This window comes from Felis catus, chromosome A1 (genome assembly GCF_018350175.1).
Source record: "Felis catus isolate Fca126 chromosome A1, F.catus_Fca126_mat1.0, whole genome shotgun sequence".
Classification (NCBI taxonomy): Eukaryota; Metazoa; Chordata; class Mammalia; order Carnivora; family Felidae; genus Felis; species Felis catus.
Window position 1 is genome coordinate 199,365,306 of NC_058368.1, and position 144,179 is coordinate 199,509,484.

Consider the following 144,179-nt stretch of genomic DNA (forward strand, 5'->3'; position numbering starts at 1 on the left):
TACTGCAGAGGCAGAATACATGCTTATGTTTTCCTCCTTTACATTTTTTCCAAAGTAAGGTGTTGGTCAAATGGCTATTTCAAGTGATGTTGATGATTTCAGGGGTTTTTTTTTTGAATTTTTTTTCTTTCTAAAAGATTAGTTCTCAAAGAATATATTTATGAGCTCATGAATAGTCATAGATTTGGTGATTTTCCATCAACTACAATCATTGTTTTTTTACAGCTTAAGTCATCATAATTTTGGTCAGTGGAAGTCCCTTCAAGGTAGGTAGCCTCTGTTTCCTTTTCATGCAATCCTATTAATCTTGAAAAATTTATTTGCTTTATGGCACACATTGTCCTAGACCTTATATCTTTGCTGCTGTGTAGGCATGGAATCAGTCTTTCTTTAAGGAGCCCTGTTTTGTTTTTTAAATACATTTATTGATTATTTTTTAAATTTACATCCAAGTTAGTTAGCATATGGTGCAATAATGATTTCAAGAGTAGAATCCAGTGATTCACACCCTATGTATAACACTCAGGGCTCATCCCAAAAGTCTTCTTTAATGCCCCTTGCCCATTTAGCCCATGACCCCACCCATACTCCCTCCAGCAATGCTCAGTTTGTTGTCTGTATTTAAAAGTTTCTTATGTTTTGTCCCCCTCCTTGTTTTTATACTATTTTTACTTCCCTTCCCTTATGTTCATCTGTTTGTTTTGTTTTAAATCGATAACGTTACTAGGGGTGAAAATCTGGGTGCTAGATGTGCTCATTGCTATGACAGTGACATTGGAAAAAATCTAGGAGATTTCAATAGATAGAGCTAGAGAAAAAAATTTGTAAGTTAAAAGAATACCTTTATTTTGATATTTCCTATGCAGTTTAAAAAAAATAATGGTTTCATTGTGGTATAATTCACTTATCATGAAATTCACTCTCAAAGGGTACAATTTTGTGGTTTGTAGAATATTCACAAATGTTACTATCATCTAATTCCCAAATGTTTTTATTACTCTAAGAAGAAACTCTGTACCCATTAGCAGTCACTCTTTTTCGTCTTTTCCCCTGGCCCTTGGCAATAAGTACTCTGCTTACTGTCTCTGTGGATTTGCCTATTCTAGACATTTCATGTAAATGGAGTCATACTATAGCCTTTTGTATCTAGATTCTTTTACTTAGCATAATGTTTTCAAGGTTCATCCATATTGTAGCCTGTACTGGTATTCCATTACTTTTTTTATGGTTGAATAATATGTCATTGTGTGGATATGCCATATTTTGCTTTTCTATGCATCAGTTGATAGACATTTGGGTTGTTTCTGCTTTTTAGCTGTTACTTCTATGAACATACTCATACAAGTTTTTGTGTGACACATGTTTTCATTTATCTTGAGTTTATATATCTTGGAGTGGAATTACTGGATCATATGATAACATTATGCTTAACTTTTAAGATGCTACCAAATCATTTTCCAAACAGTATTTTTTTAATGTTTCTTTATTTGTTCTGAGAGAGAGATTGGCAGAGAGAGAGGGAGAGAGAGAACCCCAAACAGGCTCAGTGCTGTCAGCGCAGAGCCTGACCCAGGGACTCAAACTCACCAACAGTGAAAATCATGACCTGAGCCGAAATCAAGAGCCCGAAGTTCAACCAACTGAGCCCCCGAGTATTTTGGAAACTGTTCATACCACTTTATATTCCACCAGCAATGTATGAATGTCCCAATTTCTCTACATGTTCCCCAACATTTGTTATTAACTGTCTTTTGGAAGATAGCCATCTTAATAAGTGTGAAGTAATATCTATGTCCCCGCTCCCCTCAATAATAAATTCCTTTTGAAGCTAAAGTCATGTAAAGAGATTTTGTAGTGAGGAAACAAATGACAGCAATCTACAAATTTCAAAGTAAAACAATTTAAATGCACAAGAGTGAACTTTGGTACTGGTGGATGCAGCTGGGAAAAGTAGCTTGTAGAACTTGCAGCACAGCATAAATAATCCATTTCAGGAAGAAATATATTTTTCAGGTAGAGTGAAAAGCTGTGAGATTACAAGAAGGTAACCTCCTATCAATACAGAAATATCCTGTCCATCAACTGATGAATGGATAAAGAAATTGTGGTTTATATACACAATGGAATATTACGTGGCAATGAGAAAAAATGAAATATGGCCTTTTGTAGCAACGTGGATGGAACTGGAGAGTGTGATGCTAAGTGAAATAAGCCATACAGAGAAAGACAGATACCATATGGTTTCACTCTTATGTGGACCCTGAGAAATTAACAGGAACCCATGGGGGAGGGGAAGGAAAAAAAAAAAACAGGTTAGAGTGGGAGAGAGCCAAAGCATAAGAGACTCTTAAAAACTGAGAACAAACTGAGGGTTGATGGGGGGTGGGAGGGAGGAGAGGGTGGGTGATGGGTATTGAGGAGGGCACCTTTTGGGATGAGCACTGGGTGTTGTATGGAAACTAATTTGTCAATAAATTTCATAAAAAAAAATAAAAAATAAAAAAATAAAAAAAAAATACAGAAATATCCAAGTCTTGCAACTAAAGCATTGGAAGAATGAGTGGATAGGTTGGGAAGGGGTGATTTCTGAAGTTGAAGGTCATTTGGTTTTGTGTTCTGCTTTCTCATCTTTGTGGCTTTGATTTACATTTTCTCATTCAGTTTTCAAATTACATTACATTAGGGGTGCTTGGGTGGTTTAGTCTGACTTTGACTTGGGTCATGATCTCACGGTTTGTGGGTTTGAGCCCTGTATCCAGCTCTGTGCTGTTAGTGGGAAGCCCACTTGGGATCCCCTGTCCCCTTCTTTCTTTGCCCCTCCTCAAGTCATGCTCTCTCTCAAAAAAATTAACATTAAAAATTACATTACATTAATTTATTATTTTGTAAATTTTAACTTAAATTTTTATTTTATAATGTTCATGGTACCATGAAAATCTTGATTCTTTATATTGTTAATAAATCACTTATCTTCCATTTCCTATGTTATAAAAAGTTTCCAAAGTCTTACTTTTTTATGTTACAAAAGATTCTAAAACCTTTTTTAAAAAAAGTTTTCAGGGCACTTGGGTGGTTCAGTTGGTTAAGTGTCTGACTTCAGCTCAGATCATGATCTCACAGCTGGTTGGTTTGAGCCCCACATCGGGCTCTGTGCTGATAGCTCAGAGCCTGGAGCCTGCTTTGGGTTCTGTGTCTCCCTCTCTCTCTCTGTCCCTCCCCCTGTTCACGCTCTGTCTCTCTCTCCTTCAAAAATAAATAAACATTAAAAATAAATCAATCAATGTTTCTTTTAGAATTTGTTCTTAGATTTTGGCCTTTTTTCGTTGTGGAGAGAAAGTTCTTTTTCACCAGGCTAGATTTGGAAAAGAGAAAGGAGAATTTACTGAAGCAGAAACACAGGAGAAGGGTAATGGTATATCTTGGTAGTTTTAAGCAAAACACATTTTTCCCCCTCAGTACAAAATAATATGTTTTACGGCAGAACATGTGGAAATATAGTAAAGGAGAAAATTAAAATCATATGTTTCCTTACCACCCAGAGATACTGATTATTAATGCTTTGGTGTATGTTCATCCAGAGTTTTTCCAAGTATAAAAGCAATAATTCAGAGCATCACCAATACCAGTCCAATCAGGCAGGCAGAAGTTTGCCAACAAAGATCTAGGCATTCTGGAAATACTTCTGATTTCCCAAGATTCCTATCAATATGCAAGGTCTAGCTCTGAGAAGGAAGGCTGGCAGGAAGTAGTGTTCAGGGAAGGTTCTCAGCCTGCAGATTGAGTTTTGAGCAGGGTTCCAGGTCTGTCTATCAACAAAGAAAATATGGAGGACAGGATGGAAGGCTCATGGGTCTGAGGAAACTGATCTATTGCCAAGCTCTACAAGAATGCTAGGGTTATGGCTTCTATGTGCATCTTTTTCCTGATAGGGCTATCTCAGGAAAGCAGACAGACTTGGCCTCTACCCATGGAGCTCATCAGAGGTTCCAACCTTGGATTCTGAGGAAGAGAGACAGGCAACTAAAACAAGGGCTAACATTGTGCAGGTTGAAAATGAGTATTTCTAATTATATTACACATTTTCTGGAAAAAAATCTTTAAAAGTATGTACTAACATGGTGATTTTTTTCATCTCAAGCTATTAGTGGGCTTAGTTGAGTATGTTAATGACTATTTTTAATGGTAGAAGCAGAAAATTGCATTGTGTTATGGGAAGCAATTGGAGATATTTGAGGAATGTGTGTTCTTGTTGCCCTTATAATAGCTAAAGAGCTTTTAGGTTTCAGCCAAAGTGTCCCCCCTCCCCCCCCCCTCCGCCCCAGAAAATTCTAATAAGATGCAAGCTATACATCAGTGGAGAGCCTGGTCCAGTGGTGGGTGTTCAATAAATATTAAACACCAACAACAATCGTTGAAGTTTCCTATGTTATGTCTGCTCCAGAAAGGACTTCTTTAGCAGAACTATGGATTATGGATAGCCTGGAACTGCAAGAAAGAGAGACATAGAAACTTTGCCCACAGCCTAATCCCACACACCAATGTGTCAGAACAAAAGATTAGTATATGGCAGTAACTCCCGCAGTCCTCCTGACACACTGAGCTGCCTTTTCTTGCTATTGGCCTTTTATGAATAAGCAGTTGAATCAGCCTGTGATAAGGCAACTGAGAAGTGCTGGCATTTTGAAAGGGATAACCTGTGAATATGGTCTTGGGTTTTACTTACATATTTACATCTCCCCAGGTCTAGCTGCAACTTGAGAAGAAGTTGGAAATAAGGAGATAAGTATTCTTTGGCCCAAATGAAGGGCAGAAGTCAGTCTCCTTTCTGATCTGCAGTCTGGATCTCATATCTGCCAGTTGAATCTCTATTGCGTGCAGGACAAGTGCAGATTGTGCAACAGAGGGCCCCTGTGTGCATCTGACAGGAGAAGTTTGTTCCGAGTGTCATAGTGTTGCTTTCATCTTGATAGACTAGCACAGTCTGGGTGAAATGGTTGGGGGAGGGTGCTGGGGCAAAGAAAAATGCTCAGGTAGCTGAACAATGAAAGCTTACATGCTACGTGGACAGAAATGAAAGGAAGCACACAGATGGCTCAGTGAAACCACTGGTTAGCTGAAGCAATTGAGAAAGTGGAGTGGGGATTTTCAGGAAAAAGAACATTTGTGAAGGCTGCAAACAATCAAGGGGATCAGGAACATGTACTGGGAAAGTGATGGGAAATACAGTAATGTGTCCATTAACCACAGCACCATCGCCATCAATCATCTTTAGTCCATGATGAAAATTCAACTCTAGAGAGACCTGTCTTGGCTTGTGTCTATACTTCATGTTGAAGTATTTATTTTTGTTCTTAGTATTAGAAGATGCTGCCACTGACAGCATTACTATTCATGTGTGTGAATGGGGCTCAAAGCCGCTCCATTAATGACACATAGTCACATCTTGTCTAAGTACACATGTAGACAGTCTGTCTATCACCAGCGGTGGCTTTGCCTCTTCACCTGTGGGGTTGCATGAAATCTTGGTTGACAAAAGCTTCTGTACGTTTGAAGTGTGCGGCATCATTTATCTGTTGCCTGCTATGGCTCCCGGGAGTCGGAGGATATTCGGCATCGCTAACTGTTGAACTTCTACACATTCTTCCCACTTCTCTTTTGTTGACCCTGCTTCTAATCAAGCTTCTTTGGCTTGTGGTGGGTGCAGCTGCTGTGGTTAATGCATATATCCAGGGACAGAGATTCAATGAGCACAGCTTAGACCCTGATGGAGTGACTACATTCTGGATCTTTGTTTTTGGCACTCGTGTGTTTCCACTGATGTTAATTACGTCCCGTGAGTGATGCTGTGGAGATTGCTGTGGGCAACAAGTGAGAGTCCAAGTTACTGCCCTTCCTTTGGAGGGATGCTTACTGTGCACAGGTTTACTTTAGTTGACAGCTTGGTGCCATGCCTTGGTCCTTTTGAGGTGATGTCTACAGAAAGGAATTTTTTGAAGGTGTCTTTTTTTGTTTGTTTTTTTAAAGGCTACCCATGCATCTCTGAAAAAGTTGCCTAGGAGATGAAATTTGCATTTAATTCTTCCAGTGGATTTCTGGAAGTTTCCTTCATGAGGATGGTAACATCACCTCAGGCTTCAGATTACATTTTTACATTGGTATGATTTTGCATCATCTAGGACAAAATTGCATGGAATTGAATGTATTTTCTTGCACATTGGGTTTAGAAGTATAGTCACTGAATATATAGAAGTTCCCGAATGCACCAATGTTGTATGATACTGCCTTCTGTGCTGGCTTGATATTTAAGAGGATGCTGGGCATAGTCTGATTCTGGCTTTTAGAAACATGGTTTTGTCTAGCACACTGCACAAATAGATGTACCCAAATTCAACTGGTGGTGGAGAGCAGATTTCATAGCTGGTGTAAAGTCTGCCACCAAATCTAACATGCTGGCTTCATTATTATTTTAGGAGTTTAGGGAAATTTTGTCAGGATACCTACTTGTTAAGAATCTGGTGTAAGAATCCGAGTTAGGCTAACAGAATACCTTGAACCGATAGTATCAAAGATATTGAAATAAAGTGGGTCAGGATTAAGTTTAAGAATTAAGTTCTGCGATTTTTTAGGATCATCTCTGATACCACAGAACTTGGTCCTCTTGCTTCACTGAGGAAAAGAACATGTCTATAAGACAGATGTGACATTTGGATATTTGTTTTCTTTACCATATTCCATATTCTGCTTTAAATGAACTGTAATTTTTAATTGAAACTGTAAGTTTCCATATAGGTTTATATGGCTTGGTCAAAATAAAAATAAAAGAGATGAAGTATAGATAAAGGAAGATTTCTATTATTTATTAAGTAGAGTGGTTGGTATGGGTGTAAAAATTAGAAAAAGTATATATTGAATAAATATGAAACATTCAGTGTATATAGAAATGAAATGTCTTATACATTTTGCAATAAATTGCAATATTAGGAAATTAAAGAAGGATATGCCTCCCTACTTTTAGGTATTATTTGAATTTTTGTAATCAATATATTAATTTTGTAAAGAAAAAATACATATGTTTATCAATTATCTTTGGTTTTCTTTGAGGAAACCCCAAGCCCTATATAAAGTGAAGCAGCATTTTTTATGGATGCTCAGGTGCCTAAGGATAAAAGACACTTTTAGGCAGACTCTTGGTCAGATGAGAGAACCCTGAGTGTTGGGGTTCATCAATCCTCAGAAATACAATTGAAGAGAATAAACACTAAGAGTTAACATGTTTAAATAAAAAATGAAGGTTGCCTATGCTCACAAATATGTGGCTATTCATTTTATTATACACATCTATTGTGACTCATGCCTTTGACCCACAAGGAAACAAAAGAAGACATAGATGTGATCTCATCCCTTAAGGATTATCTAATTAAGGTAGAGAGCACAGACCTGAACAGCAATGGACTTCTCCCCAAAGCAACCTAAAGCCGAGTGCATAACAATGTGGTGAACATGATACACATAATTCAAAGGAATTCAAGATAGGAAAACACTTGGTGCGGATCTGTTGGCTTTATTAATCATGGTCATCACGTTTCCAAGAAAGGATCATTTGAAATCAACAAATCTAATTAAAAAAATAAACATAAAAATGAATAAATCATAGTGTTCCCCAGAAGATTATAATTTTTATTGTCTCTAGAGATAAAATGCTATGGGAGGATGGAGGGATCAGTAATTAATTTTTTCTGAAGACTTTCAAGTGTCATAACATATGGAAAAGACCTCAAAAGATGGGAATTACTTTATTACGAGAAGAATGGCTACGTGAATATTCCGGGCAAAAGCACAATAATAAGCAGTATAAATGTACGAAGAGCACTGGATTGCGGCGTAGGTCGTTGATTGGAGTTTGGGAAGATTAAATCGTGCAGGTACAAGAATGACATATTAAGACATTTAGACTCAGATCCTTAAAGTCATTAAAGGCCATGAAACACGACTACATCTGTAATGGTTACTATGAAGTACATACAAAAATTGTAAATCGCAAATTAAAACAACAGTTCCGGCAGGCGCAGGCGCAGTCCTGCCTCAAGGTACAGGATGCGCGCGCAGCGTTTTTGGCCACCGCGGAAGTTCCCGAAGGGCTACTGAGAAAGACGCTTCTCGGTCAGGATGGAATTTCCAGCCCCGTAAATCTGAGGGCCAGACCATGACCTGGTCAAACACGATCACCTTCTGTCTAGACTGGCAAAAGTATTGAAGCAGCATTCAAATTCCGCCCCCATTGCGGAACTTTGCCTTTGGAGATGGTGGAGCGTCCCAGACCTTTGTCACACTGCTTGAGTCATCTTTCGAGGCTCAAGGAGAGAGCTTAACGCTATTTCTGAAATTTCTAACAAGACGATGAAATGGACCAGCTCTGTCACCGTTCTTTTTGTCTGTCATCCCTCTTTTGAGACAGTGACAGTTCTGAATCTGAAGATACCTTCTTCAGTCCCTGTGGGACACACCGAGAGATTCCTCTGGGAGCAGACTCCCCAACTTGAAAAGCAGCCTGCAGATGAGCAGGCGAAGCCCCTCAGACGCAGAACAGGAGCCTGATGACCACCTGGCTTGAGGCTTTGCCTATCGGGATGGTGCTGATGGAGAAGAGTGGACAGCACTGGAAGCTGGGATTCCTCCAGACCGGGTGACTAGGGCATTGTCTATAAAGGTACACGCCGTTCACAGGTGAGCCAGGCCATCTCCGAGTTAGGGCAAAGGGAGGGGAACCCCCTTTTTAGAATAGGTAAGGAAGCCATAGCCCAGCTGCAGACCAGCCCCTGGACAGTTTTCTCTTAGACTGCAGGCAAATCTCTCCACCTACAGGGGTAATTAAGACACAATTAATATAACATAGAATTCACCATTTTACAGTGTACAATTCAGTGGGCTTTAGTATATTCATAATGTTGTGTAACCATCACGGATATCTAATTCCAGAGCATTTCCAACCCTGTACCTTTTAGTAGTCAGTTCCTAGTCTCTCTTCTCTCCAACCCTAGGCAACCACTGATCTAGTTTTTGTTTCTATGGATTTGCCGATTCTGGACGTTTTATGTAAATGGAATCATACGATGATAAAAAAAAAAAAGGCAAAACAAAACAAACAGAAAAAAAAGCCCAGTTAAAGAAAGCCTATGGAATAAACTCATAGCTTCTCAAACAGTTGCTGTTGACATTTCAGGCATGCCTATTTAATCACACCGCAGATCATTCTGACCAAAAGACATTACACAGTTTTTGGCACGCCAAACCCTTTCCTATATAATGCTGAAACCATAAATCTGAAAAATAATAGTTTAAATAGTAGTTTTATTTACAGTCACAGCTTTTTGCTAAATGTTGTACAAAAAAGAAAACCCCCAAAAGAAACATAAAAACGAAACAAAAGGCATAAGGAACAAGAAGTTCGCGATTTTACATAAAAGCTTTTGCTGGCTTCTATTATTATTATTATTATTATTACTGCTACTACTACCAGTTGCTCCTTAGCTTTTATTGAGTTCCTGCTAATGGGTTATATATCTATCTTTTGAAAATGTTTTACTCTAGAGAGAACACTAAAATGTAAAGATCTACCTTTTAAACAAACGTTTAAATGTATAATATAGTTGACTATAGGCACAATGTTGTACAGCAGATCTCTAGAACTTTTTTATTTTGCTTGATGAAACTTTATGCCAGTTGATTAGTAACTCCCTATTTCCTCCTCCCTACCATCTTCTGGCAAACACCATTCTGCTCTTTGATTCTATGAATTTGACTCTTTTAGATCCTATGTAAATGGATTCATGTAGTATGTGTCTTTCTGTGGCCTTATTATATTTAGTATAATGTCCTCAAAGTTCATGTTGCTGCATATTGCAGAATTTCCTTTTTTTAAAAGGCTGAATAGTATTCCGTTGTGTGTGTGTGTGTGTGTGTGTGTGTGTGTGTGTGTGTATATATATATATATATATATATATATATATATATATACATACTATAGTTTCTTTGTCCATTCATCTGACATTTAGGTTGTTTCTACATCTTGGCTATTGTAAACAGTGCTGCGATGAACATAAGCGTGCTAATATTTCCTTGAGATCCTGATTTCAATTTTTTTGGATAAATACCCAGAGGTGGGATTACTGCATCATATGGTAGTTCTGTTTTAATTTTTTTGAGGAACTTCTATACTGTTTTCCATAGTGGCTGCACCATTTTTGCATTTCTCCCAGCAGTGTACAAGGATTCCACTTTCTCCACATCCTTGCCAGTACTTGTTATCTTTCATTTTTCTGATAATAGCCATCCTGACAGGTGTGATGTTGTATCTCATTATGGCTTTGATTTGCATTTTCCTGACCATTAGTGACAGTGAGCATTTGTCATATACCTATTGGCTATTTGTAGGCCTTCTTTGAAGAAATAATGATGCAAGCTCTTATCCCATTTTTAAGTTGGGTTATTAGTTCTTTTTTTACTGTTGAGTTGTGAAAATTCCTTATATATTTTTGTTATTAGCCCCTTATCAGCTTGATAGTTTGCACATATTTTCTCTCATCCTATATGTTGTCTGTTTATTCTATTGATTGTTTTCTTTGTTGTGCAAAGGCTTTTTAGTTTGATGTAGTCCCATTTATTTATTTATTTATTTATGCCTGTGCTTTTGGTGTCAAATCATTGCCAAGACCAATGTCATAAAGCTTTTCCTTTATGTTTTGTTCTAGGGTTCTACAGTTTCAGGTCTTACATTTAAGTCTTTATTTTGAGTTGATATTTTGTGTATGGTATAAGATAAGGATCCAGTTTCATTCTTTTGCATGTGGATATCTAGTTTTCCCAACAACACTTGTTGAAAGACTGTTCTTTCCCCTTTATGTATTCTTGGCACTCATGTTGCATATCAGTTGACAATATATGCATAGATTTATTTCTGAATTCTTTTGTCTATTCTATCGGTCTGTATGTCTGTCTTTATGATGATACCATTACTGTACTTTATAATGTATTTTGAAATCAGGAAGTGTGATACCTCCAGCTTTGTTGTTTTTTTCTCAAGATTCATTTGGCTATTTGTGGTCTTGTGTGGTTCCATATGAATTGTAGAATTGTTTTTTCTATTTCCGTAACAACTGACATTGGAAGGGCGTCTGGGTGGCTCAGTCGGTTAAGTGTCCAACTTAGGCTCAGGTCATGATCTCATGGTTTGTGAGTTCGAGCCCTGCAGTGGGCTCTGTGCTGACAGCTCAGAGCCTAGAGCCTGTTTCATATTCTGTCTCTGTCTCCCTGCCTCTCCCCTACTCGCTCTCTGTCTCTCTCTCAAATATAAAAAATAAAACATAAAAAGAAACTGACATTGGGATTTTGATAAGAATTACATAGAATCTGTAGATCGCTTTGAATAGTTTGGACATTTTGACAATATTAGAGTAAGTAAAGTAAGACCATATACTATTCCAAATGCTTTACCTATAGTACTATTTAGAATTTTTTCTAATTCTAATTTTTACTTTTTAAATAAACTGTTTATTGTAGAGTAGTTAAGATTTACATAAAAGTCACAAAGGCAGTACAAAAAGTTCCACTTACCTGACATTTAATTTCCCCTATTATTAACATCTTAACATTAGTATGGTGTATTTGTCACAGTTAATGAATCAATATTGATATGTTATTATTAACAAAAGTCCATACTTTATTTGAATTGCCTTAGTTTTTTTAAAAAAAATTTAAGTTTATTTATTTATTTTTGAGAGAGAGAATAAGTGGGGGAGGGACAGAAAGGGAAGAAGAGAGAATCCCAAGCAGGCTCCACACTGTCAGTGAGCGGCCCAACACAGGGCTTAAACTCACAAACCATGAGATCATGACCTGAGCTGAAGAATCAGATGCTTAACCAACTGAGCCACCCAGGGGCCCCTGAATTTCCTTAGTTTTTATCTAATTTCTTTTTTCTATTCTAGTACCCACCCAGGATACCACAATATGTTTAGTCATCACATTTCCTTAGGCTGCTCTTGGCTCTGACGATTTATGGTAGTGTTCTTAACCATCACAATAATTCCATGTGGTAGGACTGTTATTCATTTATTTTTTTTACAGATAAGAAAGCTGAGGCTAGGGTCATGCGGTAAAGGAAGCCAACTCTGGAAATGTGGGCCAGAGCCCTGACTCTGAACCACTGCACTGCTCTGCACTACTTCTAACATTGGCTACTCAGTACAAGGTAAATAAATGTACAGCTGCACACCTAGATCATGATATAAGGCAGCATGTGATAAGTACTTCGCAACCCCCAAAGGTAAAGGTTATTTCTGGTTTGTAGGAGTTTAGCAGAATTTGAGAAAGATTTTAACAATGAGATGATATTTGAGCTAGGCGCTGAGAATTGGGAGGAATAATTATATAATATTTTATAGTTCTTTTTAAATATGTTAGAATCCCTATTCTAATTTGTTTTTTTAAAAATGTTTATTTATTTATTTATTTTTGAGAGAGAGAGCTTGTGAGCAGGGGAGGGGTAAGAGAGAGAGAGGGACAGGAGACAGAGAATCCCAAGCAGTCTCTGGCTGTCAGTGCAGAGCCTGATGCGAGCTGGAAATCACGAGCCATGAGATCATGACCTGAACCGAAATCAAGAGTCAGATGTTTAACCTACTAAGCCATCCAGGTGCCCCCTAGTTCATTTTTGCAGCGTCTCCAGGGATAGATGAATGGATTTCTCCTGGAGCGAATGGCTTGAAGATGAGAAGTTTTAGGTCATGGTTTGATAAACTTTCAATATCTAAACAAAGTCATGTTATAGAATTTCACCTCTAAAAGGATAAAATTTAAAAAAATATGTTTTTTAACCTATGAATACTTAGTCTTAGAATTAGTTTGATCACATTCCCAAAATCCCAACCAATTGAAGATGAAGATGAGGTCAATTTTGTTTGATTAATGCATTGTTGATTCTTTTACACCATTCTGGCACTAGAAAGTATTGAATAAATATTTGTTGAATGAGTGAATGAACCTGATTCAATTCAGAGATGTTGGAAGATTTCTTGGTAATAACAGTTGGCGGGTGGAGGCTACTCACAGTTTCCCTTCTCAGATGAAAACACTGTTAGAGAATCCCAGCATCTTTTATGACTTGTACATATTCAGATTCTGTGGAGTCTCTAAAAAGGAGTAACAGAGAAGTTCTAAAGAGTCTTTACCCTTTTGCTCTTCCCACAGCTTTCCCAACTAGAAGCCTAACTCTCTGAATTTGTAAAAATTCATTCCCAGGATGTTCTAACAATATGTTCTATTAATACCTTTTCTAAAAGGTAAGAGGTAGGTCTTAGAATATAAAGGTTATTTATTTGAAATGAACTCTACTGAGCAATTATTTTTAAATGATAACTAGTAGCCTTACTTTGTATAAATTAACTGTGTTCATATGGGGTGGTAACAAGTGATTCATGATTGGTTTTATAAAGTACACTTTTAAAGAAAGTGCATTCTGGTTCAGAGGAGAATGTGATAGGAATGTCATATACTTGATCTTTAGAGGTTTTGGGAAAATAAACAAAATTTCCAAATTTGGAAATGGTAATTTGATCAATGACAGGTAGGATTGAAAATATGCCCTATGGAATTATGACCCCTCCCCTCTGCCATCCCTTCCCCAACTAAAGGGATATGTTTAAAAAAGAACAATTAGCCAACTGAAAGTAGTCTTGGCTGATTAAATCTAATGGGGCACGAACCTGGAAAACTGCCCTCTAGTGGAGTTTATTGAAATTTAGGCCTAGAGGGTTCTAATAGAGATTTGTCTTACAGTCAAGGGTTCGATAAAATTCCGTATCTTTTCTCAGATTTCTCTAAAGCAGTGATGGAAATGGCAGAAAGAATAGGGGTGCCTAGGTGGCTCACTTTGTTGAGTGTCCAACTTCAGCTCAGATCATGACCTAGAGCTGTGAGTTTGAACTGTGAGATCAAGCGCCCATCAGGCTTGTAGCTGTCAGTGCAGAGCCTGCTTCAGATCATCTGTCCCCCTCTCTACTCTGCCCCTCCTCTGCTCTCTCTCTGTCTCAAAAATAAATAAACTTAAAGAAAAAGTAGAAAGAGTAAAGGTCAAATGTGACCCATAGAATATGCATTTAACATTTTATTATTCTTTCTTTTTGGTTATCAGCTCATGTTGGTTAAGACCTATGTTATACAAGTGGTTATAAATGTGTAAAAAAGATGTTATAACTCAAAATAAAATTAATAAAATAGAAAAAGGTGTAGATAATTAATCTTATGAAGAATAGAGGTATGGTCATTTACTATGTGGTGACTGGTTTTGATGTTTGATTTTGTCTGTAGTTGTCTAGACTACTTTGGACAGAATCTCAGGGTGGGGAGATGAATAAACCATAGTGATTCTTTTACCCAGTGAAGTTCTAGAATCTCTGAAATGATACAATGAGAGCCCTCTGAGAACAAAACCCTTTAGAATACAGGATAGGCACCTGAGGAGGACAAAAGAATATTCCGTGATGAAGGAGAGCAGAGATTGGGTAAATGGGGGCTATCAAGCTGAACTTCAGGCTTTTCATGATTCTCCCCAAGGTCAGTCCCTAGAAGAGTTAGTGTTATTATGGTTAATGACTCTATGACTAGTTTCCCTCATCAAGAAAATGAGAGACATGAAAACCTTTTGGAAATGGCAGTACTAGCCCATTAGAATGCATTGAAAAACAAAGAATTCTCAGGGATAAACTCTCTTAACTGAGCCCCTAGGGGTTTCATTTGTGCTCGCTCTAGTGACATGTGGTGTAGATCCAGATATGTCCTGTGCCTTGTGATTGCAGTCTTTCTTTTGAAAACAGTTGCTGACAATCTGTCACTCCTTTGTTAGGGCTCAGTCCGTTTGAAAATGCTGGGTATCAGCTGCTGTTGCTGTAGGTCCATTTCTGTTTTCCAGCAGGTGGGTGTGTCTGTTTCTTTCCTTTCATCTCCATCCAGGCTTTCTTCTTTCAGACACTTTCCGGTTTGTCAAGCCAAGTATGCCTGTCATGTTGGAACCCAGCCCTGGGACACTCACCAACTTCTCTTTGTGTTAGTATCTCTCTTGACTATGTTTCCACTCTTCCTTATCTTCCTAAAGCCTACCAGTCCATTCATGTGGTCACCTCCATGTCCTATTCTCCTTAATGTGGGTGCTCAAAAACTGCCAGTTACCCTTGTAACCTCACCTCCTCTGTGTTTTCACTTCATTTAGACTTGCCTTGTGCTTTTCCACTGGGTCACTTTGGCCATTCCCTTTCTTTTCTTCTTCCTATTGTTTTCTGCATCAAGTCATACCAAGCCCTTCAACAGCTTCTCTGAACCGAAACTTTAGAGTTCAGTAGAAGACAGTAGGTTTCAGGCAGGCTGGGATTGGAATCTTACTTATTAGTAGCCCTGAAAATACTCATTCTGTCATAGAGTTGTAAAAAAATGGATTAGATAATATGGAAATATGCCAAGCACAACCCCCATAACCATAGATGTTCAACACAGAGTAGCTATTATTATTCATATTATTTTTGCATGAAAATGTTCCATGATACTATAGCCCACAATGCTTTTCTGCCTTTGTATTTGTGTGGATTGGATTTAGGGTTCCAAGAGAGGTGGGAGATTAAGATACAGTCCTTACTCATGTGACCCTAGAATAAGGGGACCATGAGCAAGAAGAGGAGCTGTGATCTATAAATATGCTATCCACTGCCTACTCAGGAGGGGGTTTCTCTCAGGATCAGGCCCCTAGTGATCTTTACCTGAGTGTTGAAGTGGTTCCCTCTTTGAGCCCAAACCATCCCCAGAGACATTTTCTTGCTGGAAGGCACATGGTTCCTTCAGTTCCACTTTGTTGGTTTAAAGCTTTGAAGTCTCAATTGGACCAGCTCAGAATGTCCTACCTGGTGGGACCATGGAGCCTCTACCATATTATGGGTTTTTGCTATGTCTTGGACCTGATGCCAACATAATTCTCCAGCTTTCTGATATGCTATTCCATTGCTGCTAATTTCTGCTGTTCTGCACAAGAATTCTCTAGATTGAGGAGTCTGTTGATAATTATGCTCCTGGTTTGTTAATTTCTTTTTTTTTCTTTTTCTTTTTTTTTTTTTTTTTTAACATTTATTTATTTTTGAGACAGAGAGCATGAACAGGGGAGGGTCAGAGAAAGAGGGAGACACAGAATCTGAAACAGGCCTCAGGCTCTGAGCTGTCAGCACAGGCCGATGCGGGGCTCGAACCCACGAACCATGAGATCATGACCTGAGCCGAAGTCGGACGCTTAACCGACTGAGCCACCCAGGCGCCCCTGTTAATTTCTGAGATCCCCCAGGAATGAACTTCTGGTATAGTCTACTCTTCCCTTTTCAACTTCCAAACTATAACATGAGCATAAATACTTACACCTAGGAATCTCTGATTGGTGTCACCCTACAAGCCACAGCCTCTCACAGATGTTCTAATCCAGGGGTTCTCAAAGTGTTACCATACAGGGGAGCTTTTTCCATGAAATTCTTCTATATCCTACCTTTCACACTCTCTCTGTTAAAGGTTACTATTGGGAACCCCAATAGACTTTAAGAATGTTGAGAAGGAACACAGATTGATTAGAACTCTTTGATAGAGTGAGAAAAAAGTTTCTTAGTTTTCCAGTTTTGTTGAGATATAATTGACATATAATGTTGTATAAACTTAAGGTGTACAAAATGATGATTTGATACTTGTAAATATTATGAAATGATTGTTAGAGTAAGGTTAGTTAACACCTGCATCACCTCACATAAATACCTTTGTGTGTGTGTATGTTGTGAGAACATTTAAAATTTAGTCTCTTAGCAACTTTTAGATATATAATACAGTATTATTATTATAGTTAGATATTAACTGTAGTCACCATGCTGTACATTAGATCCACAGAACTTATTAATCTTATACCTGGAAGTTTTTACCCTTTGATGAACATCTCCCTATCTCCCCAACTCCCATCTCCTGATAACCACCATTCTACTCTCTGTTTCTATGACTTTGGCTTTTTAAATATTTCACATATAAGTGATATATGCCATTTGACATTCTCTGTCTGACTTATTTCACTTAGCATAATGCCCTCAAGTTTTATCCATGTTGTTAGAAATGGCAAAATATCCTTTTTTTCTCCTCATGGCTCAATAATATTCTATTGTATGTATATATTCCACATTTTCTATATCCATTCATCTGTAGATAGACACTTAAACTGTTTCTATGTCTTGATTTGTTCTAAATAATGCTGCAGTGAACATGAGAGTGCAGATACCTATTCAAGATCCTGATTTCTTTTTCTTTGGTTATGTACTCAGAGGTGTTATTACTGGATCATATGGTCATTCTATTTTCAATTTTTTGAGGAACCTTCATACTGTTTTTCATAGTGGCTGCACCAATTTACATTCCCACAAACAGTGCACAAAATCCCTTTGTCTTCACATCTCTTCGGTATTGTTATCTATCGTTTTAGTAATAGCCATTCTAACCGTTGTGAAGTGATATATCCTTATGGTTTTGATTTGCATTTCTCTTGTGATTAATGGTGTTGAGCATCTTTTCATGTATTTTTTGGCCATTTGTATGTTTTCATTGGAAAAATGTCTATTCAGATCCTCTGCTCATTTTTTAATTGGACTGTTTGTTTTTTTGCTGTTGAGTTGTATGAGTTCCTTATGTATTTTGGATATTAACTCCTTGTTAGATAGATGGTTTACAACTATTTTCTCTCATTTCATAGATTACCTTTTCATTTTGTTGATTGTTTCTTTTCCTATTCAGAAGCTTTTTAGTTTGATGTAGTCCCATTTGTTGAAGTAAATCCATGCATACCCTGGGCATATTGCAGGTTTGGTTACAGACTATCCCAATAAAGTGAATATTGCAGTAAAGTGAGTCAAATGAATTTTTTTGGTTTCTCAGTGCCTATAAAAGTTATGTTTACACTATACTATAGTCTATTAAATGTGATAGCATTATGTTTAAAGAATGTATACATCTTAGTTAAAAATACTTTATTGCTAAAGAATGCTAACCATCATCTGAGCCTTCAGGGAGTCTTAATCTTTTTGTTGGTAGAGGGTGTTGTCTCAGTGTGGATGGCTGCTAACTGATCAGGGTGCTGGCTGCTGAAGGTTGGGGGTGGCCATGGCAATGGCTTAAAATAAGACAACAATGGAGTTTAACTCATTGATTGACTCTTCCTTTCATGAATGATTTCTTTGTAGCATGTGATGCTGTTTGATAGCATTTCACTCATAGAACTTCTTTCAAAATTGGAGTCAGTCCTCTCGAACTCTGCCATTGATTTATCAACTAAGTTTATGTTCTAAATCCTTTGTTGTCATTTCAACAATCTTTATAGCATCTTCCAGGAGTAGATTCCATCTCAAGAAACTACTTTCTTTGCTCATCCATGAGAAGCAATTCCTCATCTCTAAAAGTTTTATTATGAGATGGCAGTCACATCCTCAGGCTCCATTTCTAATTCTAATTCTCTTGCTATTTCCACCACACCTGCACTTACTTTCTTCTCTGAAGTCTTGAATTTCTCAAAATCATCCATGAGGGTTGGGATCAACTTCTTTTAAACTCCTGTTATTTTGATCTCTTTCTATGAATCACGACTGTTCTTAGTGGCATCTAGAATAGTGGTCAATCCTTTCTAGAAGGTTTTCACTTTACTCTGCCCAGATTCATTAGAGGAATCACTATCTATGGCAACTTTAGCCTTACAAAGCATATTTATTTTTTTAATTTTTTAAATGTTTATTTATTTTTAATGTTTATTTTTGAGAGAGAGAGAGAGAGAGAGAGAGAGAGAGAGAGAGAACAAGTTGGGGAGGGGCAGAGAGAGAGGGAGACACAGAATCCGAAGCAGGCTCCAGGCTCTGAGCCATCAGCACAGAGCGTGATGTGGGGCTCGAACCCACAAACCCTGAGATCATGACCTGAGCTGAAGTCAGTCGCTCAACCGACTGAGCCACCCAGGCACCCCTCTTTTTTTTCATTTATTTTATTTATTTATTTATTTATTTATTTATTTATTTGAGAGAGAGAGAGAGAGAGAGGGAGAGAGAGAGAACAAGCAGGGGAGGGGCAGAGACAGAGGGAGTCACAGAATCCGAAGCAACCTCCAGGTTCTGAACTGTCAGCACAGAGACCACTGTGGGGCTTGAACTCTTGAACCATGAGATCATGACCTGAGTTGGAGTCGGACACTTAACCAACTGAGCCACCCAGGCACCCCCAAAGTGTATTTCTTAACTAAGAAGACTTGAGAGACAAAATTACTCCTTCATCCATGGGCTGTAAAATGGATGTTGTGTTAGCAGGTATGAAAGCAACATTAATCTTACTGTACATCTCCATCAGAGCTCTTGGATGACTAGGTGCATTGTCAGTGAATAGTAATATTTTGAAAGGAATCATTTTATTTGAGCAGTAAGTCTCAACAGGGGACTTAAAACATTCAGTAAACTTTGCTGTAAACAGATGTGCTGTCATCCAGGCTTTGTTGTTCTGTTTATAGAGCACAGGCAGTAAATTTACCATAATTCTTAAGGGCTCTAGGAGTTTTGGAACGGTAAACGAACACTGGCTTCAATGTAAACGCACCAGTTGCATTAGCCCCTAACAAGAAAGTCAGCCTGTCATTTGAAGCTGTGAAGCCAGGCATTGATTTCTCCCCTCTCATTAGATGAGTCCTAGATGGCATCTTCTTCCATTAAAGTCTGTTTTGTCTGTGTTGGAAATCTGTTGTTCATTGTATTCACCTTCATTAATGATCTTAGCTAGATTCTCTGGATAACTTGCTACAGCTCATACATCAGCACTTGCTGCTTTACCTTGCACTTCTATGTGATGGAAGGTGGCTTTTCCCTTTAACCCTGATGAAACAACCTCTGCTAGCTTCAGACTTTTCTTCTGCAGGTTTTTCCCTCTGTCAACCTTCATAGAATTGAAGAGAGTTAGGGCTTTATTCTGTATTAGGCTTTGGTTTAAGGAAATGTGTGGCTGGTTTGATCTTCTATCCAGACCGCTAAACTTTCTCCATATCAGCAATAAGGCTGTTTTACTTTCTTATTTGTGTGTTCACTGGAGTAGCACTTTTATCTTTTATTACTATTTTAAAAGTTTATTTATTCATTTTGAGAGAGAGAATGTGTGAGCAGGGGAGGGGCACAGAGAAGGGAGAGAAAGAATTCCCTGCAGGCTCTGTGCTGTCAGTGCCTGGAGCCTGATGTGGGGTTCCATCTCATGAACCGACCTGTGAGATCATGACCTGAGCCAAGATCAAGAGTCAGATGCTTAGCTGATTGAGCCACCCAGGGGCCCCACGGAGTAGCACTTTTAATTCTGTTTAAGAACTTTTACTTTGCAGATCAACTGTTATAAGAGCCTATGTTTTGGCCTATATGAGCTTTCAACATGCTTTCTTCACTAAGCTTAATCATTTCTAGCTTTTGATTTAAACTAAGAGCCACCTAGGTGGTTCAGTTGGTTGAACATCCAAATCTTGATTTTGGCTCAGGTCATGATCTCACAGTTCGTGGGCTCGAGCCTTGTGTTGGGCTCTGCGCTGACAGCGTAGAGCCTGCTTGGGAATCTGTCTCCTCCTCTCTCAGCCCCTTCCCCTGTCTTTCTCTCTCTCTCAAAAAAAAAAAAAAAAAAAAAAAAAAAAGAAAAGAAAAGAAAAAGTAAGAGGCATGTGGCATGTGGCATGTGACTGTTTTACTTGAACATGTAGAGGCCATTGTAGGGTTATTAACTGACCTAATTTCAATATTGTTATGTCTTAGGAAATAGGAGTGCCTGAAGAGAGAGAGAGAGAGAGAGAGAGAGAGAGAGAGAGAGAGAGGAATGGGGAGCAGCTGGTTGGTGGCGCAATCAGAACACACACGTTTACTGATTAAGTCTGCTGTCTTTTCTGGGCGTGGTTTGTGGCATCCCAAATAATTACAATATTTACATCAAAGCTCACTGCAAGAATCACCAAAACATGACATGGAGACAAGAAATGAGAAAATGCTGTTGGAAAAATGGTGCCAATAGACTTGCTTGACACAGAGTTGCCATAGACCTTCAATTTGTAAAAAAAACACAGTATCTGTGAAGTGCAGTAAAGTGGAACACAATAAAATGAGGCGCCTGTGCAGTTGACCAATATATGACTAGGGAGCCAGGAATACTCAGGGGGTAGGGATAGTTTCTTCAATAAATGGTGTTGGGAAAACTAGATAATTACATGCAGAAGAATGATATTGGATTCCTATCTTCTACCACTCACAAAAATTAACTTGAAATGGATTAAAGACTTAAAGCATAAGATCTGAAACCATAAAAGTCCTAAAAAAATAGGGGGAAAAGCTCCTTGACATTGGTCTTGGCAATGATAATTTGGATGTGACACCAAAAGCACAGGCAAAAAGAGCAAAAATAAGAAAAATATTTCTTTTTTTAATGTTTATTTCTTTTGAGAGAGACAGTGAGTGAGCAGGAGAGGTGCAGAGAGAGGGGGAGAGAGAGAATTCTAAGCAGGCTCTACACTGTCAGTGCAGAGCCCAATGTGGGGCTTGAACCCATGAACTGTGAGATCATGACCTGAACTGAAATCAAGAGAAGGATGCTCAAACGACTGAGCCACCCAGGTGCCCTGAGAAAAAAAATTTCTTAAACACTAAGTTATCTGTCAGAGTAGACAATATAGGCCTTTTCTTTCTGCTTCTTACTCCTCTCCCAACATTACAGTTATATAGATAAAATATATCTGGAAAACAATCAACCAACCAACTAACCAAAAAAAACAAAACAAAACAAAAAAAAACCTCTCCCCCAAATCTCTGAATCTTTCCAAAAGCCAGTTTTTCCCCCACCCCTTTCCTGTCCTGCCAGATTCTGTTCACCAATTTTGGACTATGTTTACCTTCAACTTCCTTTTTATGTCACCTTTCCCATCACTGACAGCTCTGTCCCTGTTTCTGGCCACTTCCCAAACTTCAATCTCCTCAGGATCCTCAAGCAGTTATTGTTTGTGCTTCATTTGATGCTGCTGCTTAGTAGATGTGTGTGTGTGTGTGTGTGTGTGTGTGTGTGTGTGTGTTTAATTAGTAAGACTGTTTGCTTCTTGACGGTACTATAGGTTATGCCCTCTAGAGAAGCTAGAATAATGACTTCCAAAAAGCATCTGCTCAATAAAAACATATTCTCTGGTTATTGATTTTTGCCTTAGTTATGCTTCACAATTTTCCTGCTTCCCAGTCCTGCTTCTGGCCAATGTGGGATTATGTATGGCACCTGGAGACAAAGATGGCTTGGAGAACTAAAACCTAGAGATAATCCTATAAGCTCATTTAGAACAAAGGTTTAATTATCCCCCTATCAACTGAGCCTTTTATGTGAGCTGAGTTGCAATAAGCAACAAATTGGTGAGTTTCATTTGCTCTGCTTACTTTGGCTACTGTGAATAGCGTAAGGAACACAAGTCAGAGTGAAGGAGAAGCAAAGAACCTGCACAGGACAGGTAGCTTTTGTTTAGCCATGTTGGCCAAAGAGCAACACATGTGAGGTGTATCATTGAATATGTATTTGACCTTTCTGTGTGGGGAAACAAGCATCGAGCAATTTGTTTCATGATAGGCTAGAACTAGCCTGGGAACGTTACTTTCTTTCTTTCTTCTTCTTCTTTTAAATGTTTATTACTTGAGAGAGAGAGAGAGAGAGAGAGAGAGAGAGAGAGAGAGAGAGAACGTAGGGGAGGGGCAGAGAGAAAGGGAGACAGAGGAGTTGAAGCAGGCTCCGCAGTGACAGCAGTGAGCCTGATGTGGGGCTTCAACTCAGGAACCATGAGATCATGACCTGAGCCGAAGTCAGATGCTTAACCAACCAACCGAGCCACCCAGGTGCCCTGGGGAAATGTTACTTTCTAACACCTAATTTTCCTCGTGTATAATCCAAAGGCTAAGTGGTGCTATCCCTGGCAATGGAGATGGCCAAGTGCCAGTGTGGGGAATAGAAATAAGAAAGAGTGTGACTGTTTACTGCTGCCAAATGGGTGTGCTCTTTCTTCTTTCTCCTGTGTCCTTACTACTTTCTAACCCCTGATGGTCAATAGCCAGAGGAAGCTGGTGACCAGTGGTAAAACCTGTTGGCATGCTGAATGGGTATCAGCTCTACTAGGAACTTCTTCAATACATCTACCTCTTTTCATCTCTACCACTACCTCCTTAGCAGTGGATTTATATTCAAAATATTTAATAGGTGGCACAAGGCACTGACCTATCAGAATGGAAGCTGGTTTTAAACAATCAAAATAGTTATACTGTCAGTTCTTTAATTTGGAATCTAAGGTCCAATTTCCTCTGGCCTGGACCCTGTAAGGGCCTGCTAACACTGCAGTGCACCCTAACTCATTGCACAATAACCAGAGTAGTCTTTTCAAGTGCAAATCTTATCTGGTCATCTCTCTTCTCTCACTTCCTAAAACTCTTCCCTGGCCCTCCATAGCTCTTAGGATAAAGATAACCTCCTTAATATGGTCTTTAAAGCCTCACATGATTTGTCACCTGTCTGCCTGTAATATAATTGATAGCTTATTTTCCACACAAAAGTGTAAACTCTATGAGAGTAGGGACCATATTTGCTTTTTCCTCACAAGTGTTGCCCCAGCTACTACATAGTACAGTACCTTGCACAAAGCAGGAGCTCATTAAATATTCCTTGAATGAATGAATAAATCATGAAACAATCCAACTTTTCCAACATGTATCTTCATATCTAGTCCAGGATTTTTTGTACGTATGTGTGAATGTGTGTGTGTGAATGTGTGTGTGTGTGTGTGTGTGTGTGTGTGGTGTGTGTGTATGTGTGTGTGTGTGTGTGTGTGTGTTTAAATGTCTATTTATTTTTGAGGGGGGGGGGAGAGTGCAAGGGGGGAGGGAGACAGGATTCAAAGCAGGCTTTGTGGCTCAACCTCACAAACGGGAAATCATGACCTGAACTGAGTCAGATGCTTAACTCACAGAGCCACCCAGGTGCCCCTGAATATGTTTTTAATAAATAGTATTATAGAGGATTCTTGTTCATATTTCTTATATTGTTGAACTGCAATAGTATTTTCCTAGTGATGGATGTTGGACATGTGAGAGCTATTCTAGTCTGCCCTCTTCTGCCACACCCCCAACTAAATAGTCCTGTGGCACTATAGTTCTATTTCCCAAAGATTCTCCCAATATTCCCCTTCTCTCCAGCCCTTCGCTATTCTCTGGTCCAGGTCTCATCATTTCTTATGGTTACTTTCAACCTGATCTCCCTACTTTCTTTCTTATTCCCCTTTAGTGACTAGATGTCTAAAATCCAAATCTAGTCATGAATTCTTTTGCCTTAAAATTCTTCAAGGTACCCTACAGAGGATCAAGTTATAGCACAACATATAAAACCCTTTGTAATTTGGGACTTCTCTATGCTTTGAGATATTGTTCATTTAATAAATAGTTTTTGAACACCTACTATATGACAGGATCTTTTGGAAACATAGTGAATGAGGTTGTACTTTCTTTGCCCTTATTGATAATACTCTCAACTGGCAGGTTCACCCTTTGAAACAATCATATATAGCTAATATTTGTAGTTTCTCAATTTGTGGTTTCTGCTACATCCTCATATTTCTTTTTTTTATATCATTTATTGTCAAATTGGTTTCCATACAACACCCAGTACTCATCCCAACAGGTGCCTTCCTCAATGCCCATCGCCCACTTTCCCCTCTCCCCCACCCCCCATCAACCCTCAGTTTGTTCTCAGTGTTTAAGAGTCTCTTATGGTTTGCCTCCTTCCCCCTCTGTAACTCCCCCCCCCCACTTCCTCTCTCCCCTGATCTTCTGTTAAGTTTCTCAGGATCCACATAAGAGTGAAAACATATGGCATCTGTCTTTCTCTGCCTGACTTATTTCACTTAGCATAATACTCACTAGTTCCATCCATGTTGCTACAAATGGCCAGATTTCATTCTTTCTCACTGCCAAGTGGTATTCCATTGTATATATAAACCACATCTTCTTTATCCATTTGTCAGTTGATGGACAGTTAGGCTCTTTCCATAATTTGGCTATTGTTGAAAGTGCTGCTATAAACATTGGGGTACAAGTGCCCCTATGCATCAGTACTCCTGTATCCCTTGGGTAAATTCCTAGCAGTGCTATTGCTGGGTCATAGGGTAGGTCTATTTTTAATTTTTTGAGGAACCTCCACACTGTTTTCCAGAGCGGCTGCACCAGTTTGCATTCTCACCAACAGTGCAAGAGGGTTCCTGTTTCTCCACATCCTCGCCAGCATCTATAGTCTCCTGATTTGTTCATTTTAGCCACTCTAACCGGGATGAGGTGGTATCTCAGTGTGGTTTGGATTTGTATTTCCCTGATGAGGAGTGACATTGAGCAAATTTTCATGTGCCTTTTGGCCATCTGGAACATCCTCATATTTCTTTATCATGGCTTGGGTGCCCCTTCTGTTTCTCACCTTTACTCACATCTACCTGAAAAATTCTTATTTATTTTTCAGGGCTTAATTTAAGAACCATTTTTCTTGTGACACTTTGTCTAATTTCTTTTTGTCCCCCAGGTTTTACTGTTCTTTCCATACTCTATCAAAGTATTGGTTACATTGTATTTCTTTAGCTTTCTCCACACTAGTCTATAAATGCCACATCACATGATATTTTGTTTTAGTCATCATCATCTCTCCAGAGAATAGAAGGGTACCTGTTAAGTGGAAGTTAATAGTTTGTTGACTGAGAAAATGTTTCCTTGGAATGTGGGACCCAAGAAGATATGGTATATATTATGGGTCCTTCTGTGCCAAACAGATTCAAGTTACTAAGAAATCATAATTTATTGGTATATTTTAAAACTTAGTATATTTTAAAATATAAGGCTCCATTTTATTCAGTATTCTTTGTTTAAATGGAATCCAGTTGTAAACTGACCTCTTATAAAGCTTATTATAAACTATGATAATTAACTTGCATAACTTGAATGATACACACAAAACTCTGACAAATCTCATTAGTAAAAATTTTTGTTTGACCCTTTCCTACTTTGGTTTATGATTGATTTACTGGTAAATGTTGATATTACCCCTTATTCAATTTGTCAGATTTTATGGGGGATTTTATCCTACTTATGGGGATAGAAATTTTAGTAGGTCATTTTTAAGCTAGGTCTGTCAGTCATCTCTTTTTCCCTGGACACATATTTTTATATCCGTCGCTTGGTTATCCTTCAGCATAAAGCCAACGTTAAGTACTTTCTGTGACAACAGACCCTGGTTAGAGCTCTCTGGGGTCCAGGGATTCTAGTGGAAGGTTTTCTGAGATGGGACTACTAGGGATTAATCTTGTCAATGAACAATTATTTATTAAGCACGTGCTCTGTGCCCATCTCTCTAGTAAGGTACAATTATTTCTGTTCTATTCTCCACCGTATTTCCAATATCTAGTAAATGCTTGATGAATATTTTTTTAATGAATAACATTTGGAAAATATGGATTCTGTTTATGGAGGGGTTGGGAAGAAGAGAGGGAGAGGATTATCCATTATGCTCCTGTGAGATGCCAGACCCTGTGTTCACACTTGCCACACATTATGAGTTTTACAAGAACTCTTCGACATGGATGTGCTTATTTTATTTTTCATTTATCCCTTGTTTTCCCAGTTACAGAGCTAAGGGGTAAAATATGAATCATATAAACAGTATCATTGTATTCTTAGTTCTGTACTTAAACTGCCTCTCTTGACAGACTTTAGTTCTTCCAACCCCCCCCACCCCAGTTTTATGGAAAATGGGGGTATCCCCTAGTACTCATGAAAATCATCTTGCATTTGCCACTGCCCTTCCATTTGCCACATTGTGTCTACCATTTTCTCCTCCCTCCCCGCAACCAGTCTACTGCTGTGGATGTTTACACCTCCCCATGTCTCTAGGGGTTGGGCTTGCAATACTGTATGGCACTGAGGCTATTCCATTGTCACATCATGACCTGGTTTGTCCACAGATGCAACAGTGCCATTGATCTTTGAGAAAAACAACTGGGTGTCTAGATTATCTCTCTCCAGCAGAGGATAAAGCATCTGGAGGGAAGGGCTGATTTAGAGCACGGCACTCATCTGATGTGCTCTTACATGTGGTTTGGAAATCAGAGGCATGGAAATTACTGCTGTGCTGCTAGTAGAGGGAGTGTAGCTGGAGCTTCGGGAGAGAGTTCACTGTCTGGCTCAGTGTTTTCTGTTAAGATAAGTCTTCCAACTCTTCAGGAGTAGGAGAGAGGTAAGAGAGATTTGGGATCTGATGGAAAATGCCCCTGGGGGAACATGCAGTATGTTCTTATTTGTAAATAACCACCAAGGTAGAAAGTATGGAAGGAACAAAAAAATTTACCTGCTAGATACTGTTAGCCTTTTCCTCTTTCTCTGCCTTTGAAGGGAAAAGAGTTTTTTGTTTGTTTCTTTGTTTTTGCTTCAGTTGTCCCAGGAACTGGGGTTTTGTTCTGATTAATGTCTGGGGTATACTATTTGAAGGAGCCCCAAAGTCTAAATTGATATCCAAGACACAGGGCAGAGAGCTATTCAGGAAGAAGAAGGGACCCTGAGAGAAATAAAGCAGGAGTACAGGCTAGAGTTGTAAGGGTAGAGAAGATAAGTGAGAGGAAGAGAGAAGAGTGATTACTGAGCAGCTGTGATGAAGACAAGAGACAATGATGTGAAAAAAGGATCTTAAGGATATTTGCTGTCTCTTTGAAAAATCTCAGTAAAAATTTAAGATATTTTAAAGTATATCTTTGAGTTTTGGACTTCTGTTTCTGTTGGATACAGTACTAAGACTGGTCATGAGAATGGTTCAGCTTTCTTTCACCATCTTACTGGGGAGCCACAATGAAGCCATTAAACCACTGGCAAACAGAACGATGGACTGTGAGGTGCAGACAATATGTATTTCCAGAGACCAGACAAAGCAGGAATTAGTATGGACTGTGGTTGTTGGTGAAGGTTTCAAAGAGTTTAATGGAACATAGCTGGGAGTCAGATCTCAAGAAATGGACAGGATTTGCACAGATAGAGAGAAGGAAGGCCATTTTTAGCTAGTGGCAGTACACCTAAGTAAAGGCAGAAAGTATGAATGAGCATTGTATCTAAGAGGGGCTGGTCAAAAGTTCAGCCTAAGAGGAAGAGAAACGAGCAATGAGTAGTAATTGGGAATTTGAATGTATCAGTAAAGTGGGGTCAGGTTATGGAGGGTTTTAGAGATTATACCAAGGAGGCTGTATGAAATTTATAAAGGATAACATGTATTCTGTAGAGTGATGAAAACAAGTTTTAAAAAGACTCATCTGGAGAAAGTGATTGAAATGGAGGGAGCCTAGAGACTTTTTGTTTTAAATCTATGTGTGTGTTAGGCACTTAGGGTTTAGATTTAGTGGATCGGAAATGTAAAAAGGACAAATCATAGGACTTGCAACTAATTAGATGTTCAGGACAGATGAGAGATCAGATTCAAATATAATTCTAATTTTTTTGGTCTAGAGGTTTTGAATAATTATGGCTTCATTCTTTCATTTATCCACTTATTTTTTTCACTTATTGAACAAATATTTATTGAGTACCTACCACGTTTTTCATACTGGGATACAGTGAACAAAAACATTGAAAACATTTTGACTTTATGGAGCTTACATTCAAGAGAGGGAGACACATAATAAAAATGTAAAAAGTAAAACATATTGCATATGAGCTGGTGGTAAGTTCTTTAAAGAAAAATGAAGCAGAGAAGGAGAATGGGTTGCAATTAGGTAAAGAGGTTACAATAATAAGTAATTGAAGTGGGGGGTGTTGGAAAAAGAACTAGTTGTCAGGGAAATATGGGATTTGGACACTACAGTGGCATTATTTTCTGAGAAATGTAGGCAAATAATTCTTATGAGAAATTAGGATTGGGAATGTATATTGGGGAGTCACCAGCATAACTCTAGTAATTGAAGCTTTTATTTAACCCTTAAAGACGTAGGAATTGATGAAAGCCTGAGGTCTTAACCTTGGGAGCTGGGTTAAGGAGGAGTTGTCAACACAGAGCATGATGTGGGGCTCAAACTCACGGATTGCGAGATCATGACCTGAGCCAAAGTTGGAAGCTTAACTGACTGAGCCACCCAGGCACCCCTTCTCTGGCAATATCTTAAGATAGTTTCTACAAGTATCTGGAAGCTTGCTGATTGAAAGAGCAAAGAACCAACTTTGTTGCCCAGAAATGAATAACCAAAGTAAAATTTATTTTTCTCACCACACCAAATGAGCCATTAAAATTACAGTGCCCCCAAATAATGAGTACCTTATGAGTACCAAAGACTTTGTAGAAGTGTTTATTTCACAACGAATGCATCTACTCACCCTGTGTAAAGCTGTTGTGTGCCTGTATTGCCACAGCCCCTGATCTTGAGGTTTTATACTCTAGCACAAACAAGACCAGTGTGGCAGGGCATGAAGGCCCTTTAGACAGGGAAAAACCAGTAAGCAAATATAATACATGAAACGAAAAGTAAACAAATAGATGACTAATACTGTGATCTGGAGGGAATGGCTTATTAATTAGGCAATGGCTCCTCATCATTTTACAAGGCAAAGTTACTAATCCCTTCTCATAAAGTCAGGGTTGCTGATGTACCTGATATTTGTTTTTTCCACATTAGAATCCTTTTCTTCTTCATTTAAAAGGGTTCCTAAGCTAGACAAATGAAGCAAAGAATGCTCTGAGACTCTGTGGGATTGAACCATGAGTCTTGGTCTATGAATTGTAGAGGCATCCTCTGCTGACACTCTTGTGTGAACTTGCAGGCTGGTATGATAAACAATGGTGAAGCAACAAGAACATAACTCAGGAGACTTGAAGTGATTATGACCCACATCTCACATTACAGAAACTTAAATATCAACTATCTCTTGTAACTCAGTATGTATTCGTCTGCAATGGAAATTTAATAAGAAAGACATGAATACCATTCAATATTGGCCAAAAGCCCCTAAGACACTAGCTTAAAAAGTTAATTTCTTACCTCTTTGTTCTATTTATTAACCTGTAGGGAAATGATGGCAATGACTGCAACAAAAATGTCTCCTCTTATAATAATGCCCCGTGAAATCCTTAGAGGCTAAACATATTTGTTTCTATTCTTAAGTTACACAGACCATCTTTCAGTAATGGAAAGAAATAAACGATCATCTTTAGTTTTGATGTTCGTGAATTATGAGTCATCCCCATTTTGGGAACCTATACTTGTTAAATAGTGTTATCCTTGACTTACAAGCTCAGGTTTTGCTATTGGAAGCAAGTGCTTCCATTCCCACATTCCTCTCTGCTCTTTTCTTTATACAGTTCAGGACTAAAAGGAGTAAACATTTTAAACTTGAACATTTTTAATTTTTGCTTTTCTGTGGATAGTAAGCATAATATTACCATTCTTGATGTAATAATGACAGATGTTTGAAGACAATGTGACCTCGTTGATTTTAGTTGCCTGGTTTTTTTTTTTTTTGGTCAGACTAGATATTTCTGTTTAACTAAAGTTAATTTGCTTTTGTATTTTTTTGTTGTTTCCTTGGTTGTGAAAAAGGAATACTTACTTTTATAAAGCATTTAAAAATATTAAAAAATTAACATATTTCAACTCAATACCAGTCTTAGTATAAAATTTAAAATAGCTTAAATACTGTTTTAGATACAGAGTTCTGTAAAGTCAAGGAAACAGTAGTTAAATTGATTTTCATAATCTTTCTTCCATCAGATCATCTGGAATATATTAAACACATCTTCCCTTTACCTTACCGTAAAATCTAAGGGGAAATAAATATTTTTACAGAAGCGAATCATTCATATTTGAAGTTAGTGAAATTGAGGGCACATTCAGATTTCTTTCTTTGTTAAAGTAACTCCAAAGATACTTTAAAGCATGGTTTAGTCTGGCCAAATAAAAAGAGAAATTGGGACCAAGATTCAAGAAAAGTATGTGTAGTGTACAATATCTGTGTTGGGATATGCTTTGAAAGACTGAAAAAACTTTACATACATTTTAACATATCACATATCTTTACATATTATTAACATCTTAAAAAGCTGGACATAAAATGAAATGTGTAAAAGCCAACATTATGTCATGAAGAGCAGAAAAGAGAAGAAGCAGACATTACAAACTTTCTTGTATGCTTTATACCAAAATTCTTAAAAAAAAAAAAAAACTAGATGTGGCTTGCAGCCATAGGTGTAAAATAGATTATAAATTAATTTGGAAGCAGGTGTTTCCATGGTTGTGGGAAAAACAATGCCAACTGAACATTTCCATAGCATTAAAAGAGCAGACTGTGGCTATGCTTACAACAGGCAAGAAAGAGAAATAAGATCATAATGCTGGAACATATTCCTCACTTTCTGAAACAAAACCTGGAGCCATAAATGCTGCAGCTGGAAGAGTTTTGTAGGAGTTTTGATCTTGGTGGGCGAATTCGGCATTAACATCTTTAACTCAGATGCATAGCTTGCAGTAAAATCCATATCCATAAGGTATTTTCTATTCCCAACTGTGAAGTTTCTGTTCTTTCTTTTTCTTTTAAAAGGAAATAAACAAAGACCAAAAATTATTGTATTTGTTAAACTTCAACTTATTTCTTGGAGCAAGTAAAGTTGCAAAACAAATTCTCAAGCTAGCCATATACATAGTTATGGTATTATTATACTTTATACTCACTGGCACAGAATCCTCTTCCATTAGTGGGCTGTGTTGAAGAATAGCGATGTCTGTGCTTCCATGGGCAATATTTTCCTCTGATAAGAGTTGTGTTTCTATTTGGATATAGACTCAATATACTAGTTTTCCTACACCCAATTCTAGCAATTCCCCTCCCCCAATTCTAGCAATTCCCCTTCCCATCTTATTTTCATTTTAGAGCAAGGAAAAAATCCAACATAGGACTCATCTGTCATTTTATTCCCTGGCCTTTGCTGAATGACAACTGTGACGTCTTTTCTACTCTACTCTCCATAGAACTTGGACATGTTATTATATACAAATTAAAATGAAAAAACTACCTGGTCCTCCAAGTGGCTACTTGCTTGACTGTTAATGAGATTGTAATATAGTACACTTGGCTTCATAATTTAAAATTTAATATAATTTAATATAAATTATATAATATAAACTTATATTACATTTAATATATAATATATGTAATATAAGATATAATTTAATATATACTTTATATAATTTACATATAATTATAAATATAACTTAATATATATTTAATAAATACTAAGGATGTAAACAAATAAATACAAACGGTTGGTCTTGTTATGGTTTAGTGGTAACTTCAATCTTTGCTTGTATTTTTATTAACTTAAAACTGCTAGGCAAAAAAATAAATGAATCATATATCAAACAATTATTTCCCACCATCCTCCTCAAATTGAGTAATCATCTACTGAATTGCCTGGTCATTTAGGTTGCGTTGAATCATATGGCGTTGTTATTTCCACAGGACAAAAACAATTGAATGTTAGCAATGTCATATGGTTCAGCTTAATACATTCAGTTTCAGTCACCAATCACTATTCAGTATTTCCTTTTGCTGGTTCTAAAAATATTTATATCAGAAATCTTTCCCCTTTGCACTTCCATTGGAGGGATTCAGCTTTGTCCCACTAATTTACCATGTGCCCTTGTTTTCTCTTCAAGGGGCACATTTTCTCTGCCTTCATATTCTTTTCCTTCTATTGTTTCTGGGGAGAGAGTAGGAGAGAGACCAAGAGAGAGAGGGAGAATAGAGAAGGAGAACAGTGGCACATGATCCTGCCCCACGAAACTGTTCCCAAATTCTCACAAAGGTGTTAGGAGTAGGTTTTGGTAGAAACCAGTAAATAGACTGGGCTTCCTGCCTAGTCTAGTGTGGGAGTATAGAAGCAGAAGCCCAAGGAAACCAATCTGAAGCACTCACAGAATCACAAGGAGGACTCTGCTTTTCACAGTCCTATAGAATTTGGCTTTCTCCAAGTTTAAATACATCTCTAAGTTCCCTATTTGACATCTGTTTCATTTTGGAGTCCTGTCCAGTATCATTGAATTAGGGGCAAACCTGAACCAAGAGTACAGCCTTAAATTGACGTCTAAACTGTAGGGTGCATTGTATAGGGAGATTAGGGGTTTGTTGGGTTGGCTAAAATTTTGATGATTTTGGAGATTCCATTTAAATTTAGAGAGCAAAGTTGTGGAAACCATTCTGAGATAAGCAATATAACCTTCAGGGAAAGTACACTGTTTAATATTGGCTATTTCGGAAAGAAGCCAGGTATATGCTGAATTACAAACAAGATGGGTGGTAACTTCTGTCAGTATAAGAGACATAAGAACATACATAGGACTTCCTGGTATGCAGTGTGGTTTTGTTAATGGAGAAAAGAGACATTTTGTGGCAAACTTCTACCAGCAGGAAAAACCATTGCTGTTCCAGGAATCAAGTTCAGGAAATATGAAAGAAACCAGAGAGGTCGACTACTCCAGCACCATGAACAAAGGTGCTCATATGAACACTTAACATTTTTTGTACGTTGATGAGGCCCTAGAAGGAAAAGCTGCAGAGAGTGGGGTGCCCATTTAACAATATCCCTTACAGGGTGGTCTCCGACTCTGAGGGTGAAGAAAATGTGGCATACGGTTTAGATTGGGAATTTTACCACCTTCCTGGGGCTCCCTTAAGCGTGGCGCTGTTGACTGTATTAGCAATAGTGCTGCATTCATAGACTTCTTTCACCTTTGCTACCAGAAGGGGCCTTGTGTGATTGGGCTGAGTGGGAGAGACCCCTCAAGTTAATGAAGAGGTGAAGCCAGAAAAGGATTCCAACAGGATCTTAAGAGACTGGAAACTGGACTTTCTCCTCTAAGGCCAGAGGAGAAGAATAGAGGATGCTGAGGCTTGGAGCGAAGAAGGTCTGTGCTACTGAGGGAAACTGTGAGTCAGGTAATCAACATGCTTTGTCTTCTCCTCACCTTTTCCTCTGGGGGAGAACTTGGTAAAGTCATAAAGGCTGCTAATATTCCCCTTCTCACCTTCACTTAGGGGAAACTTTAATAAGATGGAGAAAAGTACATTCACTAGAATTCATTTAGATGGGTAAACGTCCCATTTAGGGAAAGTTGCTTGGGGTGTATAGAAGGAGATTCCAGGGATATGGATGGAACTCTTTTGAGCTAGACAAGCAAAGAACTTGCTCACTTCTTAGAGGGGAGGAAAGGAGAGACTGGTACTGATGGACTCCCTGCCAATGACGGAGGGTCACATGTTGTATAATGCAATTTCTTCATGACTTTAAATTTGTAATCAAGGTAATAAATTCGAGAAACGCTTGAGCATGAACAGATTTTTGGTGGAAGCCAATGAAGAGGTTCCGTGTGGAATCAGTGGGAATATATATGGATGAAGCCAGAGAGAAGGAGAGAAACTTGGACATTACCCAGAATTCTGCACTTTCATAGTCTGTATAATTGACAGCCAGGTTTAACCAGATCTGTGATAGATGTGTGTGTGTGTGTGTGTGTGTGTGTGTGTGTGTGTGTGTGTGGTCACCTAGCTGAGTAAAAGGAGTCATGTCTTCCTGGGAATCTTCCTGCTCCAGGACTGTATGTTTCCATGGCAGCACTTTATGCACAATATTATAATTACAATCCTTTCAACTTTTTTTCCCCAGACACAGATATCTCTAATCCACCAAGCTATCACTGTTCCCCCCATTCAAAGGCTCCCTTCTCTTTCTGTTTCCATAGGAAGTTCATGTAGATGAGGCAAAATTCTTTCAAGTAATTTTAACCTTGTCCCCATCAGATGGTTCTAATAAGACCAGAAAAAAAAGGGAGCAGGGAATCCCCTTGTAAGTTCCATGTGACGGCCATACTAATTTCTGCCTTACATTTTTATCTTTGCCTGCCTAAATACCTTTCTTACATTCAAATCTTATCTATCCTTCAAGGCCTACCTAAAGGCACACCTCTGCCTGAACTTTTTTTCTTCCAGTTCTTGCTGATCTGCTTCTCAGCATTTTTCCTGTCTCTAACTCCACTGCACTCTTCTTTGAGGATGAAGCATGCTTCATACTTCTGGAACCTCCACTGTACCTAGCACAATGCTGAGTGCAAAGTAAGCATTTCATTTAAACATGTATTGCTAACTATGTGCAAGTACCATCTACTGATTAAAAATGTAAGCCCCTAGAGGGCGGGGCCTAGCGCTTGCAGGTGTTTTTTGTGTTTATTTTTTTGTTTGTTGTTGTTTTTCACAGAGCTTTATATATTTTGGTCTATTTGACTATATTGAACAATGAGGACCGTGAAAGTACTGGAAACCTCATTAAAACTCTCCAAGGGACGCATGCTTGCTCTGATAATTTATGATGGATATGAAATAGCAATGAACTGTTTTGTAGCTGTACTCTCAGTGGCCAAGCATGCCAGGAGAACAATTATTACAATTATTACCTACTGAGATTTTAACTGATTTTCATTTGTGCAAATATTTTTGTAAGGCTTCTTAAAGGACCCAATATTTTGACTTTGCATTCATCTGCACTGAATAATGAATTATTATTACTAGAAAAGAGACAAGAGCAAAGCATAAGTGGAAAATTAGCAACCATTGGTCCATAGTAAGACTGGAAAATGGAATTAAGCCAGAGTCTCTTTCCTCACTTAAAGAGCTCATACCTTCCTTAAAGCCTTGTGTTATTAATAATAATAATAAAAAACGTTGTCAGCTACTTGGATCCAGAGAGCATTCCAAGACTAACAGAAATGGTTTCAGGGAGCCAAGTGTTCAGGGTTTGCATAATTGCTAAACACTATACTTCTCAACTTTCATAAGATAAACCCATCTTCAAAATTTATTTATGAGATGAATAATTGAGCCTGAAGATTTGATTCTGACATTTCCTGTCCTTATTATAGACCTCTGAAGAGTTGTCTTAATCATGTTTTCAGTGGTGTCCAAGAATGACATTCTTCTGATGATTTTTAAGCAGAAACCACATACATTTTTTCAGCATTAAGTGATAGACTCAATTTTGGTGACCATTTCCTTTGGGGCATGCAGTTGTGCCTCTTTCACTTGTGGAGTAGGTCCTACTGGAATGGAGGGGTCACACCCTTCCCCCAGTTTTCCTCCATGCCATCAATTCTGTAGAAGATTTGACTTCATGAAAAGCCTTTCTGTGTCATAGACAAAGGATATTCTTTTTCATCCCTGGAAAAGTTCTCTTTCCCAGGGAGTCACATAAAGAAAGGTTGGGTGAGGCAGGAATGAACTGACTCATTGATATATCTCCCATGAACTCTTTGGATTGCTTTAGAGGGATGAAGTTGAGCAGTGGAACCACTGTCTAAATTCCAAGGCAGGGAACTGGCTTAAGAACAACAAACACAATTTGGGCCTGCATAAAATAGAGGGCTTTCTAGGGGATCAGAAAAAACCTGTTTTGCACAGGTGCTACTCTAATTGTGATCCAGAGTTATGGAGAATTTCACAGTGAGCTGCAGTTCCTGCATTGTGACCACAGCTGTTATAATTCAAGCCCCTCCCCACCCCGTGTGGTGGTCTTGCATTGTTACATAGGTCCATAATAGGATGCACATAGAGACATAAAACAAGATATCAAGGCTGTGTCTGGTTCCGGTGAGCGGGGGTGGCTTTGCTCCCACAGTTAGCTTTTGTTTAATAGGGCTTTGGAGAGGCAAATGTACAAATTGAAAATTTCTTCCAGTATATAGAACCACTTGTTTTAGTGGTTACCAAGTAAAGATTGCACATGCTTTTATTTTAAGTTAAAGTGGAAGGCAAAATTAAAAAGAACTCTAGTGTTCCAGAGACTAACACCCAGGTCAACAGGTTGTAAGTGTCTGTTACCAGTGTTTTTTGGTATTATTGCCCTTAAAAGGTGGTTAGGTCCTGGTTGTTAGTAAGTCTTTTGTATGCAAAGTGTTATCCACTGTATTTGATTCTGGGGGTAAGAATAGAAAGTGTCCATTTGTTTTCATTAATGGATTCACTTGATTGAGCACTGGTCATTTAGTGGTCTGCGTTTAAACTGGTGAGTATGGGTTTCCTTGGGGGTTGTTATCCTGTACAGCGTTGGCACAATATTTTGAAACATGGGGCTCAACGGACTAGGCCAGTTTTTAAGATTGTATGTTTGGTTTGCTGCACTCCTGGGATGAGGAAATAAAGTACTTCATTTCTGTGAAATTAATTAAAAAAATAACAACAAATCACTTTTCCTTGTTATTTGGAACTCCTTTTTGAACTATCAGTGTGATTGCTTTTTAATTTTGAAAGTTTTGTCACCTTATTCTAGGTGACATATCTCCAGTCTTAAACGATCTTGGGTGTTCTTACCTCCCCAACTTTCTACAGGACTTTTCTTGTGTCACTCGACGCAATATAAATTGCTTTGCTATCACTTTCTCATATAGCCATATTTCAGTGCTTTTTCCTCCCTGCTCCCATAACACCATATATATTTTGTTGGTAAAGGGATTCTAAATTATTCAAAGGTTAAGGACTGTGGCATACTTATCTTTGTATCTCTGTTAATCTGAATGCATTTATTAACTCAAGATTATTCCCCATCTCTTCTTTCACAAACCTTTGTTTCTTTTCTTAATACGCTCTTTTGTCATCCCATTGAGAGATATACTTTGTTAATAACTTTAGTGCAGTGGTCCTCAAGTTTAGGATCACATGGAGAGCTTTATAAAAGCACTGATACCTGGGTCCCTTAGGAATTTTGATTTGATTGGTCTGTAGTGTGGCCCTGGGTTTTGCGGTTTTATAAAAGCTCCCTAGGTGATTCTAATATCCAGTCAAGGTTACAGGGCACTGCTCTAGTGCCCTATCAATTTCAGACATGAGTTTATTTGGCTTTGTACTCTCCGCAAATATGTAACTCTTTAATTTTGATGATGATGATGTTGTTGTTGATGGTGATGACCATAACAACCACTGAAAGTTATTGAGTACTTCTTATATGCTAGGCACTAAACACTTTACAATTTATTTTACTTTCCAAAAAATAATAAGAGGTAAGAAATGGTATTACTCCCATTTTACAGAAGAAGAAATCTAGGCATAGGGAGGTTAAGTAAATCATATGAAGTTACATAGCTAGTAAATGACAGAGCTGAGATTCACACCCAGGCAGGCTAACTTCAGAGCCCACATTCCAAACCACAACATTTTGCTGTTGTCTGTCACACCTTCTTCTTGGGACAGTGACCTCTGATTAATGGGGATTTCCGATTATCAGAAAAAAAATTGCTAGGCAGTCACATAGCATTTCCCCTGGTGCCTTCATCTGTACAGCTCTGTACTGAGTGGTATGATGAGGAAGAAATGTCTTCTAAAGAGAGAACAGATCAAAATATACAATAAAACATGCCATAGAGCCATGGAAAAATTGAATCCGGTGTTCTTGACCATGGCACTTTTGACCAGTAGCAACCCCTTTTCCAGATGTGACAATAAAAAATATTTCCAGACATTGCCAAATGTCCCCTCATTGAGAATCACTACTCTAATCAAACAGCCTTCAAGCTAGTAATAGTAATTAAACTTAAAGTAATGAGATGTTTTGATTGATAGTGACACTTTTTTCAAAACAAACATATCATAATTTATTTATTCAAATGAATGTTTCTATCCAAGTAATCAATCAACTTGGAACTCTGATTTATTCCAACAATATATTTAGAGCCATGTCTGGTGAGCAAGGTGTGTTGATAAACTGTAGATTTTAACGACATGGTCTTTTCTTGTATGACTCCTAAACTGTCTTTAACAACCATTCAACAAGAAGGTTCAAACTAATGTCTGATTAGTGATGTTCTTTGCAGAAGCCCTTACAGAATTTCTCTTCTGAAGTACAGTAATATATAACAATACTTTATAATGCTTATTTTTGATCAAAAGTAAACTTCCATTTTCTAAGAACCACATATCATGGATGTACAAAGAGTTTTCATGGGTGAGCAGGCCCTACTACTAGAGAAGCCTTCTGAAGGAAGTTAGATTTTTCGTTTTAAAAGAATTTTATTTATTAGTAACTTCTGCACCCAACATGGGGCTTGAACTCACAACCCTGAGATCAGGAGTTGTGTGCTCTTCTGACTGAGCCAACTAGACATTCCCTGAGGGAGTTAGTTTTGAAAGAGGGAAAAGCCAAGGACTGGCTGAGAAAAGTTGGGAAGCAGTGCAGGTGCTAATAATAATAATAACAATAATTTGTGTAAAGCTTGGAGGTGGGAGGGAGTTACTCATGAATTAGGGATGGTGAGCAGGTGCACTTAACTAGATTGGAGAGTCTGAGTCTAGGACTATAGGTCTCAATCCTCACCATTTGGCAGCCTCATCTGAGAAGTTTAAAAAAACCATAGTTGCTTCAGTCCTATGTAAGTCTCTCTGGGGGTGGTGCCTGGAGCCTCTGTGTTTTGTTTTGAAAATCTTCTCAAGACATCTTAATGCATAGAGATGTTTGCGAATCAATTAAATAAGATGTAAACTTGGTTGAGTAAAGGTAGCCTGCAATCCATGTTTTCCATGACTCACACAGCAATAGTAGGCCAGGTCGGGCTTCTGAGCAGGGGAACAAAACCTCCTGCGGTTTTGTAGGTACCAAGATGATAATACTGATCTAATATTAGAGAATCCAAAAAAGGTTAAATAACTTGTCTTAGTTCATCTGGTCAGTAAGTGCAAAGCTAAGGAATAATTCCCAAGTCTTTGATTTCAGGTCAGTGTTTATGCACTGGGGCAGACTGGAGAAAGAATTAAGAAATTTGTTGGACAGCTGGAGTGGGAGAGAAGTTAGAATAATATGGAAGGTGTCTGTATGTTGAGAGGGCCTTAGCAGGAGGGAAAGAAACTGAAAACTGAACACCTGCCATGCACCAGGCTGTATCTCATTTAATCTTAGCAATATCTTGACAGGGTAGTAGTGGCACATACGGGGGGCTGAGGCCCAGAATGGTCACTAACTTGCCCTATGTCACATGGACAGAAAGTGAGGTATGGACTTACACCTATATCTGCTGGCTCCAGAGCTCATGCTTTTTTTGCTACCTCATTTGGTCTTTTATCTGAGAGCAGCGGTTCTTTACTGAGCACGTTTTCCCCTGCAGGGACATCTGGCAATGTCTGGAGATGTTTTGGGTTGTCACAATTTCAAGATAGGTTGGGACTGCTACTGCTGTCTAGTGGGGTGAGGCCAGCAATGCTGCTCAACAATGCACAGAACAGCCATAAGGAATTATCCACCTCAAAATGGTGCTAGTGTTGAGGTTGAGAAAACTTGACCTAGAAGCATGGTAGTAGCTTAGGAATTTGGAAATGAAGGACAACTTTATGGGTGAGGTGATGAAGTAAGTGGCTCCAAACATTCATGTATTAGTCAGGTGTCCAGTTAAGTCTATGTTTCATCTCCTTCCACCTGAGAGTTATTTGAGGCTGACATGTTGCTGACTACCTTGTAATGTGGTAACTGACCTCATGCCTTAACTGTGCTTCTCTACACAAGCCTTTCTTCAATACCCCAGATGGATTTACCGTAAGAATAGCCTTTTTGCCAGTTTCGAATCACCTGTTAGGATGAGGAGGCTTTTTATCCCCATTCTTTCTTTTTTCTCTTGGTTATATATTATTATTATTATTATTATTATTATTATTATTGTTATTTATGGCCCATTGAATTCTTGGCAGATCTGTTAGACATTTACTTCTAGTTTCTAATTTTGGGCCTTTTGTTTGAGGGAGGTGGATCCTTGTTTACTAGGACCTGAGTGGAGACGCCTAAGCCCAGGGGCCACAATGAGGTAGCCATTTTTAGTTACTTTCCACCTGGGCTGAATATGAGCCAGAAGATAAGAGGCAAAACATATCCCATTATCAGGCCCCTAAGCCATTGACTGCCCTGATTTCTCTCACGGATATTCTTGTTTCAATGCCAGTAAGCCCACATACTCTGTTTGTGGTGGCTTGGAGCCAAAATCCAGGTGTGATATTCCAAAGCATTCTTGTAGAGGAGTTTTCAGCTGGTATTTTGTTTGCCCGCATTTTTGGCCAGTCTCAATCCTTTGGGAGCCAAAAGCTTACAGAACTGTAACATTTCTAGCTCTTACCATACCTGTTTATAAAATATGCATGAATACAGACTTTACACAATGTGTCTGTAGCCTTCGGTGACCCCTTCCTTGCCTTTCTCTTTCTTCAGGAAATTCCAAGAGGCTGTAGAAACACCTCCTATCTAGCTAGTATTCATTGGAAATCTGGTATCCTCACAAAGTGCCCTGAGCACCCTGGCATGAAAAAAAGGCACTTTTTAAAATCATGGTGTGTTATTCCTAGTTCTTAGAGGAAGACCATTCTCAAATGTTCATCCTAAGACAGCCCTGGAGGAAAATCATAATAAGTATACTAGCCATAAATAAATGTTACCACTCTATTCGTTGTAGGAAAAGACATAAAAATAATCTAGATTTGGATTTTGGTGGGTTTGGCTTCGGGAATCATAGTCATTCCCTAAACCTCCCCCGCTTTGGCTTCTTTGGGGCCGTTGTGTTGTTCCTCTCATTTGGGGGCTCACATGTGTGTGTTCTGGCTGGCTCTGTGATTTCCTCCTGTGCTCACCTCTGCCTCTGCTCTAGGCCTTATTATCTCTGGTGTCTGTCTTGGCCTCTGCAGGGCAGTGGGGCACGTGGAGGGAGACGAGTCAGTAGACAGAGACTTATGGTGGAGGGTCTGCAGGCAAGTTAGGTTCCTATTACTTTCATTGTTGACATGTAGACTCTCCCAATCTTATTTCTGTTATCTGTAAAATGGGAAAAATGCTCTGTTATTTCTTCACCCTACACATTAATTGAGAGGACTTTGCCTTGTTCACTAAATCTAGGACAATTCCTGGTGCCTAGTAGCCACACAATAAATATGTGTTGAATGAATAGATAAACATCATGTAAAAGTCTCCAATTCTAAATGAATTTAAGGTACAGCCTTTTGGGAGAGGATGTTGCACTTTAAATTAGTCTGTTTTTAGTACACAGAAGATAAAATAAAAAATTTTGACATTATTTCTGCCTTGACTTGCTTCTTGCCCTGGGCCACGCAACTATCGGAAGAGCACAAGGAATGAGATTATCATAGATCTTTTGATATCAGTACTGAGGGGCCTTTCAGAGCGTCAGTATGATTTTAGTGGAAAAATGCTTTTTACTGTTTATTGTGTACTTTTTAAAGGAGAATGATTGTATAGAATCTTCATCTAGATTTTTTGCGCCTCAGTTTTTAAGATTCACATGAAGAAGAAAACTAGATATAGGATATGGGATTTAAGTCCACTGCATTGTATATTTCCTGGAGACTTTGAAGCAGGGAGTACCCTGGCCTCACCCTGCACCTCAGGGAGAGTGAAGGCATCTACAGTCTGTGCCTGAGTCTTGATTCATAAGCATGATATACACACCTTTGGGCTTGCGTGTGTGTGTGTGTATGCGTGCACACATGCACGCACACACACATACACACACACATAATTAGGACAGGGGCAGCTCATTCAATGACTAAACTTGATGCTGACAAGTGCAACTTTAGCTAAGATTCTTTGTTGCACTACTGAACTTTAGAGAGCTAGAGCTTGCATATGTTTTTGTTTACTCAGTGGTAATTTTTCTTTTTTGAACATCCTTGTGATCAGAAATTGAAATGTTAGGATATCTTCTGCCATTGGTAATCTGCCTGATCTTTTAGCTAAAAACCTCAGGACTACTTCAAACTTAAGATTTTTAGATTTATGTTTTAGAGATTTTAGATTTTATACTGTAGATTTTTTTTTTAAATAAAGGCAATAAGGTACATTTACTGTTATGTGACACCCTCATCAGGGTCTGGACTATTATCCACAGTCAATCAAGTTTGTGTAATAAAATGCATATTTATACGGAGAGAGACAAATGAAGACTGTGAATAGCCTCATGGAGAGTCAAGTCAGATTTGGCCAACAAATGAGTTTAGGTGAAGTCAGGTTTTGCACTTGAATTTATGAAAAATGCCTTTTGATTTTTAGAAAATTTTAGATATTTGGACTATGAAAAAAGTATTGTAGACTATTATTAAATAGCTTTATTTTTTAGAATTCCATTAAGAGAGAAACTTTATTTTATCCAGAGCCTTGTGGAGGAAGTTAGGTGGTTTGCCTTGAAGTCTATTCTCCTCCATAGAAATTCTGCAGTGTTTCTGCTCACAGTCATTTGAAAATAAGCTCAATGTATTTCCTGGTGCGGGCTGTTAAAATGGCTTGGATTCCACTAGAGGGCAGTTGGTCCTTATCTCAGTGGACTTTATGGTCACCAGATTGTCATCGCCTAATTAGGTAATTTTTGCCACTGACCACCACTCATTTCTGTTTCTGTTCTGCACCTCTCTGTCTTACTTGGCACCACCCACACATCTATATGTCCGTGATGTCCTTGCTTACATTTCCAGCCTATACTGCTATTCTGCTATATACTATACTGCTTTTCTGCTTTTCTGAGCTCCTGCTTAGTATCTCTAGTTGGTTGTTTTGAAGAACATTCATTTAATCTGGACATATCGAAGATCAACCTCAAGAACTCTATTGACTGTTCTCTACCCCCATACTATACTGCTTTTCTGAGCTCCTGCTTAGTATCTCTAGTTGGTTGTTTTAAAGAACATTCATTTAATCTGGACATATCGAAGATCAACCTCAAGAACTCTATTGACTGTTCTCTACCCCCAATTCTCTTTTTCTTGTGCTCCTTGGTTCAGGGAAAACCACCACTATCTATTTGCTTATGCAAGCCTTGGAACCTAGGCTTCGTCGTTGACACTCCCTTTTCTTATATAGTTCCAAATCCTTTCTGTTTTATTTTCCAAATACTTCTCATTGTCTGCCTACTTTTCTATGTCTTCTAGCTATCACATTCTTTTGCTTTGTTACTAGCCACCTAACTGGTCTCCTACCTCTAGCATGCCTCTCTGCCTTATACCAAATTTCTCTCATGCCTCTGCTTCTCTTATTACCAACTCTAGACCTTTCAATCACTCTCAGCTTCTATGCTCACACCTGTAAATCTCTATCCACCATGAATTACTGTTTTTTAAGCATGTGAATGCCCAATGAACTACGGAAGATGGTAGTAAGACCCAAGGTCTTCATAATGTGGTGGACTATCATTCATTTACCATTCTTCTATTAGTGGATATTAAGAGACATATAACGGTTTCTACATTTTATTTCAATTATAAACCATGCTATATTGAACCGCCTACTTTGGTGCACATATTGAGTTTTTCTCTGTATGGAGTCCTGAAAGTGGAATTGCTAGATCAAAGAATTTGCACATTTTACATTTTGATAGATACTGTCAAATTGAGTCAATATATACTATTTGAGAATGCTTGTTTCTACTTGTCAAGACCTATTATTTAAATAATTATTTAAATTAAATGTCACCTGATGGATGAAAATATTTCATTATTGTTTTGGTTTGTAATTTTCTGAATAAAACATGGAGGGGAATCTGTGTGTTTAGTGGAGATCTATCTATCTATCTATCTCTTATCTTTAGCCCTTTTTTAAAAACTTTTTTTTTAATTTAGAAAAGCTCTTCATAGTCATTTGTTTAATCAACAAGCACTAATAACCACTGACATTGTGTAGGCATAATGCTAGGTATTGGGATTTCAGAGAACACAATACAATATACAATATATAGTACCTGCCCTCTTAAGAGTGGTCTGATTGGTGGGAATGAAGACTTGTAGAGAAAATAAATGCCATAAGATGTTACAGCTGTTAGATGAATTACCTCCTTAATACAGGGTTGTGTGGCACTTGCTTATCAGTCACCTGAGAGGGAGAAAAATTGAAAATGGCATAAAATTTCATCTCTCTAGTAATTTATTGCTCTATCCTTAAATGTAACTGTTTACATATTTAAGTCAGTAATTATTGCTTATGCTACTATTTCCTAAGGTTATAGAACTAATCATAAAGACTCTTTGAGATAATTTAGCATTTTAATATAAAATGGTTTTTTACTCTATCTTTAATTGTAGTGATGTTCCCACTCAACTAGATCAGAGACCTTTGAGAGCTTCCATGACCTTCCACTGCACACATTTAAGCGGGCATATTCAGACACACACAGATAGAATTACACAGATGCAGCTGAGCCAACTGGTATTATGAGAAAGGACTAGACCGAATGCTAGTGACTAGGTTGTTATTTGGGTGAAGAGGATCCTCCAGCTGTGGAGACCCACATACATGAGAACTCTATTTGCCAGTTAAAACAAAGCTGATTTAATACATCAGTGAGGCAGTTTATTAAGCACTATAGAAATCTGAGTGAGTTAGTAGGATAGTAGGTGACTTACTTATGTTTAGGAAGAGGGTTGATTATCAAATAGAAAATTTAAAAACTCATTTGTCTATACACTAATGATGAAGCAGCAGAAAGAGAAATTAAGAAAACTCATTTATAATTGCATCAAAAATAATAAAATACCTAAACATTTTTTTAAATTTATTTCGAGAGGGAGAGAGGAAGAGTGCACATGCACGAGTAGAAGAGCAGAGAGAGAAAGGGAGAGAGAGAATTCCAAGCAGGTTCTGTGCTGTCAGCCCCTGATGTGGGGCTCAAACTCACGAACCGTGAGATCATGACCTGAGCTGAAATCAAGAGTTGGACGCTTAACCGACTGAGCCACCCAGGAGCCCCCTTAGGAATAAACTTAACCAAACAGATGAAAGATGTAAATTCTGAAAACTATAAAACTTTCTTGGTGAAAGAAATTGAAGATGACACAAACAAATGGAAAGACATTCCATACTCATGGATTGGAAGAACAAATATTGGTAAAATGCCTATACTACCCAAAGCAATTTACAGATTTAATGCAATCCCTATCAAAATCCCAACAGCATTTTTCATAGAACTAGAACAAACAATCCTAAAATTTTTGTGGAATCCCAAAAGACCCTGAATAACCAAAGCAATCTTGAAAAAGAAAAACAAAACTGGAGGTATCACAATTCCAGACTTCAAGTTATATTACAAAGCTGTAGTAGTCAAAACAGTAAAATCGCATGGTGCTCACACAAAAATAGACACATACATCAGTGGAACAGAATAGAAAGCCCAGAAATAAACCACAGTTATATGGTCAAATCAATCTTTGGCAAAGGAGACAAGAATATGCAATGGGAAAAGACAGTCTCTACAACGAATGGTGTTGGGAAAACTGGACCACTTTCTTACACCATACACAAAAATGAACTCAAAATGGATTAAAGACCTACATGTAAAATCTGAAACCATACAAAACCTGGAAGAGAGCATAGGCAGTAATGTCTCTGATTGACCATAACAATATCTTTCTAGATATGTCTCCTAAGGCAATGGAAACAAAAGTAAAAATAAAATGTTGGGACAACATAAAAATAAAAAGCTTCTGTACAGCAAAAGAAACCACCAACAAAACTAAAAGATGACCTATTGAATGGGAGAAGATATTTACAAGTGACATATCTAATAAAGGGTTAATATCCAAAATATATAAAGAACTTGTATAACTCAACACCACAAAAAAATAATAATCTAATTAAAAATGAGCAGAGGATATGAACAGACATTTCTCCAAAGAAGACATAGAGATGACCAACAGACACATGAAAAGATGTTCAGCATCACTTATCATCAGGGAAATGCAAATCAAAACCACAATGAGAGGGGTGCCCGGGTCTCTCAGTCGGTTAAGTGTCCGACTCTTGATCTCAGCTCAGGTCATGATCTCATAGTTTGTGAGATCAAGTCCTGCATCAGGCTCTGTGCTGACATTGTGGGGCCTGCTTGGGATTCTGTCTCTCACTTTCTCTCCCTCTCCCTCACTTGTGCTTGTGCTCTCTCTCTCTCTCTCTCTTTCTCAAAATAAATAAATAAATGAAAAACATAATGAGATATCACCTTGCACCTGTCAGAATGGTTAAAATAAAAAACTCAGGAAAAAGTGTTGGTGAAGATGTGGAGAAAAAGGAACCCTCTTACATTGTTGGTAGGAATGCACACTGGTGTAGCGACTGTGGAAGATTGTATGAAGGTTCTGCAAAAAATTAAAAGTAGAACTATGCTATGATCCAGTAATTGCATTACTGGGTTTTTACCCAAAGAATTCAAAAACACTAATTCAAAGGGATATATGCATCCCTATGTTATTGCAGCATTATTTACAATAGCTAAATTATGGAAGCAGCCAAGTGTTCATAGATAGATGAATGGATAAAGAAGGATATGGATAAATGAATGTGATATATGTACACAATGGAATATTATTCAGCCATAAAAATGAATGAAATCTTGCCATTTTCAACAACATGGGTAGAGCTAGAGACTATAATGCAAAATGAAATAAGTCAGGCAGAGAAAGACAAATACCATATGATTTCACTCATGTGGAATTTAAGAAAAAAAAATGAGCAAAGAAAAAAAAAGAGAGTCAAACCAAGAGACAGACTCTTAACTGTAGAGAACAAACAGATGGCTACCAGAGGGGGGTTGGGTGGGGCGATGAGTGAAATAGATGGAGATTAAGAATTACACTTGTCTTGATGAGCACTGAGTAATATATGAAACTGTTGAATCACTGTATTGTACACAAGAAACAAAACTAATACTGTATGTTAACTATACTGAAGTTAAAAAAAAAACAAAACTCCTCTTATTGGTACAAAAGTTGCTGGCAATTATTCTCTTCTTAAAGTAGAAGGCAAAAAGGTGGTTCAGATTTGCTGAGAATGAGCTCACTGTGAATTTAGGTTGGCAGAAGAGTAGGTAGTCTTATTTCTTTTTAAGCATACTCCCAGTTTAACAGACTAGAAAGGAGGTATGGAGTGGGCAGGATTATTGGTCAGGTCATTACAATGAAGTGCATGATGCCCTCCTCCAGGCTCTATAACTGTGGTAAGAACCCTCAAAAATGGTGAGGGTAGGGAGGAGGGAGTCAGAAGGATGATAAAACTGTGAAATGTGATAGTACATGCAATAGCTTGTAAACTGTGAGGTTTATAGGTATAATTTTCTGTAAAAATATAAATCCCTGCCACCAGCATAGAATGTCACTTATAGAATGGGTTTATAAGCAGCAATCTGGTTGGAAAAGAACACGGTTCAAAGTTGTGTTTGCATAGCAAACACCTTGTTTTTGTTTAGATTGTGTGTGGGTTGGTAGGAAAGGTAGGAGTGTAGATTATGGGTCACTACAACACCACATGCATCCCCAAGAGATCCTATGGCACCACCACTGAACCTCACAAATATTTTGTCAAGATAGACACTGAAAACAGAGATAAACTCTGACCGCCATCTTGTGGAGGGATCTACCATTACCAAGTCAGATTGAGTGTGAGGTGTTAGCGGGGGATGGGCTGAGAGGGAGATGAAAGCCCCAGGCATATGTTTTTTTCTCCCTTGAGGATTCTGGTAGGGACTATAGGTGAGATAAAACCACTCAGATAACAAAATTTGCCACCTGGCAGGAGAGCTGTATTACCTGAGCCTGTAGAGGAGTCTTTCCTTAAACTGATTTAGAGTTTCTATAGCATGGAGGATGTGGAATAGCTTCAAGGGAGTATTTGTCATTCTTTATCTCCTTGTTTCCAGATCCCTAGCTTGGAAAGGTATTTTTCTCACATTCTTCAGGGTTCAAAGAGCTTACTGAACAACAGACACTCAATATTTATTCTTCAGTATTATTCTATTATATGCCACACCAGAGCACATTTGTTTTCACAACATTTAATTAGATTTCCCGGAAATGGAAAAGCCATTTGCTTTTTTATGGATTTACTATCAGTCTGAAACCTAAGAACCTTTCCAATATTTTAATACAAACCAGTCATACTGACTTAAATTAAAGGAATGTGTTCAAAGTAGGAATAACACTGATAAAAGAGGCTTTTGATATGTCCCGGATAGCACCCAGCCTGACAGGATGACATTTTGGTGAAAGTGAGTAAGACATGGTATCAAAGGGAGACTTTTCTTTCTTGAAATATTTAAAACATAGTTTGCTTTTCACTTGGCACAACAACAACAACAACAAAAGAAACCACGTGGCCATTTTTCACTTTGCAAAGCATTCTTTACAGATGCCTGTCTAGTTGTTCTTGGATGGCTTCAGGGCACTGACACCGCATTCATCTTTTGAAAGTTCTCTACCAGGTCCAAGTGGATGTTGTTGATCCCAGGAATGGGTGAGGCACATCATGCCTTTCAAAGGTTCAGCATTTTATTTGTCTGTAATGTAGCATGCTCACGAACATATCTGGCGGAAGATTGTGTCTTTCACTGTATCTAGAACCTCATAGGACAAGAGCATTCTATGTTTCTAATGTAGATTTGGCAGCAGTACCTGGTGCAATGCTTACTTAGCACATAATAGGTGCTGAATGAATGCTCCAAGACAGAAGGGTCTAGCTATTATCTGCAAGCTTAGAAATCTACTGACATTCTTTTTTTTTAAAATAAAAGATTTATTTATTTTGAGAAAGAAAGAGAGAGTATATATGCACATTAGCAGGGGAGGAGCAGAGAGAGGGAGAAAGTCCCAAGCAGGCTCCATGCTCAGCACAGAGTCCAACACAGGGCTTAATCTCACCACCATGAGATCATGACCTGAGCCCAAATTAAGAGTCAGATGCTTAACTGACTGAGCCACCCCGGTGCCCCATGAAATTCTTGAATAGATGTCTACAACAAACCCCTCTCCTAAAAAATGGCCCCAACTGCTCTTTGCCATTTGGGACTGGATAATTCTTTGTTGTGGGGGGCTGTCTTGTGCATTGTAGATTTAGCAGTATCCCTGGCCTCTACCCACTAGATGCCAGTAGTATCCCTCAGTTTTGGAAACCAAAAATGTTTTCAGACATTGACAAATGTCCCTTGGGGTGCAAAAGTCACTCCCAGTTGCTAATCACTGCCCTAAACTAAGTGTGATTGTGTGGAGCAGATCTAGCTCTAGGCATGAGTTGAGTCAGCAGTAGTAAATAATGAAATATGATAGGAGCACCCTGGCAATGCCTTTTTGACCAATAATACCTTTTCTGCCCTCAGCATCCTCTAGGAAAGCTGATCATAAACATCGTAGCTGGGATAGTTACAGAATGTTAAGAGCAAATGACTGAACAATCAGCTAGGGAAATGGTTCATTTTTGATTTAAAGAAAAAGACAATCATTCAGGAGTCATGCAGTCACTTTTAGAAAGCTGGTGTCCAAGAGGTGATGTGGCGTAATGGGAACAAAAATGGAAAGGAAGTCAGGAGACTTGCATTTTAATCTTGGCTCAGCTACTGACCAGCTGTGTCTTGTAGGGGACTTCTCTTCAGTTTGGCTGATAACAAGGGGGATGAACTAAGTGACCCATAAGGGTCTTCCTAACATTGGTGTGTGAAGAAATTACAGATTTGTTTATCTAATGAATAGCCTTTTATTACCTATTTTTACAGAGGAGGAGCAAGGCTTTGAAGGAATGCAGTGCAGGAATCAGAAAGGTGATTAGAAGTATGGGAAGATAAGTAACCGGGTTTAGGGAATGACAAAGTCTAAGATAAGGGAAATGGAATTTGTGCTAAAGAGAAATCAGAATGTACAAGGAAAACACAAAAAGCATTCAGTTTTGCTGTTTTGTGTATAAGTGTGTGTGTGTGCAAGTGTGCACATGTGCACATGTGCATGCAGGTTGGTGGTGGGGGTGCTGAATCAGCCACAGCTAGCAGGCTAGTTAGCTTCCCTTATGGCTCCTTAGGGAAGAGAGTTTACTCAGGAGAACAGTCTCTCTTGCCAAATATGAAAACCACCATCATAGGTTACTGAAAGCAATGGGCACTATTGCATGTGTATGGAAGCTCTCACTGGAGCATTCAATGGATTCAACTGCATTACCTTATTTTGCAGATGCACATGTCAAAACAGTCCATAAATATTATGTTTAATGGAAACCAATGTCATGATTCATTGACTAAAAAAAGTAAAATTGCCTGAAAGATTCCAATATTCAATAACACAGAAACCAGGGTACGACAAACCTGGCTGGAATTTGGATGTTTGAAGAGTTTTTCAGCCATTTTGGGTTTGATGAAAGAGCAAGCTCATTTTATGAAGCAGCCTTAACCTTACTTTCTAAATATGATGTGTATTTGAAGGGAAATTCAACCCATATGTTTTTGATTAATTTTACTTAAATCATCAAAATATTATTTCTTAAGGGTTGTTTGATGTCTAAGAAGTATTTAAGCCCTTTGAATAATTTTTAAAATATATATATATATTTTCTCTTTAAAGCAGGAAATCACTTTTTAAAGAGTTTAGGTGGGTTTGGACACAAATGAGATTCAGACTTGAAATCCTGACCCTGTAAGATTAGGGAAAGTTTGAAACTTGCCAAAATAGACTCTCCCATTCCTCCCTAAAAATCAGTACCTTCTGATACTATATTGTCAGCAGAAATATTTGGGTATTGTCCAACAAAGTAAAATATTTTGTTATAGCTTTCTCCCAGTCTATAGGGTTCATAACCTCAGTAAACTTTGATTCCCCTCTCTCTCCTTTACGTCAGGTAAGTTACTAAGTTCTGTAGCTCTTTCAATCTGTCTCTTCCTCTTGCTTTTCATTGTCTTAACCCTTTTCAGGCTTTTATCACGCCAGGCCTAGATCACAGCATTTACCATCTGGCTCGTGCCTTTCCCTTTCTAGTCTCTCTGAGCTCCAATCAAATGTGTATGTTGTTGGGGTGCCAGGGTGGCCCAGTTGGTTAAATGTCCAACTCTTGATTTGGGCTCAGGTCATGATCTCAAGGTTGTGAGATTGGGCTCTGCACTGGGCATAGAGCCTGTTTAAGGTTCTCTCTCTTCCTGTTCCTCTGCCCCTCCTTGCCCTCTCTCTCTCTCTCTCTCTCTCTCTCTCTCTCTCTCTCTCTCTCTTTCAAAAAAAAAGTGTATGTTGTTGCCTTTTAATCCTTACTCAAATCCTCACTAAACTCATTATTTTTTCTAAATGTTTTATTTATTTTTGAGAGAGAGAGAGAGAACGAGTAGGGGAGGGGCAGAGAGAGAGGGGGACAGAGGATCTAAAGTGGGCTCTGCACTGAATCTGATGTGGGGCTCGAACTCACAAACTGTGAGATCATGACCTGAGCCACAGTCAGACGCTAAACCGACTGAGCCACCCAGGTACCCCAGTCATCATCACTCTTCTATTAAATAACCTCCAGTGGTTCCTAAAGCCCATGAATCCTTTAGTTTGCATTCACTGGTTCTCAGCATTGTTTGGCCCTTGCATACCTTTTTAAACATATCAGCCTTTGCTGACCAGTGGAAAATCTCTTCTCAGAGTGGCTTGGTTGCTTTGCCAGAAACAATACGTGTACTTAGGTCTGAGATGCCCTTTTTCCTCTTTCTCCTACTCATTCAGTGTGAGGGCTAACCTCAGTCTCACTTCCTTTCTGATGATTAGTACCCATGCTATCACTCTCTCCTTAGAGTTCTTGCATCACTCTCTCACCTTGTCTCTCTGAGTTTGTGCCTGATCTTATGCTGCTGTAGAGAATCCCTTTACTTCACAGATGTCTATGTCTTGCCTCCGTATCTGGACTGGAGACTTAGTTCTGCAGCATTGGTTCTTCAAGTGTAGTCCCTGGACCATAGAATCAGCAACATCTGAGAATTTGTCAGAACTATAATTTTTTAGGTCTCGACCCAAAGTTGCTGAATCAGAAATTTCAAGTGTGGGGCCCAGCACTCTGTATGTTAACAAGCCTTCCATATGATTTGGATGCATGTTCACATTTGAGAACCACTGTTGTAAAGAAAAAGACAAATCTTATGTTTCTTTGTATCTTCCACAATGCCAGGGAAAAGCTGAAACGAAGTTATTAAAATTCTAGATAACTTGAATTTTAAAACAATCTCTCAAAGACATGCAAAGGAGAGAATGAAAACGCTTTCAAAAGTTTGTTATGAAATTTTAAGAAATAAAAAGCTACTATTTCTTACTGATTGCTGTGAGGATTAGATGGATTGCTAGTTTATTAATAATTCTCTTAAGGAGAGTTTCTTAATTTTCCCCCTTTCTTAAGGATTTGAGTGTTGTTCAGCACTGAGTAATCAGATGATAGAATTCAGCACATTATGTTTTTCTAACATTCTTGAAACTCTCAATCTGTAGTTTATAAATGATATTTTTCTTCGGAGATTGTGTGCTTGGTGGTCGTTTGTGAGCCTGGAGAATAATTTCCTTCTATTTCCTATTAAAATCCTTTATGATAGCTTAGAACTCTCATGCAGTGATGAATGTTGCTACAGAATAAAAAAAATAATGATATACAGAGAAATCAACCCTTTGCATATATCTATACACAATAGAGAAAAGTAAATTTAACTTATTATTTTTTAAGAAATATAAATATTGCATTCTTCTCTACTCTCTCCAATCAAATTGTACACGTCACCACAGTTTACAGGCTTCAGTGCTGAGATTAGCTTTGACCCTGTCATATCTTTTCTGTACTTTCCAGGAAAGCTTATAGTCAGTGATGAACCGTGTTAAGTCCCCGGGTCTGGCAGGTTTGCCTGTTGGGCAGGCTTACAGTTGTCCTAAGCCAATTGACAATACCTGTACATTTGAGCCCAGGAAGATGACAGAGGATCCATGGGTCTTCCTTAAATTCCATTGGTAACAACCTGTGAGCCTGGTTTTTGATTAGAGGCAACAACAAGTTAGTCACCATAGAATTAAAGGTAAAGTTTGTGCTTTGGTATCAGACAAACCTGGATTTAAAGTTCAGCCCTATCTCTAATTAGCCATTTGCCTCTTGTTTTTTCTTTTGGAATGAGGTTTCTAATATCTATTCTGCAGGGTTGTTGAAAGAGGGTGGCTAATGCATGCAAAGTGCATGTCCAAGTTGGATGCTGATAATTACTGTTTGTAATTCTTTTATTTTTAATCTCAAAGACATAACTTGAATGAAGTCATCCCCTGTCCAGCTTTTTTAATTTCAGAGAGCTTTGCTTCTAATTGTTCTCTTTTAATGGTAACTGTGTTGCATTGATTTAAAATGTGTTGAACAGTTTTTCTTTTGTTTTCCTTCTGCTCTTCTTTATTGAAGCTGTACCTCTTGAATTTCTGGAAAGCAGGTGGGTAACTACATCAGTGCTATCATTTATTGAGAAATCAAGTCTGTCTGGATCTTCCTTCTTTTGTTGAATTAGTATTTATTGGATGCTTACTCTCTGCCAGACTCTGAGCATACTCAAGTGTGCACAGGGATCAGAGCATTGTCTGCTTAGTTTCAGCCAAAAGTCAGAGAGCTGAAGTACAAGTTTGTGACTTCACAAGTTTGTGACTAGAATTATCCTATTATCCCTACAAACTTGGATTTAGGAGTTGTGGAAGCAGGTATATGCTTACGTGGTGAGATTTTCCAGGACTTAATACAAGGACATTTCCCCATCTGTTTGTAGCATACCTGATGTTTCATCCACTAGAGTTAGTGCTTAGTTAAGGCCTTGGCTCTTTTATTCTCTAATCTGAAGGAAAATGTGAGTTAGAAGTAATAAATACTTTTTCCCTGCAGCATTCTCTGAACATATTAACAAAATTATCTTACTTGATCAGCGGAGCTACCCTTAGTAAAGAATAGGGAACTAGGAGGATAACTGTGCTAAAGATTTGCTTTGGAGGCCCATCAGGACCAGTATAGGCAGGCCATTGTGGAAGGCCTTGCACAGTTAGGGTCTGTGGTAACTTCCAAAATGGCCCCAGTGATTCTTACTTCCTGTTAGTCACACTCTTGTGTTGTCTGTACCACTTTGAATGAGGGTTTCCTTTGTAACCAATAGGACATTGTGGAAATGACTCCCAACGCTAGGTCACAAGAGACATTGAAGCTACTGCATTACTTGCTAAATCAGTCATTCTATGGAATGCCATCTATCATGTTGTGAGGTCTCTCAAGCAGCCCTGTGGAGACTTCCTTATGGTGAGGAACTGAGGCCTTCTGCCAACAATTGGTACGAATTTGCCAGGTATTTGAATGAGCCACATTGAAAGTGGATTTTCCAGCCTTACTGAAACCTTCAGTAAGGTTCAGAGCACTGTAACCCCAGCTGACATCTTCACTTCAACATCATGAGAGACCTGAAGGTAGAACTACTCAGCTAAACCACATCCAAATTCCTGGCCACAGAAATGATGTGAGATAATAAATACCTTTTTAAGCCACTAAGTTTTGGGGTAATTTGTTTAACAGCAATAGATAACTAATACAGGGCCCAGCATATGGTGCTAGATTCCTGGAGAAAAGAGCAAAGTTAAGGAAGCAGATATTCAAAGGGAAGATTAGAGACGTCAAAGACAGATGCTGTTCCTACACTTCGTAAAGGGAATATAGAGATGGGGCTGGGAACGGTGGTGGGGGAGAGGGAGAAAATTTAGTATGTAATTATCAGAGTATGTGGAAGGAAGAAAAAAAGGCAAAAGGATAGATGTTAGTTTAGGAAGGACTCCTGAATGAAAAACTTGGAAATGGATCTATGTTTCAACTCTATGGGAAGTTTTGAAAATTGAATTTTACTTGAGCAATCTTTGGATTTCATCAAACAGTAGGGTCATAGTAATATAGGTAAAAGAAGTCTCCAGAGATACACCCCCTGTACCCCCCACCCCAAGACTCTAGTTAAAGTACTAAAGACTATCTAACCTTTTAAAAGTCAACATGCCAATGAAAGCAGCAGTTTCTAAGGCTTGGCAAAAGGCTTCATATTCATTAAAACAAAAGAGACTCTTTCTAAAATTATCTCCAGCTATATGAAACTATGAATCACTTTTGTACCTCCAGGAAAGACTTAAGTGACATATGAGCATTTAGGTAAGAAGGCATTGTATTACAGATTAACATTTTTTTTTTTAAAAACAAATTACTTTCTTTCTACATGGTTTTTGTAACATGTCAACGTTTTATATGGTTTTAGTTGGGGAGAAGGATGAGTTTCTTTGGAAAGGGGCAAGGCAGGAAATCAGTAATGATTCATACAACTTTTTCACATGCTTCTCTGGCGAGTTTTAATCACAAATCTGGGTCCACTTGTATAACAAAAACATTAAAAGAGGGTGTTTTAAACTGCTTCTTTTTATTAATCATGTATTTGGTCTTGTAAATAATACACGCAAGGACATCCTTGTTACGTCAGTTGGAAAAGTGATTAACTAGCTGTTTAACTAGGAGACAAGAATATCTTGCAGCTTTATATGTACTTCTTAAATAGCTATGTGTTTGCTCTTGTGCTATTTGATTTAGGAAAATGCTTTAAATTTTAGAATTTCTTTAATTGATTCCTTTAAAATTTATTTATTTTGAGAGAGGTAGTATGTATGCACTCAGAGAGGGAGAAAGAGAATCCCAAGCAGGCTCCGCACTGTTGGTGCAGAGCCAGATGTGGAACTTGATCCCACGAACATGAGATCGTAACCTGAGCTGAAATCAAGAGTCCAATGCTTAACTGACTGAGCCACCCAGATGCCCGTCTTTAATTGATTTTTAATGTTAATGACCCTTTCTGTCTTACTCTACATTTCATGACAATTTTTAAGACTCTAAAGATAGTTTTCTATGCCACAATAGTCTTTTAAAAGAGGGGCACATTTATATGAAGGGAATACACTGTTATTTCTTTTTTAAAAATATTTATTTACTTTTGAGAGAGATAGAGAGAGAGAAAGAATACAAGTGTGGGAGAGGCAAAGAGAGGAGGACAGAGTATCAAGACCAGCTCTGTGCTGACAGCAGCAAGCCTGATGTGGGGTTCAAACTCATAACGGTGAGATCATGACCTGAGCCAAAATTGGATGCTCAATCGACTGAGCCACCCAAAACTTTGTTATTTCTAAGTCCCCTTGATATGGTTTTTACTTTAGTTTTCCCTTAAGTCTAACTCTTTTTCCCCTTTGTTTCTATTGGAATGAGGTAATCCTGGATTTGTAGAATCTTTTGTGTTGGAAATGACTACAACTACACAGACACAGCATAACATTTACTAAGAATAAGAGAAATGGAAATATCGGTAGTGCTGCTTACCAAGCATGTGAAAATACTTAAGTGCTCTATTTCCAGAGAGAAAAATGCCACTTAACATGTTTATTATTAATTTGGGTGACTGAAACATAGGTGCACATAAATTATGAACCAAAATTGAGGAATGGTATTTAAAAATTATGATAAGTGGGAGAAATGGTTAAGGAGGCCAGATGCATTAACAATGCAGTAATATAAGACATTTATGAATAAGGAAGTTACTTGGAGATTGACAGCTCAACAGATAAGTAGGGTAGTATGTGAATGTAGTACATACTTCAGTAGTAGCCTAGAAGTTCAAGCAGGAGTTAGAGACTCCAAACATCATTTGTTTTAAAATCACCTTAACTTTTAACAATAGCCAAATTATGGAAAGAGCCTAAATGTCCATCAACTGATGAATGGGTAAAGAAATTGTGGTTTATATACACAATGGAATACTATGTTGCAATGAGAAAGAATGAAATACGGCCTTTTGTAGCAACGTGGATGGAACTGGAGAGTGTTATGCTAAGTGAAATAAGTCATACAGAGAAAGACAGATACCATATGTTTTCATTCCTATGTGGATCCTGAGAAACTTAACAGAAGACCATGGGGGAGGGGAAGGAAAAAAAAAGGTTAGAGATGATGTTAGGTTCATTTATTAAGTCAAAATTGTAAAGAAGTTAAATATCCAACAGCAGGAGAATAGGTAAATATGTCATACTACATATGTGACAAAATTATATATATATTTTATTAAAAATTTTTAATGTTCATTTATTTTTAATGTTTATTAAATTTTATTTAATATTTATTTATTTAATGTTTATAATTTTTAATGTTTATTTATTTATTTTTAATGTTTATCTATTTATTTTCACACAGAGTGTGAATGGGGGAGGGGCAGAGAGAAGGGGAGACAGAGAATCTGAAGCAGGCTCCAGGCTCTGAGCTGTCAGCACAGAATTCACAAACTGTGAGATCATGACCTGAGCTGAAGTCAGCCGCTTAACTGACTGAGCCACCCAGGTGCTCCGTGACAAAATAATGTATTGTCTTTTAAAACTATTTCTTTTTTTTTAATGTTTACGTATTTATTTTATTAATATAATTTATTGTCAAATTGGCTTCCATACAACACCCAGTGCTCATCCCACCATGTGCCCTCCTCAATGCCCGTCACCCACTTTCCCCTCTTAAAACTGTTTCTTGAAAACAATTTTATGACAGACAAATACTTAATATGATTTTAAGTGAATATAGGAGAATACAATATGATCCTGATTTTTGAAATTTTAATTCCAGTATAGTTAACATACAATGTTATATTAGTTTCAGGTGTACAATATAATGATTCAACAATTCTATACATTACCCAGTGCTCATAACAAGTGCGTTCCTTAATCCCCATCACCTAGTTCACCCATTTTCTTACCCACATCCCCTCTGGTAACCATCAGTTTGTTCCTATAGTTAAGAGTCTGGTTTATTTCTCTCTCTCTTTTTTTTTTCCTTTGCTCATTTGCTTTATTTCTTAAATGCCACATATAAGTGGAATCATATGATTTTTGTCTTTCTCTGACTGACTTATTTCACTTAGCATTATCTAGCTCCATCCTCATTGAAAATGGCAAGATTTCATTCTTTTTAATGGCTGAGTAATATTCCATTGTGTATATATATACCACATCTTCCTCTGCATTCATCTATCTATGGACATTTGGGCTGCTTCTGTAATTTGACTACTGTAACTAATGCTGCAGTAAACATAGGGGTGCATATATCCTTTTGAATTAGTGTTTTTGTATTCTTTGGGTAAATAGTAGTGTGATTACTGGATCATAGCGTGCTTCTATTTTTTTTAAGTTTATTTATTTTGAGATAGAGAAAGAGGGGGGGCAGAGAGAGAGGGAGAGAGAATTCCAAGTAGGTTCTGTGTTGTCAGCGCAGAGCCTGATGCGGGGCTTGATCCCACAACCCTGGGGTCATGACCTGAGCTGAAATCAAGAGTTGGATGCTTACCTGACTAAGCCACCCAGGTGCCCTGCATACTTTTATTTTGAATTTTTTATGTAACCTCCATCCTGTCTTCCAGAGTGGCTGCACTAGTTTGCATTCCCACCAACAGTATAAGAGGGTTCTTTTTTCTCCATGTGCTTGCCAACACTTGTTTCTTGTGTGATTCTGATTTTTGTTGAAAAAACATAGTAAAAAGTGTAGAAGAAAATATACTGAAGAGAAGAATGCTAACTATTTACCAGAATCCCTTTGTCTCTTCTTCTGGTATACGGCCATGCTACATTTCCCAGCCTCCCTTGTAGTTGTGTGTGACAATGTGAATAAGTTCTATCCAGTGAAATGTGAACATCAAGGATGTATTCTACTTTTAGGCTTGACTCCTAAAACTCTCCCACACATTTCTCCTGCCCCCCTTTTTTTTTTTTCAAACTGTCTTCAGTTGACTGGGATGTCAATACTTAGGGTAACCTTGGAAGTCACATGTTGAAAAAGGCAAAGTAGACATCAACTTAGGTTCATGAGTGGCCAAGAAGAAGTGAGTTACCCTGCTAATCTGAGTACTCATCTAGAACTGTCAGTTGAGGGAAGAAATACATGTCTATGGTGTTCAGCTGCCATCGTGGTTCCTGATAGAAAAACAGATGTGTTTAAGTCCATGTGAAACACCTACTAGGTATTGCCAGAAACATTTAGTTGGGAGTAGACATGGTGTGTTTTATAGGAACCTAAAGACTTTCAGGGTGCTTGGGTGTCTCAGTCAGTTAAGCATCCGATTTTGGCTCAGGTCATGATCTCATGGTTTATGAGTTTGAGCCCCACATCGGGCTCTGTGCTGGCAGCTCAGAGACTAGAGCCTGCTTCGGATTCTGTGTCTCCCTCTCTTTCTGCCTCTCCCCCACTTGCACTTTGTCTGTTTCTCAAAATGAATAAATGTTAAAAAAAAATTAAAGACTTTGATAAGTAAATAGGAATATAAACTAATGTTTATTAAATTAATATTTTAGTTATTCAGGTTTCCCCATTTGTAGTACGTGTTGAGGTCTGAGGAAGCCTGGGCTTACATGTATTAAAAAAATTTTATACTTTAGCATATATTGCATTTCTTAATTGGGAGAGGTAGTGAAAAATACAAACATAACTGTGAAAAATGGGAAAATACAAGTAAATTAAAAAACAAGGGTCAAGGAAATCATAAATTTGTAGAAGGTAAATACCTAGTGAATATACAATGCACATGAGCCACTCTGTCCTATGCAGTTCCTGAAAAATGAGTGTAAATGAACTCTGATTTTATTATCAACCAAGTGATTAGTTGAATGATTAATACATCAATTTTTTATATGTGTAAATGCCTCCGTTGGCAATTAGTTCTGAAAGAAATTTCTCAATGGATTTTCATATAGGAAACGATGTCCTCAGCAGTATCCCTAAGAAAATATCAGAAAGTCTGAACCAGGACTACACTGAATGTTAACTAACTTTAGAATTAAAAAAAAAAAAGAGAGAAAATATTAGAATGGGATTCACGGTGCTGCCTCTAGATTAACTAAAAGGACAGTGAGTCAAAACAAACCTCAGGTAAAGAAAATCAAGAAGGAGAGTGGGAGGTAAAGCTTGACAATAGAACATGACAGATGATGGCCCCATTGGATCAAGGACTGAAACCTGTGTCTAGAGAAATAGTTGGAATTTATATTCTTTGAATAGTATTCATTAATATCCTTGTTCTACAGAAGGCTTTTTACATGTTGGACAGTAGGTGATTTTCAGGAAACTGCTGTAAACTCTCATCTTTTTTCCATTTGCCCACATATCTGTCTGCAATAACCACTAGCTCTGCCTTTTCAGTCGTGTGGGAGCGCCTCGCACTGACAGAGTTGAACCCAGAACCATAGTTCACAGGGATCCTGGGAAATTCATTTCTGGACTTCTCCCTTGTGATAGTAAGAACATGGAGAAAGAAGCTATGATGTGGAATGGATAATGGACCATCTAGAACACTGCAGAATATTAGTGACAGATCTCCAATAGCAAGTCAACATATAAAAAACAAACCAAGGGGCGCCTGGGTGGCGCAGTCGGTTAAGCGTCCGACTTCAGCCAGGTCACAATCTCGCGGTCCGTGAGTTCGAGCCCCGCGTCAGGCTCTGGGCTGATGGCTTGGAGCCTGGAGCCTGTTTCTGATTCTGTGTCTCCCTCTCTCTCTGCCCCTCCTCCATGCATGCTCTGTCTCTCTCTGTCCCAAAAATAAATAAATGTTGAAAAAAAAATTAAAAAAAAACCCAACAACAAACCAAATTGCCAACAGTAGGTAGTTACAACGTCATTTGTTTTTTAAAAAAATTTTTTATTAAATTTTTTAAATGTTTATATTTGAGAGAGAGAGAGAGAGACAGAGTGTGAGTGGGGGAGGGGCAGAGAGAGAGGGAGACACAGAATCTGAAGGAGGCTCTAGGCTCTGAGCTGGCAGCACAGAGCCTGATGCAGGGCTCGAATTCATAAACTATGAGATCATGACCTGAGCCAAAGTCAGACGCTTAACTGACTGAGTCACCCACGTGTCCCAAACATTATTTGTTTTAAAATCACTTTAGCTTTCAACAATAGCCAAATTATGGAAAGAGCCTAAATGTCCATCAACTGATGAATGGGTAAAGAAATTGTGGTTTATATACACAATGGAATACTACATGGATATGAGAAGGAATGAAATATGGCCTTTTGTAGCAACGTGGATGGAACTGGAGAGTGTTATGCTAAGTGAAATAAGTCATACAGAGAAAGACAGATACCATATGTTTTCATTCCTATGTGGATCCTGACAAACTTAACAGAAGACCATGGGGAGGGGAAGGAAAAAAAAAAGGTTAGAGAGGGAGGGAGCCAAAACATAAGAGACTCTTAAACACTGAAAACAAACTGAGGGTTGATGGGGGGTGGGAGGGAGGGATGGGTGGGTGAGGGGTATTGAGGAGGGCACCTGTTGGGATGAGCACTGGGTGTTGTATGGAAACCAATTTGACAATAAATTTCATATTAAAAAAATAAAATAAAATCACCTTAAAAACAAAATTATATATAGAAATACCTATATATAAATACAAAGGAAAAAAGATACACACAAATCTGAAAATAAATGTATGTCTGGGGGTGGGAGTAGGATTTTGTAGGAACAAGAGAACTTGTATATTACGTTATCTGAAATCCACACATATATGGTCAATTATTTTACAACATAGGAGCCAAGAATATACAACGAGGAAAGGACAGTCTGTTCAGTAAATGGTGTTGGAAAAATTGGACAGTCACAAGCAAAAGAATAAAACTAGACCATTGTCTTACACCAAACACAAAAATTAACTCAAAATGTATAAAGACTTGAAAGTAAGACATGAAACCATAAAACTTCCAGAAGAAAATGCAAACAGTAAGCTCCTGGACTTAGATTTTAGCGACAATTTTTGAATCTGATACCAAAAGCAAAAGCCACAAAAGCAAGAATAAACAAGTGGGACTACATCAACGTAAAAAGCTTCTGCACAGCGAAGGAAAACATAAACAAAAGGAAAAGGCGACCTATTGAAAGGGAGAAAATATTTGCAAATCATGTATCTTGATAAGGGGCTAATGTTCAAAATATATAAAGAATTCATGCAACTCAATAGCAAAAATTCAAACAATCCTATTAAAAAATGGGCAGAATTTCTGGATAGACTGAAGAAGACATACAGATGGCCAACAGGTACATGAAAATAAGCTCTACATCATCAATCATCAGGGAAAAGAAAATCAAAACCACAATGAGATATCACCTCACACCTGTTAGAATGGCTCATATGAAAAAAGACTAGAAATAATGTGGGGTTGGAGAAAAGGGAACCCTTGTACACTGTTTGTGAGAACGTAAACTGATGCAGCCACTATGAAAACAGTACAGAGATTCCTCAAAAAATTAAAAACAGAACTACCATATGATTCAGAAATCCCACTTCTAGGTATTTATTTAAAGAAAACAACTTAAAAAGATATATGCATTCCATGTTCATTGTAGCATTATTTACAATATCCAAGATACAGAAATGACCTGTGTCTATTGATGGATTAATGAATAAAAAGTGTGGTTTATATTTTATACATATACATACATACAATGGAATAGTATTCAGCCATAAAAAATAATGAAATCTTGCCTTCTGCCACAACATGGATGGATCTTGAGGGCATTAGGCTGAGTGTAATAATTAAGAGTAAGAAAAATACCATATAATCGCTCTTATATGTAGAATCCAACAACAACAACAACAACAACAACAACAACAACAACAACAAAATCGAACTCATAGAGAACAGACTGGGGATTGCCAGGGGGACTGGGAAAAATGGGAGAAATTTTTGTTTTTTAGTTTATTTTTTGAAGTTTATCTTTATTTTTTTTAGCAATTTCTACACCCAATGCGGGGCTTGAGTTCACACCCCAAGACCAAGAGTTGCATGCTCTTCTGACTGAGCCAGCCAAGCACCCCTGTTTTTTAGTTTAAATAAATTGAATAATAATTTTTAGAAAGCAGATGAATTTCTGATTCTACATATCTCACCATACAATAAACATTGAACTCATGGCTCATTCACAAGCTTTTAAAATGTCAGATGCCGGCACGTCATGATCTCATGGTTTGTGGGTTTGAGCCCCAGGTCGGGCTCTGTGCTGACAGCTCAGAGCCTAGAGCCTGCTTTGGATTCTGTGTCTCCCTCTCTCTCTGCCTCTCCCCTGCTCATGCTCTCTGTCGCTTAAAAATGAATAAACGTTAAAACAATATTAAACAAAACAAAATGTCAGATGCCAAACAGGACATCTATGATTAAGAATCTGAGTCTGGAGTTGTTTACTCGAAATTGGAGTTGGAACCGATAACAGTAGATATCCAAAAGAAACAAAATTGAGTGAACAACTAAAGATAATAACTAATGCCAGGGACTTTGGCCTCAGGATCTTGGGACAGGAAATAAATCTGGCTCAGAATAATTTACACAGAGGAATTTTCTAGCTATCATATGCCATTCTTATTATTTCACTTGCTGTCCCATGTCTTTGGGAGATGGGTAACATTCAGTCAATTGATTTAAATTTATTTAGTGCTCTTTATGCTGGTTGTGATTATCCTGTTATATTTATTGAATCTTGAGAGAGGGTCATACATATTTGTGCATGTTAAAATAACTACATGTGGAACCCCAGATCCGTTAGAGCAGTTAAGTAATTTATCTCTTTCAATATATTTCATTTTAAATTGTAATGTCTGGAGCATTCTTTAAAAATATTTTTTAAATATAAATTTTTGTGTATTCTATAATTAAAAAGAAAAAATAAATGGAATTATCCTGGGATAATTAGTACCTTAACATAATAATAGCTTAAACAACTAATTTCTGTAGTGAGATATTCTGTGAGCACGTTGAAGGCAGAGAATGGCGGAAAACTTGAGTTCTAGTCCAATTTCTGCATTAGCATTATGTGGTATGACTTAGGATAAGTAATTGTTTTCCCAGTTGTGAAATAAGAGTTTGGATTAGGTGATTTCTAAGATCCCTTTCAGCACGGACAGCCTATAATTCTAGGATTTGTTGGAGAGAAGTATTAGAAGCATGGAATAGTTCTAGGTGTGGTGGCGAGGAAAAGGCACTATGTTACTTTGTCTTTGGGAAGCAGGAGGAACTGACCAAAAGTACTAAGGATTCAGAAAATCAAAGTGCGGGCAATTGAAGGCAACTTTTGCATACATTAAAGTTTCACTGAAGTTCAGCTTTCTTCCTGTGAGACACTTGAAATTACATAGAGATATTTGTTTTTATGTCTATGAACAGGGATTATATTCAGTTGGTTTGTAACAAAATTGCTCTGTGGGTTATTTTTGGAGGGCATCTTTCCTAATTGTTTGGGTCTATTCTGTATGGATTGTTGAATATTAATTCTAGACATACATCATCCTCCTACATCTAAAGAGGTATAGTGCTTTTTTTTTTTTAATTTTTTGATGTTTATTCATTTTTGAGACGATGCAAGAGACAGAGTGCAAGCGACGGAGGGGCAGACAGAGGGAGACACAGAATCTGAAGCAGGCTCCAGGCCCTGAGCTGTCAGCATAGAGCTCAACGCGGGGCTCGAACTCATGAACTGTGAGATCATGACCTGAGCCGAAGTCGGACGCTTCACCTACTGAGCCACCCAGGTGCCCCATAAAGAATTATAGTCCTTTCTTGTTTCCATTAGGAAGAACCTAGATGTGAAGATAGATTTTCTGCTATTCAAGGATCCAATTTTGCCCACAGGTTATGTCAGAGCTGAAAATCTATCCTCTCAGGGACTGAAAGACTGAAAGTGAAGGTGAATATCCTTCCAGTAAAAGTGAAACTAGACTTCTTATTTACACAATCCAAGGAGAGTAAATACATGAGGACCAAACATACCAGTTGAAGGAAGTCTATTAGTAAAAAAGCATATTAGCAAAATTAGATGTAATGATCTAAGTTTTCTATTATTTGTTGTAATAATGATGTACTTTTATACCATTTCTTGGGCAGTATTATTAACTTTTGACATTAAATATCATATATGTCCTCAATGTTTTATGCTATATAACAGAGCCTTTTAGAGATAGTGTTCTAAAAAATTCCAAGAAACATATTTACAAAGATTGATAATCCATGCATAGGGACCAAAAAGGAAATTTGTATGTTCATGGTAGGATTAGTCAATATTATGAAGGTGTCAGTTTTTCCTGAATTGATTTAGAAAGTCAACTCAAACCTAGTCAGAATATCAGCAGGCTTTCTTTTCTCTTCTTTCCTTTTCTTTTCTTTCCTTTTCCTTTTCTCTTCTTTTCTTTTCTTTTCTCTTCTTTTCTTTTCTTTTCTTTTCTTTTCTCTTCTTTTCTTTTCTTTTCTTTTCTTTTCTTTTCTTTTCTTTTCTTTTCTTTCTTGCCTTTTCTTTCCTTTCCTTTCCTTTCCTTTCCTTTCCTTTCCTTTCCTTTCCTTTCCTTTCCTTTCCTTTTTTCTTTTTTCTTTTATCTTCTTTTTTCTCTTCTCTCTCTTCCTTCTCTTCTCTTCTTTTCTCTTTGACAAACTGATTCTAAACCTTATGTGGAAATGCAAAGGATCTAGAAAAACAAAAACAAAATTGAAAAAGAACAAAATTGGAAGACTTACATTATCTAATTTCATAACTTATGATAAATCTCTAGTAACCAAGAGTGTGGCATTGGTATAAAGACAAATCAATGGAACAGAATAGAAAGTTCATAAACAAACCCATGCATATATGTTTAATTGATTTGCAGAAAAGGTATTAGAGCAATCCAATGAGAAAAGAATGATCTTTTAAACAAATGGTGCTGGAGCAATTAGATAGCAGTATATAGAGACATGAACTTTTACCTTTACTTTACATTATATATAAAAATTAACTCAAGATGCATCATAGACCTAAATATAAGAGCTAAAACTATAAAATTGCTAAACAAAAACATGTGAGGAAATCTTACAAAATAATACAGATGGTGAGCTTTTTGAGGCTCGTGACCCATTCCATCATTCACCATTTATCTCTTTTTCCTCAGTACCTAGCACAGTATCTGGCTCAGAGCCTGGAACCTGGTTCGGATTCTGTATCCAAGGTATCCAAAGAATGCCAGAACTCAGACCTAGATTTGTTCTCTGTATTTCACATCCCTGGTACATGCTCTCAGGGTTGGCTTTCATGCCTTTCATGCTGCACAGGTGGAGAATGTGGAACTCCATAAGCCTCAGCCCCGTAGGGGATTTGCCCACAGTACTTCTGAACTGAAAGAATGGGGCACCCAGTCTTGGCCCATACTTTGGTATCTCCTCAGTTCCTAATTGATCCTACTCTAGATTGGATCTGGTGATGTGAGCTCCTTGGCCACCCAGGCTGAGACTCTGAGAAAATACAGTGAGAGGGAGTGCAGAGGTTTATCAGTGAGAAGGTGGTTCAGCCCAGGGTAAGAGTTGTTCCAAAGGAGTATAGAGAAGGGCACTTAAGTCACCATAAACAAGTAAAATATTTATTTTTAAAGTATTCACAGGAAGGATGTGATGCTATTTTTATAAGAAGGGCAGACTTTGTTCATTTCCTGTTCTCTGAATTAGAGATCTCCAGTTTATTTTGCTCATAACCTAGACAAGCCCTAGAAAGAAATACCATAACTGAGAACTTCTTTGTATTTCCTCCTTTTTAGTCTCATCATTGTGTTACCTATTTCCTAAGCACTAGTGACATCTTCATTTCAAACTTTAACTGATCTAGTCCATGGTGGAGTTAGCACTAGATCTGAGTCCTGGGGAACTGTTGTCATTTAGCAAGAGAAGTCCTGGTCTCAACAGGAATATATGGTTTTAGTCTGTTAGAAGCACATGATTGGAGATTGAGGAGGGTCACCTTGGTCAGAAAAGCATAAAGAACACATCTTGTGTATCTATGAACTTCAGATCCATGCCCTCTTAGTAGTATCCTAAGCTTCACATCTTTTTTCTGGATAGATATTAATTCCCTTTCCTTGTGGTTTATATATTATTTTGTCTTATGGAAGCAGATGCTTTACTTCCAGGCATATCTTTCCTTCCTTCTTGGAGCACAAATGAGTACTGCTAAATAAATTTGCTAAATAGATTACTTTTAATTCAGGTGAAGGTTACTCTTAAAATGGGGCACCTGGGTGACTCATTTGGGTGAGCATTGACTTTGGCTTAGGTCATGATCTCGCGGTTCATGAGTTTGAGCCCCACATCGGACTCTCTGCTGTCAGCTCAGAGCCTGATTTAGATTCTCTGTCTATGTCTCTCTCTCTGCCCCTCCCCACTTGTGCCTCTCTATCAAAAATAAATAAACATTAAAAGAAAAACAGATTACTCTTAAAACTAGAGGACTTCATCCAGAAGAAGGCCTGCTTCAGGATCTGCAGTTACTATGAACAGTCTCTTACCATACCTTGGTATTTGGCCAATCCCACTCCATATGCCCTAATGGTTATATATGGCAATCATATGAACAAGATTTGTGATAATCATTAGATTGTTATATTTGAAGAATCCCTGGTAACCAAGTAATTTACTCCTTTCTCCAAATGACTGCATCTATCTGCTTGGACATTGTGTAAAAACTTGTGTGTATAACTTCTTTCCAGAGACTTTGTAAAAGACCCACTCTTTTTACCTCCCGTCACTACCTGCTACTCTAGATGATTTGAGAATAGCTAGCCTATGACTGAGGGGATGGTCATTGAGACAACAGTGGAAAGAACTTCTGGTTCATACTCTGGGAGTTTATGGTTTTCTACACATTTTAGAGTAGCTGCAAGAAGAGCTAGCTTTTTATTCCAGGCACAATAATGTCAATATATTTTGTAACATCTTATTTTTACCAAGAATTTTAAACTGCTTTTAACCAAAGCAGGCTTCCTGACAGGGGAGTTGACATTTATTTCCCTTTAGCCTCTGTGTGACATGTATAAAGTAGGAAAATGAACAAAAAAGTCAAGTAGAAAGGACTAGAACATCTCCTCCAGTGACCAAAAGTTGATGGATATTTCTTCTGTAGATTTCAAAGAACTAACATTTTATACTGCCACCATGTTCTTTGCTACTCCTATAACACTGAGGCTTTCATGTATGTTACTGTTCAAAATTCACTGTTTAATTTTTTTTAATTTTTATTTATTTTTGAAAGAGAGACAGAGTGCAAGCAGGGGAGGGGCAGAGAGAGAGGGAGACACAGAATTCGAAGCAGGCTCTAGGCTCTGAGCTGTCAGTACAGAGCCCAAAGCAGAGCTCGAACCCATGAACCCTGAGATCATGACCTGAGCCGAAGTTGGACACTCAACCAACTGAGCCACCCAGGAACCCCAAATATCACTGCTTAGAGGGGTGCCTGCGTGGCTCAGTCGACTGAATGTCTGACTTCATCTCAGGTCATGATCTCATGGTTGGTGGATTCATGCCCCGCATCAGGCTTTGGGTTGATAACGTGGAGCCTGATTCAGATTCTCTGTCTCTCTCTTTCTCTCTGCCTCTCCCCCGCTCATGCTTTCTCTCTCTCTCAAAAATAAACATTAATTTTTTTAAAAAAAGGAAAAAAAAGTCACTTCTTAGAAAGCAATGTGTGCTGATAGGGTCTACTGTGAGCTACGGAAATTGCATCTGAAGGTAGCGGTGGCTTCTCTGAGCCTGACTTGTCTTCAGTATTGGAGTTTCACCTTGACTTAGTCTGCTTAGGCTACTGTAACAAAATACCATAGACTTGGCAACTTAAACAATAGACATTTATTTCAGCACAGTTCTGGAGGCTGGAAGTTCAAGATCAAGGTGCTGGCAGATTGGTCTCTGATGAGAGTCCTCTTCCTGGTTTACAGATGTCATCTTCTTGCTGTATCTTCATATGGTAGAGAGAGAGGGCTCTGGCCTTTTCCTCTTATAAGGGTACAAATCCCATTATGGGGGCTCCATTCTCATAACTTCATCTAACCCTAATTGCAAAAGCAAAAACAAAAACAAAACCCACAAAACCTAATTATGTCTCCAAGGCTTCAGCTCCAAATACCATCATATTGGGGATTAGGATTTCAACATATGAATTTCGGGGTGACACAAACATTCAATCCATAGTACACCTTTTGCCCTCAGTTTTGTGTGGGGTCTTTCTATGACCTCACTGGATGTAAAGTATAAGAACCTGAGTAAGATTTCATTTGTACTTTTTATTACTGGTTCCCAGGAACAGAGAGTCTTATGAATTTCAATTCTTATGAATTTACCCTCAAGGGAAAGTTATGCAATTATGATTAAAATGTAACATTCAGAGAGATCTGTGTTAAGCATTTCTCAGATTTATTGGGGTACCCTGAGTAGCACATTAGCAGGCGGAATTTTTTTTTAATTGTGTCAGGTTGGAAGGATTTTACCATTTACTTTTTGATATAAACAGATTCTATCCAGCAGTCACCAACAACTTGACCTACATTTTGTAGTACAACAAAAAATCTCAGTGAAAAATAGAAACGAGGAGTTCTGGACTTAAACCTAGAAATATTTAAGAGAGAGGTGTTTATAGGTACTTCTTTCTGTTTACCACCTTAAAATAGATGCACTACCAATGAAAGTTCTAGGATTTTATTTCAGCCCACATTTAAAATATTCTGGATAAATGCATGTGGTTTACTTTCGCAATATTTACAGAGCACAAACAGCATTCAATATCTAGGCTTAACCTCACAATATTATGTTTTATTGAAGTAGAGTGTTGTATCCTGAGCAGGGCTGGACAGTAGGTGCGTTAATTCTATGATATTTTGTTTGAAGCCAATGCCATTAACTTTACTGAAACCCCAATCCTTATTCAATGATAATTACTTAACGGTAAGTGGTATTTATTATTCTCTTAAGTTTCTACTTTGGGTGAGGACAGATATTGTTGAATACTTTGAAAGGCTTTCAGGAAAATAAGGAAGGAGACTTCTTTTCCTGCTAATAATGCAACATTTTCAGGAATGTAGGCTATGTTCCTTAGGCCAATGATCAGGTATGCCTAGTTGTAGACAGTGATAACTTTGTTGAGCCAATTGTCTGTTGCTTATCTCAAGGCCTAGGGAAATATGCCCAGGGTGGAGGGCTACAGGGAGTGTTTCTCCAACCTTTCCTCAGAGTAGGAAGCAATTGTGTGTTGTCTGGTACTAGCTGTAAGGCTGAGGAGACCTTGCTTTTTCATAGAGATATGTAGCCTTTCTTCATAGGATTCAAAGTCTATAATAATATTCTGTAGTCAGAAATCACAGAAAACCTTGGGGCACCTGGCTGGCTCAGTGGGAAGAGCATGTGACCTTTGATCTTGGGTTTGTGAGTTTGGGCCCCATGTTGAGTGTAGAGATTACTTAAAAATAAAATCTTTAAAAAAATCATAGAAAACCTCCTCTTGTGTAAGCCCTTTCTTGTTGATTACGCACAGTTTCTCCTCTTCCTCTATTCCTTTTAACATTGAGCTTCCTTTGACATAAATAGGGACTCTGTTTTGACTTTAAACTAGAAGGAAGTGGAGATAGAGTAACAGAAGAACAAATTTCTAAATAACAGAAGAAACTTCCTTTTATAAAGCTGAATTTAAAACACTCTCCTGGGTTTTTGGCTAGGATATTTTTGGGCTGCCTAAACACATTTACCAGTACACTTGCTATGAACAAAATCACCAGTATGCATTTATGGGTGGATCCATTTCCTTTCTAGCTGTATTATCCTCAGGCCATGAGAACTCTTTTAGCTTAGTTACTTAAAATGAACGTACAAAAACAAATTCTCATAAAATCTACTAGAAAAAACTTAGACAACCCATATGGATTAAACATCTTATTAGCCTAACCTAAAGGAATTAAATGCATGTAATTATACATGTTAATTTATATAAGGAGTAGTGTTTATGGCATTAGATAAATATTGACCCACTCACAGCCGATTAGTCTTATAGCAAACTAAATCTTTCTTGGAGATGTTTTCAGGTGTACCTCCGAATCCTCTGCCTGGTAATTTTTACTCAAATGTATGTGTGATGGGTATTTTGTATGTCAGCTTGACTGGGCAATGGGATGTCCAGAGAGCTGGTAAAACATTATTTCGGATGTGTCTGTGAGGGCATTTTTTAAGAAGAGATTAGCATTTCAATTGGTTGAGGAAAGAATATTGCACCAATGTGAGTGTGCTTCCATTTAAGGTCTGAGTAGAACAAAATGACAGAGGAAAGGCGAATGTGCTCTCTGCTTAAGCTGGGTTATCCATCTTCTTCCACCTTCAGACATTGGCACTTCTGGTATCAGGCTTTCAGCCTTGCACTCAATTGCATCACTGGCTTTCCTGGTTCTTCAGTTTGTAGATGGCAGATTGTGGGTCTTCTCAGCTTACATTATTGTGTGAGCCAGTTTCTATAATAAATTTCTGTCTCTATATCTATCTATCTTATTGGTTCTATTTTTTTTCAGAGAACTCTAATACAGCACATAAGATATAAATAAAATTACTGAGTCTTAAACCCTCATCTTAGTGATGTCTCCTGGTTTATTCTCATTCTTCTTTTGAAAAGGTAAAGTATGGGAACAGTGAAGTAAGATACACTCTGATTGTGGTTTTAAAAATTCTTTATACATTAATTGGAAGTATATCCAATTGAAATAACCTAGAAGTTCAACACTAAGGCATTGGTTAAATAAATTAAGATAATATAATATTAAATTGTTTAATAGATATTAAAAGTAGTGTTACCAGTAAATATTTACTGATATAGAAATATTTTCATAATATGTTGTTTTTTTAGAAATTAAAAAAATGTTTATTTTATTATTTTTGAGAGCGAGATAGTACAAATGGGTGAGGAGCAGAGAGAGAGGGGTACTGAGGATCTAAAGCAGGCTCCACGCTGACAGCAGCCAGCCTGATGTTAGACTTGAGCTCATGAACTGTGAGATCATGACCTGAGCCAAAGTCAGATGCTCAACTGACTGAGCCACCCAGGTGCCCCTATTCATAATATATTGTTAAAGAGTCCACTTAAAAAATCATATATATTGTAGCACTCATAAAGAGCTAAATGTATATACATAAGAAAAATTCTAGAACAGCATTATTTTATATAAATATGATACAAGTCACAAATGTAAGCCACAAATGTCATTTAAAATTTTCTACTGGCCACATTAAAACAAGTAGAAAGACAGGCACTTGGGTGACTCGGTCAGTTAGGCATTTGACTCTTGATTTTAGCTCAGGTCATGATCTCAACAGTTTGTGAGCTTGAGCCCTACCTCAGACTCTGCTCTGACAGCATGGAGCCTGCTTGGGATTCTTTCTCTACATCCCCTACTCTCTCTCTCAAAATAAATAAACTTAAAAAAAATAAGTAGAAATAAATAATTGAAATTAATTTTAATAATATATATTTAAGTCATTATAGCCAAAATATTATTAAATATTAAATATTAACTAACAAAACTATTGAGATATTTTATGTATTTTTGTACATGAGATATTTTACATATTTTTGAAATCCAGTGAGTATTTTACCTTAGAGCACATTTTATTTTGGACTAGATATATTTCACCTACTCAGTAGTGTCATGTGACTAGGCTGCCATCCTGAATAATGGAAACCTAGAAGGATGTGCATCAAAATATTAATAATGGCTATCTATAGATGGTAGAATTATGAATTTATATTTTGCTTACTTGTATTTTCTAGTTTGTACAATAAGCATCTAATACTTTTATAATAAGTTAAAAAATCTATGTTTACTTTAAAGTGTTTCATGAATCATATTTAAAAAAAAAGTGTTTCATGAAGTGTGGTGAAACTCCCATTTGCTTATACCCCCCAAGAAGTCTTCTAGTGGAGGAAGAGGTATTCTGTGTTTTCAAGACAGCAGAAGTTTACAAATGGAGGCTCAGATCAGTACTATTGGTAGTCAGGGGCCTGTGCATGTGTGTGCATATATGTGTGTATGTGTGTGTGTGTGTGCATGTGTGTGAACGGAGATGGTTTGTGAAGAGCTTTTTGTGGATACTGGCAATTCCCACAGTCATGGAAGCATGGTGGCCCTGAGGCATGAGTAATGTAGCCTTACACTGAGGATCATTAACCTGAAGTGATAGTCCTTGGTACCAGTCAATTCCATTTTTCTTCACGGGAGTATCCTCATATTTGTTAGCCCAGGATGACCTACTGTACTAAGCATGAAATCTGGGCTAGATAGTTCTTGGGTTGAGTTGTAGAGGTTAAACATGAACATTTCAGAGCAGTTGGGGCCAGATTCCCATCAAAAGTAACCCCTTGGGAATTTGGAGTACTCAAGTATTAGCCAAGTTAGGGTCTAGTTCAATATTCTTCTGAAATGACACACTGGAATTATTCTGTCAGAGGGAGCTATGGAATGTACCCTATCATGTGATCAGAAAGCCATGAACTGTAAACAATGGAACTGTTAGAATGCCAGATGGAGTCATATGGAGATCAGTGACACTTCACATGCTATCATCTTAGTGGCCTCATAACAAACACTGTATTCATTAAAACTGCACTTGGGGTACCTTGACCTATGTCAATGATGGTCTAAAATACTGGACTAAATCACTTCTAATTCATTTGGCTTTTATTATAGTAAAGTTAATCATGAAAAACTCATATGGTATTAATGCCAATGTCATAAGTTCTTTATCAAATTTCTACCCACAATTCATTATTAATTTTTCAGGAGATTCCCATATGTTCCTGGCATGGAGTTACAGCAAACATGAACTGGTTCCCCAAGGTTATGATTAGAGCAGTTTGAGCCAATCTGACAAACCCTCATGTGCCTTTACGTATAAAGCACCTGCCAAACCACATGTGCACCAGACCACTGGAATTCTTTGGCATTGTTTTTCTGAGCAGGAGGTTTGGGTAGTGGGGCACTCACCAAAGCACTCAATATTTCTTTCTTTTTGTTTTAAAAATAGAACATTCGTACAAAATAAGCCTCATCTCTGGTTTCCAAACCATAAAATTTTGAAGGAGGGTCTTTCAGGAAACCACTGTATTTCTGAATGAAACTTCATGAAGTCCCATCATCCTTTTCAACTATTGCACTCTTTGCAGAGCACTCTGATGGTCTGTTAATAAAACCATTTCACCTAGTGAAAATACTGATGTAGGATCAAGGAGAAAAGATACAACACCTTTATCTGGGTTACAGGAATGAATTGGTATTTTCCAGGAATCCTCCCCTTTTTGACTTAATGGCACAGTAGCTATGACACACAACTGCTCTGTTCCCTGTTTTAGAGAGCAGACCAAGTGAGGAAAAATACACTTAATAACATTACATGGAATGGAAAAATTAGTCTCTCCTCTATACAAGTATAGTCTCACAGAAAACTTATAACCTATTGAGCTTATGACTTGCAAAAGATAATTCAGCGTTCCTTGTTTATAAAGATTCTGAAACTACTTCATATCAATTAGGGTAGGCCAGTTGCTTTAACAAATAGACCCCAGGGGCACCTGGGTGCCTCAGTCAGTTAAGCATCCAACTCTTGATTTCAGCTCAGGTCATGATCTCACGGTTTGTGAGTTTACCTCGGGCTCTGTGCTGACGGCATGGAGCCTGCTTGGGATTCTGTCTCCCTCTCTGCCCCTCCCCTGCCTACTCTCTTACATTGCTCTCAAAATAAAAAAAAATAAATTTAAAAATTTTTTTAAAAGTTAAAAAAATAAAAACATGTTGGGATTGGGGCGCCTGGGTGGCGCAGTCGGTTAAGCGTCCGACTTCAGCCAGGTCACGATCTCGCAGTCCGTGAGTTCGAGCCCCGCGTCGGGCTCTGGGCTGATGGCTCAGAGCCTGGAGCCTGTTTCCGATTCTGTGTCTCCCTCTCTCTCTGCCCCTCGCCCGTTCATGCTCTGTCTCTCTCTGTCCCAAAAATAAATAAACGTTGAAAAAAAATAATAAAAAAAAACAAAACATGTTGGGATGAACACTGGGTGTTGTATGTAAGCCAATTTGACAATAAATTATATTTAAAAAAAAAACAAAATCAAATAGATCCCAAAGTATATAATGGCTCAAATACAATACAAGTTCATTTCTTGCTCATACAAGTGTTGGACAGGAATAGGTTGGCAATATCCCTCCTCTACAAAGTCATTCAGAAATCCAGGATAACGGAGGCCTTGCCAATTTCAGCATTTGGATGCCCCAGGTTACCCCCTAAGGGAAAAGAGCAGAGAGGAATTTTATGGACCAGAAGTGGACATGGAATGTAACATTTCCACTCACTTTTCATAGGTTAGGATTCATTTATATGTTCTCACCTAACTGCAAGGGAGACTGGGAAATGTGGTTCCTGGCTGGGAATCAATTTTCAAATAATCTTTACATTATGGATGGGGAGCCATGAATTTTTGGTGTACAGTTAGCTACCACTGTTATATGCTCTGTCCTTTTCTTTTTGAGAAAATTTAGTCAGATGAAAAATTAAAGCCAGTGTTAAAAATGGTAAAAAACAACAAGAGAACAGATCATTTCTCCCAGGAATAGTCTTAATGATGGTACCTTCATTTCTATGTACACTGTCTCCATGAAACTTGTATAGAGGTGATTGAAGAAGAAAGGAAATGGGAGCAAAGAAGGAGAGAAACACTGAGGAGGAGAAGGAGGAGAGGAAAAGAGAAGGGGAAAAGATGGAGAAGATAGTAAAAAATATGCTGAGGTGATAAGAAAAATAAAATTGTACTACCCTGGATATGCTTGGGTATTAAAAAAGAGTTTCCAGCTTTTGACCTCTTTTGTTTCCCTCTCATGCCATAAAACAACTTTATGCAAGCTGGGCTCCAGGTCCCCTTCACTGCAGATATGTTCTAACAGTAGTTTAGTTGTTTTTATCATTATGCTATTGAAAAGATAGTGCATATGCAAAGGCTTTGTAAACTACATAGAATTATCTCATTGTAATTATGATAGGTTTTAGCATTAGACCTAATGCACATTTTTTAAAGGTTATATTGGTGGGCTAAATAAAGTAAGACAATCACAATTTACTGATTGCAATTTTGTTTTACTAAATAGTATTATATATTGATATATAAAAATACAAATAGGTAAAGACATAAATTCTCAGTGTGCAGCTTGATGGATTTTCACAAAATGAACATCGAGAAACATAACATTACAAGCATCCAGAAAATCCTCTCATGCCTGTTCCTAATCATTATATCCTCCTTCTTCCTCAGAGATAACTTAAACTTTATATATATAAAGTGGAATTATACAGCATGGATTTTTTTCTGTGACACTAATTTATATTGTTGCATGTGGCAGTAACTTGTTCATTTTTATTACAGTATGAGATTGAATTTATGAATATATGACCATATATATATATATATATATATATATCTGTTTTACTTTTCAAGAGCATTTTGATTGTTTCCAGTTTTCAGATATTATGAATAACACTGCCGTGAACATTTTTGTACATGTCCTGTTGTTTGCAAATGTACACATTTCTTTTTTTTAATTTTTTAAATGTTTATTTATTTTTGAGAGAGACAGAGACAGAGCTTGAGTGGGGGAAGGGCAGAGAGAGAGGGAGACACAGAATCTGAAGCAGGCTCCAGGCTCTGAGCTGTCAGCACAGAGCCTGACGCAGGGCTCGAACCCATGGACCGTGAGATCATGACCTGAGCCAAAGTTGGACGCCCAACCGACTGAGCCACCCAGGCGCCCCTTAAATGTACACATTTCTATTCAGTATTTACGTAAGAATGAGATTTTTGTGTCAATGAGTAGGCATATTCTCTCTTTCCGTAGATACAGCTAAGCAGTTTTTCAGAGTGGCTGTAACAGTTCTCCTTCCCAGGAGCAGTGTGTTCAAGTTCCAGTTTCTCCACATCCTAGCCAGCACTTATTACTGTTAGTCTCATTTTTGGTCACTCTGATGAACACAGAGTGATTTCAAATTTTCCTGATGATTAATGAACTTGAGAGCCCTATCATATGTTTATTAGTCATTGGGGTATCCTCCTTTGTGAAGTGCCTGCTCATGTCTTTTGTCAATTAAAAAAGGTTAATAGTCTTTTTCTTATTGCTTTGTAGGGCTATGTCATCTATTCTGGATATGAGACCTTGTATAGATAGTATACTTTTTTTCCTAGGACTTTTATTGTGCCACCTTTCATGTGTAAATGTAAAAATATGTAAGTATGTAATCCAGTTAGAATTGATATTTAATATGGTATGAGGAAGATTTAAGATTAATATATTTTCCGTCAACTGGATAGCCAATTGACCTGGGACTGTATATTGAAAAGACCCTTCTTTTGACACTTGTAGTAGGGCAGTGGTGTCTTGCTCAGATTCCCGTTTACCAAGCCAGTGCACCCATATTCTCAGTTGCTGTGCCAACTATTAACAGTTCATGGCTGCTCCTCAGACAATTGGGCCTCTTTTAATGGAAACCATCTACCCTTGGCAGTTACATTTCCATTGGGGATGTTCCTCAGCCAGTGAATGACTAATGTAGGGGCACAAAAGGCTGGCTTTTTTTCTGCCTCAGGAAAGGTTAACCTGTGGTGGGTGTATGCTTCTGAGCTTCCTCCTGTGGATTAAGCCATAGCTAGCTTTCACCCAAGACTGCATCTTTGCCTGGCTTCTTCTCCTTTCCTATTCTGCCTATTCCCTCTCTGTAGAATTTTTTCCTAAAGAGCATTCTCTCAATAAGTTATGTATATTACAAACCCTATTTCAGTCTCTGTTTCTAGGGAACTCAACCTAATACATTTGTTTCTAGAAGTGCTCCTAGGAAGTAGACTCTAAGAATGCGATCCCAAGTTGAATCACTTTCTATCAGTATAAAAGAATACCTCATCATTAGTTATGATAACCCATTATATGCAGTAGAATTACAGTTGTTGAGACTCTGATCTGTGGTGATGGGGATGTATATAGTGGAAGAATTTGCACTGGTTTGTTTAATATGTCTGGCATTTGGAAGGTAGCATAGAAAGAATACAAGAACTGTGAAGTTGAGTGGCTATTGTTGATTGCCACTGAAAAGAGAAAAGGCTTAGGACAATTTCTAATTTTAAGCAAACTGTGAAGGTTTGGGGACAGCTTAGATAGTCTTCAAATGACCTCATTTTCTACTAGTGAAAGACAGAAATGAAGATCAGGCACAGGACCTCATTTTTAAGAGTGGCAGAGCTTTGAAAAAGGCTGAATTCTCAGCCTAGCCAACTCTATGCTAAAGATAAGTCCCTGATAAGGAAAGAGTGAGATGTAAGACTTGATATGAGGTTATCTTGGTAGATGAACTTGAACGAACACACAGATTCTTTTGTGCTCTCTTTGTTTGCAGAAGTAGCACCAACTCTCCATTGTAGGCAAAGAGTCTCCTTTCTTGAAAATTATGAGGCAGGCATCAATATTATGTTGGTTCACCTCAAGATCTGCCCTTAATTCACCTTCCAACTATTCAACCAATACTAGGATTAAATTTTATCATGAACTATCTGGGAAAACTATGGAGAGAGTGATTATTATGTTATTCAATATTTACTGGAAGTTCTAGTTAATGCAGCAGGACAACAAATAGATGATATATTCACAAACAAATGAATAAATGGTTTACAGATCAGAAAGGAAAAAGTAAAACTGCCTTTGTTCACAGATGATATGATAGTCCATGCAGGAAATCCCAAAGGATTGGTAACAAATACTCTGGGAACTAATAAGTAATTAAGTCAAAGTCATAGGAAAAAAGTTTATTTATTTGTTTGTTGATTTTTACAGAGTGATTTTTACAATTTGGAGGGATGTCAGATGGTCCAACTTTCCATATTTATTTCTTTATTTCTTTATTTATTTATGGAAGACAGAAGGCATGAATGAGTGAGAATCCCGTGCAGGGGGCTCAAGCTCATCCGCAGCAGGGCTAGAGTTCATAGAGTTCACAGAGTTCACTCAATGTGGGGTTCGAACTCACGAACTGTGAGATCGTGACCTGAACTGAGGTGGGATGCTTAACCGATTGAGCTATCCAGGTGCCCCAAGAAACAAGTTTAATATCCAAGAATCAATTGCTTTCCTATGTATCAGCAATGAACATTTGAAATTTGAAATTAAAACACAACACTATATTATAACAAAAAATGAATATTTAGGTATCAATCTGACAAAGTATATTCAAGGTTGAGGAAAGCTACAAAACTCTGATGAAGTAAACCAAAGAAGTTCTAAATAAATGTAGAGATTTTATGTTCATTGATAGGAAGACACAATATTGTTAAGAAGTCAGTTCTTCTAAATTTGATCTGTAGAGTCAATGCAATTCCAGTCAAGATCCCAGCAAATTATTTGTGGATCTTGAAAAACTGGTTACAAAAAAAAAAAAATTAAAAAAAAAGAAAGGGCGCCTGGGTGGCACAGTCGGTTAAGCGTCCGACTTCAGCCAGGTCACGATCTCGCGGTCCAGGAGTTCGAGCCCCGCGTCAGGCTCTGGGCTGATGGCTCAGAGCCTGGAGCCTGTTTCCGATTCTGTGTCTCCCTCTCTCTCTGCCCCTCCCCCGTTCATGCTCTGTCTTTCTCTGTCCCAAAAATAAATAAAAACGTTGAAAAAAAATTAGAAAAACTGGTTACAAAATTTATGTGGAAAAGGCAAAAGACCCAGAATAACCAACACAATATTGAAGAACAAAGTCTGAAGACTGACACTACTTGATTTACAACTTATAGTAAAGGCACAGTAATTAAGATATCCGCAAAAGAATGGGCAAATAGATCAGTGGAACAGAATAGAGAGCCCAGAAAAAGACTCACACAAATACAGTTAACTGGTCTTTGATGAAGGATCAAAGGCAATTCAAAGGAGAAAGGATAGTTTTTTCAATAAATGGTGCTGAAACAACTGGACATTCATATGCAAAATAAGTCTAGGCACAGACCTTACACCTGTTACAAAAATGAACTCAAAATGGATCATAGACCAAAATGTAAAATGCAAAACTATTAAACTTCTAGAGGATAACAGAGAATCTGGGTGACCTTGGATTTGTGTGATGACTTTTTAGATAAATAACCCAAAGTATGACACATAAAAAAAATTGATAAGTTGGACCACACTAAAACTAAAAACTTCTCTATGAAAGATACGGTTAAGAGAATGAGAAGACAAGCCACAGACAGAGAAAATATTTTCAGAACACATATCCGTAAAAAGACTCGAATCCAACATATACAAAGAACTCTTCAAACTCTACAAGAAGAAAAAAACTCAATTTAAAAATGGACCTAATATCTGAAAGACCTCTCACCAAAGAAAATAATACAGACAGCAGTAAGTATATGAAAAGATACTTAACATCATATCATTAGGGAATTGAAAATTAAAACTGCAATGAGATACCACCATACTACTAGATATCTAGTAAAATGGTGGGCTAAACAGTCTTGCCATATGATCCAGCTTTAAACTCTTAGATATTTACTCAAGTGAACTGAAAACTTATGTCCATAGAAAAACCTGCACATGAATGTTTATAGCAATTTTATTCATAATTGCCCCAAACTGAAAGCCACCAAAATGTCCTTCAGTAGGTGAATAGATGAATAAACCATAGTATAACATTTTCTATTCAGTGATAAAGAGGAATGAACTATTAAGCTATGAAAAGACACGGATGCCTCTTAAATGCATATGGCTAAGTGAAAGAAGCCAGTCCGAGAAGGCTGCACACTCTATGGTTTGAATTATATGACTTGTGGAAAAGGCAAAACTATATAGATGATAAACAGTTCAGTAGTTTCCCGGAGTTTAGGGGTGAGGTCGAATAGATGAAGTATAAGGGTATTTTGTAGGGTCAAGGAACTATTTTCTGTGATGCTCAGATGGTGGATACATGACATTACATATTTGTCAAAACCCATAGAAGTTTATAGCACAAAGAGCAAAGCTTTAGCTTTGAATTTTTAATTATGAAATTAAAAAAATCATTTAAAAAGTGGAAGATCTCAGATGTAATACAGAATGTAACCAATCTAATCGCTTTACAAATGTATGAAACAATTTTACTACAGGTGTGTGTGTGTGTGTGTGTGTGTGTGTGTGTGTGTGTGTAGGGGGGTAACAGTGCTGACCTGAGTAACTTTGGAAATAAGTGGAATCTGCATGTACTGAGGCACTTTATTCTAGTTGATAAAATTGTTTCTCGTAGGGGTATGGGTTAACAATTCTGGAACTACTACATATGCATACTGGAATTGAACAAATAAGCAAATAGATGGCAGATGGTGGGAGCAAGGTGTATCACTGTTGAAGGTTACAGATAAACAAGAAGAGGCTGGAATGATTTGTAGGGTAATGATCAAGAGTTGGAAACATTACTGTGACCTCATGTTTAGCCTAATATAGACACAGATGGCTACATATAGAAATATTTATAGATATGTGTATCTAAACACAGATTAGTATACACATGTATATTTTCTTGCTTTCTCAGTTGAGAGGTCCTAGAAGCAATAATGTCTCAGTAGCAATGAACGCATCTATCACCCAGATGTTGGTTTCTAATATCATTCTCCAGTAAAAGGAACCAGGGTGCCTTGCAGAAATGGCTGGCTTAGGACTGGAGCAAAGAATGTACAAGATAAATCTGAAGTATTTTGTAGTGCTAGAAAGTAAGGAAGTTCTCAAATATAAGAATCCCCCACAATAATAAGGGTATGTGATGTCAAAAGGACATAACAAACTGAAAGAGCTCTCAATGACAGAAGCTGGAACAATTTGGGTAAAATAATGAAGTAGTAATGGATTATAACAAAAAGCATAACATAAATATTCATGAGTCCATACTGATATAGACAAGTTATTGAATAAATAAATAAATAAATGGGAGAAGAGACAAATCTCTCATGTAGAAAAATTCAAATAATTTATGTATATACTTTACTGTCACGGAGGTGGAAGATAACTTTTCAGTCCTGCACGTAATGACTTCCTTCCCAAAGTACAATATACAAAAGGGGAAAATAGAGTCTTTAGTTGAGAATACTGACAAGCACCACCTTAGGCAAGTGATCAGGGTTAACATCAACAGTGAAAGTCATGTTGATAGTGTGTACTATCAGTATGATATAATGAGAATGGCACTTTGCCTCTGTGGTTTTCTTCTTCCAAACCTATAATGCCCATCTGATCAGAAGAGAACATCAGACAAATCTCTGTTGACAAACATTCTACAAAATACCTTACCAGTACTCCTCAAAACTGTTAAGGTAACCAAAACCAAAAGTCTCAGAAACCATTACAGCTGAGAGGAGCCTTGGGAGACCTGATGTTTAAATATAATGTGGTATCTTAGAACAGAAAAATGACATTAGGTGAAAACTAAGGAAATCTGAGTGGTTTGGACTTTAGTTGATACGTTGTTTTGTGTTGGTCTCAGCTTATTGTTAAAAAGAAGACTATAGGCCTAAGGTGGACTCCCTTGCCTCCAGAACTGTAAACCAGGACTGAATTGCAGTTCCAACTTCTCCAGAAGTGGAATTTTAAGCCAATCAACCTGGATATTTCTGGTCAACAGTAATTAAGTAACCTGGCACATGGGCCCCTCTGTTATCTCCCGAAGGAAGATGGGGTAAAACCCTGCCTTTCCTGTTGAGAGATAATGACCTGGCCTGAAACAGTCCTTTCTTTTCTTTTGCTAATAACGTCTTGCCCTACCCTCCTTCCTACAAAAATCTTCCACTTTGTACAACTCCTTTCTACTTGCTAGCTGGGATGCTGCCTGATTAATGAATTGCTTAATAAAGCCAATTAGATCTTCAAATTTACTAGGTTGAATTCTTGTTATTTAACAAATAACCAATGTTGTGGTTGGACCAGCCCTTAATGGTTCTTATTATGATTGCAAGATGCCCTTAAGCAACAATCATCAGGAAACTTTGGAAAAAAAAAAGAAAGAGATTGATTACTTACAAGACCTGGAAATCACATAGCACACCTGGACCACACATTGAGGTTGTAGGTATAAAGAGAGTGCATGGGCTGGGGGTTCTGTTTTTATTGGGGTTGAGGGTGGGAGCCTAGGGTTTCCATAGGAGTCACTCTTGATTGATAAATTTAAAACATAACAGTGGGAATTTAAAGCAGGGTGGGAAGAAAGGCAAGTGACACAATTGTTCAGTTACTGAAATCAACCAGGGTCTCTCAAATAAAGGAGACTGGGATGGTGGGGAGAGAGGGATAGGTAGTCTGGCTCCTTCCCTAATCCTGTGGCTGGCAGTGTGTTTATTCAAGACAGCCTGTTTCAAATGGATGCCTGAGCAATCAAAACTTAGGTCAGGCAATACATTACAAAAAAGAAAACAACCATCAGGGCTTAAACTATGTAATAATATATTAATATGATTCAATAATTATTACAACTGTAGTATGAAGTTGTAGGTGTTAATAATAGGAAACCTTGGGTGTGGCAAATATGAGAGCTTGCTGAACTATCTTCATAATTTTTCTTGAAATCTAAAATTTCTAAAAATAAAAGTTTTAAAAAATAAGAACCTGAAATCCCCTTGGTGAGAATTTCTTTAGTGAGATTTTAATATTGAATAAATCGAAACCTTAGTCTCCAAATGAAAATGTTAAAATGGACTAAACACTCCAATTAAATGGCAGATTACCAGAATGAGTTTAAAAAGCAAGCTCTATGTTCTAGAGACTCATGCACTTAAATATAAATACTAAGTAAATTGGGAAAGTAAGTGGATACAAAAAGATGTACCATGGAAACAGTGAAAAGGTTTGAGTGACTATATTATTATCAAACAAAATAAACTTTGAAACAAGGAATATAACTAGTGTAACTGGTATAATTAGCTAATACTTTCAGTATAGTGTTAAATGGGTTTGCAGAAAGAGGACATCCTTAACTTGTTCCTGATTTTAAGAAGAAAACATCCAGTTTCTCACAAATAAGTATAAGCTTTAGTTGTTTTTGTTTGTTTTTGGTAGGTGTTCATTATCAAGTTGAGGAAGTTCCTCCTCTATTTGTGGTTTTCTGAGGGTTTTTAATTTATTTTTAATTAATTTATTTTTATTTGAGAGTGAGAGTGCGTGTGAGAGTTGTGTGAGGGGGACAGGCAGAGGGAGAGAAAGAGAAAATCTTTTTTTAAAAAATATTTTTATTATTTTTTAAAATTTTATTTTTATTTTTTAAAATTTACATCCAAATTAGTTAGCATATAGTGCAACAATGATTTCAGGAGTAGATTCCTTAGTGCCCCTTACCCATTTAGCCCATCCCCCCTCCCACAACCCCTCCAGTAACCTTCAGTTTGTTCTCCATATTTAGGAGTCTCTTCTGTTTTGTCCCTCTCCCTGTTTTTATATTATTTTTGTTTCCCTTCCCTTATTTTCGTCTGTTTTGTCTCTTAAAGTCCTCATATGAGTGAAGTTACATGATTTTTGTCTTTCTCTGACTAATTTCACTTAGCATAACACCCTCCAGTTCCATCCATGTAGTTGCAAATGGCAAGATTTCATTCTTTTTGATTGCCGAGTAATACTCCATTGTGTGTGTGTGTGTGTGTGTGTGTGTGTGTGTGTGTGTGTGTGTGTGCATACCACATCTTTATCCATTCATCCATCGATGGACATTTGGGCTGTTCCTATACTTTGGCTATTGTTGATAGTGCTGCTATAAACATGGGGATGCATGTGTCCCTTCGAAACAGCACACCTGTATCCCTTGGATAAATGCCTAGTAGTACAATTGCTGGGTGGTAGGGTAGTTCTATTTTTAGTTTTTTGAGGAACCTCCATACTGTTTTCCAGAGTGGCTGCACCAGCTTGCATTCCCAAGAAAGAGAAAATCTTAAGCAGGCTCCAAGCTCAGCCTGGAGCCCGACTTGGGGCTTGATCTCATGACCCTGAGATGATGACCTGAGCTGAAATCAGGAGTCAGACACTCAACCAACTGAGGCATGCATGCACCCCTCTGAGGGTTTTTATTATGAATTTTGTCAAATGCTTTTTTTGTGGCAATTGATAGGATTATTTGTTTTTCAAATTTAGCCTATTGATGTGGCAATACATTGATTTTTTTTTTAGTGTTAAATCAGTCTTGCATACTTGAAATAAATTGCACTTGATTGTGTCATATAATTCTTTTTACGTATTGTTAGATTTAATTTGGTAATATGTTTTTAAGGATTTTTATATCTATGTTCATTAAGGATATTGATCTATAGCTTTCCTTTCTTTTAATGTGTTTATTTAGTTTTGATACTAGGATAATACTGGCGTTAAAGAATGAGTTAGGGAGCATTCCCTCTGCTTCTGCTTTTTGAAAGTACTTGTGAAGTGTTGGTATTTCTTTCTTAAATGTTTGATAGGATTCACCAGTAAAACAATATTAGCCTGGGGTGTTTTGTTTTGTTTTGTTTTTTGAAGTTTCTTAATTATTGATTTCAGTTTAATAGATACAGGAATATTCAAGTTATCTATTTACCCTTGTGTGAGGTTTGGTGGTTTGCATCTTTACAAAATTGGGTAATTTCATCTATGTTATCAAATTTGTGGGCATAAAGTTATTTGTGGTATTCTTTCATTACCCTTTTAATATGCATGGAATTAGTAACGTGACCCTACTGGTTATTTGTGTCTTTACGTTTTTGTTAGCCTAGCTGTCAATTTGCCAATTGTATTGATCTTTTCAAAGAATCAGCTTTTGGTTTCACTAATTTTCTCTACTATTTCCTTGTTTTAAATTTAACTGACTTGGGGTACATGGGTGGCTTAGTTGGTTAAGCAGCTGACTTCAGCTTAGGTCATGATCTCATGGTTTGTGACATTGAGCCCCCGGTCCAGCTCTGTGCTAACAGCTTGGAGCCTAGAGCCTGCTTTGGATTCTATGTCTCCATCTCACTCTCTGCCCCTCCCCTGCTCGTGCTCGCACTCGCTCTCTCTCAAAAGTAAATAAACATTAAAAAATTTAAAAAATTTTTCATTGACTTATGTTCCAATTTTTATAACTTCTTTTCTTTTGCTAGAGTTAGGCTTAAATAGTTCTTCTTTTCTAGTTTCTTAAGGTGATGCTTAACTTACTGATTTTCGATCTTTTTTCTTTTTATAGCATTTAATGCTCTAGATTTCCTTCTAAACACTGTTGTTATTATAGCCCACAAATTTTGAAAAGTTGTATTTTTGTTTCCATTTAGTTTGATATTTTAAATATTTCTTGAGATTTCTTTTTTAAGCCATGTGTTATTTAGGAGCATGTTGCCCAGTTTCCAAATATTTGGGCATGTTCCAGCCATCTTTCTGTTGTTGATTTTTACTGTATCCATTGTAGTCTGAGAACATACTTTGTATGATTTTTATTCTTTTTAACATGTTAAGGTGTATTTAATAGCTGAGAATATGATCTATCTTGGTAAACGTTGCATGCAAGTTTGAAAAGAATGTGTTTGGTTCTTGTTGGATGGAGTAGTCTATAGATGTCAATTAGATCCAGCTGATTGATGGTGTTGTTGCGTTTAACTATGTCCTTACTGATTTTCTGCCTGCTTGGTTGATCAATTACTGACAGGAATATTAAAGTCTCCAGCTATAATAGTGGATTTGTTGGCTTTTCCTTGTTGCTTTATCAGTTTTTGCTGCATATTTTTTGACATTGTTGTTAGGTGTATACATGTTTAAGATTGTTATGTCTTTGTGTGTGTGTGTGTGTGTGTGTGTGTGTGTAATTGCTGGGTCATATGGCAATTCTATGTTTAACTTTTTGGAGAATCACCAAACTGTTGTCCACAGTAGCTGTATGTCTTCTTGGAGAATTGACCCTTATTATGTAATACCCACCTTTGTTCCTAATAATTTTCCTTGTTCTGCATTCAACTTTATTTGAAGCTCTTCTAGCTATTCCAGCTTGCTTTGATTAGTGTTAGTACATATAGTTTTCTCCATCCCTTAATTTTTCACTTATCTGAGTATATATTTGTTATAGGTTTTGTGTGACAAAATATAGTTGGATCTTGTTTTTTTGTTTAAAAATTTTTTATGTTTATTTTTAAGAGAGAGAGAGAAAGAGTGTGAGCAGGGGAGGGGCAGAGAGAGAGGGAGACACAAATTTGGAAGCAGGCTCCAGGCTCTGAGCGGTCAGCATAGAGCCTGATGCGGGGCCGGAACCCACAAACTGGTGAGATCGTGACCTGAGCTGAAGTCCGACGCCCAACCTACTGAGCCACCCTGGAGACCCTAGAATTTTTTAAAATGTTTATTTATTTTTGAGAGAGAGAGAGAGAGAGAGAGAGAGAGAAAGAGAGAGAGAGAGATTGGGGGAGTGGCAGAGAGAGAGAGAGAGAGAGAAAGAGAGAGAGAATCAGAGAGAGAGAGAGAATCGGAAGCAGTCTCCAGGATCTGAGCTGTCAGCACAGAGCCCTTCGTGATGCTCAAACTAATGAACCATGAGATCATGACCTGAGCTGAAGTCCAATGCTTAACAGATTGAGCCACCCAGGTATCCCTTGTTTTTTTGTTTTAAATCTACTTTGACAATTGCAATCTTTTAATTGGTGTATTAGTATCTTTTTTTAATAATTTTTTTAAAACATTTATTCATTTTTGAGAGACAGAGTGTGAGTGGGGTAGGGACAGAAAGGGAGGCACAGAATCTGAAGCAGGCTCCAGGCTCTGAGCTTGAATTTATGGAACATGGACCACAAGATCATGACCTGAGCTGAAGTTGGAGGCTTAACCAATTGAGCCACCCAGGCACCCCGGTATATCAGTACCGTTGTGTTTAAAGTGACTATTGATATAGGTGAATTAATATCTATTATGTTGGTGACTGTTTTCTATTTCTTGCAATTGTTCTTAAAATAAACCAATTTCTGCCCTGATTTAAATTGGTCATCTTACATGATTTTCTTTTATCTCTTCTTTTAGCAAATCTATTATGCTTCTTTAAAAAAAAATTAGAGAAATTCCAAGGGTTTTAGGATCTCTGTATCAGAAACAGGGGTGAAGACCAACTATGTATGTCTTCTTAAATATTTCAATATCAGGGAGGAGGGGCCCACATGGCGGAGAAGTAGGGGGATCGGAAGTTCCCTCCTCTCTCAAACAAAGCAGTATTGAGGCCAAAGGACTTTGAAGTCCAAGCTTCCGGGCAGCAAAGAGACAGAGTTGCTTCCAGGGCTTCCAGGGGCCCACTGGGACAACCTGACAGGCCATAGGTGCATGATTGCGAACTGGGAGAGAGAAAACAATTTAGTTGTTGCCTTAGACTTTGTAATATATATATTTAACCTAAGTCTACCTTCAAAGAACTTGTGTAATGTAACTTGTGACTGTGTTGCCAATTCTCCTCTCTAGTTCCTTGTGACATTGTGATCATTCATTTTATTTATCAATATGCTATAATCACCCAATAGATTATTACTATTATTTAGACAGTTACATTTCAGATTAAGAATAAAAGTAACAGATTTATTTTACTTCCACTTATTCCCTCGCTGATGCTCTGCTCTTCCTTATGTAATCCAACTTTCTGACCTATAAAATTCTGCCTGAAGAACTGCTTTAACATTTCTTTTAGAGAGGTGTGTTGTCAATGCATTCCCTCAGTTTTTGTTTTTTTGAAAAAGTATTTCTCTTTTACTTTTTGTACATTAAAATTAAAAATATATATATATTTTAAAGTTTTTTTTTTAATTCCAGTTAACAACAGTGTTATATTAGTTTCAGGTGTCTCCTTCACTTTTGAGGGATAACTTTGCTGGATATAGAATTCTACATTGGTGGTTATTTTTCTCAACACTTTAACGATTTTCCTCCACTCTCTTGTTAGCATAATTTGTAATGAAAGAAAGAGTTCCACTCTTGTAGCTTCAGCTGCAGCTTGCTTTGAATCTGCTATGCACATGTATAGTTCAGGGGTCAGCTAAAGACCTGGGCAGAGTTTATACACAAAATTTGGGGTGTCCCTTTTCTCAGTCTTTTCTTTCCAGGATTCAACCTTCATTTTCCACTGGCTTTGTTTGTTTTGGCTTTATCTCCTAGCTTTTTAGACACGAAAGATAGAGGATTTTCTAAAAAAGTTTTAGCCACCCTGTAATATGCCATGACAATATGCTCTTAGAATAAAGCTACAAAAATAGAAGACTTACCCTGCTATGTTCTCCTCTTCCAAATTTCCACACCCCTCCAGTATTTACCTGGTCTTATTAACTCTGTAGAGCCTTGAGGTAGTTGTTTTTTGTATTTGTCCAGAATTTATATTTGTTATTTTCAGATAGTTTTTTCTGTTAGGAATGTATTCCACCAAAGTGGAAACAGAACAATCTCAGCTTCTGGCTTCTACTGCCAGAGTCTTTAGCTTGTACCACAGCCCAATGGCTTCTAATGAAAACAAAGCTTAGTTGCTGAAATTCCATTGCTTCACAAATAAAATGGAAGCTTAAATGAATTGAGACATGTAAAATTAGGCAGTAAATGTTGATTTTATTTTTCCTGTATCTCCTTCTGTTCTTTCACGGAGAGATTCGATACCTAATCCTGGATTGTCCATGTTCAAAGGCCAGCCTGAAACTGTAATTTCTGGCAGCATTTCTATAGAGTAGAGGTTTTATCTTTTTTTGATTTTGCTCTATTTAAATGAGACCTGCCCCAACACCCTCAGGTGGTGAGGAGAGGAGGAAGTTATCTTAATCTTAGTAAAGCCAATAGCTTAATAATGAATAATAAACATTTTTTTTTCTTATAAGTGCTTTGGCTGACCCCAGCACTCTGCCAATATCAGGCAGTTTTGATAAGTTGTCCCTTCCACCAGGACTCTTCTGTGTTGTTGTACTCCCTTTCCTTCAATTTTTCTTGAGATAATTCACTAACCTTCCAAAAGCATTATTCATTTCATATGCAGAGGAGTTTAATTATAATCTTGTCTCATTCCCAAATACTCCAAATGCTGTCTCCCTCAACCAAATAAAATGGCCATCAAGTATTGAATTAATTGAATACAGCTCTCCCCCAGTGAAGAATGTTGTGACCAACTCTTAAATGAGGATTTTTGTTGCTGCTGCTGTTGTTTTTAATTTTCATCGCATTCACTTTACTAGGGAATGAAAATGACGCATATAGCTTCTCAAGATCTTTTTACAATTCTGAATCCAAAAAGCTCTGAACACTGGAAGTTTTTCTGCAAGTTTGTTGCAGATTTATTTGGCTGCAAAACCTAACTGCAACTAATGTGAAGCTTTTCATAGCCTTTCATTATCAATTTAGTGTAAGCATTCATATGTGTCACTGCAGAAATATTGATGTGCTTGATTATGGGGTGCTGCTCCAGATTCCAGCATTGGTGTTTCATAATATATGGAATTACAAACTGCATTACCTATTTAAAATGTGAAAAAATCTGAATTCTAAAACACATCTTGTCCTAAAAGTTTTATTTTTAAAAATTTTTTTGAATATGAAATTTATTGTCAAATTGATTTCCATACAACACCCAGTGCCCACCCCAACAGGTGCCCTCCTCAATACCCATCACCCACCCTCCCCTCCTTCCCACGCCCCATCAACCCTCAGTTTGTTCTCAGTTTTTAAGAGTCTCTTACATTTTGGCTCCCTCCCTCTCTAATCTTTTTTTTTTTTTCCTTCCCCTCCCCCATGGTCTTCTATAAAGTTTCTCAGGATCCACATAAGAGTGAAAACATGTATCTGTCTTTCTCTGCCTCACTTATTTCACTTAGCATAATACTCACCAGTTCCATCCATGTTGCTACAAATGGCCAGATTTCATTCTTTCTCATTACCAAGTAGTATTCCATTGTATATACATCTTCTTTATCCATTTGTCAGTTGATGGACATTTAGGCTCTTTCCATAATTTGGCTATTGTTGAAAGTGCTGCTATAAACATTGGGGTACAAGTGCCCCTATGCATCAGCACTCCTGTATCCCTTGGGTAAATTCCTAGAAGTGCTATTGTTGGGTCATAGGGTAGATCTATTTTTAATTTTTTGAGGAACCTCCACACTGTTTTCCAGAGCGGCTGCACCAGTTTGCATTCCCATCAACAGTGCAAAAGGGTTCCCGTTTCTCCATATCCTCGCCAGCATCCATAGTCTCCTGATTTGTTCATTTTAGCCACTCTCACTGGTGTGAGGTGGTATCTCAGTGTGGTTTTAATTTGTATTTCCCTGATGAGGAGTGACCTTGAGCATCTTTTAATGTGCCTATTGGCCATCTGGATGTCTTCCTTAGAGAAGTGTCTATTCATGTCTTCTGCCCATTTCTTCACTGGATTATTTGTTTTTTGGGTGTGGAGTTTGGTGAGTTCTTTATAGATTTTGGATACTAGCCCTTTGTCCGAGATGTCATTTGCAAATATCTTTTCCCATCCTGTCGGTTGCCTTTTAGTTTTGTTGATTGTTTCCTTTGCAGTGCAGAAGCTTTTTATCTTCATGAGGTCCCAGTAGTTCATTTTTGCTTTGAATTCCCTTGCCTTTGGGGATGTGTCAAGTAAGAAATTGCTGTGGCTGAGGTCAGAGAGGTTTTTTCCTGCTTTCTCCTCTAGGGTTTTGATGGTTTCCTGTCTCACATTCAAGTCCTTTATCCATTTTGAGTTTATTTTTGCGAATGGTGTAAGAAAGTGGTCTAGTTTCATTCTTCTGCATGTTGCTGTCCATTTCTCCCAGCACCATTTGTTAAAGAGACTGTTTTTTCCATTGGATATTCTTTCCTGCTTTGTCAAAGGTTAGTTGGCCATACTTTTGTGAGTCCAATTCTGGAGTCTCTATTCTATTCCATTGGTCTATGTGTCTGTTTTTGTGCCAATACCATGCTGTCTTGATGATTACAGCTTTGTAGTAGAGACTAAAGTCTGGGATTGTGATGCCTCCCGCTTTGGTCTTCTTCTTCAATATTACTTTGGCTATTTGGAGTCTTTTGTGGTTCCATACAAATTTTAGGATTGCTTGTTCTAGCTTTGAGAAGAATGCTGGTGCAATTTTTATTGGAATTGCATTGAATGTGTAGATAGCTTTGGGTAGTATTGACATTTTAACAATATTTACTTTTGCAGTCTATGAGTATGCAATGTTTTTTCCGTTTCTTTATATCTTCTTCAATTTTCTTCATAAGCTTTCTATAGTTTTCAGCATACAGATCTTTTACATCTTTGGTTAGGTTTATTCCTAGGTATTTTATGCTTCTTGGTGCAATTGTGAATGGGATCAGTTTCTTTGTTTGTCTTTCTGTTGCTTCATTATTAGTGTATAAGAATGCAACTGATTTCTGTACATTAAATTTGTATCCTGCGACTTTGCTGAATTCATGTATCAGTTCTAGCAGACTTTTGGTGGAGTCTATCGGGTTTTCCATGTATAATATTATGTCATATGCAAAAAGTGAAAGCTTGACTTCATCTTTGCCAGTTTTGATGCCTTTGATTTCCTTTTGTTGTCTGATTGATGATGCTAGAACTTCCAACACTATGTTAAACAACAGTGGTGAGAGTGGACATCCCTGTCGTGTTCCTGATCTCAGGGAGAAAGCTGTCAGTTTTTCTCCATTGAGGATGATATTAGCTGTGGGCTTTTCATAAATGGCTTTTATGATGTTTAAGTATGTTCCTTCTACACCGACTTTCTCGAGGGTTTTTATTAAGAAAGGATGCTGAATTTTGTCAAATGCTTTCTCTGCATCGGTTGAGAGGATCATATGGTTCTTATCTTTTCTTTTATTAATGTGATGTATCACATTGATTGATTTGCAAATGTTGAACCCGCTCTGAAGCCCAGAAATGAATCCCACTTGATCATAGTGAATGATCCTTTTTTATATGCTTATTGATCCTTATTGAATTCGATTTGCTAGTATCTTGTTGAGAATTTTTGCATCCATATTCATCAGGGATATTGGCCTCTAGTTCTCTTTTTTTTTGCTGGGTCTCTGTCTGGTTTGGGAATCAAAGTAATGCTGGCTTCATAGAATGAATCTGGAAGTTTTCCTTCCCTTTCTACTTTTTGGAAAAGCTTGAGAAGAATAGGTACTATCTCTGCTCTAAATGTCTGGTAGAATTCCCCAGGGAAGCCATCTGGTCCTGGACTCTTATTTGTTGGGAGATTTTTGATAACTGATTCAATTTCTTCACTGGTTATGGGTCTGTTCAAGTTTTCTATTTCTTCCTGTTTGAGTTTTGGAAGTGTGTGGGTGGTTAGGAATTTTTCCAGTTCCTCCAGATTGTCCAGTTTGTTGGCATATAATTTTTCATAGTATTCCCTGATAATTGCTTGTATTTCTGAGGGATTGGTTGTAATAATTCCATTTTCATTCATGATTTTATCTATTTGGGTCATCTCCCTTTTCTTTTTGAGAAGCCTGGCTAGAGGTTTATCAGTTTTGTTTATTTTTTCAAAAAACCAACTCTTGGTTTCATTGATCTGGTCTACAAGTTTTTTTTTTAGGTTCTATATTGTTTATTTTTGCTCTGATCTTTATTATTTCTCTTCTTCTGCTGGGTTTGGGGTGTCTTTGCTGCTCTGATTCTATTTCCTTTAGGTGTGCTGTTAGATTCTGTATTAGGGATTTTTCTTGTTTCTTGAGATAGGCCTGGATTGCAATGTATTTTCCTCTCAGGACTGCCTTCGCTGCATCCCAAAGTGTTTGGATTGTTGTATTTTCATTTTCATTTGTTTCCATATGTTTTTAAATTTCTTCTCTAATTGCCTGGTTGGCCCATTCATTCTTTACTACAGTGTTCTTTAACCTCCATGCTTTGGAGGTTTTCCAGACTATTTCCTGTGGTTGATTTCAAGCTTCATAGCACTGTGGTCTGAAAGTGTACATGGTATGATCTCAGTTCTTTTATACTTATGAAAGGCTGTTTTGTGACCCAGTATGTGATCTATCTTGGAGAACGTTCCATGTGCACTCGAGAAGAAAGTATGTTCTGTTGCTTTGGGATGCAGAGTTCTAAATATATCTGTCAAGTCCATGTGATCCAATGTATCATTCAGGGCCCTTGTTTCTTTATTGATCCTGTGTCTAGATGATCTATCCATTGCTGTAAGTGGAGTATTAAAGTCCCCTGCAATTACCACATTCTTATCAATGAGGTTGCTTATGTTTGTGATTGTTTTATATAATTGGGGGCTCCCGTATTCTGCGCATAGACATTTTATAATTGTTAGCTCTTCTTGATGGATAGACCCTGTAATTATTATATAATGCCCTTCTTCATCTCTTGTTACAGCCTTTAATTTAAAGTCTAGTTTGTCTGATATAAGTATGGCTACTGCAGCTTTCTTTTGACTTACAGTAGCATGGTATATGGTTCTCCATCCCCTCACTTTCAATCTGAAGGTGCCCTAGGTCTAAAATGAGTCTATTGTAGACAGCAGATAGATGGGTCTTGTTTTTTTTATCCATTCTGATACTTTATGTCTTTTGGTTGGAGCATTGAGTCCATTTACATTCAGTGTTATTACTGAAAGATATGAGTTTAGAGTCATTGTGATGTCTGTAGGTTTCATGCTTGTAGTGATGTCTCTGGTCCTTTGTGGTCCTTGCAACATTTCACTCACAGAATCCCCCTTAGGATCTCTTGTAGGGCTGGTTTAGGGGTGATGAATTCCTTTAGCTTTTGTTTGTTTGGGAACACTTTTATTTCTCCTTCTATTCTGAATGACAGACTTGTTGGATAAAGGATTCCCGGGTGCATATTTTTTTTCTGTTCATCACATTGAAGATTTCCTTCCATTCCTTTCTGGTCTGCCGAGTTTCAGTAGATAGGTCGTCCACTAGTCTTATGGGTCTCCCTTTATATGTTAGAGTGTGTTTATCCCTAGCTGCTTTCAGAAGTTTATCTTTATCCTTGTATTTTGCCAGTTTCACTATGATATGTCATGCAGAAGATCGTTTCAAGTTACGTCTGAAGGGAGTTCTCTGTGCCTCTTGGATTTCACTGCCTTTTTCCTTCCCCAGATCAGGGAAGTTCTCAGCTATGATTTGTTCAAGTACACCTTCAGCCCCTTTCTCTCTCTCTTCCTCTTCTGGAATTCCTATTATACGGACATTGTTCTGTTTGATTGCATCACTTAGTTCTCTAATTTTCCCCTCATACTCCTGGATTTTTTTAATCTCTCTTTTTCTCAGCTTGCTCTTTTTCCATAATTTTATCTTCTAGTTCACCTATTCTTTCCTCTGCCTCTCCAATCCAAGCTGTGGTCGCCTCCATTTTATTTTGCACCACATTTATAGCATTTTTTAGCTCCTCCTGACTATTTCTTAGTCACTTTAGTCTATCTGTAGCAATAGATTCTCTGCTGTCCTCTATACTTTTTTGAAGCCCAGTGATTAATTTTCTGACTATTATTCTAAATTCTTGTTCTGTTATATTGCTTAAATCGTTTTTGATCAATTCATTAGCTGTTGCTGCTTCCTGGAGTTTTTTTTTTTTGAGGAGAATTCTTCCATTTTGTCATTTTGGATAGTCCCTGGGGTGGCACGGAACTGCAGGGCACTTCCCCTGTGCTGTCTGGAGTAACAGACTGGGCAGGGCCGCAGTCAGACCTGATGTCTGTCCCCAGCCCACCACTGGGGTCACAGTCAGACTGGTGTGTACCTTATTTTCCCCTCTCCCAGGGGCAGGATCACTGTGGAGTGGTGTGGCCCTTGTCTGGGCTACTTGCACACTTCCAGGCTTGTGGTGCTGCTTTGATGGGCTCTGGCGTATTAGCCGGGGTGGATCTGCAAGGTGCACAGGGTTGGGAGGGGCAGGCTTACCTCACTTTGCTGTTGGTGGTCCCCTGCAGGAGGGGCCCTGCAGCACTGGGAGGGAGGCAGGCAGACCCTCTTCCAAGACCTCTTGTCTATTCTAGTCTCCAGAGAGTCCATTATGCTAGTCTTTTGGCAGTTTTCTGGGTTAGTTAGGCAGATATGGGTGGAATCTATGTGATCAGCAGGACAAAGTGAGCCCAGTATCCTCCTATGCCACCATCTTCCGAACCAAATCCCTAAAAGTTTTAGATGAGGGATTGCAGACTATATTCTGAAAAAAATTCCTTAGAACACATTCATGTTTTATACTTTATATTGGAAAATTATATTCCATAAAAGCAGTTATTTAGAGACATATTTACTGTTGAGTCAACTGAACAACTCACAGCAAATTAAAGTCAACACGAGGAAAGGAAACTAATGTTAATTCATATTTCAATAGAAAGAAAGGCAGCAATTGAAAAACTGCAACCTACTTGTCAGTAACCTTTGCTCATTGCCCGAACTGCAGGAATTCTTTTGCATATCTGCATGCACAGTACAAAACTTACAACATTTCAAAAAATTGAATGATAGACTTTGTAGAAAAAAGTTCCTCAGAAAGCCATAAGCATGAGCTAATGTTAAGTATGAACATAAAACGTTAATGCTCTTTAATTAGTCATTTTACTAGTTATAATGGAATACCCCTTTTTCTTAAGGTATGTAAAAATGGAAGGCAAAAGAATTTATCTTCTTACTTAAAAACCTCTTTTTAAAATGTTTATTTATGAGAGAGAGAGCATGCACAAGTGAGCGGGAGAGGGGCAGAGAGAGGGAGACACAGAAATCTGATGCAGGCTTCAGGCCCCAAGCAGTTATCACAGAACCTGATGTGGGGCTCGGATAATGTATCATGAGATCATGACCTGAGCTGAAGTTGGATGCTTAACTGACCTTGTCACCCAGGAACCCCTGTCTTCTCACTTTCAATTCAGGATTTTTATTTTTAGGGTTAATTCTTGACTCATTAGTATTATCAGATAGGCCAGGTACCATACTATAAAAGTCTTTGATCTAGAATCGTGTTTATCGTGTTCAAGGCGTGTGGTGTTTGGTGGTGGGATTGAGGAAAGATGGTAAAAATAAATTTTTCAACATAATGCAGTCATTATAAACATCAAAGCAAGTATAATCAATGAAATGTCTATTTTGTGGACCTTCAGGGAATTAACAAATGTAAGGGAAATGCTTGATATGGTTCTTGATATGGTTCACAAAACTCACACAACCACCTTAGTTTCCCAGTATTTTGTCACAATTACAGATGGACATTTTAAGATGGCGTGAGAAGATAAGGTACATTGTAGCAGCAGAGACAGGTTAGAACTCTTGAGTTCCTTTGGGTAAATAGATCTATGGTTAGAACTTTGTGATCTTATACTATAAAATATGCCTGATAGGCCTTTTATTTTGAGGATTAAGGAGGGGAAAATTTTACCTAAATAAAAACTTCAGTGAAATTTGACCATTACCATTTAAATCATTTGACATTGAAATTGTATTGATACATCTTTGGAGCCCTGACTTAAATCACCATTTCTCTAGGTAGATGTATATATTTTCATTTTTCTTGGTTTTCTTGTTCTTTTCTTTCTTTCTTTCTTTTTCTGTCTTTCTGTCTTTTTGTATTATTTTTTTTCATTTTTATTTATTTATTTTGAGAGAGAGAGAGAGAGAGAGAGAGAGAGAGAGAGAGAGAGAGAGAACAAGCAGGGGAGGTCCAGACAGAGAGGGAGAGAGAGGGAAAATCCGAAGCAGGCTTTGCACTGTCAGCACAGAGCCCGATGAGAGGCTTGAACTTGAAAACTGTGAGATCATGACCTGAGCCAAAACCAAGAGTTGGATGCTTAACTGACTGAGCCACTGAGACATCCCTCTTTCTTTCTTTCTTTTTTTTTTTAACTTAAATTTTAGTTAACATACAGTACAATATTGGTTTCAGCTTGTTCTTTCTTTCTTTCTTTCTTTCTTTCTTTCTTTCTTTCTTTCTTTCTTCTTTCTTTCTTTCTAAATAACTGTATAAGGCTTGGTCTTTCATTATTTTCCTAGTTACTCTGTAGAGTTTCTTTCCTCAGATATTTATGTGGCTGGTTCCTTTTTATTCAGACCTTAATTTAAATATCACCATTACTTTCCTTCTCCTGATTCTGCCCTTGTTTTATTTTCATACCAGGACATTTCTTCATAACACTTATAAGTATGTTAAATGTTTATTTCCAGTCTCTCCTCATACCCCCCCCCCCCATGTGACGCCAGTAGCCACCTTGCGTTACTCTCTACTGAACTCTACTATAGAACAGTGCCTAACACAGAACAGGTGCTTAATAAATATTTGTTGAAATGAATTAATATGTGAATGAACAGAACAGAGTCAAAGTGCAAGAAAATTACTAGTAGTTGCAATGGGAGAAAATACCAGATCTACTGTTAGTTAATTATACCTTGGATTTTTCATATACCTAATATGCATTTATAATGGGAAGTATTTAGGTTTTAGTTTCAAGACTTTAAAATCAGGGGTGAATTATGAAAGTACTGTTCTCCAGCAATATCTCAAAAATTGCTATGAATCTTTAAAATGCTGACCTCTAAATAGGACATGCCTAAAAATGGGAGTCAGTGAATTAGCATGGCATTCAGAGGCACGAAGCCTAGTTGTTCCCAAGGCTCTCAGTCTTTATTCCTTCCCTCCCTTTTCTGACTCCTTACCACAGAAGGATAAAGTTGAACTGTGTTCCTGGTGAGTCCAGCCAGGGCTGGGCTGATGTCTTGTGGGTTAGGACAAGTCATGCCAAAAGCAAAAAGTAAAATATTTTTGAGTTTAAAGGATAAATTTAAACTTCAAAGAATAAAAATGGTAGTATATCAAGTAAACAATAGAACTGAGAAGGAAATAAAACCAAGGCCAGGAATAGAGTAAGGTGCTCCAAGAAGATTGTTACAAGAGTCTGTAATTTGTTGTTTTTGCCCACTAAATTATATGATGTATGGGGAGATTGACCTGGTATGAAGTATGAAGGAACAGATTTGAATAAGGCATATAGATAGATATGTTGGAGAGAACGCTAAACTTGTCTTCTAACTCTTAAGATACACAACCTGAGAAGATGATCTAACTTCTTTGAATATCAGTTATCACGTCTATAAATGCAAATATATGCTTCATTGTGTGTGTAAGAGAGAGAGAAAATTAAGCAAGATAATGGGCTACATTGTCTGGTATCTAGATTTGTTAAATTTATTGAAATGTCTTCACATGAATGCTAAAGCAGTATTTGAAGTATACTTACCTTTTGAAAAGCCATAAATTTGGGACATAGATGAGGTTATTGAGATAACAATAATCTTAGGCTTCATCATTGCTTAAACTTGTATTGAACACCAATTTTTATGAAGTACCATACTAAGTGCTCATGATTCAAAGATAAAAGAAATATAATCTAATAGAGAAATTAACATGTATATAATGTTGCTATTAAAAATATGTCTTCCAGCTATAACATTGTAAGTAGCTACAATTTAAAGTAGGGAGTTATTAGTATAAGAAGAGATGGTAAAAGTACCATTTATGCATTAGAAAACAAAGAACATTCATCTGAGGCTGGGTGGAGACACTGGGAAGGCAAAATGAAGAATGGAATGTAGGTGACATTTCCTTTCCAAATCAATTTGGCACAGGTGTATTCTAAATGATAGTTTTATGTGCATATTTTTTCTGTTGCTTTACTGTAACATTTCAAAATTTCAATTTTCCTATAGTTATATAATGAATATTAAAAAAACATTTTTTGCCGTTTGCACAGTCTATAGTGTACCTATTAAACCTGCAATGACTAGTAAGGAGATCTGGGTGAGCCCAGAATTGTTCTAACAATAGATGAAATTTTGAGTGGCTTCAGTTCTTCTGATAGAAATTGTGAGACTGTCACACTTGAGAACTAGTTTCTCAGCAACATAAACAGTTGGCTTCGGGAACGTCTTGTTCTGAAGCAAATGCTCAAAGTATCTTGATTTAACCGAATTTATTTAGAAAGTGAGTGGGGTTGAATCTTATGCAACTGTTTGATTAAGTTTGACATTCTTGTGAGAGGGATACTTACTAAAAGATCAGGCTGCAAATGACAGAGAAGTTCCAGAGGAGGGATTGAAAAAGATGTATAGAACATGGAAACCATTTGAAAGTAAAAGTTTGTGAACTCATGGAAACTGTTAACCTTTGGAAGACAATTCTGAGCTCTCTATTCAGGAAGGTCATGTACAACTCAACTACCTCTCTGGGATTTGAATCTCAGCTTCTATTAGTTTCTTTAAGCTCCCCACAACTATTGTTTACTATCCAAAAATCTTCTTGGACTGAAAAAATATCAGAGTCCTAGATCTGACTCCCTATGACTACACGCTGGACCCTCATTTACGTGAAAAAATTATATTGTACAAAAATTGCATTACTTAGAGCAGGGGAGGTGTGAATTACTGAAAAGTTCAAATGTTAGATTTAAAGAAAAGCATCATTATTTTCAAAGACATGGAATACTTTGAATCACCTGCAAGTAAAGCTTTGGCAAGGCGAGAGAAGGCCTTGTCTGTTTTGGTGACTAGATAAGATGGCACTTGAGATAACATATTAATTGTTTATATACAAATGGATGCTGTTATATAGCACTGGAAAACAGTTTGTTCTCTTAAGTAGGTCAAGCATTCTCCCCGGAAAGCTTGTTTACATCAGAGAGATTTAACTAACGTTGGTTCCTTTCTTTACAAATACTGTAAAGGAAACCCAAGTTAGATATCACAAAGTACAAATTAATGGAATTCAAATTGATGAAAGGGTGTTGACTTTTACTTCTGTATTAAAGTTCATAATATTTTATTGCTCCTAATCAGTTGATAATCTGAATGCATCTACTGGTTGAAAATAATTTTATTGACTATTTGAGATGCTTTACTGAAAAAACTTCAGATGATATAATGTGGATGCAAGATTCTGGATTACCCCTTACCCCCACATCAACGTTTAGTTTAATTCTCCCATTTTATAAAGGCATGAACACTCAGCTGTGAAAGGTATCGGGCAGAAGTGTTGTAATAATCAAGTCACCACCATGTTCTCTTTTGGACGTCCCTGTACCACCTGTATGTCTGAGCTTATACAAATGACCAAAAATGGGAGAAACAAGCCAACATTGAAATTCCTTTATAAATAGTCTTTTATCCTAACTTCATCTCTGTGAATGACCTTAAAAATGACCCTAGGTAATGGCAGTTATACTCTTGGCAATCTCTTTCCCTGAGGGCACCTTTCACGAAACAGGTCTGCAGCACATGCTGCCTCCCTTGGAAATTTTCCCTTGAGTTTTTTTCTATCCTTTTCCCATCCCTCCCTGAATTCTGTTGGGACAAATCCTTACTGCCAGCGTCAGCAGAAACTGTAATCTCCCTTCTAGTGCAACATATGTAATAACATATTATAGCTTTGGGCCAGAACTTGAACCTTCTTGATTCATTAAAAGAAAAAAAAAAGTTGACTTAAAGATGAACTAGAACTTTATTTTCAGACCAAAGAGTAAAATGAAATCAATCTCCTTGGTTTTTCTTTTTGTTACTTCTTTTTTTTTCTTTTTTGGGTGTCTTCATTATTAAATAAAACCACTTTATGAAGTGAAACAAAACCCATATACAAACGACTGAAATAAATGGACCAAGATTTATCTTCTTTTCTTCCCATTTTCACCCGATGAATTGTTTTTGAGAAATCTGAAGACTTAAACAGGACTCCCTAAAATAACCAACTAGCAGTTCTGCAAAAAAGGAAACCAAAATAAATACATCTTCTTAGAAGTCAGTTATAATTTCTCCTCTGACTTTTTTTCCTCCTTTGCTTACATGCTCCTTAACCCCTATTCTTCTCTGTCCCCATTCCACCTCTTTTGGGGAAGAGCCAGGATTCAGAAAACAAGGGTTGCATGGTAAGGCTTCTGGTCTCCTCCTTCTGTGGCAGTGAACATTGCCATTTGAAAGATTTCTTATGCAGATAACTTAAGGAGACCAGTGAATTAATGTTTTTGGATGACACTGATCCATAAAGATCTCTAAATAATTGCCACTAATAGGTCCAGTTTTGTGGTGGATTAAGTATATTCTTAGAAATAAACTGTGCCTGAATCAGGAGAGAACAAGGCTGACCTGATTTCCTTTGGTTTCTTTTCAAAGGAATGAGTAGTTGTTTTCCAAGAAAGTTTACATATTCTTTCCTATGTATATATAATAAAATAATATATAGAATACATAATGATATTATATATAATTTATAATAATATATAATATTATATATATATTTTTTTTTTTGAGAGAGAGAGAAGAGAGAGAGAGAGAGAGAGAGGCAGGGGCAGAGGGAGAGAGAAAGTCCTAAGCAGGCTCCACACTTAGCACAGAGCCAGATTCAAGCTCAACATGGGACTTGATCTCATGACAGTGAGATGACCCAAGACGAAATCAACAGTCGGACACCTAACAGCCTGAGCCACCCAGGTGCCCTGAAAGTTTCCATTTTTCTTACATTAATGTACTTTTAGCTTATACTTGTTATTTAGCCATGAGGCTGCCTCTTGTGCTATGACATACATGGCCATGTGGACAAATGAATTATCCTCTAATTGTAAATTTAGAGGGACTGATGTTTTGATAATAGAATGATCTTACTTTCTGATTTCAGATCACAGTGGATTTGGGTCTAGTGAGGCGTTTGCCTGAGACTTATAATCTTGATGAGTTTTCTATTACTCTGCCTATCTATGTCTTTCCTTGTTTCGAGACCAGGGATGTCTGATCAGGTTTCAAGTCTTGCATCTAACACCAACTTCTGACTTCAAATTAATTTTCTGCGTAAATTGAATAACACACTATACCTTACTGAAGGTAGAAAAAAATGAGAAGAAATTTGCTTCTGGTCAAACCCATGTTGCTTCTCTTTCAGAGGACCTTTACAAGTAGGCTTATTTATGAGTTCAGATTTTAGATAATTAGCCTCACTAAGAGATCAACTTTTTGTTTGTTTTTGGATGAAAAAACAAAATTTCAGAATTAAACACTTTATTCTTTCTCCTGAATCTCTTCAGTTTTCCCCTGTAACCTGCTGCTTGAAGTCTGAATCATAGTTGAGGAGGGCATTTTAAAAATAAACTTCTGATTTTAAAATAATTTCATATTTATAGAAGGGTTGCAGAAGTATTACAGAGAGTTCCCCTGTACCTAGCACCCATTTTCCCCTATTGTTAACATTACTGTGATATAATAATTGCAGCTAATGAACCAATATTGGGAACATTATTATTAACTGACGTCTATACTTTATGTGGGTTTCCTTATGTTTTTCCTAATGTACATTTTTTTTTTGTTCTAAGATCTCATCCAGGGTACCAGATTACACTTATCCTTCACATCTCCTTAGGCTGCTCTAGATTGTGACAGTTTCTCAGACTTTTCCTGTTTTTGATGATCTTGGCAGTTTTGAGGAATATTGGTCAGATACTTTGTAGAGTGCCCCTCAATTTGTGTTTGTCTGATGTTTTTCTCTTGGCTAGGTTGGAGTTATATTTTGTGGGTTTTTTTGTCATGTTTATTTATTTATTTTGACACGGATAAAGAGTGAACAGGGGCGGGGCAGAGAGAGAGGGAGACAGAGAATCCCAAGTAGGCTGCATACTGTCAGTTTGGAGCCCGATGTGGGGCTCAAACCCATGAACTGTGGAGATCATGACCTGAGCCAAAACCAAGAGTCAGATGCTTAACCAAACTGGGCTGCCCAGGCACCCCTGGAGTTACGGGTTTTTAAAAATTTTATTAAGTTTTTCAGTTTAATTCCAGTATAGTTAACATAGAGTGTTATATTAGTTTCAGGTGTACAATATAGTGATTCAACAATCCCATGCATCACCCCGTGCTCATAACATCAAGTGCACTCCTTAATCCCTATTTCACCCATTTTCTCACCCACATCCCCTCTGGTAACCGTCAGTTTGTTCTCTGTAGTTAAGAGTCTGTTTATTGGTTTGTCTTTTCTCTCTTTTTCATTTGTTCATTTGTTTTGTTTCTTAAATTCCACATGCATAGAATCATATGGTATTTGTCTTTCTCTGACTGACTTATTTCACTTAGCCTAATACCCTGTAGCCCCATCCATGTCATTGCAAATGGCAGGATTTTATTCTTTTTAAATGGATGAGTGATATTCCATTTTATATCTATATCTATATCTATATATAGATCTATCTATCTATCTATCTATCTAGACCTATCTATATATAGGTCTATATATAGATAGGTCTAGATAGATAGATAGATAGATAGATAGATAGATAGATACATGCCACATCCTCTTACCCATTCATCCATCAGTGGACACTTAACGTTGCTTCCATAATTTGGCTGTTGTAAATAATGCTGCTGTAAACATAAGGTTGCATAGATCCTTTTGATTTAGAGTTTTTGTATTCTTCAGATAAATACTCAGTATTATGATTCCTGGATTGTAGGACAGTTCTATTTTTAGTTTTTTTAGGAACTGGGGTTATGGGTTTTCAGGAGGAAAACCAGAGAGATAAAGTAATATTTTCAATGTATCGTATCAAGGGTACATTCTATTAAGATCACTGATCACTGATGATGTGAACTTCCATTCCCTGACTGAGGTAGTGTTTGTCAAGTTTCTCTACTGTAAAATGACTCTTTATTCCCCCCTTCAATACTGTACTGTTTTGGAGGTCGCTACATACATCCTATACTTAAGGAGTGGGGAGTTTGCTCTACTTCCTTGAGAGTGGAATATTTATTTGAATTATTTGGAATTCTTCTGCAGGGGAGATTTGTCTATTCTTATTTATTTAATATTGCTGTGGACTCATGAATATTTCTTTTATACTTTCGATTTTAATCCAATATTATTGTATTTTCTTACTCAAATTGTTCCAGTTTTGGACATTAGGTACTCTTTTTTAAAATAATTTTTAAAGTTTATTTATTTATTTTGAGAGAGAGAGAGAGAGAGAGAGAGAGAATCCTAAGCAGGCTCTCTGCTGTTGGCACAGAGCCCCATTAGGGACTCAGTCTCATGAACTGCAAGATCAAGATTGGTAGCTCAACTCGCTAAGCCATCCAGGCATCCCTGGCCATTAGGTCCTTTTTTACTTGGCTCCTATATCTCTCTGACATAGCCCCATCATTATGAGTTTTTGTTTTTGTTTTTGCGTACTTCATTACTTTCTGATGCTACAAGATGCTTCAGGCTTATTTTGTGTATTCCAACCCTATTATTAACCTTTTCTCCAAAGAGCCAATTCTTATTATGAATAATGGTATTAGAAACTATGATCTGGGTGCTAAAGTCTAGGATGCACTTTTGACATTTTATTTTAGAAGCTGGCCCAGAAGGACTCTGGTGAGGTGGTATTGAACTACACCAGTTATTATAATTTTTATTCCCGAATAATTTGAATCCAATGTCTATTTTGGAATCTTCTGGAATTAAATTTGAAAACTCATTATCTAGGGAGGAAAGCATCCCCATTCAAAAATTCACAACAGGTGGTGTAGTTTTTGCAAACATATAAATATGAATTTTCAAAATATTTTAATAAGACATTTCAGTCTAAAAAATAAGCACAGAAAGTAATGAAATGGACTTCAAATCTGTCCCAATCCAGCTTAAGAAATAAGACTTTTTGGTCTTCTTCCCTTGACAAAAGTTACCATGATTTTGAATGTTTTTGCATGTTTTTATATTTTACTAACATTGCATGCATCCTTAAACAGTATGTAATATTGTTTTGCATATTTTTAACTTTATGTAAATGGTCACATATCCTTTTTTCCTACTTAACTATATATTTTTGATATTTTTTTCTATGTTGCACTAGCTTATTCATTTTCATTGCTGTGATTCAATTGTGTAAGAATAGTGTAATTTTTTTCATTCATTCTCTTGATGGTGTTCATTAATGTCATTTATAATTTTTAAAATTAATACAACAACTGGTGTAGTGAAGACAAATAAGTTATTTTGATTAGTTTGGTTGAATGTTTTTGATTTGTAGGAGTAGCTCTGCTCACTTCCTCCTCCCCACCACCTCTGTAGATATAGCTCTGAACTTCATCTACCCATGGTTGTTGTGTTCCCTAGAACAACCTTGGGGAAAAGTTCGTATTTTGAATTAATTAGCATGACAAAATATTTCTTCATTGTTGTTTTCATAAGCACATGTGCAATGTTGATGCATTGCTGATTTCATGATCTCTACATTATTCTGATGTTAAGTAGCCTTGTTTAATGAGACCCTCAGTATTGATAATTTTCTTTTCAGTCATTCAGATATAGAGGTAAAATCAGGTCAAGTCACAGTGCTGACATTCAAATTGCTTATTTTATTATAGAGTTTTTCTAGAAATGTTTCAAAGCTACTGATCTGTGATAGTTTTGGATGATAGAATTTAAATTTAAGTTTCCTAGGATTAAAGCTTGTGTATATCAGTGAAACTAATATAAAGGTCAACTAGTTTGACATGTGTAAATTATTTAACAAAAAATATACATTGCAAATTTATTATTAAATAATAATTAATAAATTATTAAGTCTATCAACAGTCCTCAATTGGGCTAAATTTCTTTAGGATCTTTAGCAACTCAGGCAAGTACATCTTAAAACTTCTAAATTTCTAAGGTGTCAGGGTTACCTCAGGATTTCACTGCAGGTCTGTTCTGCTTCAAGTCAAAGGAACATACAATTCCTGGGAGGGAAAGCTAGGAAGATTCTTTCCACTTGATTTCTTGTGCATGAGAACAACTCTGGGGAAGACACAATCAAGGAAAAGAGAATGGGAAGATTATATGAGCTCCATAGAGAACAGTCTACTTGATTTTGATAATTGGTAATGGACTAGGAAGGTTGTTAGTGAGTGTTTGGAGCATATCAAATGTTATTCATTTCAACACTTGGAATGACTAAAACTTAAATTATGCAAACATTCTTTGGATCTCATCATCAAATCTCATGTTCCCTTATTATATCCTCTTTAATATCCAAATACTAATTCCATTAAAAGAGGTTTTGTTGTAAACCACTATAATAGAAGGTCTAATGTCTTTAGATTGCCCTAATAAAGACTGAAAAATAATCTCTAAAACATGGAAACAAGCATGATTTGAAATTTGTATTTGATCAGTTGCATCCTCTTGCATCATCTAGGCTTGCTTTGTTCATAGTGTGTTTCAGCCCAGCAGTAAAACAATGCCAAAATATTAACAATGCCAGCTTTTGAAGGCTTGTTTCATTATATTTTATTGTATCATCTTTGGCTTCATCTTTGAAGTTCAGTTTTTATGTTTCTCCTTAGGTAGAAAATTTTTTCCCTGAAGGGATGTCATTCACATTGGCTCACACTGGCCTATTCACTAATAGGTGCTAAGAGGTGCAGTAGACTCTCTCTAAATTATATTAGCCAGTTTTATTTCCCTTTCTGATGGAATTCCTGCACCTAGTGTTCTAGCGTTGATTGGTTCCTAATGGGCTTTGGCTCTTGTCTCCGCTGCAATGGAGTAGTTAATCCTTTTTCATGCTGTTTTTACATTAGATTGTAGTCCACACAATCCTTGCAGGCTGGTAAAAACCAACTGAGCTTCTCTTAAAACCAATTTCCTCACTGGAAGTTTCCAAGTGATTTTCATAGACCTACACATGGGTCCCCCAAGTTCTTTGGGGAGGTAAAACTTTCTAAGTCAGTGGCCCTTATTAAAGGTTGTACGTTTCAGGCAGTTGCCTCTCATTCTAAAGAGAGTAAAGTGGTTAGAGTGAAGAATGATTTTGAAATTCCCATTAACTCTTCCTGTCTGGATGCCTTGCTTACCAGATGGCTTAAATGTGTTGCTGTGTCACTCTTGTACAGTGACTCAGCTAGACTGTGACCTTAGATTTACCTCAAAACCTTTAAGCCAAAGGAAATAGTTAAGTAGGAGCTAGAGCAAACAAATAGGCCCACATGCCTTATATGTTTACTATAATCACCTGCTCAAATGGAGACACTGTTACTGCAACAAGGAATTTTTTCTGCCTTAATAAAAAAGATATTTCTGGTGGTATCTAATAGTAAAAGTAATTTTGATTAGGAACAGTGGTTGCTTCAGGCAGACAAACTAAGTGGCTAGGGTAAAGGGGAGGGAGGAATAAGATTTGTATTTCACTGAACACTCTTTTGGATTTTGTAAAATATGCATGTATTGTTTATTCCAAAATAGAAAATATAAGAAAAGTAAATGTAAACAAAGACAGAGAAGGGAAAGGACATAAGTAATTTTGCCCAGTTACTTTGATTAAAAAGGAAGTGTAGGCATACTGGTTTTTGGAGAACTTTTTTTGTTGTTATTGTGGTTTGGTTTCTGACGTGTTTGCAGCTTTTCACAACCTAAGGTAAAGCTCTGGGGGAATACTTGGATGATCTTTTCTGCAGATGCAATTTAAGGCAAGAACTCTGCTTTTGCTCACATGCAGTACAAGGCATGTGCCGTTTTGGCTTTTAGGTTTCATTTGGATAGAATCAAAGTACGAAGAGATGCTAAAGACCATCATTTAGAATTAATATATATCTTTCTTACCCTTTTTCCAAATGAAAAAGCTGAATTGAGGGGCCACTATAAGAAACATTCAAGGTTACACAAGCCTACAAGAACTGGATATGATGCAAAGTTGGGGGCTTCTCCCCCAGTACAGTCATATCTGGTGACTTACTTAAATAGAGGATAATCTGCATGACTTAATTGGTGAATGCAGCCATATAGAAAGTCAGAATTTGGTGTCAGTGTTAGGAAAGCCCGGATTCTTTGTGATAACATATTTTAAATAAATATAAAAGTCATAATGGAGATAATTGCATCAAGAGAGGGACAATGTAAAAATACGGTCCAACTTCATTTTCTCACTGGAGTGGAAATTTGTATGGGAAAGGGCAGATTTTAAACATCCTTAAAGTCTTGCACCTCATGTGAGAATGCTAGTTATGCTTTCTTTGTCCATGTGTATTTGCTTTTGTGCCCCTAGAAAAGTGGGAATAGAAACAGCAAGATCTTTCCAGGAGTGTAGGCTACATGGCCTGCTCTTCTGAGACCTCCAAGTAGCAGGCTATTAGGGAAATCTTATATTAGAATGGTATTTTAGGTGATTAAAATCCAAATGATCTTGTGAAGATAGCTCAAGAAGCATGTGAGAGAGGAAATTGTGTTGTTCTGATATAGATGCCAGTTAAGAAATAGGAATCCTAACAGCAAGGGGAATATGTTATTCTAAGATGGGGGTTCTTACCATTGGGGCCGTATTAGATTGTGCCCAAGCATAGGGCTGTGGTCTGGACCAGAAGTGACTTGACTGGTGAGTTTTTACTTGTATTTTGCAGGAGCCTCTGAAGTAATTTTCCTGACACTGTGCTCATGTCACTGCAACCCATCTGCATGTGGTTGACAGAATATGCTTTAGAAATGCTCTCTGCTCTGGTCAATAGTAAATACTTTAACAGCTCCTCATCGTCTTTCGTATAAAGTTAAAATTCCTTAATAAGGCTTGAAAAACCCTTCACAAGTCAATGCATATCAACTTCTCAGCCCCATTATCTTCCATTCATCAACAAGCCTGTAAACCCCAGCTCCTGTGAACCGTTTGCAATGCTTTGAGCATTCTATGGTCTATCATATCTCTGAAACCTGGTGACCTGAAGCTGTAAGATGCTTCCCCCTGCTTTTTAAAAATCATTTCCTGCTTATGTTTTGATGTTTCAGTTCAAGCACCATTTTGTTTATTATTTATTTATCAAACATTATTGTGAATGGGGATTTAAAGATGAGTAAAACATGGTCCCTGCTCTGGAGGAACTTTCAGTCTATGGGAGATAGATACATGCAAACAGTTAAGTGAGGTATATACACACCCAGGTTTCATTATGGAAGAGGGACAAATATTCTTTGACGTCTCCAGGCTATCACAGGCTCCAGTTCAGTGCTCTCATGGTCACTGAGCCACTAAATCTGCCACATACACATACCATTTGAATCTTTTTAAAAATTTTTTTAAATGTTTTTTTTTTATTTTTCAGAGAGAGAGAGAGGGAGAGAGAGAGAGAGAGAGAGAGAGAGAGAGAGAGAGAGAAAGAAAGAAAGAAACAGAGCATGAGTGGGAGAGGGGCAGAGAGAGGGAGAGAAACAGAATCTGAATCAGGCTCGGTTCTGAGCTGTCAGCAGAGTCCCAACTCACGAACTGCAAGATCATGACCTGAGCTGAAGTCTGACACTTAACCGACTGAGCCACTCAGGTGCCCCTCATTTGAATCTGTTGTTTTGTTTTTAAAAATTTTTAATGTTTGTTTATTTCTGAGAGGGGAGGGGGAGGGGCAGAGAGCGCGGGAGACACAGAATCTGAAGCAGGCTCCAGGCTCTGAGCTGTCAGCACAGAGCCTGACGTGGGGCTCGAACCCATGAGCTGTGAGATCATGACCTGAGCCGAAGTTGGACGCCCAGCTGACTGAGCCACCCAGGCGCCCCATTGAATCTTAATCATTGGCTTTTTTTCTCCCGGAGTCAGAACTACTTCAATAATTTCTAAGTCTTCAACCCCGACTGCTTTACTGGCCTGTGGTAAGTATCCCAAGAATGTTTTCTTTTTAAGTGAATAAATGTAGGAGTGATTACACCCAAGAAGTATTGGAACCTTGTGTAATCCAGCTTATGGCAGGGAGCTAGACCAAAAAGGTCGTGAATAATCAGACCCAGAATCTGTGGCCTAGTGGGCCAAACCTATCCATAAGCTCAAATAATGAAGGACAAAAATTCAAGAGTCTTGCAGTGGAGACGATTTTGAAGAGAGGATAATGGAACAGATGCCAGAAAGAAGTAGAAACAAACCCTAGGGGTGGGAAAGAAGGGGAGAGAGAGAGGTGCTGGTTCAGTCTCTGGTTCAGGAGAGCCAGTCCCATCTAACTCAGCTGAATTGCATCTCTGAGAAAGCTCTGTGCACCTAGCAAGATGTTCTGTTTCCCCTCCCTCACACCTCCACACTCTTATTTAATTTTTAGTGGGCTCAGTGAGGTTTTTGTTTCAGGCAACCCCAAGACACCTGACTACATGTTGTTAATGTACTCAGACTTTTAGAACGAGACAGGGGAAACTAATCAGCATAGAACTCATGAATTTGTCAGAATGCTTTTCCCTCTTGACTATATTTTAATCAACTGTCACATGGTTACATTTCAAAATATTTGTGGATAAATTAAATAATTGTGAAGAGTTTATTAGTCTTATTATCTCAAAATGAAAATGACCTGGGCTATTATAGTCCAGAGAAGAGATTAAATGAATCAGTTATTTACATCATTTACCTAGTTGTCATTGTTGGTTGTTTATTTTTTGTTGTTGTTTTTTGTTTTTTGTTTTGGTTTAAATGACCTAAAAGAGTGTTCCAAAGTATTTCCTGGGAAACCTAAGCAGTCCTGAACATACAGGAGTAGGAACATCCAGATCTCTTTAATTATCTAGCCATGGTAGTAAATGGAAACATGACCCAAGAATAGTTGGTAAAGCTTTGTGTGCAAGCTATACACATAAAGCGTCCTATTATAATAACAAAGTCAGATGTATAGGAATATTAATAAAATCAAGAAATTCCCGGTATTCTTGAAAAGGAATGAGTTTTGACTGATTATCTTGGAATTTAGATTTAGAATAGAAAAACATAAATTCATCAATTATGCCAAACTTTTCTAATTATTCAAAGCTAAAAAAATATTTGGAAGTATAAATTTCTATACATATATATAAGAAAAAGAAATCTTTCTTGGTTTTAGTGAAACAAGACCTGCATGCTATGTTTCACTGCAGAAACTTCCTATCTTATGTTCTAGTACATCCATCTCATTCTGAATTATATTCTTTTGTTCTGATGTTGGTGGTTTATTATAGATGTGTCATTTATCTTAAGCCAAACTTAAATCCTTTTAAGAAGGAATCAGAGGCTTAAATAGGGAATCAGAGAGGACATTTCTCACTCTGTGGCTGCATTGACAAACCTCTTGCAATTTGTATTTGATTGAATCAGAATCAAACTCCCTACCAGAGCCGAATTTCCCTACATATCTGGAAATCCCCATGTATGCTCAGACACCAGGCTGCTCCCAGAAGGCAGCAGACTTTTGTTGTTCCTTCTAGGTCCAAGACCTGACTTGAATTTTCCAAATTATGCGCAACCTAAAATTTTGGGCAACAAAAATGTGTGTGACTTAATTTATTATATGTAGGATATTGCTGATTACAAACATTTGTTAATAATATATGCTTTCATGTTAGTAATCTCAAGGAAGTAGTTTATATATCCCTACTTACAGAGGAGGAAAGCCAAGGCCACAAAAGAATCTTAGAACTGGGTATGTATATGTGTGTGTGTGTGTGTGTGTGTGTGTGTGTGTGTGTGTGTGTGCATGTGTGTGTGTGTATTAAATATTGCTAAAAATTACATGCTCAATGTAAAAATTCAAATAATACAGAGTAGGGATGGAGAATTTCTTCATATTCTGAAAACCTCAGTCTTTGACTTTAAGGCTTTCAATTGACTGGATGAGGCCTACCCACATTATGGAGGGTTATCAACTTTATTTAAAGTCAACAGATTTCATTGTTAACCACATCTACAAAATATCTTCGCAAAAACATCTAGACTGGTGTTTGACCAAACAACTGGACACCATGACTTAGCCAATGGGGAATATAAATATAGCCATCATACTGTAGATGCAAATGTCCAAAAGAAAGCATTAAGCAATGGAACCTAATTGTTGATCAACAAGAAAGAACCTATTATGATTAAATTGGGTTTATGACAGGAAATGTCAGAATGGCTTCATATCGGAGCTGGGCTTTTATTTATTTATTTATTATTATTATTATTATTATTATTATTATTATTTTTAATTTACATCCAAGTTAGTTAACATATAGTGTAATAACGATTTCAGGAATAGAATTTAGTGATTCATCACTTACTTACAACACCCAGTGGTCATCCCAACAAGTGTCTTCCTTAATGCCCCTTGCCCGTTTAGCTCATCCCACCACCCAGAATCCCTCCTGCAACCCTCAGTTCTCTGTATTTAAGAGTCTTTTATGGTTTGTCTGCCTCCCTGCTTTTATATTATTTTTGCTTCCTTTCCTTTTTGTTCATCTGTTTTGTATCTTAAATTCCATACATGAATGAAGTCATACGATATTTGTCTTTCTCTGACTTATTTTGCTTAGCATAATACATTCTAGTTCCATCCACATTGTTGCAAATAGCAAGATTTCATTCTTTCTGGTCACTGAGTAATATTCTATTACACACACACACACACACACACACACACACACACAGCACATCTTCTTTATCCATTCATCAGTTTATGAACATTTGGGTTCTTTCCATACTTTGGCTGTTGTCAATAGCGCTGCTATAAACATTGGGGTGCATGTGCCGCTTCACAACAGCACAGCTGTATCCTTTGGATAAATACCTCGTAGTATATTGCTAGGTCATAGGGTAGTTCTATTTTTAATTTTTTTGGAGGAACCTCCATACTGTTTTCCAGAGTGGCTGCACCAGTTTGCATTCCCACCAGCAGTGCAAAAGGGTTCTCCTTCATCTGCATCCTCGCCAATATCTGCTGTTGCCTGAGTTGTTAATTTTAGCCATTCTGACATGTGTTAGCTGGTATCTCATTGTGGTTTTGATTTGTATTTCCCTTATGATGAGTGATGTTGAGCAGTTTTTCATGTGTCGGTTGGCCATCTGGATGTCGTCTTTGGAGAAGTGTCTATTGATGTCTTTTACCCATTTCTTCACTGGATTATTTCTTTTTTGAGTGTTAAGTCTGATAAGTTCTTTATAGATTTTGGATACTAACCCTTTATCTGATATGTCATTTGCAAATATCTTCTCTGATTCTGTCGGTTGCCTTTAAGGTTTGCTGATTGTTTCTTTTGCTGTGCAGAAGCTTTTTATCTTGATGAGGTCCCAATAGTTCATTTTTGCTTTTGTTTCCTTTGCTTCTGGGGACATGTCAAGTAAGAAGTTGCTGTGGCCAAAGTCAAAGAGGTTATTTATTTTCTTCTGTAGGATTTTGATGGCTTCCTGTCTTATGTTTAGGTGTTTCATCCATTTTGAGTTTATTTTTGTGTATGGTGTAAGAAGGTAGTCCAAGTTCATTCTTCTGCATGTCCCTGTCCAATGTTCCCAACACCATTTGCTGAAGAGACTTTTTTTCATTGGATATTCTTTCCTGCTTTGTCAAAGATTAGTTGGCCATACATTTGTGGGTCCATTTTTGGGTTCTCTATTCTGTTCCATTGATCCATGTGTTTGTTTTTGTGCCAGTACCATACTGTCTTGATGATCACAGCTTTGTAATATGTCTTGAAGTTTGGGATTGAAACCTCCAGCTTTGGCTTTCTTTTTCAGAATTGCTTTGGCTATTTGGGGCCTTTTCTGGTTGTATACAAATTTTAGGATTATTCTAGCTCTGTGAAGAATGCTGGTGTCATTTTGATAGGGATTGCAGAGCTGGGCTTTTAAATGTTATTCTTTGGATTTCAGTTAGCCTATTGATAATCTAATCAATGCTTCCAAACTGATGTGCTTAAAATCAACTTCAAATTATAACACTTTGGTTGAAATTTACTTTGGAAACTGTGGTATGCTGCTGGATGGGATCTGAAGAAGAAAGGTGGCAGTGGTATGGGAGATCTGCGAAGAGAGCATGTGATTGACCAGCACCTCTTCTTTCTTTGGTCCTTCACACACTTTTGGTGACATGTCTGCATTCTCAAACATCTATTGGTTTGGCTTGAAGATTCTGTTTTCTGCAAAGCTCGTTGGATTCTTCTTGTTTGGTTTTAGAAGAAGATGTGCACTGCTTTTGTATGTTTTCTTCCCCCGGAAGAGACCAATACATATAGTTGTGTAAGCCCTCAACCAAGAATTACATCATTTCACATGGAGGGATGCTACCTATTCACACTGAGCTTTCTTCTGTGATCCAGGTCATATTCTGTCCATGCTGATTTACATATAAGTGCTCAAGTTGAGGAAAGAAAAAAGGCTAAAAATGTCCTAGGAGTTGTACAAAAATGACTCAGAAAGAGACAATTAGACATTTTGAACATGAGCGGCTATTTGATATTATAGAGTTATTGTTAATTGTTTTAGTTGGTATAATGAGTTTTTGGCAATTTTTAAAGCATAATTATTATATAGAAATATATGCTGAAACATTTGTAGATGAAATAATATGATATCTGAGGTTTGCTTTGAAATAATGTGGAAGTGGGGGTAGATGGGGATATGGGTCAACTAAGATTAACTGTGAGTTGCTCATGGTTGAAGCTGTGTTCTAGGTATATGGTAGTTCATTATTAATTCTGTCTACTTCTGTTAACATTTAAAACCTTATGAAATAAAAAGCTGAAAAATGAATCAGAGTTTTAAAATGCTCTGTAGATAATATATATTCTTCTCCCTGCTGTCAGGTCAGGTCTTGGACCTAGTAACTGGAGGGTTGAATGGAGAGAGGAACAAGACCAGGGACAAAGCTGATTATTACAGGGTGTGATTGTGTGTATTTGTGTGGGGTTTTTTTAGATTGCTTTAGATTGGTGTATTGAATTATGCTTATCCCTTTTATTAGTTGTGTGTAACTATATAATAGCAATTGAGGTGTGGAAAAATCTTTAGTTCTCATATTTATTAACTGTTCCATCAGCAAATTTCCAGGTAAACGTTACTATTTTTGCTTAATCACTGAAAAAAGTTTTAAAGATTGAATCACTTTCCTAACATTCATTGAGTTAGTAGCATAGGCAGAAAGTAAGACCCTGTTAGTGATATTTTTAGCTCTCAGTTTACCAATCTTCATGTCATCCTAACATTCCCATGAGTTTTAGCCACAGTTTTTGTTTTTTACTATAACAAAGTCAAATACTTTAAAACTTAGGCATCGTGGAACAAGTTCAGATAATGAAGTGCCAACTGGATTTTGGCACCATTCCTTTCATATTTGTCATCAAGAGTCAAAAGTAATAGGAAAGAAATTAGGCAGATAAAAGCAGTTTGGTTTCGCAGGAACGGAATTGACGTTGTACAGTCAGTGCTGTGGAATTCTGAATTCTGCCACTACAACTACCACTACCATCCTCTCTAATCAGTTTCAGCAGATGTTGGGTTGAATTAACATCCGGAAATCCTCTACTACAATGAAACTAAACATTTCTGCCTAAGTCTACAATATTTAGTCATAGCTCATGTTTATTCCTTTTACGTTGTGAAACTATTATACATGGCTTGTCATTGAATTACTTTCAATTAGTGTTCCCTTGTTGAGTTTTGCCAGGAAGGCTACCCAATCTTTTGACCGACTAATATGGTATTAGGAGGCATTGGAGAGAGTACTATACCTCTTTTTATAACAATGTTCCCAAAGTCAAAGTTTTAACCAGATTCTCTTTGTCTGCCTTTCTGATTTCAAGGACTTTGGTAGAAGTTGATTCTTGTTTTGTTTTTTTTTAAATATTTATTTATTTTGAGAGAGAAAGAAAGTGTGAGCAGGGGAGGGGCAGAGAGAGAGAGGGGACAGAGAGAGAATCCTAAGCAGGCAGCACAGAGCCCACTCTGAGGCTTAAACTCATGAACCATGAGATCACAGCCTGAGCCAAAGTCAGACATTTAACCAAGCCACCTGGACACCCCAAAAGTTGATTCTATTTTAAAGTAATCTCTTCGTTATGTTTAACCACCAAGTATACCATTTTTCTTAGATTTTAGTTGGAGTAATTCTCTATTACCCCAATTTCCTAGACATGATTAAGCAGAGCACATTTTGTAGCTATTTATGTGGACTTGGAAGGAGTTTACCATTTATATTAAGGAAGAGTTGCTACTTTGCCTAGAAAAGATGAAGTGTGTGTATTGCACTTGAGATCTCCATAGGCTAGAATGAAGAGTACCCAAATGGGTGGAAGTGTCAATAGTCATTCTCTTTCCAGGTATAGTTTATTCCTTCTATTTCTGCCTAGTTCACCCTTTCAGTGCCAAGGTGATAGAAGATTCCATGGGAATAGTTTCTGTACCTTGGTAACCAATGCAGTTGCTCTGGAAGCCAGTTTGCTGGTAACAGCATTGTAAGAGTCATGAACAAATAGCATTTTGCCTTTACCTGAATCCATATAATTGGTTTTAAAATTGGGGAGCGTCTGCCATCTTCAAGAATGAGCCTAAAGAAAAAGGAAAGTATTATATTAATGGTGTACTATGGTCACATTGTTCCAATCTAGCCACTGAAGGGTACGTTATAATAGTGGGGGTATTAATTCCTTTTGTCACATGGCGAAACAAAGATATATTAATGATCAGGATTCTGAATGGAAAATTCCATTTGAGTAAGTAAATTACTCTGCAAGCACTAACCCTTGAAGAAGCACCGAAAGTGTTAAAGCAAGAACAGAGAAAATTTAAAAATGTTTCTATGGTCATGTAGACAATTGCTTCAGAGTTTAATTATCCTCACATTTGCCCTTTAACAGAGTGGGCCCCTCATTCAGGTGTCAGTTGGAACAACCAAGTAACAATTCCTCTGAAGCATGGATTCAGATGACAGAGTGACCCATATCCTAGTATAGTGATGTTGCTATTATAGGTCAGATCCAACCACAAAAATATACCCCAGTAAGGTATCCACAGGAAAATAAATCTAATAACTGTCCTCTTCTGTTCCAACGTTGTTCTCCTAGAAATAGTTGGATCTTTTTGACTTGGAAGGATCAATATTTTTTAGAAAATGCTCAACTTCCTATTGAGTAATTAATTTGCTGAATGATTGGTTGGTTCAGAAAAATCTGGGGTTGCCATCTATATAGTTTTCACCTGAATGACGAGGAATAAACCAGGATAATTTTTGCCCTAGGTCCCAAACATGGAAAATAAAAAACAAAACCCAAAGACCACTGTTTGCACAATTCTTGACCAAGCATTGGAAAGTATGATATGAAATACTTATTAAACACCTTACAGATGCTTATTAACATTCTAATTAAAATTAACCTGATCTTCGTTCAATAAACTTGTGCCACCAAGAAATATGACATCTGTGGAATGTTTAAGCTCAGTAATTGGGTCGCAAAAATACTAAACAGAGACCTAAACTCACTTGGAAATGTTTACTTTTATTTAAAAACAGAATTCTCAAGTGCCTCTCTGCTTTGTGATTTCATCCAGGACAAGAACGAAAATACTGAAATGTGGCAGGATTTCTAACAGAATGAAAGCCAAGAAACACTGAAAACACAGTCTTGAGATTTCCGGTTTAATTTCCAGGACAAAGAGATTCATTGTCGGTTTATATCATCTCTGCTACATGGATACCTGGATCAACAAAAGCTGGTGACCTCTGTGGGGTCACCCAGTGCCCCATTTTGACTCTGATTTTGTACTACTCTTCACAGTCGTGAAGTGCTGGGATGAGGCCAGCCTTTCTTTACCACACTGGCTCCTAATCATTCCCAAAGGAAGAACTGGAAAATATTTGGGATTTTTCTTCTATACTTTCACATTAGTTTATTCTCAGAGCACTTATCATTTGTGTTTTGAGCCACATGTTGAGTAAAGATGGAAGAAGCATTTAACCACTTTTGTTCCCTAAAGAGCAATATCATATTTTTGTTAGTATAGTGCTTTGTTTTGTTTTGTTTTGCTTTGACACACGGCTTCTGTAAAAATTAAAGTCTTTCTCTTTGGACTTAGTACCCAATTCAAGGGAATAAAAACAAACACCAACTCATGACTTTTTCATGTTACAAATTTAATTGCTTTTCATGATCAATCTTTTTAGGATATAATTCAACTCATTGTCTTACACCTATTACATGTAGCAAAAATGTATCAATTTTGTAGATTTTGTGACCAAATTCATTAGTACTTTGGGTTTCACTTAGCACTATTTTTCACAAGTGCCATTTCCTTTCCTTGTAATCTTATTTTGTTAACATGTTCAAATGTGGGAATAAGATAAGAAAGCGGGATTGTGGGGTACCTGGGTGCCTTAGTCGGTTGAAGGTCTGACTTTGGCTCAGGTCGTGATCTTATGGTTCATGGGTTCAAGCCCTGCATTGGCTTCGGGTCTCTGATGTCAGGGGGGCGCCTGCTTAGGAAACTGTCCTCCCCTCTCTTTGCCCCTCCCCAACTTGCACGCATGTGTGCTTTCTCTCTTTCTCAAAAATAAACATAAAATAAGGGCAAGATTGTTAGCACCCAATTCTTTCACATCACCGTGTCGTATACAATTTCATGAAATAAGACAAAGAAGTAGACAAAGAATTAAAGGGAAACAGAGGTTATTAAATTTGATTAAAGGATGAAATTTGGTTCTCAGCTGTCCTGATTTGTTTTGGGCCAGAGTGCATTAAGCGGATGTTATTATTTATTTATTGCTGAATTTTGTGTATGGCTTTGTTCAGCCATATCAGTGTATCTTATGCTACTTTACTGTATCTTTCATATCCATTTCTTTTTTTACCTTCCCATAGCCACCACTCTATGGCAACTTTTAATACCTTACACTTTAGAAATCAGCCATAGCTTCCTGGCTGGAAATGGCAAACTCAGGTGACTATCCACAAGAACAGTAGGATTAAGTTGGGAATAAATTGACCTGAGAGAGACTGGACTGAGCAGATAAAACTTTTGGAGTCAACTTACTGTTCATTAGGCTTCCATCTTGAACCACCACTGCTGAGTCACTCTATACCCATTGTCTTTTTACTACCTGCACTACTAGATTCCTTCAGTGACTCAGCTCCTGGTTTTATTCCAGTTTTATGTGTAGAACTGTTCTTTCATGTTCCACCATGACCACTATCCCTGGTTTTTGCCCTCCATATATACTTCCCAGTCTCCTTCTGCTCTGCATCTACTTCAGACAACCAGCACTTTATAACATGGGACTTCAGGTTTCCCTAACAGTAAACAGTGAAAATTATGGAAGAATTATGGCTTATCTTGATACTCAAGTATCAGTCACCAAGGGAATTGTTTTAGTGATTTGTCTTCTATGTACAATATTTGTTCTCTTTTTGGAGACACTCACCAATTACATTTTTATAAATGCAAATTGTTCTCTATTGGAAAGGAAGATGAATGGTATTAAAGAATGCTTTTTTAAAAAATCTGGTGAATTATCAGAATGGATGAGAGGGTTTCTAGATAGATTAGAAGAATCTGTGAGGTTACATGATATGTTTTAGTGCAGTGGCTTTTTACGTTATGGTACAATTCATTTTAAAGAAGTAAAGCCAGCTCATAGCACGTCAATATTGCCATCCATTCTATGACCTTGCCTCCTTTATTTTTGTGTCTTCTGATTGATCACTGAAGGAAGCATGTTGTACGGTTTGTGGCATCTTGATCTTTGGGTCTTCGTCTTGATCTTTGGATCTTCCCTTTTCTGTGCTGGGTGTTCTACTCTGCTCTTAGTTTTATACTAATCTTTGCTCTTTTCTTCTGGTATCTTTTGATACCAAATAAACCACAGACATGTCAACTCTTTAGGCAAAAAATTGCCAGTTACCTTCCTTTGACTTTGTCCTTATTTATTTGGTCTGTAGTCCTCAACTTATCTCCCAATTTTGACCCATCTGCTGTTTTTAGACATGTCTGCTAATCTTGCTTTCCCCAGCACTGGTAACCTTTGTGGTTGAAACTGATTCCTCTGGCTTTTTTTATTTTATTATTATTATTTTTAAGAAATGTTTCTTTCTTTATTTTTGAGAGACAAAGAGCACAAGCAGGGGAGGGGCAGAGATAGAGAGGGAGACACAGAATCAGAAATAGGCTCCAGGCTCTGAGCTGTCAGCACAGGGCCTGACACAGGGCTCAAACTCACAAGCTGTGAGATCATGACCTGAGCTGTAGTTGGATGCTTACCCGACTGAGCCACCCAGACACCCCCCTCTGGTTCTTTTTAATCTCAGTCACATGGGATAGGATTTCCTTTTGCCCTGTCCACAGTTCCTGAGATCCTAAAACTTGATAAGGTTTACTTTTCTGACCTGGAGAATCTTGATCTACTAATAAGTGCCTTCTGATATGAAATGCTGATTACTCATCATTTCCGTCTCCAAATTCATCTTTACCCTTTTCTTCCCAGCTTTGTTTCTTGAAAGCCTGACCTCTTTATGGACTGTACTACCCAAGCTCTCTTGTCTTCCGGTTTCCATGTGGGTTCAGCAATGATGGAAATTAGAGATATGAGTTAGTGGAGTTTTATTCTCTCTGCTTCTCCTCACCTTGTTTGGGCAATGCCATCTTCCTTTACCTGTGGTTCCAGCTATTTTAATTAGGAGGCCCTGCTCTTATGGCTCCAGCCCTCACTGGCTAACATGATCTTCTTTTTATCTCATCTAGTATGGAGTAGGTAAAAGCCTTCCACTGAAGCTGGCCCTCGGATGTTTCACCATTCTTCACTGGTAGTCCTAATCTGGCCCACACTTTTGTAAATAGTTACATCATTAAACATTCTTCAATTAGTCCTTTGTACCATCTATTTCTTGCAGGATTTCTGCCTGATGGGTTTGAGAATAAGACACAAAGCATGTGCAATTGATGCTCATAGGTCTTTATACATGTGACTTCCTTTTGGGGGATGGTGATGTGAAGGTCACAATATGTCTTAGAGTTGTGTGTACACACATCTTAGGCAGATTGAAAAACAGGTATTGTGAAGAGAGGATTGCTTGAGGAACATGGACAGTTGGGATTTTCTCTTTGAGGGGATGAAATATTAGGATGGGTACCCTTGGATAGCCTTCTACTCTTCTGCTAAGTTAGTACTTTATAGAATAGGCACAGTAACAGGCAATAGAATAGGAATAGAGAAGGTTAGAGTAGAAGTTGAAGCATATGTGCATGAATCAGCTAGTCCACCCAGAGTGACGTTGGATTGCTTTTCTCCTTTGGGGGTAATTAATGTCTGCCATACTAAGTCAACTCATGAATTAAGTGTAAAACTGCATACCTGTGAGGTTTGGCTTTCCCCTCTATTGAAGCAGAAAAAGACAAGTGGGCAAAGCTTGATTAGCATCTCAGATGGGGAATAGGTAAGAGGATTTTAGCTGAATAGAACTTTGAGTGTACAACAGCATCATTTCTGGTGGTGATTAGATTTTAGTGGCACTTACTTCATAAGCTGAGCAGGAAAAAGTACCTGTGGGCATGCATTTTGTGAAGAGTTAATGACAAAGGATTCTGAGACTTTCTGCAAGAACTGTGAGGCTATCAGAACAACAGGAGAAGTGGGACCAGTAAGAAGCTAATCATTCTGATGTGCACTCACTTTATGGGGGGCCTTCCTAGAAACATGGCAGTGTTGCTACATTCAAAGTTCAATTGAGGGTTACCAAATTATTGTCTTAATCCACTGGTCTATGGCCCTAACATGTCTCTGTACTTTTAAGGCAGGAAATTTGGGGTGTTTAATCACAGTGTAGAGACTCCACTATTTTTTTCAAAAACGTTGAACTACACAGCCAAATTTAGGCAGAGAGTTTGGGAATTATCTGGTAAATTACTTTATGCCAACAGCTAAATGGATTCATTCTGAACCCAAGATGATTTTTTTTTTTGGCTTATTCAGTCAATCCAAATTGGCTTTGTCTATGGTAGACAAAGTTAACAGATGATGGACTGTTAGACAAAGGACTATTACTAGCAGAATGAAGTGGAATCATATTTAGGGAAATCATGAAAATCTTGTTTCAGTTGGGATTAGAAAAGAAGAATGAAGAACTACATATATGTAACTTTTGGGGGGAGCACTAGGTGGTGAAATACTGACTGAAAGTTAGTGTTAAAAACAGTAGTTACATGTTCTAAAATTTTAGGTCATAGAAAAAAATTAATAGCAATAAATATTCATCTTTTGACCTGTGTCAATTGACATGAGTGATGAAATGGACCCAATTCACCAGATTTCTGTTCCATATTCATTGGACAGGAGTGATTTAAGACAAGTCCCTCAGTCTTTGCCCTAAATTAAATTGAATTAAATCTCTACCCTTTATGTTTCTCCAGTTCTATCCTACTCAGTAAAGAACCACACAACCCACACTCATAGTGAACAAAGCTATTATTTAATGGAATCTTTCCACTGTGAAACCAAATTATTTTAATTGGCTTAAAATATTACTAAATACTGAAAGCCAAGTACGTGACCTCCGGCCCTGCTAGTGTTTAAGATATCATACTCTTCATTCTTTCTGGTGAAAGTCCCAGGCCCATTTCTGAAGAAGGGCCAAATGTAAATAAATTCATAGTGTTTAGATCAGGGTTTTGCCAATGTATATTATGTCTCATATGAGCCTTTATTATATAACTTTCTTCTTTGGGTTTTACAGAGTTCTTGTTTGTTGACATTCAGGGTGTGTCTAGAAAGTATATTTTTGATTTATCCTACTCACCTAGGCAGAGTGCCCTGGACATTAGAAGATCTGGTTTATACTTCATAGTTTATTTTTTGTGGTTGTATATTTCCTACATTTTGTTCATGTGCCCTTGGACTTAGGAAAAGCTTGACAGCTCATTTTTATAAATCAATAAATAAGTAAGTAATACATCATGGATCAAAGGCCACAGCAGCAGCACCGTAGAGAGAATTATATTGTCCTAGGCACTTATGTACTTATAATGATGATATCCTTGGACCCAAGGCCTAATACATTTTTCGTTAGAACTATTAGATTCCATACAAGATCAACAATTACAAACACTCTCGTGGAGATAATTAAAATTCAACAGGCTTCTTTTACAGGCTTCAGAGTTTAGTATTCTCACATCCTTCTCTTTGGCCTGACTTCTTTCTGTATTTCAGAATTCCCTTGTTTGATTTCCAAAAACTACTCTGTTAATACCTCTTAAACCCAGAGGCATAATTGAAGAAGAATGAAACTTGGAATTCTCAAATCTTTAATGAGCCTCCTAGGGGCAGGTCTAGCTTAGGAATTCCATCTAAGAGCAAGCATGCCTATCAGTCTTCATGCTCCAGGCCAAACTTTAGAACCTCTAGTCTGAGAAGGGATTTTATCTTTTGTAATATCTACCAGGTTTCCTTTGGGAAGAAAAGAGCAAGCTTGAGAGGGGTAATCCTCAGAAGCTGTAGTCTAGAATGTACCCTATGCATATGGGGATATTCATCTGCCTTATTGAGCACTGTCTCCCAGCTCTCAATAAAGTGCCTGGCATAGAGGAGGACTCAAACATTCTTTGTTGAGTCCATGAATGAATAAATATAATTTTTGAAGGCAGGTAGAGAAACCAACAATTTAGTAGGTAGTCTTAAATCTTTAACTGATACCTATATTTCAAAACAAAACACAAGATAGTTTATGAATAAAAGAAAATAAAATATGGGGAGATAGAAAACAAAGGAGAGACAATGTGGAAGGAAGGGAAGAAACAAAATTATAGCACTTTGTCCTGATAATATGATTGCATATTTGGGTATGATAGTATGCTTAGTTTTCTGTTAAATTGCCTTATTTTGGCTTTTTCTTTCTGTTTTGTTGTCAATAGCACTGGGAGGACTTAAGCAAAATCATGGTCATTGAAATTTGCCCTAAAATCATCTTTATCCTTTTCATCATTTTATTCCCAAGAATTAGAATAGTAATGTCAACATCAATAAAAATAGCTCACATGCTTGGAAACCTTACTCTGTGCCAGACATGAGCCTAAGGGTGCTATGTGCATAATTGCACTAAATCCTTATGACTCTACCTTATAAAGTAAATGCCATGATTTCTTGAATTCTACAGATGAGGGGACTGAGATGAGGAGATTTAAAGGAGTTAAGTTCCTTTGCCCAAGGTCACACAGCATGTATGTAGTAGATTTGGACCTAGGTAGCCTTTCTCCACGCCTTATCTGGGTGTCCAGGGTCCTTAATGCATCCTCCTGGTACCTGCAACCCCATTACAGTGTTCACTCCAGCTATGAGGCCTCAGGGGGCCTACAGTGTATCTGCATGGGCTTTCCTAATCTTACCCCCTTTAAAACTTATTTGTTCTAGGTGCTTCAGAGCCCTGCACTGAGAAATAAATCCTCGCTAATGGATTAAGAGCTGATAATGAGTTAATTTGTTGCCATTCCAAGGAGATTTATTTATATATTTAACAGATGCTCCTTGAAGATTGTGCTTTGCTCAAAGGAGTGACTTCAATACTGAGAAGTTCAGACAGTTGGTAGATCTTTGGGAGAGGGACACTAATTTGGTCTAGGCTGACTTTTCAGTGCCCTTCATATCACACTAAAAAAGCAGACGTCCTTTTAGCATATGCTCTAGGAAGATGTGATGAGAGAGTGTTGCATGTTCCTTCATTATTTATAAGTAATTCTAGTCAGGCTCATTCATATGTATGTACTAATTTCCCCTTTTGGCTGTGAGAGCACCCAGGGAAGTTTTTCCTGTATCCTTTGGGGTTTCTTGGGAGATAGGGCAGTTTGACACTGGAGAAGAGAGAGTGCATTGCTTTTTTTTGATTGATATTTGTGCTGATGCAGCAAGCAAACAAACTTCTCTGTGGGTGTGTGCGTTCTGAATCAATTCAGAATTCCTATTTCAGTGGTATTGTTTGGTTGTGGTATATGTGTGTGGATGGAAAAAAGGAGAGAGAAGGTGAGAGAGGGAAGAGAGAGAGAGAGGAGACAGAAAAACTCTGGATTTAATTAGAATTGAGTTTACATCTGTGCCTTTCTCTGAGAACCCTCCTATATCCTAGCTGTGAGAACTTGGGTAAGCGAACTTACCTCTCTGGTACTCAATTAGGAGATCTTCTCAGTTTGGACATACTATAATTCTGTGATTCAATGATTCGAATATTTGCCATTTGTAAACCTTTATTTCAAGGACCTCACCAATTGTCTTAGGTTGAGTTCCCAAGAAGCTGACCTTAAGACAAATATTCCTATGCAAGTGATTTTTTAAGGAATTGTTGCAGGGAAGAACAGTAAATGGATGGGAGGGAAGACAGGAAAAGTAGGAAGCCAAGCAAAGATCCATCTTGGGCAGAGTCCTGCAGAATGTCTATCAGCCTTATCCACAAGGGAACTCTGCAGTGTTAGTTGTGCTTTGGGGTTGTCATGGCATGAGCAAGGGAGCTGGGTTTTCTACCCCTGTCCCTTGTTAAGAGCCACCTTGTCTCCCCTGTTCACCTTCTCCCCAGATCCCTGAACTTCTCATTTCTCCCAGGCATGCATGCAGTCAAAGGGACTCCAGCAGCCCAAGGACAGTTCTTTTAAAAAAGAGTGGGTGCTAGCTGTTAGAAGTGAAAGCATATTCAAGGGGAATGGTGCACAAAAATGGTGGAAGAAGATCTGAGAAGAGCTGGATGGAGCACTGTTCATCTCCATTCTACCACACATTGTGAAAATGGGTAAGTTTGTGACATAGCTGTTACTGTCAACATTCAGTTTACATAGAGCGAAAGATGGTAAGTGAGACTTAGAAATTAACCACTCTCTTTTCAGGAGTCACCAGTGAGGCCAAAAGCCATTGTCAAACCAATTCTTTTTTTCTTTTTCTTTTTTTTTAATTGATAATGCATTTTCTTTCTTTTTTAATGTTTATTTATTTGAGAGAGAGAGAGAGAGAGAGAGAGAGAGAGAGAGAGAGAAGCAGGGGGTGGGGGACAGAGGATGTAAAGCAGGCTCCATGATGACTGCAGTGAGCCTGAAGCGAGACTCAAACTCACAAATTGTGAGATCATGACCTAAGCCAAAGTTGGACGCTCAACCAACTGAGCCACCCAGGTGCCCCCAAATCAAACCAAGTCTTATCTTTAGATATGATTGCTAGCAAAGTTTCAGGAGACATGGGAAAGGCACCAACTACATCTGCTGCAGTGGAGAACTTTGATTCCCTCCTTAGGTTAGTATAACGTTTTTCACCTAAGGCAGAGATAGCCTTAGCGCAAAAGGTGTCTGCTTTTTGTGCATGATGTCCTGAAGCTTATAAATGAGAATACTCTAAAAAGTAATCACGTGAAAGGTATAAACTAAAAGGTAACTAGGGGAATCTGTGCATATTCAAATATTCTTAAAAGCCAAGCTATTTATGTTCAATTTTCAGGCAGTGGTTTTATTCTCTTCTCAGACATACTTATTTTTTTTAATGAGTTACTCATTTCTTTCAAAACATCTACATACTTCAAATGTTTTCCTTATGAATCAATTTTTTATTTGACAGAAGCGAAGATACTTGTGCCCATAAAAAATGCCATGTGTTTTTGAAGTGTTAGAAAAAACAGCGCTTTGGCACTAAACAAAGCTGAGGCAGGAACGTAGGAGAGCAGCTGCAGAATGACAGAAAAAATGGAAGATAACGAGACATGTGAGAGAATGTATAATTTAATGTGGGGCTCGAAGCAAATGGCGGGAGGAGGAACATAAATGAGAAAACAGTTAAAAATAGTGACTAAAATGACTTTAAATCCAATAAAACATAAAATGAATCAATTAGTGCTTAAACGTTGGAGGAGGCATGATGCTGTGAAAGAATCTGGAAAAGGCTGACAGATTTTTAGTCTATGAATTTAAATTCATAGGACCAACAATTTCTCTGCCTAGAGAGATGTATCTGCTGTTTTTTCTTCTTATACTAGTTGACAAAATGACTTCCTTTCTTTTCCACTTTCTGAGATGTGAATCAATCTGTTATAAAAGCCTCGGTTTTTAGTTTTCTGAAAACATTCCACAAGATGTATGGAAAAATGTGTTCAAGTTTTAGGAAATTCTTGGAACTCCTGCAAAACTGTGGATCACCCTGCATATGGATATTAGAGGTACTTCTTAGTTGTTGACCAGAGTTGGATTATTGTGCTAGGTTGATGGAATTCTGGGGAATGATGGCAAGGAGCATGTGGCCCCTATGATGCCTGTTTACTTCTTAAATTCTTTTTTTTTTTTAATGTTTATTTATTTTGAGAGAGAGAGAGAGAATGAGAGAGAACGGGAGAGGGCAGAAAGAGAGAATCCCAAGCAGGCTCTGCATTGACAGCATAGAGTCTGATGTGGGGCTTGATTTCATAAACTGTGAGATCAGGACCTAAGTCGAAATCAAGAGTTGCACGCTTAACTCACTGAACCTCCCAAGCGCCTTTCTTCCTGATTTTTAATGATAATGTCCATGAGCCGATGTGTTAGATCCTGTGACAGTAATATCCAGAGTCTGTGCAGTAAGTGTGTATTCCATGGGAAATTATGGAAAGCTTTTAAGAACCTGAAAGCTTTTAAGAACATGCTGGCTATCTGTCTTCCTGGAATGGTTTACCTGAGGCTTGTGTTCATGGAAATAAAGGCCTGGATGATTTCTGGAAACCCTTCCTGTTTCTAGGAAAATTGTGTGTTCTTCATAGTAAGTACTCAGTGCTGGTTGGATACATGAAGGAATAAAATAATAGGAAAATGAGGTTCACAGGTTATGCCAACAAAATTACAAGTTTTCACCTTAGAATTTGAGGACAATAAGAAATCTTTTATATTTAACTAAAGTCCAGGATAACAAACATCTGTGTCATACTTCGTTTTTTTACATTTTCAAAATTCTAACTATTGATTCTTCTTATAATAGGTGTGTACTTCTAATGGGTTAGTTTTCTAGTTTTTCTCTGGTTTTCCTCCAAATCAATAGTATGTGTAACAGTCAACTTAGCACTGAGGAAGCATGGAAGATAACATGTTTCTTTCTAAGAGCTTTGAAAATTTCCCCATTATCTTATTCATTATAAGAATATACTTTGTGGAGAAATCTGTATCAGAATTTTGTGACCCACTATAGTCTTCTACTCCTGTCCCTTTACATTAAGGTCATATTTCTTTTTTTTTTTTTAAAGTTTATTTATTTATACATTCAGAGAGAGAGAGAGAGAGAGAGAGAGAGAGAGAGAGAGAGAGAGAGAGAATTAGCAGGGGAGGGGCAGAGAGAGAGAATCCCAAGAATACCCCAGGCTTACAGTGGAGAGCCTGATGCAGGGCTCCCTCTCATGATCCTGAGATCATAGCCTGAGCTGAAATTAAGTGTCAGACACATAACTGACTGAGCCACCCAGGCGCCCCTTAAGGTAGTATTTCTATAAATAAATACAAGTAAGTAAGTAAGTAAGTAAGTAAGTAAATAAGTAAATGGTCTATGAACCCACTGCCTCAGAATCACCTTGAATACTTGTAAAAATCCAGATTCCTGGACTCTAAACAAACCAATGAAATAGAATTCTAGGGCTTGGTATAAGAAATCTGCATTTTTACAAGATCCCAAAGTAATTTTTGTGAAAAGTTGAGACTCACTGACTTAAAGCATAGAGGGTACCCCAAGCGAAACTGTGCAGGAGGCTTTGTCTTCAGAGATGTTGGCTACTCTTCCATATTCCTTCCCTGCCATCAGCACCTCTGGTTTTATGTTATTCCCCTAGATATATTTTACAATGAATCTATACTAATGTGTGAATGACTTGATTTGTTGTTACCCATTCTAGATTATGTATTTAAAAAATAAGACTGCTGAGGATAGTAACCTAGGCCTAAAAATGACTGGCTGCCTATTGGTGGGTTTTTAGCCATTGTACCAAAGGAGTTATTTGGGGGGGATGGTAAACCTCCCCAGCAACCATCACATCACTAAGGCAACCTTTAACCATTCACCTACTCACCAGATGGCCCTTCTAAAGTCACTTAGTACCTGGGCGCAGGAGTCTGAATAGGGATGAGGCAAAGCCAACAGCAATCTTTTGTTTTTCACTGTTCCTTTAAAAGTATTTAATTAGGGAAAATTCTTTCCCTTTCCCAGATGAAAACTTGTGCAGTTGCAGGACATTCTGGTCCTTTAAAGTAAAAAAATGCAGTCTCAATGGAGTCATTCAGTGTCTAGTTTCATGTAATAATCAAAACTTTGAACTTGATTTAAAACTAAATCTTCCCTTTTCCCCAGCCAGGCTTTGCCTTGGGCTGTCTGCTCACAATGGCCTTTCTCCTTTTTTTCCATGTGGCATTTCTTCTTCTCTCTTAGCTTGATAACTACTATTTCTTATCCTGCCAGGATTGAATTAAAGGGACACCGGATGGGTAGGAGGGACAGGAATGTTCTTATTGGATTGGTACTATCTCAGGATGGTTTGACATTCTGAACTACAGAACACTTCAGTCAGTTCAGAAACTGTCACTGGGCATCTCTGATTGAATGTCTTATGATATGGATGATACATTTTTCTCAAGTTGTTCTCTCCTTAGCCGGTGGTATTCTTCCCTCTCCCCTTCTTTCCTTCCTGGTTTTTTTCCTCCTATCTTCTCTTTTTCTGTTTTCTTTGTTGGATCACTCCACACAGATGTGCTTACCCCAAAGTGATCCTCTCAAGCAGTATTTTAAATGACTTCAAATAAAATCGAATGCTTTTTCCCTTTTGCATCAATACATGTGGCTCTTTTTCCTCATCATGGCTCTTTCCTAATTTCCCAGGCAGATTACAGTATAGCTGCAGCCTCTCCTTTGTGTTGTACTAGCTAGCCAGCTATTTCAGATAGTTTGTTTGCTGCATAACAAACAACTGGCTTAAAATAACAATGATTTATTATTTCTAATGGTTTTTTGAGTTGACTAGTTACTGGTTTCTTTGCCTGTTTTGGCTGGGCTTACTCATGAGCTGCATTCAGCAAGAGGATTGGCTGGGCTGGAACACCCAAGGTGGCCTCCTTCATATGTCTAACAGTTGGGGATGGTTTTACCTGGGATGTTACTTCTTATCCCCCCAACCAGGGTCTTTCAGCGGGTGAGATTGACTTTCTAAGTGGTAGTCTTGGTATTGTGTCCTAAGAGAGAACAGTAGAAGTTGCAAAGCCTTTTAAGGCTTAGGCTTCCAAATTACATTTTGTTGGTCAAAGTAAGTCTAAACGCCAGTCCAGATTCAAGGAGTAAGGAAGTAGATGCCATGTTTTGCTGGAGGAAGTGACAAAATTACAATGCAGAAGAGCTTAAATATTGTGATGAGAGGAATTTGTGGTCATATTTTGCAATTACCACACTGACTTTTTAGTTTTTCAGATTTCTGTCAAATACTAGTTCACTGTGTCTCTATAACTTGCAGAAGCTATATATCGAGCTCTCTGAGTGGTTCCATTGAAGACACTCTCTAATCCTGGGCTTGAGGGCAGGCAAAGCAAGGGACAGAAGGACATATAAAATAGCTGATTCCAAAAAAATCCTCGTTGTAATCAGCTCTCTAATTTGTGATACCCCCATATTTTTTTCTTTCAAATTTTTATTTACATTATGGTTAACATACAGTACAATATTGGTTTTAGGAATAGAATTCAGTGATTCATCACTTACACACAACACCCTGTGCTCATCATAACAAGTGCCTCCTTAGTACCCATCACCCATCTAGCCCATCTCCCATCCACCTGCCTCCATCCTGACTCTGTTCTCTCTCTTTTAGAGTTTCTTATGATTTGTTTCCCTCTCTTTTTTCTTTTTTTCCCCACTCCCATATCCTCATCTGTTTCATTTTTTAAATCCACATATGAGTGAAGTCATATGATACTTGTCTTTCTCTCACTGACTTATTTCGCTTAGCATAATACATTCTAGCTCCTTTCCACATCATTGAAAATGGCAAGACTTAATTCTTTTAGGTGGTTGAGTAATATTCACATTGTATATATACACCACATCTTCTTTATCCATTCATCAATTGATGGACGTTTGGGCTGTCTCCATAGTTTGACTATTGGTGCTATAAACATCGAGGTGCATGTACCCCTTCAAATCTGTATTATTGTATCCTTTGGGTACATACCCACTAGTGCAATTGCTGGATCATGGGATAGTTTTATTTTTAACTTTTTGAGGGACCTCCATACTATTATCCAGAGTGGCTACACCAGTTTACATCCCCACCAACAATACAAGAGGGTTCCCCTTTCTCTGTATCCTCATCAACCATGTTGTTTCTTGTGTTGTTAATTTTAGCCATTCTGACAGGTGTGAGATGATGGTATCTCATTGTGTTTTGATTTGTATTTCCCTGATGATGAGTGATGTTGAGCATCTTATCAAGTGTCTCTTAGCCATCTGGATATCTTCTTTGGAAAGGTGTCTATTCATGTCTTCTGCCTGTTTTTAAGTGGATTATTTGTTTTTTGGGTGTTGAGTTTGATAAGTTCTTTATAGATTTTGGATACTAATCCTTTATCAGGTACATCATTTGCAAATATCTTCTCCCATCCCATCTGTTGTCTTTTAGTTTTGCTGATTGTTTCCTTCAGTGTGCAGAAGCTTTCTATCTTGATGAAGTCCCAATAGTTCTTTTTTTGCTTTTATTTCCCTTGCCTCTGGTGATGTGTCTAGTAAGAAGTTGCTCTGGCCGAGGACAAAGAGGTTGCTGCCTGTGTTCTTCTCTAGGATTTTGATGGTTTCCTGTCTCACATTTAGGTCTTTCATCCATTTTGAATATATTTTTGTGTTTGGTCTAAAAAAGTGGTCCAGTTTCATTCATCTTCACTCTTCTGCTGACCAGTTTTCCCAACACTATTTGTTGAAGAGACTGCCTTTTTTCCATTGGATATTCTTTCCTGCTTTGTCAAAGATTAGTTTACCATATAGTTGTGGGTGCATTTCTGGGTTTTCTATTCTGTTCCATTGATCTATGTGTCTGTTCTTGTTACCAGTACCATACTGTCTTGGTGACTACAGCTTTATAATATAGCTTGAAATCATAACTCATGATGCCTCCAGTTTTATTTTTCTTTCTCAGGATTGCTTAGCTATTTGGGGTCTTTTGTGGTTCCATACAAATTTTAGGATTGTTTTTTTCTAGCTCTGAAAAATGCTGATGGTATTTTGATAGGGATTGCATTAAATGTGTAGATTGTTTGGATAGTATAGACATTTTAGCAATGTTTGTTCTTCTAATCCATAAGCTCTGAATGCTTTTCCACTTTGCGTCCTCTTCAGTTTCTTTCGTAAGTGTTTTATAGTTTTTGGAGTACAAATCTTTTACCTCTTTGGTTAGGTTTATTCCTAGGTACTTAATTGTTTTTGGTGCAGTTGCAAATGGGATCAATTCCTTGATTTCTTTTTCTGCTACTTTGTTATTGGTGTATAGAAATGCAACAGATTTCTGTATGTTGATTTTATATCCTGTGACTTTGCCAAATTCCTGTATTAGTTCTAGCAATTTTTTGGTAGAGTCTTTCAGGTTTTCTGAAAAGTATCATGTTGTTTGCAAATAGTGAAAATTTGACTTCTTCCTTGTCAATTTGGATGCCTTTTATTGCTTTTTGTTATCTGATTGTTGAGGCTAAGACTTCCAGTACTATGTTAAAGTAATGGTAAGAGTGGACATCCTTGTCTTGTTCCTGATCACAGGAGTAAGGATCTGTTTTCCTCATTGACAATGATATTAGTTGTGGGTTTTTTTTTGTATATGGCCTTTATGATGTTGAGGTATGTTCCATCTATCCCTACTTTGTTGAGGGTTTTTATCAAGAATGGATGCTTTGTTTTGTCAAATGTTTTTTTCTGTGTCTATTGAGAGGATCGTATGATTCTTATCCTTTCTCTTATTAATGTGTATGACATTGATTGATTTGCAAATTTTGAACCAGCCTTGCAGCCCGGAAATAAGTCTCACTTGATTGTGGTGAATAATTCTTTTAATGTACTTTTGAATTTGATTTGCTAGTATCTTGTTGAGAATTTTTGCATCTATGTTCATCAGGGATATTTGCCTATAATTTTCCTTTTTGGTGGGGTCTTTGACTGATTTTGGAATCAAGGTAATGCTGGTATTGTAGAATGAGATTGGAAGTTTCCTCCCATTTCTATTTTTTGAAACAGTTTGGGAAGAATAGATATTAACTCTTCTTTAAATTTCTGGTAGAATTCCCCTAGGAAGCCATCTGGCCCTGGACTTTTGTTTGTTGGGAGATTTTTGATTACTGTTTCAATTTATCTGCTGGTTTTGAGTCTGTTCAAATTTTTTATTTCTTCTTGTTTCAGTTTTGGTAGTTTGCATGTTTTTAGGAATTTATCCATTTCTTCCAGATTGCCCAGTTTTTTGGCTTATATTTTTCATAGTGTTCTCTTATAATTGTATTTCCATGGTGTTGGTTGTGATCTCTCCCCTTTCACTGTGACTTTATTTATTTGGGTCCTTTCTCTTTTCTTTTTGATAAGTCTGGCTAGGGCATTATTAATTTTATTAATTCTTTCAAAGAACCAACTCTTAATGTTATTGATCTGTTCTACTGTTTTTGTTGTTTTATATCATTTATTTCTGCTTTAGTCTTTATTATTTTCCTTCTTTTGCTGGTTTTAGGCTTTATTTGCTGTTCCTTTTATAGCTCCTTTAGGTATAAAGTTAGGTTAAGGTTGTGTATTTGAGACTTTTCTTGCTTCTTGATGTGGGCCGTATTGCAATATACTTCCCTCTTAGGACCATCTTCGCTGCATCCCAAAAGTTTTGGACTGTTGTGTTTTCATTTTCTTTTGCTTCTGTATACTTTTTAATTTTGTCTTTAATTTCCTGGTTAGCCCATTCATTCTTTAGGAGGGTATTCTTTAGCCTCCATGTATTTGTGGCCTTTCCAAATTTTTTCTTATGGTTGACATTAAGTTTCATACCATCGTGGTCTGAAAATATGTATGGTATTATCTCAATCTTTTTGTTCTTATTGAGGGCTGATTTGTGACAGAGTGTGTGATCTATTCTCAAGAATGTTCCATGTGTACTCGAAAAGAATGTGTATTCTGCTGTTTTAGGATGAAATGTTTTGAATATATCTGTTAAGTCCATCTGGTCCAGGGTGTGATTCAAAGCCATTGTTTCCTTGTTGATTTTCTGCTTAGATGATCTGTCCATTGGTGTAAGTGGAGTGATAAAGTCCTCTACCATTATTGTATTACTATCAATCAGTTTCTTTGTTTGTTACTAATTGATTTATATATTTGGGTGCTTTCAAGTTGGGGCATAAATATTTATAATTGTTAGATCTTCTTTATTGATAGATACTTTTATTATGATATAATGCCCTTCTTCATCTCTTGTTATGGTCTTTGGTTTAAAGTCTTATTTGTCTGATAGAAGTATGGCTGCTCCTGCTTTCTTATGGCACCCATTAGGATGATAGATGATTCTCCATTCCCTCACTTTTAATCTGCCAATGTCTTTAGGTCTAAAATGAGTCTCCTGTAGGCAACATATAGATGGGTCTTGTTTTTTTAATTCCATTTGATACTTTGTGTCTTGTGATTGGAGCTTGTAGTCAGTTTACATACAGAGTAATTATTGAAAGATATGAATTTAGTGCCATTGTGTTACCTGTAGAGTTGGTGTTTCTGGCTATGTTCTCTGTTCCTTTCTAGTCTTTGTTGCTTTTGTTTTTTTCCCACACTCTAAGATTCCCCCTTAATATTTCTTTCAGGGATGGGTAAGTGGTCACAAATTCCTATAATTTTTGCATGTCTGGGAAAGTCTTTATCTTTCCTTCTATTCTGAATGACAGCCTTGCTTGATACCCCCATCTTTTTATTTCATTTTTGTGGCTAGGAGTCAAGTAACCTGTTTGTAGATGACTTCTTTATAAATTTTTATGTGGCATAAAATGCAATACCTCTTTTCAAATGCAGTATTTATTGCATTTTGGTGGCTTTACCCAAACTTTATCTTAACATTTTCTTATATTTATTTGAAAGATTTCCATAACAAGCCTCTCTAACTTCTGAGAAAATGATAACTACTAGTGTAGCTTTGGGGTCATATGGGCTATGGTTTGACTCCTAGATTTGCCACTTATTTCTTTGCCTGAACCTTACACAATCATCTCTGCAGTGAGACTAATAAGACATACCTCATGTGAAGCTTAAGTGAATTTTGACAATCTCATTCCTCTTTGCCAGAGATTTGTCTACAGTGCCATTTGGCCCAGTTCTGGCTAATTACATGTGAGATGAAGTCTGCTTGGGTTTTCCAAGAGGGCTCTAAAAGACAAAGCTTCTTCCCTCCTTTTTTAGTCTGGATGCTATTATCCAAGGAAATGATATCTGGAGCTAGGGTAGTCATATTATGACCATTCATCTCATGACAGTAGTGGAAATGTGAGACTGGAAGAAGGTCCTGGTTGAGATAAGGAACTAATCAGAAGTGCCACTTCTAGAATCTTATTATGTGAGAGAAATTTTAAAAATTATTTTGTTACTGATTGCTGAGTATTTTGCTTGCAGCCCAAAACAGCCTAATTGATATAGTGGCTACTATTGTATGTAGGGAAGGGGTGAGTACCCAACTCTTTCAGATAGATTTTAAAAAAGAATAAGTAAAATAAGGCTGAGTGAGTTAAATAAATTGACTAAGCCGTGTTGTTAATCATTAGCGGTTAGGAGACTAGAGACTCTGACCTCTAACTTCCAGGATACATTTCCAGTTAGCAAATATTTTACTGAGCAACTACTAAATACAAGTCCTTAGAAGGTATCTTTCCCATCCCTGGGCTTGCGTATCAGGAGGGAGCATGATGTGGAGAAAACAAGGTGGCAAGGTGAAAAGAATAGGCATTGGATCCATAGATAGCCCATTTCTGCCACTTAATCAGCATGTGATTTGGGGCAAGTCTCCTTCCTCTGAGCCAAGTTTCCACAGTTGTCACATGCAGTTGTGCTGATTTAGCAAGGTTGAGACAAGGATTATATGCAAAATTAAGTAAGGTAATATCTATGAGTCCTGTCTCAAGATTGTGTCCAATCTTTTTAAACATCTTGGGATTTGTCCCTCAAAGGCTGGTAAAGCAGGACAGAATTCCTCTGAAAGGCAATTTGGGGTCTTTGGATCAAGAAGACAAGCCAAAGCTAGCCTATTTGGGAAGTATTTATCTTAAGGGCAAACTCGGGAGCCAGAGGCCAGCTTCAGTTGATGATAAGAGTGGTAGGTGGAACTGGGGCCAGACAAGGGTGTTTGGGAACTAGTGTGAATGAAGTTCCGGGAAGGTGACTGCAAATATCCTCAGGGTGTCTCTGGCCTGCCTCTTGCTGACCTCTAGACCCTGGATGTGTGGGTGTGTCAACCTGGTATAGTAAGCTGGCAAGGCAGATGGAGTTTTCAAGTGTGTACAAGGTGCTTTGAACAGAGAAGCTCAGCAAGCTTTCTTTTGGAACTGATCCACATGTCAGAAAATCCTTCCTCCTCCTTCTTCCCATTGTTGGGGTGGTGAACAAGTTACACATATTGCTGGAAGAATCTGTACTGGGAAGTAGGAGTATATTTTGGGAATCAAGGAGTTTGAAATAGGCTTTACCCCCAGGTACAGAAGAGTTGTACTTTGGATGAAAGGTAACTGTGTCAGTCTGCAAAGAACTGACCCAGGAGCCTTGGGTAGGCATTTAGGTGGCAAGGATTAGTAGGAATTTGTGTAAGATTGGGATCCCTGAAAACAGATTCTGAGTGAGAGATATGCATGTAGGGAATTCATTGGGAGTGCTCTCATGAAGACTATCTATAAAGGAGCAAAGAAAGCAGGATTTGTAATAGGGAGGAGATAAATGTCAGTGGGGGTGGCAACAAAGGCCTCAGCCAATCCGAGCAGAGCTCTGGAGCTGGGAGCACCCTTGTAGAAAGGGGGCCTTGCCTTAACCAAGTATTGGATGCAGCTGTCTGAAGGGATATAACCTTGGACAAGGCGGTTTCTTTTGGCTGAGCACAATTCTCAGAGAGGGACACAACTCTAAACCATTGGTAGTTAGCATTCTCTATAGCTAGAAGAATGAGTGAGTTGGTCTTGAGTGGGAAATCTGGACGTCTCATCAAGCATCCACTATACAACCCAATTTTTGCCTCCTGCTAACCAATGTGACACAGTACAAGGGCTTCATATTTACTCTCAGCCCAGTCTGCCTTAAACCATATAAATTCATATGTAGTTGTTGAATAAAAAAATGCTCACAATGTTTTTGTGTGTAAGTTCCTGAGTACTTGGCCTGTCTGTCAGTAATTAATATCTTGTTGTTTCAGGAAAGGATTGTGCTCTAGCCCTGGTCCTGAAGCACCCTACCCACCCCCAGCCAGATCCCAGCCAAAGGGAATAGCAAGAAGAATTCTGTGACAAGTAGGCCATGTGCCACACCAAGAGTTGTTTGCATCCCCAGAGCTCTCATTTAGAGGCACATGTCAGGGGCGCCTGGGTGGCTCAGTCGATTAAGCATCTGACTTCAGCTCAGGTCATGATCTCATGGTTCATGAGTTTGAGCCCTACATTGGGTTCCATGCTGATGGCTCAGAACCTGGAGCCTGCTTTGGATTCTGTGTCTCCCTCTCTCTGCCCCTCTCCCGCCTCTCAAAAGTAAATAAACATTAAAAAAAATTTAGAGGCACATGTCCATAGATATCAATTAATTATGGAGGGGATATTCAAGCTCACGTTACCTATAATTAGAGAAAATTTATCACTACTTCTTAGAAGACCCCTACTCCTTATTAAAGAAACTTGGCCTTTCTGAGATCTATTACATTATTTTAAAAAGGCATATATTAAAAGCCTCAGGTCAATTTTTTTCTTTTATTCCATCATTATAATAGTTTATGTATAATACACTTGGTTTCTAAGGTTGGTATTACCTGTTATTTTGACATTAATCCCTGAGATAAACATTTAATGAGTGGCTACTACATGTCCTTTACTAATACTTTCTATGTATTTTTTCTTTTAGTTCAGGTATAAGCTCTATCAATTAGATATAACTATACCCCCATTTCACATATGATGATACTGAAATGTAGAGGTGAGGCGATTTGCCCAAGTTCATGCAGCTAGTGGCAGAGCCCAGATAGCTGAATGTCAAAGCTTGAGAATTTTCCTTCTACAGCACATTGATGATCACCCAGCCCTATCCCACAAGAGGCTAATACGCAAGACATGAGTAAATACTCTGATCTCTAGAAAATAGAATGCTATTCCACTTAAGAAAATAAAAACTAAGAAATAAACTTAAGATTTCTTATAAAATGGATAGGATTACTATTTGAAGATCATTTATACATCAGCTGCTTTGAATTTCCAGCATAGTTTGATATCATGGATGACTGGTACAGACCTCCATCTGAAACAGACAGACAGTATCCTAACAGCAATAACCTTTAAATCAGGAAAGTTTACTCCAAATGTTCCTAACATAGCCCAAAGCCAGAAAAGTTCACAGCTCTACATTAAAATGTTAGAAAAAGATCACATTGCAGCAGCTGCTTATGTGGATTACCTAGTCTAGCCATTCTGCTAAGACTTAAAAAAACCTGTCTGAGTTGTAGGAAGAAAAAAAGTAAGCCTCTAAAATATCAAGTTGGTGCTTGTTGGTAGAGCTGTGATTTCCCATTTGTTGCCCCAGAAGACTCAGGTGTATCTGAAATAAAGTCAAGATGTTTTTCCAGACTCTAAGGCAGTGGAAGGTTTCATATCTGTACTTAACCCAGTGTGCCTTATGCTGTTTCCAGAACCATAGTTTCCCTTGGAAAAAAATTTTTTTTAATCCTTGAAATGTTTCTCAGTAATCCAGAGCACATTAGGAAATCGCAATCCCTTCTTACAACCATTTTATGCAATGTCTCTTTAATACTTTACAAAGAAATAAGATGAAATGGACTCTTCCCTCTAATGAATGATGTCTTCTATATAAAGGCCAGTGATTCTATTATTGTGCATGTATGTATGTGGGTGCACACACTCATACCTGGCCCTTTTGAGATTTAATGCACCTTATTCCTGATTGAGACTTTTATCTTCAAAACATCAAAGCATGGTCTATAAGACACTGTATGATTTCCATTTTACAGAAGGGGAAACTAAAGTACAGCCATGAAAAAGCTGTCACAATGAAATTAGAAACTGTGGTGGGGCTTTTCAGCTATCAAATTGTGTAACTCTTAACTGAACGCCTTGCATTCCCATTTCTCTCCGTAGTGCTCGTTTCGGCAGCTTTGGTTTCTTGCCTTCCTTGTTACTGTGGTTATTGTTGGGGTTAATCACAGTAAGAAAAATGAGGAAAGTAGATCCTACAATAGAATATTTTTTTGTTTGGTGATGTTAAAGACCTGACTTCTGACATCGAAAATTTATTTCCAGTGTAACCACCTAGACTTAGAGGTGGAAATGATATTCTTTTGAGAGTTCAGAGATTTGTTGAGAGGGAAGAGAGTGTTAGAATATAAAGGTTCTTGCCCCATACTACAACCTTTTTGTCACAAGGAACAAAGTAAAAGTTAAGTTGTCGATCTAGTTTGAGGATGTTTATGAAAAGTTATGAATTACCTGTAAAGTATCTATGTGAACCTGAAACAGAGAGATCATGTTTCTCATCTTGCCGCTTTTAATTTCAGGGTGTTTAGGCTTCTGTTGTGAAATGTTTTCTCAACTTACAATCCCAGGGTTCCTCATGCATGGAGAAAAGTGGCATAAAAATATACACAACTGATGTCACTTCAAGAAAGGCCAATGAAATTCATCGTGTTGCTCCTGGAAGATAAACAGACTATAAAGAATCCACATGGTAGATCCCTTGGTTTACCCTTTGCATTGTTTATTGGCTTAGATTTTTTCCAGCTACATGTAACCTATACTTGAACTACAGTGGCTAACCAAACAGGGGTTGAGTTTTTGGAGCGATCAAGGACTATGGAGATAATTATTCTAATGTCAGTGTTTGAGGATGTCAACAAGGAATCAGGATCATTCTTTTTCATTGTTTTTTTCTGTCATTCTTAATATAGGGCTTTCATTCTCATGGACTTACGTTCCATTTCTAGGTATCACATTCAGATTTCAAGCTCAGGACAAGAAGCAAAAACAAAACAAAACAAAACCCAAAAACAAAAACAAAAGAAAACAAACAAAAAAACAACAACAAAAGGTACAGATGAGCTTTCTATACCCCTTTTAAGTAATAACAATAATTTAAAAAAAGTTTTCCAGGGGCACCTGGATAGCTCAGTTGATTAAGCATCCAACTCTTGATGTCGGCTCAGGTCATGATCTTGGAGTCACGGGATCAAGCTCTGCATCAGGCTGTGTGCTGGGTGTGGAGATTACTTGGGATTCTCTTTCTCCCTCTTCTTTGCCCCTCCTCCACTTGCTCTCATATGCATGTTCTTTTCTCTCTCTCTCTCTCTCAAAATAAATAACAAAAAAAGTTTTCCAGAATCTGATAGAATAGAGTTGCTTTTATATCTCATTGTCCAGATGCAAGGGAGTTGGAGGGGGTATTTTAAAGTGATAATATAGCCACCTTGAATTTTGATTTTTGTTATTCAGGAAAAAATAGAGAATAGGTATTGGGTGGGAAGACAGAATTAGGAATAGGATTAATCCCTGTGGGAAGGAAAGGACATACCTTTTCTTTCTCTCAAACATTATACACTTGATGCATTATATAAGTTTAAATGTTCCATTTTCCACAAAGTTTCTCTTCACTCTTCTGCTTTTTCTAGACTCCTGTGGCACTTTGTCTTTTCCTTTAGAGTATCTATTCAGGTTAGTTGTTTACATGCTTATTTTCCTCATTTAGATAGTGAGCTCTTCCAGGATTAGAGACCTCATCTAATTTACCATGGTAATTTCATCATTTACTATCATGATAGTGATAGGGTGGCATGATAGTGATAGGGTGGCATACTAGGAGGAAACAAAAAGGTTAGTTGAATAAACATAAGGACAAGGCAAAGCATGGTAGGTCATGATCCCTAGGAAAGAGACTCTGAGATTCTGGCGTCTATCTACATGTCTCTTCCCTGCTCTTACATTCTTTCTCCTCCTAAGCACTTGACCATTTATAACCTCATTTCCTCTCCTGTACCTCTTACCCCAAGATTTTGCATACACCCTTACCTTGGGCCGGTTTCTTTCTACACACAATGGATGCCCAGAATTACCTAAAATCCTGTTCTTTGGAAGGGTTACCTCTCACCTTGAGTAGGGTTATAGCACATCCAAGCCCAGTATTGGCTTATACCACACACGAAGTTGATTCATCAGCCAACAAAGCTTATTTGTTTTTCCACAAGGGAGATTCCCACCCCCATTGCAGCCAAAGGTGTAAACTGAGGGAGAGGCTTGGATGCATCAGTTGTGGATGACAGGGGGTTGGCTATTTACTCAGGCTGCTTACTTATACTTTCTGGCCCTGCTTGTGCCTGATCTTTAATGTTCTACTTCTGTCTCATGATTTTGGTTTGATTGGTCTGAAAGAACTATGGCCTGCAGGCTGAATCTGGTCTTTTTAAAATAAGGATTTATTATATCAGAGCTGCACCTATTTACTTATCTATCGTCTATGTCTATGACTGGTTTCATGCCACAACAGCAGATGTGAGTAGATGTGATAGCAACTCTATGGCTCACAAAGCCTAAAATATTTACTATCTGGCTTTTTATGGAAAAATTTGGCTGATCTTTGGTTCAGGGAAACCTGGGAATTCAAGATTTTTGACTGAATCAACTCAGATGTTCTCATTCCAATTTTAAGGGTTCCATTCTTTCCCAATGAGGACCCTGACCTTGGTAGAACAAAAGTGCTGAGACTGAGAGAATTCAGCAATTTGGAGCTATGCTACTATAGTCATGAAGTACTGGGTTTGATGCTTAGTCTTTTCTGCTCTTTGGTGGCAGGAGAGGAGATTCTTTTTATTTGACAAAATGTCTTCTGTCTCACATTTCACCTTATATTGGTGAGTAATCACCCTCTGCCTTTCTCCACTGCATCAATGGCTCCCAGTAACAGCCATCCAATTTCATAGTCCTTATGAACCCAGCAAATGCCCGAGATGTTTTATCTGCCAGTGCATTTCCTCTCACAGTATCCTGACTCAGTTCACACTCAGGGCTGGCATCATGGATTTGCAATTTGCAGAATTGCACAGGGTCTTGTGCTTAGAGTAGTCCCAGGTTTGGTTTAGTGCTATGCTATCACCATCTTGAAATTCTTTTTTTTGTAATTATTAATAATTTTATCTTTGCACTGTATTTTGTAAGTGAAGTCTGATGAGGCAATGGAGTATGTGCATAGGCAGTAGAGGTAGGTGCATTATACCTGACCATCATTCTTTGCCATTCTATTAACACAAAGCATTTGCCATGTTCCATGAACACAGAATTCTCCCAGTGGATGTGGGAGGTCAGGTAAAAGCAAGTAAAAGATAATCACTTTAAATTTGCAACTAAGAGGTGGGGACTGGGATGGTGGAAGGAAAGGGAAAGATAGAGCATAGTTTCTTTTCTTTCCAGTATTACCCTACTCATCTATAAGCCAAATAGTGTTGGTAGAATGTGCATAT

At 37.6% G+C, this 144,179-nt stretch overlaps 1 long non-coding RNA gene across 1 annotated transcript; it reads left to right on the top strand.

The window, feature by feature from the left end:
- Nucleotides 1-8,124: 8,124 nt before the first annotated feature.
- Nucleotides 8,125-119,504, top strand: LOC123380025. Its single transcript, XR_006585249.1, has 3 exons — nt 8,125-8,724; nt 12,125-12,248; nt 119,053-119,504. It is a non-coding gene; the product is annotated as an uncharacterized LOC123380025 (long non-coding RNA).
- The last annotated feature ends 24,675 nt before the right edge of the window (nt 119,505-144,179 follow it).